At 47.6% G+C, this 115,396-nt stretch overlaps 3 protein-coding genes and 2 pseudogenes across 14 annotated transcripts, besides 17 other annotated features; 3 read left to right on the forward strand and 2 right to left on the reverse strand.

Annotated features, from left to right (window-relative positions):
• Positions 1-216: 216 nt before the first annotated feature.
• Positions 217-61,034, reverse strand: GGA2 (golgi associated, gamma adaptin ear containing, ARF binding protein 2). Of its 3 annotated transcripts, XM_047433801.1 has the most exons (18): positions 58,468-61,034; positions 56,262-56,314; positions 32,369-32,453; positions 30,978-31,053; positions 30,035-30,133; positions 28,352-28,475; positions 25,281-25,384; positions 23,385-23,465; positions 22,690-22,827; positions 19,598-19,679; positions 17,320-17,445; positions 16,440-16,562; positions 15,558-15,586; positions 15,043-15,176; positions 11,579-11,736; positions 6,671-6,840; positions 5,561-5,671; positions 217-4,375 (listed from the first exon to the last, which is right to left on the reverse strand). In XM_047433801.1, the coding sequence occupies exons 1-18, from the start codon at positions 58,473-58,475 to the stop codon at positions 4,265-4,267; spliced, it is 1,812 nt and encodes a 603-aa protein (XP_047289757.1). In that variant the 5' UTR covers positions 58,476-61,034; the 3' UTR covers positions 217-4,264. The 3 variants fall into 3 exon arrangements, with proteins under 3 accessions (XP_047289757.1, NP_055859.1, XP_047289758.1); NM_015044.4 differs by lacking the exons at positions 56,262-56,314; positions 58,468-61,034 and adding an exon at positions 46,996-47,169; XM_047433802.1 differs by lacking the exons at positions 56,262-56,314; positions 58,468-61,034 and adding an exon at positions 45,973-46,345.
• Positions 37,165-37,827: an enhancer, noted in NCBI's record as "H3K27ac-H3K4me1 hESC enhancer chr16:23511811-23512473 (GRCh37/hg19 assembly coordinates)". NCBI's record gives its function as "activates a minimal SCP1, AML or CMV promoter by ChIP-STARR-seq in primed H9 embryonic stem cells {active_cell/tissue: H9 hESC(primed)}" and the evidence as "EXISTENCE:reporter gene assay evidence [ECO:0000049][PMID:30033119]".
• CCNYL7 (cyclin Y like 7 (pseudogene)) lies at positions 37,514-38,340 on the forward strand (annotated as a pseudogene).
• Positions 41,133-41,634: an enhancer, noted in NCBI's record as "H3K4me1 hESC enhancer chr16:23515779-23516280 (GRCh37/hg19 assembly coordinates)". NCBI's record gives its function as "activates a minimal SCP1, AML or CMV promoter by ChIP-STARR-seq in naive H9 embryonic stem cells {active_cell/tissue: H9 hESC(naive)}" and the evidence as "EXISTENCE:reporter gene assay evidence [ECO:0000049][PMID:30033119]".
• Positions 41,635-42,134: an enhancer, noted in NCBI's record as "H3K4me1 hESC enhancer chr16:23516281-23516780 (GRCh37/hg19 assembly coordinates)". NCBI's record gives its function as "activates a minimal SCP1, AML or CMV promoter by ChIP-STARR-seq in naive H9 embryonic stem cells {active_cell/tissue: H9 hESC(naive)}" and the evidence as "EXISTENCE:reporter gene assay evidence [ECO:0000049][PMID:30033119]".
• Positions 46,856-47,025: a silencer, noted in NCBI's record as "silent region_7276". NCBI's record gives its function as "represses an Ori minimal core promoter by ATAC-STARR-seq in GM12878 lymphoblastoid cells {active_cell/tissue: GM12878}" and the evidence as "EXISTENCE:reporter gene assay evidence [ECO:0000049][PMID:35858748]".
• Positions 47,096-47,325: a silencer, noted in NCBI's record as "silent region_7277". NCBI's record gives its function as "represses an Ori minimal core promoter by ATAC-STARR-seq in GM12878 lymphoblastoid cells {active_cell/tissue: GM12878}" and the evidence as "EXISTENCE:reporter gene assay evidence [ECO:0000049][PMID:35858748]".
• Positions 47,396-47,445: a silencer, noted in NCBI's record as "silent region_7278". NCBI's record gives its function as "represses an Ori minimal core promoter by ATAC-STARR-seq in GM12878 lymphoblastoid cells {active_cell/tissue: GM12878}" and the evidence as "EXISTENCE:reporter gene assay evidence [ECO:0000049][PMID:35858748]".
• Positions 53,476-53,655: an enhancer, noted in NCBI's record as "active region_10582". NCBI's record gives its function as "activates an Ori minimal core promoter by ATAC-STARR-seq in GM12878 lymphoblastoid cells {active_cell/tissue: GM12878}" and the evidence as "EXISTENCE:reporter gene assay evidence [ECO:0000049][PMID:35858748]".
• Positions 57,429-94,050, reverse strand: EARS2 (glutamyl-tRNA synthetase 2, mitochondrial). Of its 5 annotated transcripts, none has more exons than NR_003501.2 (10): positions 93,880-94,025; positions 88,824-88,979; positions 81,189-81,378; positions 71,563-72,035; positions 69,332-69,440; positions 66,419-66,572; positions 66,177-66,307; positions 61,919-62,054; positions 60,186-61,129; positions 58,691-60,092 (listed from the first exon to the last, which is right to left on the reverse strand). NR_003501.2 is itself a non-coding variant. In NM_001083614.2 (9 exons), exons 1-9 carry the CDS (start codon positions 94,016-94,018, stop codon positions 61,046-61,048), a joined length of 1,572 nt encoding a protein of 523 aa, NP_001077083.1. In that variant the 5' UTR covers positions 94,019-94,025; the 3' UTR covers positions 57,429-61,045. The 5 variants fall into 5 exon arrangements, 3 of the variants coding, with proteins under 3 accessions (NP_001077083.1, XP_011544040.1, NP_001295140.1); XR_001751841.1 differs by having other exon boundaries at positions 93,565-94,025; NM_001083614.2 differs by having other exon boundaries at positions 57,429-61,129.
• SUB1P4 (SUB1 pseudogene 4) lies at positions 73,679-74,850 on the forward strand (annotated as a pseudogene).
• Positions 74,681-75,182: an enhancer, noted in NCBI's record as "H3K27ac hESC enhancer chr16:23549327-23549828 (GRCh37/hg19 assembly coordinates)". NCBI's record gives its function as "activates a minimal SCP1, AML or CMV promoter by ChIP-STARR-seq in primed H9 embryonic stem cells {active_cell/tissue: H9 hESC(primed)}" and the evidence as "EXISTENCE:reporter gene assay evidence [ECO:0000049][PMID:30033119]".
• Positions 75,183-75,682: an enhancer, noted in NCBI's record as "H3K27ac hESC enhancer chr16:23549829-23550328 (GRCh37/hg19 assembly coordinates)". NCBI's record gives its function as "activates a minimal SCP1, AML or CMV promoter by ChIP-STARR-seq in primed H9 embryonic stem cells {active_cell/tissue: H9 hESC(primed)}" and the evidence as "EXISTENCE:reporter gene assay evidence [ECO:0000049][PMID:30033119]".
• Positions 75,283-75,577: an enhancer, noted in NCBI's record as "tiled region #1793; K562 Activating non-DNase unmatched - State 14:Gen5', and HepG2 Activating non-DNase unmatched - State 5:Enh". NCBI's record gives its function as "activates a minimal TATA promoter and a strong SV40 promoter by Sharpr-MPRA in K562 cells, with weaker activity in HepG2 cells {active_cell/tissue: K562 | HepG2}" and the evidence as "EXISTENCE:reporter gene assay evidence [ECO:0000049][PMID:27701403]".
• Positions 92,710-93,354: an enhancer, noted in NCBI's record as "H3K27ac hESC enhancer chr16:23567356-23568000 (GRCh37/hg19 assembly coordinates)". NCBI's record gives its function as "activates a minimal SCP1, AML or CMV promoter by ChIP-STARR-seq in naive H9 embryonic stem cells {active_cell/tissue: H9 hESC(naive)}" and the evidence as "EXISTENCE:reporter gene assay evidence [ECO:0000049][PMID:30033119]".
• Positions 93,715-93,994: an enhancer, noted in NCBI's record as "active region_10583". NCBI's record gives its function as "activates an Ori minimal core promoter by ATAC-STARR-seq in GM12878 lymphoblastoid cells {active_cell/tissue: GM12878}" and the evidence as "EXISTENCE:reporter gene assay evidence [ECO:0000049][PMID:35858748]".
• Positions 93,999-94,643: an enhancer, noted in NCBI's record as "H3K27ac hESC enhancer chr16:23568645-23569289 (GRCh37/hg19 assembly coordinates)". NCBI's record gives its function as "activates a minimal SCP1, AML or CMV promoter by ChIP-STARR-seq in naive H9 embryonic stem cells {active_cell/tissue: H9 hESC(naive)}" and the evidence as "EXISTENCE:reporter gene assay evidence [ECO:0000049][PMID:30033119]".
• Positions 94,185-94,384: an enhancer, noted in NCBI's record as "active region_10584". NCBI's record gives its function as "activates an Ori minimal core promoter by ATAC-STARR-seq in GM12878 lymphoblastoid cells {active_cell/tissue: GM12878}" and the evidence as "EXISTENCE:reporter gene assay evidence [ECO:0000049][PMID:35858748]".
• Positions 94,402-111,064, forward strand: UBFD1 (ubiquitin family domain containing 1). 6 transcript variants are annotated; one of them, NM_019116.3, is made up of 7 exons: positions 94,402-94,442; positions 94,625-94,954; positions 96,143-96,351; positions 98,881-98,946; positions 99,300-99,405; positions 103,662-103,744; positions 107,155-111,064. In NM_019116.3, the coding sequence occupies exons 1-7, from the start codon at positions 94,418-94,420 to the stop codon at positions 107,263-107,265; spliced, it is 930 nt and encodes a 309-aa protein (NP_061989.2). In that variant the 5' UTR covers positions 94,402-94,417; the 3' UTR covers positions 107,266-111,064. The 6 variants fall into 6 exon arrangements, 5 of the variants coding, with proteins under 5 accessions (NP_061989.2, XP_047290323.1, XP_016878948.1 ...); XM_047434367.1 differs by lacking the exon at positions 107,155-111,064 and adding an exon at positions 100,714-100,764 and having other exon boundaries at positions 103,662-103,745; XM_017023459.3 differs by lacking the exons at positions 103,662-103,744; positions 107,155-111,064 and adding exons at positions 100,714-100,784; positions 101,225-103,655.
• Positions 94,455-94,544: a silencer, noted in NCBI's record as "silent region_7279". NCBI's record gives its function as "represses an Ori minimal core promoter by ATAC-STARR-seq in GM12878 lymphoblastoid cells {active_cell/tissue: GM12878}" and the evidence as "EXISTENCE:reporter gene assay evidence [ECO:0000049][PMID:35858748]".
• Positions 94,644-95,287: an enhancer, noted in NCBI's record as "H3K27ac hESC enhancer chr16:23569290-23569933 (GRCh37/hg19 assembly coordinates)". NCBI's record gives its function as "activates a minimal SCP1, AML or CMV promoter by ChIP-STARR-seq in naive H9 embryonic stem cells {active_cell/tissue: H9 hESC(naive)}" and the evidence as "EXISTENCE:reporter gene assay evidence [ECO:0000049][PMID:30033119]".
• Positions 94,645-94,824: a silencer, noted in NCBI's record as "silent region_7280". NCBI's record gives its function as "represses an Ori minimal core promoter by ATAC-STARR-seq in GM12878 lymphoblastoid cells {active_cell/tissue: GM12878}" and the evidence as "EXISTENCE:reporter gene assay evidence [ECO:0000049][PMID:35858748]".
• Positions 111,065-115,396: the final 4,332 nt, after the last annotated feature.

Consider the following 115,396-nt stretch of genomic DNA (forward strand, 5'->3'; position numbering starts at 1 on the left):
TTTCTAAGTAATTCATATTGATAATGGCATTTTCTCCAAGCTATCTATGGTGTTACATGAAAAGAACAAAACACAGAACAGTATACTATATTTTCTTGAACATGCCTAGAATCCCTCTGAAAAGACAGAGGATGGTAACTGGGTGGGAAGAATTTTCACCTTTCATAATTTTGAATCATGTCAATGTCTTTATCTTAAAAAAGACGACACTGAGCATAAAAAAATAAGGTTTTATTTTCAGCTGATTTTAGAAAGCTCAGAAAAAATTTAAAGAAAATTTATCTATAATTCCCTGACCCAAAGATTACCACTGTCAGATGTGCACACAAACATCTTGGTGCATCGCTTGGCTTTAAAACAAACTGGGGTCAGGACATGGTGGCTCATGCCTGTAATCCCAGCACTTTGGGAGGTCAAGGCAGGAGGACTGCTTGAGCCCAGGAGACCAGCCTGGGTAACACAGAGATCCAGTCTTTACGAAAAACTGCAACATTAGCTGGGCGTGGCAGCATGCACCTGTAGTCCCAGCTACTCCAGAGGCTGAAGCCGGAGGATCGCCTGAACACAGGAATTCAAGGCTGCATTGAGCTACAATCACGCCACTGCACTCCAGCCTGGGCAACAGAGCAAAGCCCTGTCTCAAGAAAACAAACAAACCCACTTTTATACTCTTGACGCTGGGTAAGCATCTTCTATAATGGGTATATTTAAAGGATTTGGGATTAATATTGTAGTAGGCAAGCACTATTTGTATTCTAGAATATTGCCCTTGCTTTCTAGCTTTAACATTTTCTGTCTCAATTTACACTATTTGTACTAGGTAATATTCACTTTTCTTTTGGTTGTCATTTATTGTTTTCAACACTATCTTCATGACCTGTTTGTGTTCAGAGTGGCTCACAGATAAGGAAACATTTTTGCCCAGTCTTAAGTTCATGGAAGATAATAGGAAGAGTAATTAACTGCAGCAAAAGGTTAGGACAAAACATGGCATTATCAGGGCTTGAAAGGACTTTATTGTGGCTGTGGTGAAGCAGGCCCTGGTCTTGGCAGATGATACCAGAAGGGCACTGAGTGCCAGCGTGCAACTTGAATTTGATCCCATAAAGTCAGGCATCAGGAAGCCATTCAGAATTTTTCACCCTGTCAGATGCTCAGATTTGCTAGAGAACTCTGGTAGTGGCAAGAACCAGAGCTGTTACTCAGAATTGGGACAGAGGCATTGTCCCAAAAAAAAAAAAGCCCAAATCAGAGCAGTGGCAATGTAAGTGCAGGGAGGACATGATGTGGGATTATTTAGAAAACAGGCCAAATGACATGCAACTACTCTGCGGATACAGACGAAGCAGGAATCAGGGACCCAATAAGTCTCAGGTGCTTTCAAGTAAGAGCATGTAGGTGGAAAGGGGCAGGACTCTGGGTTCCATTCTAAGTAACTGAGACTGAAGCAACAGTGGAACCTCCAGATACAGATAACCCCTGACAGACTGAAATACGATCTGGCGACAGCAAGGAGGTGGCAGCTTGAGAGAGGTCTACAACCCACCTAATGGTTTAGAGCCACCTGACTACCAGGCCTGTGTGTGGACGGGAAAGTCCTGAGGATTGGACTCTGGAAAACCATCACACTTAAGAGACAGAGGAAAAAGAGCAGTCACGGAGGTAGGTCACGAAATGGGTCAACAGGACCCCCGAAGAGTTCAAGATACTGGAAAGCACTGGCCATGAGTGCCAGATCTCCAGCACACACATCATGAATTTGCTTCTCCCCAGAGGAAAAGAAGCTCCTTCAGGGTGGTGCCTGGCTCAGGGTAGCTGGTCAACAACTAGCTTTTAAAAAAACAGAGACACGGTCTCACTATGTAGCCCAGGCTGGACTTGAAATCCTGGGCTCAAGCGGTCATCCCACTCAGCCTCCCAAAATGCTGGGATTATAGGCGTGAGCCACTGTGCACAGCCAATAACTACTTGTTAAGTGAATGAAGAGGTAGGAGCTGGGCTCTAAGTGGCCACTGGACTTGCTGATTAGAAGGGAGTGATGCCATAAACCACAGCCACTTTCAGGACAGCAGCCTGCCTCCTCTCCTCCTACCCCTATCCTGTCCAACACCTAAGCATAGTAGTACCACTGGGAGTCTGTCTCCTCAAAAGCAAGAATGTTCAGGTACACATGTGTGAGTTCACCTCCTAACTATAGGGGAGAAAGCCTGTCTTTATGTATAAGTCTCATTCACCCATTTTGACCAAAACCCTTCAGAGGGAGATGCTGTCATTATGATGGGTACCTCTTCAAGACTACGCAACAGTAACAGAGCCTATAAAAGCTACACAGAGGCCGGGTGCGGTGGCTCACGCCTGTAATCCCAGCACTCTGGGAGGCCAAGGCAGGCGGATCACCTGAGGTCAGGAGTTCGAGACCAGCCTGGCCAACATGGTGAAATCCTGTCTCTACTAAAAATACAAAAATTAGCTGGGCGTGCTGGCTCACGCCTGTAGTCCCAGCTACTCGAGAGGCTGAGGCACGAGAATCGCTTGAACCTGGTAGGCAGAGATTGCAGTGAGCTGAGATTATACCACCGCACTCCAGCCTGAGTGACAGAGTGAGATATGGCCTCAAAAAACAAAAAAAAGCCACACAGAATACAAGCAAGAAAGTACTTTTAGATTAAAATTCGTCTTATGTGAATTATGGCAAATGAAATCACCCCACTGTTTACCTGTTTTATGAGTTTTTACATTTGCTTAAAATTAGCATACTTGATCTTTTACAGTTCCCATCTCCACCAATTAGTATTGGCAGATTTCCACTATATGTAGAAGTCAAAAGATCAGACTGTAAAAATATCAGATATTGTAATTAAGAGCTCCAAACAAGTCTTGCAGTTTCAAAGGTAGAAACCCACCCAGCCAGTTCAGCTGCTTGGACTTCAAAGCCCTCCGCCTAGCCATCTCAGCCAGGCTCAGGTTCCTTCTCCCACCCATCAGGCCAAGCAGGACTTGTCAAACATACACATTCAAGTTCCTAGCACACAGTAGGTGCTAAGTGGGAATTGATTATAAACTTGAATTCTTCCATCAACAAATATCCACCTCTCCTGTCCAGCTTGCCTCAGATCTTCAGGTTCTCTCTTCTCTGAGGCAGCTAAGCTTCTACATCCTTCATGAAGTTTCCTTTACTTCTCGACAGAAGACAGTTCCCTTTAGGCCTATCATCTCTAAATGCAACTGGCTTTCCATTTTCCACTTACTCAACACTCCACAAAGTACACTTGCTACATGGTATTTATTCAATGACTGTATATTTAGTCACCACCTCAATCACTGCTAAGCTCTCTTCATGTCTATCTGTACCACAGTTTCCCATCTTAGACTGTGACGTCAGCTGGCAAGGGCTGGCTGTTGGCCGATTCATCATGACTGACATGGTGTGTCACAAAGAGCTCCAAGTAAATGCTGTGAAGGAAGAGGATGAGGATGGAGATGAGGATCCTGAGAAGGGCCCAGACTGGCTGCCCAACCCATGGACCTGAGGCCTGAGTAAGGCCTGGGAGCTGCTTTCCCCTCTGCCCAGGAACTCTGTCCAGGGGCGATTCTAAGGCACAGTGGTGAAGGACATGATTGGTCCCCCAAGTGTGGTCCTCAGGTCTCATGGCAGCCACTCGCCTGGGAACAGTGCAACAAGCATTCCATTTAGAAGATCTTCCAGAACACACACAAGAAGCATTGTCTAATGAAAATGGAGACAAGGTCTTTCTTGGAAGAGAGTGCCCAAGTAGATACTCTCTGCCCCAAGACTAACCAGGTCCCTTTTAAGGTCCCTGAGAACAGCAGCCTGGGAGCAACCAAGCCTTTCAAAGGCTGACAAGGCACAGAGTGGATGAATGGAACGAACGATACATGAAAAAAACACTTTGGCTGATAAAACCTCCAACCTGAGGCAGGGACAGTGTCGCTCGCTGACATGCAGAAACATGACTGTAGCAGAGATGATGATGATGAGAAATGCTTCGCATTTCCCACACTGCCGATATCCCAAGCCCTGTGCTACCACCCTCTCCCCGAACACACACACACACACACACACACACACACACACACACACACACACAGAGCATCTGCAGAATAAGTCAGAGGTTGACACCCAGAGCCTGACGTCAGGATAGGACTCTTGGCACTCCGCACTGAAACACCGTGATTAGTCCTGACTAGACAGCAAAAGTAACGCCAGCCTAAGCTTGAAATGAAGGGTCCATCTTGTGAAAAGTTAGGCTGCGCCCAAGACAGCCAGGTCTGGGAAGTCTTTCACTTCTCCTACTTCGCTGAAAGGCTGTCCACCTTGGTTGAATGTCAGCTTGTACCGTAAGCGGATAGGTTCCTGGGACAGAAGAGACAGAAGATGTCAAATCAGTGGAGAGCAACCCAGGAACAGGGGTCAATGTTAAGTCAAGTGAGTGTTTCAAACAATTCTGACACAAAATACCTGGGATACTCTCTTTGGGACTACAAACAAGGGGAAACAGGCACATATCCTGGGAACCCTTCGATAATTCTGCAGTCCTGAAATCCTGAGATGGGCTGCAATTCAGAGACCAGCTAAGGAAGACAGACCTTGTCCTTTCAGAGGACTCCAGAGGATTAGGGAGAGTTCATGTGTCCCTCCCTTGGTCCCCAGCTATGACAATCCATCTGATCTTCCTTCAGTGAGCCCCAAAGACAGACTCCAGCGAGGGATATTCCACATATACCCCTAACACCCAACCAAACCAGAGACTGACTTTCTTTTCTTTTTCTCTTCTCCTTCCTTCCTTTCCTCCTTCCCTCCCTCTCTCTCTCTTTCATCTATCTGTCTGTCTGTCTATCTATCTATCTATTTGATAGAGTCTCGCTCTGTCACCAGGCTGGAGTGCAGTGGTGCGATCTTGGCTCACTGCAACCTCCGCCTCTTGGGTTCAAGCAATTCTCCTGCCTCACTCTCCCGAGTAGCTGAGACTACAGGCGCACGCCACCATGCCCAGCTAATTTTTGTATTTTTAGTAGAGATGGGGTTTCACCATGTTGGCCAGGATGGTCTCGATCGCTTGATCTCGTGATCCATCTGCCTCAGCCTCCCAAAGTGCTGGGATTACAGGCGTGAGCCACTGCACCTGGCCGACTTTATTTTTTTTTGAGATGGAGTCTTGCTCTGTTGCCCAGGCTGGAGTGCAGTAGTGCGATCTCGGCTCACTGCAACCTCCACCTCCTGGGTTCAAGCAATTCTCCTGCCTCAGCCTCCTGAGCAGCTAGGACTAAAGGTGCGTGCCCCCACAACCAGCTAATTTTTGTATTTTTAGTAGAGATGGGGTTTCACCATGTTGGCCAGGCTGGTCTCAAACTCCTGACCTCAGGTGGTCCACCTGCCTCAGCCTCCCAAAGTGCTGGGATTACAGGGGTGAACCACTGTGCCCAGCAAACCAGAGACTTTAGAGCAAGGCCTCAATGTGCCTCTCTCTACCCACAAAGTTACCTCCCCTTACAGTTCAGGGGCCCCCATCTCCCTGCTACCACAGACACTGGAACATACTTTGTGTGGATTGTCAAGCAGCAGCATCTGAGATATCACAGCTGGAGGCATCAAAGGACTGAATGCAGGAAGCTTGGAGCTGGATGCCGGCTGCAGCTTCACTCTCATTGACTATCAGGGGAAGAAAACCAACATGTAACTCATTCCTAACCACAGCTTCTAGGATGGAGATCAGGTGAGGGGGAGCTGGACCTCCCCAACACCCCTCCAAGAGGAAATGGCCCTCTTAAACGTGGTACCCCGAGGCACCTATGGGAGCCCAAGCAGACAGACTCCCACTAATTGATAAAAGGATCTAAGAGGCCTTTCCTTCCACACACAGAATGGATCGGGAGTTGTGTGGTCAATAACCGGCATCTGAGACGCAGCATCAACAGCCAGGGCACATCTTGGGTTGAATTCTAACTGCTTCTCACTAGCTCTGTGACCTTGAGTAAAATATTTAATTTCTGAGCCTTGGGTTAACTTATAAAACAGAGGTAGTAGCAGAACATTGCCCATAGGACTACCGTAAGAAGTAGAGACTGCAGGTCATATTTTTGTCTGTCTCGAATCTTTTCCTTTCAGGACAGGCCCCTTCCCCTGTGACTGTGGGGTGCCTGTTAATCAGTAGGGCCCCACTTCCCTTGAAAAGGGATGGATGTTATCTCACATTGGCCAAGTGTCTCATATCCCAGGATACAAGTTCCTGGTCCAAGGTATGGAAGTAACACCAACAAGCCCAATCAGAGCCCTTTCCTGGGTAATCAATATATGTGCTTCATGCCCGGTGAGAGTTTCTGAGATAAAGAGGGTTAAGGACCATGCAACCCTGGAGCTGTGGGTAGCCACTTTCCTGTTTGTGGAGAAACTGTCAGAATGGTGCCAAAGAAAAGCAGAGTCAAGAGATACAGATTCTTAAGGCATTGTTTAAGAACCTATTTGGATTCACTCATATCTGAAGTCAGATATTCAGGAATCCCCAGTCAGGTAAGCCATTACATTCCCACTTTATCTTCAGTTAGTTTGAGTGAAGATTCTTTCCTTGACACTCGACAGGTAAGTCCCAGAAAAGAACCTGGCACTCAAAAACGACAGCCATTACTGAGAAATCCCCAACAGATGACTCACCTTTGGCACAGCCACTTGAAACATGATATCCCAGACAGGCTGGGGAGCCGTGCTCATCATGGTCAAGAGCAGCACCTGTACCTCTGGGTGCCCAGGGGCTCCCGTCTGGGAGAAGTGGAGCAGAATTCTGAATCCATTCCGGTCATACACAATGAGAGGCGGCAGGCTGCCTGGTATAAAGGGCACAAGCAGAAGGTTTAACACCACTACAAACCCCCCGGACAGCCAGGCTGGAAAGAGATGTACATGTTATCCCCAGATGCTGTTGCTTCTCCATGCAGAACATGTCCAGGACTGAATTCCTCTGCACTACCATAATCCAAGTCCTCATGACTCTAGCTGGACTCCTATGACCCTCCAAACTGACCTTTCCCCACCATCCAACCATCATACACACACCACCAGTTATTAAAAATCACATTTTTGAGGAAGATACGATCATTATTAAAATAATGCATGAACACTATAGAAAATAGAGAATTATCAGCCAGGCGTGGGGGCTCACGCCTGTAATCCCAGCACTTTAGGAGGCCAAGGCGGGTGGATCACTTGAGGTTAAGAGTTCAAGACCAGCCTGGACAACATGGCAAAACCCCATCTCTACTAAAAATACAAAAATTAGCTGGGCATGGTGGTACACACCTGTAATCCCAGCCATTTGAGAGGCTGAGGCACGAAAATCACTTGAACTCGGGAGGCGGAGGTTGCAATGAACTGCACTCCAGCCTAAGTGACAGAGCGAGACTCTGTCTCAAACAAACAAACAAACAAAAAACAAAAAGCCACACACACACAAAAACAGGATTATCATTAAAAAATGAAATAAATGCTTTTTTTTTTTTTTTTTTTTTTGGACAGACTTTCGCTTTTGTTGCCCAGGCTGGAATGCAATGGCATGATCTTGGCTCACCGCAACCTCTGCCTCCCGGATTCAAACGATTCTCCCACCTCAGCCTCCCTAGTAGCTGGGATTACAGGCATGCACCACCACGCCTGGCTAATTTTTGTGTTTTTAGTAGAGATGGGATTTCTCCATGTTGGTCAGGCTGGGGGAGGTCAGGCCTCAAACTCCCGACCTCAGGTGATCCGCCCACCTTGACCTCCCAAAGTGCTGGGATTACAGGCGTGAGCCACTGCACCCGGCCAATGCATTCTTAATTCTACCCAGAAATAAGCACTTACTTCCTTCTGGTCTCTTTTATATGAGTACAAACACACACATATGCTCACACACACACAATATACCACCTTATATTTAATTGTACAAAACTGTAGATACCAAATCACCTCAAATTAATAAGTTTAATAACATTCCAATGGAAATTCTAAAGAGACTTTTAATTTAGCTAAGGAGTGACTCTAATGTTTATTTGAGGGGGGAAAACTATGTAAGACTGACCAATAAATTTAAAAAGGGGGGCAGGGCTATAGCAAATACTCAGATAAAATTACAATTCAAGTAAAGTGACATAAACAAAACGTGTGGAACAGATCTAAATGAGACTGTAACATAACATATCCTTCAAAAATCAGGGCTGGCTCAATGAATGGCACTCAGACTGGTTAATCAGCTAAAAAAAAAACCTTAATATCAAAATATACATTACTAAAATATAGCTTAGAGCTGGGTATGGTGTCTCATGCCTGTAATCCCAGCTACTCAGGAGGCTGAAATGGGAAAACTGCTTGAGGTCAGGAGTTCAAAACCAGCCTGGGCAATACAGTGAGATCTGCCTCCCACCCTCAAAAAGACAATAAAAATTTGCTGGGTGTGGTGGTGCATGCCTGTCATTCTAGCTACCTGGGGGTCTGAGGCAGGAGGATTGCTTGAGCCCAAGAAGAATATGAGGCTGCAGTGAGCTATGACTGTGCCACCGCACTCCTGCCTAGGCGATGGAGCGAGGCCCCATCTCTAAAAAAATTTAAAAAAAAATTAAAACATAGTTTAACAATGAAACTACCAAAGATTTAAGAGACTGAAAATACCAGTGGGGTATGGTGGCAAGAGTATGGGGAAAAAAAGCAACCTTTTCAGACGGGAAATTGGTAATGCAGATCAAAATTTTAAATGTCTACATGTGGCATTTCACTGGTATTATGATCTCCTCATAATCAGGAAGGTATAAAGAAAGGCATCCAAAGATGTTCTTTGTAGCCCTGGCATCCAAAGATGTTCTTTGTAGCCCTGGTTTTTTTTTTTTTTTTTTTTTTTTTTTTAGACACAGTCTCACTGTGTCACCCAGGCTGGAGTGCAGTGGCGCAATCTCAGCTCACTGCAACCTCCGCCTCCCAGGTTCAAGCGATTCTCTTGCCTCAGCCTCCCAAGTAGCTGGGACTACAGGCGCCCACCACCACGCCTGGCTAATTTTTTTTGTAGTTTTTAGTAGAGACAGGGTTTCACCATGTTGGCCAGGTTGGTCTCAAACTCCTGACCTCAGGTGCTCCACCCACCTTGGCCTCCCAACGTGCTGGGATTACAGGCATGAGCCACCACACCCAGCCTGTAGCCCTGTTTTTAACAGCAAACAGGTAGAAAGAAATTGACCTTCAGAGAAGGACTTAATAAGCTGGACATAGTGGCGCATGCCTGTAGTCCCAGCTACTTGGGAGGCCAAGGTGGGAGGATGGCTTGAGCCTGGAGGATGGAGGTTGTAGTAAGCTGAGATGGCGCCACTGCACTCCAGCCTGGGTGATAGGGCCAGACCTTGTCTCAAAAATAAAATAAAATAAAATAATTTAAAAAAAAAGACTGAATAGGGCCGGGCGCAGTGGCTCACGCCTGTAATCCCAGCACTTTGGGAGGCCGAGGTGGGCAGATCACGAGGTCAAGAGATCGAGACCATCCTGGCTAACACGGTGAAACCCTGTCTCTACTAAAAATACAAAAAAGTAGCTGGGCGTGGTTGTGGGCACCTGTGTCCCAGCTACTCGGGAGGCTGAGGCAAGAGAATGGTGTGAATCCAGGAGGTGAAGCTTGCAGTGAGCCGAGATCATGCTGCTACACTCCAGCCTGGGTGACAGCGAGACTCTGTCTCCAAAAAAAAAAAAAAAAAGACTGAATAAACAGATTACAGTACCTCTACTTAATAGTGCATATATATATAAGTTCATTAAAAATCAAGTTTTTAAAGAACAACTAAGGGCATAAAAATGGTATAGGCTTATAAAGTAACAGTAAATAGAGTATAAAACATTCTATACACACTGTGGTATCAAATTATTAAGAACTGTATGTACATATATATGTATATGATAAGACAAGAAAATCTATCAAGACATGAAGAGAATTTCCATCTCTGGCTGTTAATGGTATAGATGATTTTACTTTTCTAGTCTTTTTTTTTTTTTTTTTTTTTTTTTTAGACAGAGTCTTCTCTGTTGCTCAGACTGAAGCGCAGTGGCACGATCTCAGCTCACTGCAACTTCTGCCATCTGGGTTCAGGTGATTCTCCAGGCTCAGGCTCCTGAGTAGCTGGGATTACAGGTGTACATTACCACACCCAGCTAATTTTTATATTTTTAGGGTTTCACCATGTTGGCCAGGCTGGTCTCGAACTCCTGACCTCAAGTGATCTGCCCACCTTGGCCTCCCAAAGTGCTGGGATTACAGGCATGAGCCACTGCGTCTGGCCTATTCTATCTTTAATAAAACTCTACATTTTGAACATGTATTTTTGTTTTTAACTTTTTTATTTTTTAAAGTTTGTTTTGTAATAATTTCAGACTTATAAAAAGTTATAAAACTAATACAAAAATTTCTATATACCCTTCATGTAGCTTCCCCAGATGTTAACATCGTAACTACAATACAGTTATTGAATTCAGAAAATTAACATTGAACATGTATTATTTCTTAAATCAAAAATCAATAAAGAAATGTGCAAAGAGCTCCCATTGTTTATCAACTCTGTTTATTTATAAATTTGTCTGCCTGGCTTTCAGGGCTCTCTGCAATCTAACCTCACCACAAAGAGCCATAGGAGGGCTCTGTGCTAAAGAGTCCAGGCCCTGGAACAGACGACCTGAGTTGTGTCCTGCTCTGCATACTGGTGTAGAGACGGTAGGCACCTTAATTAGCCGAGCCTTCCATTTCCTTCCCTTTTAACAGAGATAATATCCACTTTTCTGCCTTAAGGAGGATCCCTAGAGAAGGAGGATCACTAGCCAAATTCATCCACTCGTTTGAATTCTACCTCTTGCCAGTCATTTCAGGCCACATTAAACATTCCCTTCTTGAATCCCAACCCAAATCAACGAACATTATGTGCCTAAGTAAGCCTTTTAATTAAATTCTGCCTGCCCATATCCTTGACAGTGTCAATACTAAGGAAGGCTAAGAAATCAGCTAAAAGACAAAGAAGCAAACTTTTTTTTTTTTTGGAGACGGAGTCTCACTTTGTCACCCAGGCTAGAGTGTGGTGGCATGATCTTGGCTCACTGCAACCTCCACCTCCTGGATTCAAGCAGTTCTCCTGCCTCAGCCTCCCAAGTAGCTGGGATTACAGGCATGCACCACCATGTCCAGCTAATGTTTGTATTTTTTGTAGAGAGAGGGCTTCGTTATGTTGGCCAGGCTGGTCTGGAACTCCTGGCCTCAAGTGATCACCTGCCTTGGCCTCCCAATTTTTTTCTTCCCCCCCAAATAGAGACAAGGCTATGTCGCCCAGGCTGGTCTCAAACTCCTGGCCTCAAGTGATCCTCCCACCTCAGCCTCCCAAAGTGCTGGGATTACAGGCGTGAGTCACCATACCTGGCCACAACCTCTTACTTTCTGCCCTCATGCAAAATCTCTCCCATTTATCAACCAAATTTAAGGGCCACCTCTATCAAACTGGAGTGGAAAAAGCTGGGAGTCTAATAGATTCCCAGGGAAAAAAAAAAAAAGGTGGGGAGTGAAATTGTACTTACTGGGCTTAACAGACTCCAAAGGGACAAACACTTGAGCCAGAGGTGTATTCTGTGAAGATGGGGAAGGAGCCAACGGGCCAGCCTCCCAGGACCAACCTGGAGAGGACTTAGTACCTGGTGGCACTTCCTTGGGGACACTTTTCTGCGAAACATAATTCCTACAAAGAAATAAAAAATATCAAAGACTAGCAAAAATTGTAGCGATTTCCTGGAATCTGGGTTAGGCTTATTAAAGAACAAGGAAAAAATAACACACACACACACACAGAGTTAGATGTTATATGCCTTTTTTTTTTTTTTTTTTGATACAGTATCTCGCTCTGTTGCCCAGGCTGGAGTGCAATCGAACAGTCTCGGCTCACTGCAACCTCTGCCTCCCAGGCTCAAGCGATTCTCCTGACTCAGCCTCCCGAGTAGCTGGGATTACAGGCACCTGCCACCATGTCCGACTAATTTTTGTATTTTTATTAGAGACAGGGTTTCACCACGTTGGCCGCGCTGGTCTCAAACTCTTGACCTCAGGTGATCCGTCCGCCTCGGCCTCCCAAAGTGCTGGGATTACAGGCGTGAGCTAATGCGCCAGATGTTATATGACTTTTGTCAAGTAATCGAACTCATACCTCAGCTTCCTCATCTGTTAAATGGGAATAACAGAAGTAATTTACCTCCTAGGGCTACTGTAAGAATCAAATGAGACGATGTATGAAAAGCACTTAGAGGCTGGGCACGGTGGCTCACGCCTGTAATCCCAGCATTTTGGGAGGCCGAGGCAGGTGGATCATTTGAGGTCAGGAGTTCAAGACCAGCCCGGCCGACATGGTGAAACCCCATCTCTACTAAAAATACAAAAATTAAAAAAAAATAAAAAATAAAAAATTAGCCAGGTGGTGGTGGCACACGCTTGTAATACCAGCTACTCAGGAGGCTGAGGCAGGAGAATGGCTAGAGCCTGGGAGGCGGAGGTTGTGGTGAGCCGAGATCACACTACTGCACTCCAGCCTGGGCAACAGAGTGAGACTCCATCTCAGGAAAAAAAAAAGAAAAAAACAAAAGCACTTAAAATGTCCACACATAATAAGAACCCAATAACCTAGAGCCTTTGTTATGAAGGTTGTTCATGTTGTACCTGTCGGGCAGTCCCTGACAATAAGTAGCTCAGTCAGGTTGTTTCCCAGGTGTGATCACAAAGGGACTTGAGCCAGGCAGATGATACACAAATTATACCAGCTACTATCCACTCCATGATTTTGTTCATTTGGGACACAAACTGAAAACATTTTAGAAAACTAAAGTCCTGAGAGGAGAAATAACCCACCCTGCCCGAGTGGCTGAAAAAAAGAAGACTGCAAGAAATGACCTCTGGGTGGCAAATGGGAATGAACTCCCAGGACATCCCACTTCTGCCTGAGCCTGGTGGTTTCTATCAGGAACATGGGCACTTTCAGGCTGTTTGGGTGAAGGTAAGCTGCACTTTTCCAGAGGCAAAGGGACAGGATCTATGAAAATGTTGTTACATTCACACCTTAGAGAACCTCTCCCTTCAGGGATCTATACTATAAGGCACTCCCCCAAGCACCTCCAAACCAGAAATTATGTAAATGTCCAAAAAAGGGAAATGATCAAATACATCCATGCAATAAATTGTAATGTAGCTATTAAGACTGAGGCATATTTATAGAAACTGATATGAAATGCATCACAGATATAATATGAAAAGGTCATGCTGGAGTGCGGTTTATAAATTAAAATCCTGTTTGTGTAACAAGACACAGGAATGTACCACTACATGTATACAAAAAAAGCAAAAAAGGAACGTTCAACCTTGTTTTTAGGGAGTGGCACTTTGCACTTTGTTGTATGTTTCTCCATGGATCAAATTTTGCTTAACTTCAATTATATGGTTATTAGAAGGGAAAACAAAAACAAACGGCAAAAACCTCATGTTCTACTACTCCTAGTCCTTAAATAAACCTCTTTTCAGATGTCTTGGCCAAAGCAGGTATTTTCCTACGACTTAGGAAAAGAAGTAAAATGAGAAAAGGGAAGCAGCACATTAAACTTTTTTTGAGACAGGGTCTCACTCTGCTGCCCAGGCTGGAATGCAGTGGCATAGTAATGGCTCACTGCAGCCTCGACTTTCCGGGCTCAAGTGATCCTTCTACCTCAGCCTCCTGAGCAGCTGGGACTACAGTCATGACCTACCACGCCTGGCTAATTTTAGTATTTTTTGTAGAGATGGGGTTTTGCCATATCTCCCAGGCTGGTCTTGAACTCCAGGGCTCAAGCGATCCACCTGCCTTGGCCTCCCAAAGTTCTGGGATTACAGGTATGATATGGTTTGGCTGTGTCCCCACCCAAATCTCATCTTGAATTGTAGCACCCACAATTCCCACATGTTGTAGCAGGGACCCAGTAAGAGATAACTGAATCATGGGTGCAGTTTCCCCATACTGTTCTCACGGTAGTAAGTCTCATGAGACCTGATGGTTTTATAAGGGGAAACCCTTTTTCGTTTGGCTCTCATTCTCTCGTCTGCTGCCACATAAGACACGCCTTTTGGCTGAGTGTGGTGGCTCATGCCTGTAATCCCAGCACTTTGGGAGGCTGAGGCAGACGGATCATGAGGTCAAGAGATCGAGACAATCCTGGCTAACACAGTGAAACCCCATCTCTACTAAAAAAAAATACAAAAAATTAACCGGGTGTGGTGGCACACGCCTGTAATCCCAGCTACTCAGGAGGCTGAGGCAAAAGAATCGCTTGAACCTGGGAGGCAGAGGTTGCAGTGAGCTGAGATCGCGCCACTGCACTCCACCCAGGGCGACAGAGCGAGACTCCATCTCAAAAACAAACAAACAAACAAAAACACATGCCTTTTGCCTTCCGCCATGACTGGGAGGCCTCCCCAGCCACATGGAACTATGAGTCCATTAAACCTCTTTTTGTTTTTAAATTACACAGTCTTGGGTATGTCTTTATCAGCAGTGTGAAAACAAGTACAAGGCATGAGCCACTGCACCTGGCCTAAACTTTCAATAGAAAGATGTTTCTTGGCCAGGCAGACGGATCACCTGAGGTCAGGAGTTTGAGACCAGCCTGGCCAACATGGTGAAACCCCGTCTCTACTAAAAATTAAAAAAAAAAAATTAGCTGGGCATGGTGGCGCGTGCCTGTAATCCCAGCTACTTGGGAGGCTGAGGCAGGAGAATCGCTTGAACTCAGGAGGTAAAGGCTGTAGTGAGCCGAGATTGTGCCACTGCACTCTAGCCTGGGCAACAGAGTGAGACCCCGTCTCAAAAAAAAAAAAAAAAGAAAAAAAGACAAAAAAAAAAAAAAGAAAGAAAGAAAGATGTTTCTCCAGGGCGAGAGGCTGTCTTAGAGCACCATTCTCTGGCCCTTGTCCCATGAGAAGGAACCGCACTCAGGAGCCACACTCTCCCACTCCCCTTGCCCAGAAGACTCACAGAGGGCACGGAGCTGGCTGTGCTGAGAGGAGGTCCAGCAAATTCCTGTCTGCAGAAGGGTTCTGAACACCACCGCCTGGCAGCGTGCTGGAGGAGGGATTCCTCTTTTCCTCACAGCAATTCTGACCAGAAACCTGTCAAATCAGGAATGGCTAAAATAAGACCAGGGTATGAATGACCATCAGCCACAGTAAAACCAAGGCACAGCTCTCCTGAGCCCACCCAAGCTGCTGTGGCCCAGACTGGTGACATCTCTTGGGGCAAGAGGGGAAAGAAAGGGCAAGATCACATGCAGCTCCTGGGCAGACCTCCAGGAAGCAGGAGCCTGGTGCAACCTGTCTCCCCCAGGTATCAGCCAGACAGTATGGGTGAGGAAGAGGCTTTGGACCTCCAAGGCCATGATCCCACCGGGACAGTGCAGGAGCACCTCTCTGCTCGCCAGGCAGTGCTGCCTCACAAGGGCAGGTCTGAGACCCTCCCATTCTCTCTCCGGGCCCTGGGAAGGGCATCCTTACCATGCCTGTAACAGGAGCATCACTGATTCCTGTAAGAAAGGAGTAGAGTGAGATGCCTAACAGTAACTCCACCTGCTTCCAGATGAAGAGTAATGCCACACCCATCCTTTCTAGGACATCCAGAAAGTCTAGACAAATAAGCAACTTACTGAAGGTCATGTGACTCGTCCATGGCCAATCTGTGACTAATATGCAAGGGGGACCCTCTGAACTGCCCAGAACACCTGATTCCCTTGGCAGCAGGTATGTGCTCCCCAAGGGAACCAGCTCACTCTCCTACTCACAACCACCCTGATTGCCTCAGCAGCAGGTATGTGCTTCCTGAGGGGACCAGCTCACTCCCCTACTCAAAACCACCCTGATTCCCTCAGCAGCAGGCATGTGCTTCCTGAGGAGACCAGCTCACTCCCCTACTCAGAACCCTGCTGATTCTCTCAGCAGCAGGCACTTGCTCCCAGAGGGAACCAGCTCACTCCCCTACTCACACCCATCCCGATTCCCTCAGCAGCAGGCATGTGCTCCCTGAGGGTCCAGCTCACTCTCCTACTCACAACCACCCTGATTCCCTCAGCAGCAGGTATGTGCTCCCTCAGCAGCAGACACGTGTTCTCCGAGGGTCCAGCTCACTCCCCTACTCACACTCTCCCTGACTTGCTCAGCAGCAGACACGTGCTTCCCAAGGGGACCAGCTCACTCCCCTACTCACACCCATCCTGACTCCCTCAGCAGCAAGCACGTGCTCCCAGAGGGAACCAGCTCACTCTTCCTATTCACAACCATCTCGACTCCCTCAGCAGCAGGCATGTGCTCCGCGAAGGGAACCAGCTCACTCCCCTACTCGCACCCATCCTGTGCCTGCTCCCCACAAGCACCTGCCCTCACCCAAGGCTGCCAGGTCCTGATGAAGCAAAGATGGCACCACAGTCCCCATCTGCGCAGGTCCATTGTCCACCTCCAAGTCAATCAGGGGGCAGGTCTTCATGCAGCCTGCTGGATTCTGAAAGACTAGAAAGCCCAGGGTTAGGAAGAGAAGTCAGTTGGACATGAGAGCAAAGTCTCCACATAAATCCTATCAGCTTCCCTCAGACCACCTCCTAATCAAATGGTAACGCCCTCCCTGCCCTTCCAAGAACCTTCCACTCAGCTGAGTGTCCTGACACACAAGCTCAGCTGGCATCCAAGACAAGAGGGAGCCAAGGCCTGCCTTCCTACCCCAGGGATCATAGGCCCTCCTGCAAAGATCCCATCACTCTGGAGGAAAGCAGATTCGGCCTTCTCCAGCTCAGGCCATTCTGAGGCTTCTGACCACAGCTGATTAGAATCACCCACAGTGCTTGAAAGACGCACACCTCCAGGCCCAGCTCCAAGCAGTCTTGATTCAGAAGGTCCAAGCCAGGGACCGCATTTCAACCAGTGCTCCAGGTGATTCTGATACAGCTGACCTGGCACTAGGAACCACTAAGGAAGATCATTTCTTTTGTCTCTAGCTCCTGTATGCAAGCATTTATGAGAATTCAAACGCAGGCACAGCTTAGCCATCTGCTTTTGTGTGTAGTCAAAGCTGGGGTCCAGCCCGGCAACCAGCTCATGACAATTCCTATGGCTGGGTGTGGCAACATATCCACTTTCACAGGAAGGGGAACAAAGGGCGAGTTCTCTCATTTCTATTCCTTAACCCAGAATATGTTTAGGACCCATTTCTTTTCTGGGAATTACAGGCTGCCCCAAGGCAGAGAAGGCAAGGAGAAGCTTTCAAACATACCTCTGGAGACAGGGATGTCTCCCAATGAGCTGGTCACTCTGTTTCCAAAGGTGACCCGGCCCTCCATCACCTGTTTGTACAGCAGAACTCCTTGGGTGAGGAGGTCATTTGCCTGGAGAATTTCCGCTGAAGAATGAGGGAAGACTCAGAACCCCCTGGTTTGGCAACCAACAATCTCAGTCTTTTCTAAGCTTTTCCATAAAACAGCCTTCATATGGCTAGACTATGTTCAGTTTATCCACACCTCCTGCCTCCAGGTTGTGTCATCGGACCCTATCAGGCCTAGTCAGTTAACCTGAGTCCTAACATGTTAGTAGTTCTCAATGCAGAAGGAAGCAAATCTGTTCACCTTCTACACCTGTACTGTCCAGAGTAATGGCCAGCAGTAAGCACTCAAATTAAGGCCCTTTCAATAACAAACTTTTAACTTTAACTCAGAATCTGAAGCTGCTGGCTCTGTGCAGTGGCTCATGCCTATAATCCCAGCATTTTGGGAGGCCGAGGCGGGTGGATCACCTGAGGTCAGGAGTTCGAGACTATCCTGGTCAAAATGGTGAAACCCAGTTTCTACTAAAAATACAAAAAATCAGCCGTGGCAGGTGCCTGTAATCCCAGCTATTCGGGAGGCTGAGGTGGGAGAATTGCTTAAACCCAGGAGACGGAGGTTGCAGCGAGCTGAGATCGCACCATTGCACTCCAGCCGGGGCAGCAAGAGCGAAACTCCATCTCAAGAAAAAAAGAAATATCAGAAACAGAACATGAGCAGCATCATGGGGGATGCCACGAGCAAAACTGAGACCGAGAGAACTGTCAATTCAGAGGGCCTATTTTCATGCAAGGAAAAAAGGCTGTGTGTGGTGGTTCACGCCTGTAATCCCAGCACTTTGGGAAGCCAAGGCGGGCAAATCACTTGAGCCCAGGAGTTTGAGACCAGCCTGGCCAACATGGCAAAACTCCATCTCTACTAAAAGTACAAAAATTAGCCAGGTGTGGTGGTGCGCAACTGTAGTCCCAGCTACTCAGGAGGCTGAGGCATGAGAATCGCTTGAACACAGGATGTAAAGGCTGTAGAGGCTACAGTGAGCTGAGCACGCCACTGGACTCCAGCCTGAGCAACAGAGTGAGACTGTCTCAAAAAAAAGGAAAAAGGATTGCAGAGGGCATGCACATGCTATCCACTAAGAGAGACAGAAGAAATATAAACCAATTATATGGCTTTTCTTTTATGTCTGATTTAGAACAATTTTTTTTTTTTAAGTTAGCAAGAGATGATTAAGGAGAAATTTTATCAGGGCAATCTGAACACTGACTGAATCTTTGATTATTCTGAAATGTCCAGAGGCCGGGGATCGTGGCTCACGCCTGTAATCCCAGCACTTTGGGAAGCCGAGGCAGACGGATCACTAGAGGCCAGAAGTTTGAAACCAGCCTGGCCAAAATGGTGAAATGTCATCTTACAAAAATACAAAATTAGCCAGGCGTGATGGTGGGTGCCTATAATCCCAGCTACTTGGGAGGCTGAGGAAGGAGAATGGCTTGAACCAGGGAGGTAGAGGTTGCAGTGAGCCAAGACTGCACAACTGCACTCTAACCTGGACGACAGAGCGAGACTCCATCTCCAAAATAATTAAAAGAAAAAGAAATGTCTAGAATTTGCTTCAAAACAGACTAGGGAATGGGTGTGTACAAAGAGAGGTACAGATGAAGTAAGATTAAAAAAATCAGCTATGAGCTGGTAATTATTAAAGATGAGTGAAGAATATATAGGTTTTACTATTCCCCTCTCTCATGTTTCGAGATTTTCCACAATAAAGAGTTAAAATTCTTTTTTAGTAACTGTGGACAATTCTCCACTTCCTTACAGATGTACCTTCCATTTCCCATCGGCCTGGCCCTCTTAGTTGACCTACCTGGCCCCTGAAGGTACAAAAGCCCGTGATCCCCTTGAGACACCACCCACAGCTGTTTCTCTGGCCCCTGCGATTGGTCAGCTTTTCCTGAAGCCTCCAGTGGGATCTTTCTTCTACCTCTCACACCCCAATCTCCATGGTCAATTTCCACTTCTTTTCAGGCTTTAGACCTGCTGCTGATTTCTTACTGAAGCCTGGATCCTGCTGGAAGTCAGTTCTGAGGCAACTCAGGCCACACCCTCCCCAAGCCCAAGCTCCACGGAACCGAAAGTCCACTCTGTCTTGTTCCTGGCACAGCAGTGTGACAGGAGGGACCGAGTCTGTCTTGCACCTGGGCTGCTAGCTACACCCAAGGAAAGAAAACTTACCGAGTGCATCATCGTCATCAGTGGTGTCACTCGCCAACCGGAACAGCGTGGGCCGCAGCTTTTCACACCTCTCATACACGACCTGAAAGAGCAGAGCTTGGTTCATGACACACGCCCAGGCACCCCATAACGCCCCCCTCCAGGGCCCCAGGAGCCTTCGATCAGGCAGACGGCAGAGTCTGGGGCTTCAGAAGGCCTCCCAATGGTCCTGACTTAGAGACTGCAGTTTTGAAGTAACATGACAGAGTTTCAGAAAAAGACTACAGGCTACAAGTGTATGATTTCTGAAAATAAAATAATCTGACCGGGCAGGGTGGCTCACGTCTGTAATCCCAGCACTTTAGGAGACCAAGGTGGGCTGATCACCTGAAGTCAGGAGTTCAAGACCAGCCTGGCCAACATGGTGAAACCCTGTCTCTACTAAAAATACAAAAGTTAGTGGGTGCCTGTAATCCCAGCTACTCGGGAGGCTTTCTCTTAGGAATTTGGAAAGACAGTAGTTCATTTCTACTAATCTTGTGAAGTGGAAGGACAGGTAAATAAAGAAGTTACGTGGAGGCTGGCTCTCCTCCTGTGCAGAGAGACATAAAAAACTGGAATGCAGAGGGAGATGGCTGAAACAGACCTGCAGAAGGAGGTGGAGAACAGAGTTCCAAGGGAGACCAACAGCATGGCTGCCTCGAACCTGGCACAGACAGGCTGTGGTTTCTTTTTGATTGTTTGTTTTTTTGGTTTTTTTTTGAGACAGAGTTTCACTGTTGTTGCCCAGGCTGGAGTGCAATGGTGTGATCTCAGCTCACCGCAACCTCCGCCTCCTGGGTTCAAATGATTCTTCCTGCCTCAGCCTCCTGAGTAGCCGGGATTACAGGCATGCGCCACCACGCCCGGCTGATACTGTATTTTTAGTAGAGATGGGGTTTCTCCATGTTGGTCAGGCTGGTCTTGAACTCCTGAACTCAGGTCATCCGCCTGCCTCGGCCTCCCAAAGTGCTGGGATTACAGGCATGAGCCACTGCGCCCGGCTGGGCTGTGGTTTCTTAGATGTGATAACAAAAGCACCAGGAAGACATTAAAAAAAAAAAAAGGCCAGGCATGGTGGCTCATGCCTGTAATCCCAGCACTTCAGGAGGCCAAGGCAGGTGGATCACCTCAGGCCAGGGTTCAAGACCAGCCTGGCCAACATGGTGAAACCCTGTCTCTACTGGCCAGGCACAGTGGCTCACACCTGTAATCCCAGCACTTTGGGAGGCTGAGACGGGTGGATCACCTGAGGTCAGGAGTTCGAGACCAGCCTAACCAACATAGAGAAACCCTGTCTCTACTTAAAAAAAAAAAAAAATACAGAATTAGCCAGGCGTGCTGGCACATTCCTGTAATCCCAGCTCCTCGGGAGGCTGAGGCAGGAGAATCGCTCGAACCCGGGAGGCAGAAGTCGTGCGGAGCTGAGATCACGCAATTGCACTCCAGCCTGGGCGACAGAGCGAGACCTTGTCTCAAAAAACAAAACAAAACAAAACTCCCGCTTCAAAAGATGCTATCAAAATAGTGAAAAGACAGCCCAAAGGAAGGGAGAAAACTGTCTGATAAGGAACCTGTATCCAGAATATATAAAAAACGCTTGTAACTCAAAAAAGACAATCCAAAAGATGGGCAATGGATTTGCACAGACATGTCTTCTAAGATGCACAAGCTGCCAATGAGCATAGGAAATAAATAAGCCATCAAGAAACAGAAAGTTGCAATGAGACAGTACTTCACACCCTCCAGGAGGACTCCAATCAAAAAGATAACAGCAAATGTTGGCAGGATGCAGAGAACTGGAGCCAATACATTGCTGCTGGGAATGTAAAATGGCATGGCCACTTTGGAAAACAGCTTGGCAGTTCCTCAAAATGTTAAATATGGAGTTACCCCAAGATCCAGCAATTCCATTTCTAGGTATATACCCAAGAGAATTTAAAACCTATGTTCACATAAAAACTTGGACAAAGTTCAAAGTCATTATTCGTAATGAATAATTCAAAGGCATCATTCATAATAGCCAAAAAGTAGGAACAACCCAAATGCCCATCAGCTGATAAATGGAGAAACAAACTGTGGCATAGCCACACAATGGAACGCTATCCAGCCATGAAAAGGAATGAAGCAGTGACACATTACCAGATGGATGCACCTGCAAACATTAGGCTACGTAAAGGAAGCCAGACACGAAAGCCCACGTATTGTGCAACCGCATTTGGACGAAGCATCCAAATAAGCAAATCCAGAGAGACAGAAAGTGGATTAGTGGTTGCCAGGGACTGGGGAAAGGGGAGTTTGGGAAAGGGGGAATGACTGTTAATGGGTACAAGGTTTCTTTTAGGGGTGATTAAGATATTCTATAACTAGGTAGGTGTGATGGTTGCTTTTATGGTATGTTAATTATCTCATAAAGATGCTATATAAAAACCAAGATCTCAAGATGTGGAGGAGCTAGAACTTGCATATGCTGCTGTTAGGACTGTAAAATGGTGCAATCACCCTTGAAGATAGCTTAGCCACTTTGTTTCCTAACAAGTTAAATATATACTTAGCATATGACCTAGTAATCCCAGACATTTACCCATAAGAAATGAAAATCGATGTTCACACAAAATCCCGTACAAAATTGTTTACAGTAGCATGATTCACAATCACCCAAAGCTGGAAACAACGCAAGGCCCATCAACAGGTACATGCTGTGGTACATCCAGGTGACGGGACAGTACCCGGCAATAAGAAACAAGCTACTGCTACACACAGCAACGTGAATGGATCTCGAGTGAGATCCAGAAACCAGGCAAAAATAGAGGGTTATGTACTGCATCATTCCATTTATACAAGAGTCTGGGAGTTGTCAGCCAATCAGAACAGAAAGCAAATTAGCAGCTGCCTGGGGACTGGGGAGCAAGGGACAGACAAAGGGAGGACAAAGCAGCACAACGACATTTGGGGAGGTGTCAGATATGTTTACCGTCTTGACTCTGAGATGGCTTCATGGGTGCAAACAGGTGAAAGCATTTCAAACCCACTTTAGTAAACATGTGCAGCCCCCTGTGTTACACCTGTATTACCTGCAGGGCCTCCTGGTCGGGCGGGGCCTGCCCTGGCCTGCGGTACATGCTCAGCATCTCCTGCAGCACCTTCACATGGCTTCGCACTTCCTCCACCGCACTGACCCTCTTGGACACCTTCTCCGATTTTTCTTGTTCCTTTTGGGAAAAAGAGGAGGATGGGAGTGAGGGAGCAGAAACCCTGGCTGAAGCCTGAACAAGGGATGGGAAAGAGTCACTATTGAGAGAGCTCGCTCAGGGGCATCACCAGGATGTTAAGTGCATGGGAGAACTCACACAGTGGGTGAAAAAATACTCAAAAGCCCAGAGTTCCTGGGGAGGAAAATGCAGTTTGGGGACTGGTGACCATGACCTCTGCCTTTGTGCCACCAGCCTCAAGTCCTCTGAAAAGCAGATTCCTAAACCTGGACTTTGTCCATACCAATACCTGTTGCTGGGACCCAAGCTGGTGTCTAGGAAATGCTTTGAGCAGCATGGATGAAAGCAGCTGAGAAGTACGGCAGCGGGATTTCTGGTTCCAATCACCACCTTGCTGCCCTTGAGGGAGACTATGGCTGTTCCCCAGAGTTCAGGGCTAGGAGCCACTCTTTCTCCCAGGCAACCGTTCCTCTACCCCTCAAGCATAGGCTCATATGCACTGTCCTTCAGCCTCTGTCAAATGCTACTTCTACTGAACCAACTGGAAGAATGCCCACCTCCTTGACCAAATTCTTGATTAACCGGTTTGCAGCCTGAAGGTCCTCGGGGTGGTTGCTCTTTAGAAGCCTTGTCAGAAGCTGCAGAGAGTGAACAGGAAGAGTAGGTGAGACCACAACTCCCTCAGGCCTAGAGCAGAAGCAGCAGCAACAGAAGAGTTAACACTAACAACAGTGCACACATTTTACATGCACCATCTCACCAAATGGTCCAAGGACACTACGATGCAGGCACTCTGACTATCCCAATACACCACTGGTTTTCTTTTCTGTTGTTTTTTTTTTTTTTTTGAGACGGGGTCTTGCTCTGTTGCCAGGCTGGAGTGCAGTGGCGCAATCTCGACTCACTGCAACCTCTGCCTCCCGGGTTCAAGCAATTCTCCTGCCCCAGCCTCCCAAGTAGCTGGGACTATAGGCGCGTGCCACCATGCCCAGCTAATTTTTGTGTTTTTAGTAGAGACAGGGTTTCACCATGTTGGCCAGGATGGTCTCAATCTCTTGACCTCGTGATCCACCCACCTCGGCCTCCCAAAATGCTGGGATTACAGGCGTAAGCCAGCGTGCCTGGCCTGCCACTGGTTTTCAGTGGGGTAGGGGGATGTGGGGGTTACTTCTCCCAGGGGATGTCTGGCTAAGTCTGGAGAAATTTGGTTGTCACAACTAGAGAGGGGGTGCTACTGGCAGCTCGTGGGTAGAGTGAGGAATGCTGTGAACATCCTACAGTGCACAGGACAGTCCCCAACAACAGAGAATTCTCTGGCCCAAAAGGGGACTAGGTCTGCAGTTGCCCTGGACCATGTGCTTTATGACACAACAGACCCTGGTGATCTTGTTCATCCCTTCATTTCCAGCGCCCAGCAGGATGCCTGGCACAGAGAAGTCACTCAATCTTTGTGGGACGGATGGCAGGAAAAGTGGGGATAATGAGGGCTGGTGACACAGGATTGTTTCTCAGAAGTCACACCATACCTCCTTCCTAGCTCCTCCCACCCTCTGCAAACCTAAGGCACCAAGCAGGAGGAAAGCGGAGAAAGGTGGCCTGGAACCTAGACTAGCCTTGCTCATTCTAACAACAGGGACCTGATGGCCACAGAGTATCTAGGCCCAAGGAGTGGGTACAGGGAGAGGGTGCAGTTGACAGGCAGAGCATACCACGCAGAAACGAGTACGCAGCGTGTAGCCTTCCAACACTCCATGAACTAGACCTTGTGACTGACCAAGAACAGTCATGACCAAAAGCACCGCCAGCACTAGGCCAAAGGGCTCCCCACTCACAGGCACCACAGTTATCCCTGGGTCTTGGCCACCTTCTTCTTCTTGTCCCTCTAGATACTGATGTCCAAGGAATAACGGTTTGGGGAGTTCATGGTGGATGGAAAATGGATAGGGCCGGGCTCACTGGCACTGAGAAAGAGCTGAAGCAACACACAGCAGCAAGTTCTTCCACTGTCCCCACCCCAACACCACACCCACACAGGACATGACCCATCCATCACCCACACTCCCCACGGGCTATCCTTCTGCACCTTCTTTCCCCCAGGAAGGCTGTGCACAAAAGGGAGAGGGCACAAAGTACCCTTGAAGGAGGAGCAGGAATTATGTCCTGGGCCCAGATCTACACTGGGGTAAGGCAGGATCACAAACAGATCCTACCAAGACCCAGGATGCAGTGTCTGCCTAAGAACCAGGCTGAATCAAAACAGACTGGCCCTTATTAGTTGACTTATCCATGAAGAACGCACCCAAACCTTCTGCTACCTCACTCCTAAGGGCCTGTCTGGAGAGGAGAACCCATGTAACCTGCCCCCCTCCATACTCCGATTCAAGCATCAAAGGGCATTTACAGTGCCTAAGAGAAAAGGTCTGATCAGACACCATGTAGGTCTGTTTCCTTACCTTGGACTTTTCTTCATCAGCATCAAAGATGGAGCTCTTGGGCCAGGGAGATGGTGGGGGTAAGATTTTATCCACTGGTAGTTTAGGGTCTTGTTTTATAATTCCTAAAAATGCAATTTACAAAGTTAAGACACCGATATGGTACCCAGAAACTTCAGTCAGAATCCAGTATAAAGTCTGGAAACCCCTGGTTCCTAATACCATGCTAGCAAAGCACTGTCAACAGCCTTCAAAGACAACACCCAGTGTATGAACGAAGTTTTGCATCATCTCTTAGGAGAATCCAAGGGACCATGGTGGCCGGGACAGCAGAGCCAACTATGTCAGAGAAGAGCCAGTCCTGAAGGCCTGCAGTCTGTGGGCCTTATGCTGTAAAAGCATGGATCAGTTTATCCAGCTACATAACCTCCCAGGGATCAAAAGTTTCTGGAGGGTCCCTGATGAAGCTCCTGAAAATGCTGAGTGTATGTGACAGGGAACAACAGTCCATCCTGAACCTGAGTTCCTTCTTTTAAGAGCCCAACATAAAAAGGAATTCAGATTCCCATCTTCCAAACAGGACACACAAAGGTGGGAACTATCACCCCCATCGTGACAACAACAAAACACTGGAAAGTGTGCAAATTCACAATATTTTTGTTGTTTTTGAGACAGATTCTTGCTCTGTCTCCCAGGCTAGAATGCAGTGGTGTGATCATGGCTCGCTGCAGCCTCAAACTCCTAAGGTCAAGCAGTCCTCTCACCTTGGCCTCCCAAGTAGCTGGGACTACAGGTGGGCACCACCACACCCAGGTAATTTTTTTAAAAAATTTTTTGTAGAGATGGGGGTCTCGCTATGTTGCCCAGGCTGGTCTCAAACTCCTGGCCTCAAGTGATTCCTCACCTCAAACTCCCAAAGTGCTGGGATCACAGGCGTGAGCCACCATGCCCAGCCTACAGCTTCCCTGAATACATCAGAGAGCCCAGATCACAGGGCAACAACCAAGTAACCTGAAATCTAAGGAAAAAAACAACCTCCAAGGATTGACAAAAGGCAATACCAATAGTAACAACTAAGCTAGAATTATTTAAAAATTGTCTACAGGCCAGTGTGAGCTACCAAGAGAATACAGAATTTCTGGAGGCTGCAACAAAAAGAAAATAAGCTCTTCTCCAGAGGCTCACGAAAACAGCGGGAAGGCCTGAAGGCGGGATTAGGGGGAGAAGAGTAACAAACCCTGCAGCCTTAGAGCACCGGTGGAACCCACTGCAGCTAGAGAAAAAACAGGGGAGAAAAAACAAAAACAAACCCTAGTACCCTTGGAGGAGGAGCAGGAATTATGTCCTGGGCCCAGATCTACACTGGGGTGAGGCAGGATCACAAACAGATCCTACCAAGACCCAGGATGCAGTGCCTGCCTAAGAACCAGGCTGAATCAGAACAGAGACTGGCCCTGCCCGCCACCCTATCCCTCTGACAAGGGATGGCTGTCTACTGCTACGAGTGGCAAGAACAAGGAGAAAGGCTCTCTCTGAGGTGCAGAGGAAAGTGAAGACCTACAGCTGAGAGAACAGATACTGAAGAAAACTAACAAACTAGCTAGCCCCCAACCTAAACATCAGCTAACACTAGAGGAATCTGAAGTCTGATATAGTAACTACAGCAACAACAAATCTCACACCCAGCTCAAATCCTGTCTACCAAAAGGAAAGCTCTACCCAATTCCAGGGATTAAAAACTCCTTACCTCACTGATGGATATGCCAATTACCCTGATTTGATCACTACACATTGTATGCATGTACCAAAATATCACATTGTACTCCAATAAATGTGTATAAGTATGTGTCAATTAAAAATAAATCCACAGCCGGGAGCGGTGGCTCACGCCTGTAATTCCAGCACTTTGGGAGGCTGAGGCAGGCGGATCATTTGAGGTTGGGAGTTTGAGACCAGCCTGAGCAATGTGGTGAAACCCCATCTCTACTAAAAATACAAAAATTAGCCAGGCATGGTGGCAGGTGCCTGTAATCCCAGCTACTCGAGAAGCTGAGGCACAAGAATTACTTGAACCCAGGAGGCGGAGGTTGCAGTGAACAGAGATCGCCCCACTGCACTCCAGCCTGGGCAACAGAGTGAGACTCTGTCTCAAAAGAAAAAAAAAAAAAAGAAGTAAATAAAAATAAATCCACTAAATGATTACTGAAAGATCTTTTGTAACTATAAAATATTTTATGTCTGCACGTTGTTACTTTTATCACAATAGTATTTTTCAAACTCTAGCTCATAGGTAGCATTTATCTGTACTTCATAGTAAGGTTCCACTATTTCAGGAAAAGAGGTTAAAGATGGGCATGGTGGCTCACGCCTGGGAGGCTGTGGGAGGATCATTTGAGCCCAGTAGTTTGAGACCAGCGTGGGTAACATTGCAAGACCCTGTCTCTACAAAAAATACAAATATTTGGTGTAAGTGAGACAGCAAGTGAGACAGAGACAGAGAGAGAGGAAGAGAGTGTGTGTGTTTGTGTGTGTGTGTTGGGGTGTGGGTGGGAGAATAATAATAAATGAAAAAATTAGTTGGGTATGGTGGCACACGCCTGTAGTCCCAGCTGCTTGGGAGACTGAGGCAGGAAAATGGCTGGAGTCCAGAAGGTCGAGGCTACAGTGAGCCATGACTGCACCACTGTGCTCCAGCCTAGGTAACAGGGCAACACCTTGTCTCAAAAAAAAAAAAAAAAAAAAAAACCAAAAGGTTAGTTTTTAGGCAAACAAGTCTTTTAAAAGATAAATAAGTGCTTTAGTGACATAGGTAGCTTGTATTTTGACCTTTTTCATGCTGTGGTTTCCTATGATTTCCAGGCAACAGGGAAAAAAGCAAACCCTACATCATCTTTCCAGGTTTGCACTATGGCTTTTAAAGGTAAGTAGATAAAAGATTTATTGCGTAAAAAAAAAAAAAAAAAACTCTACCTCAGTGTCTATGGTCCTACATAAGAAGTACAGCTTTCAACAAAAAATTATAAGGCAGATGAAAAAGCAAGAAGATACAGGCCTAGTCAAGAGGAAATAAGACACAGTAAGGCAAGTCAGACCTTGTTTCTTCAGCATCTGATAAGCGTCTCGAATCTTGATGTCTTCCGGAAACCAGACTGTCCAACTGAAGAGTATTTCAATGACTCTTCCTTTAACTTTTCCTGTGGCCCAGGACCCCAGGTACTGAAAGTAAAAAGGAAAGAGAATTCTAGAGCTGGAAGGGACTTGGGAGACCGACACTTTAACTAAAGAGGTAGCTGCTGAGGCCCAGAGACACAAGCTCCCAGGCGCGGTATGAGTGTGAGGAGAGACTAGAGGCCACACCATCTGGCGCCCAGCCCCGGAGCCCTTCCTGGGATTCAAGGAATTCATCTCGGCAATACTCACACTAAACCCCACCATGCAAGAGCCTGGGTCAGAGCCTGTTCTACACCACTGGGGACAGTCATTTTTTGCCTTGGACAAGAATATAATAATAAAATTTGGTCTTTGTTTCCGTTCCTGGCACAGAACTTCAAAAATCCTTGGAATTTCCTGAGTCACAAGAGTGTCTTGTTATTCAAGAGACACACTCGCAGGGTGCACCTGAGTTTTCACTAATGACTTACAGTGAGTGCCTAGAGAGCTTCAAGGGCTGGCCACTCCAAAGAGATCAACCTTGTGATCAGAGGGCTGAAACTTTCAGCCCCATCCCCTGACCGGTGCCCCCACATCCCCCCACCTGTGGAGGTGGTGGGGCGGGCAGGGGGGTGTGAACTAGAGATTGAGTTCAACTATGTGGCCAATGATTTGACCGATCATGCCTAGGTAATAAAACCTAGTGCTAGTTCAAGCCAGCAATGATGTGTAAAAAAACAAAACAAAACAAAAAAACCTCAGATGAAAACACTGAAACAAGGAAGCTCAGAGAGCCTCTCAGTTGAACCTACGTTGGGAGGATGGCAAGCTCAGAGTCCAGGGGAGGGCACAGCAGCTCTGTCCCCTCTTGCCCCACCAAGACCTTGCCTATGTATCGCTTCCATTTGTATCCTTTACAATAAAACAGGGATAGAAAGTATAGTGCTTTCCTGTGTACGTGAATCATTCTAGGGAATTATGGAATATGGGGCGGTGGGGGTCATAGGAACCCCTGAATCTGCAGCTGGGGATGCAGAAGTGCAGCAGCTTGAGGACACATGAGACTCACGGCTGGCAGCTGAAACACAGGAAGCCTAAGCAGCACTGAGCCCTCACTGCGTGGGGTCCGGGTAGCATGCAACTCAGGGGAGTGTCAGAACTGAAATGAACTGTAGGACCCATGGCCAGCATCGGCACTGTTGTGGGAACACAACAAGGCAGGGCTCAATGTTGGTTACCTGAGACTGGCTGAGCTAAGACAGGTGCCAGGAGGACAGGTACAGAGGACAAGGCAGGAGGTGATAGGAAACTTTCACGCCACCCCTGGGATCTCTCACTGTCTCTATCAGGAACCTGTGCCTCCAAGCTGGAGTTCCTCATCTCCTCTAGGCCACACGTTCCCCAGGCCTTCTTAAAAGGGAAATGTGAAAATGCTAACAGTGAGGGGCAGGGGTCAGCTAATGAGCAGAGCCTCTTCCTAGAGCTTGGAGAGGAGAGCGCTTCTTTCACAGGCAGGAGCAGGTTTTGTCCATGCGTGGGCCTGCCTCTGGCCTGAGGAGGGAGCCAGGAGTTTGACAGTGGGCGTAGGTGCGACACAGTCAGCAGAGCCAAGCCCAGGTACTCACCTTTGGGGACAACACTTTGATCAGTTCGTTCAGGAAACGAAATTTGGCCACCTCGCTGTGGAACTTCTCCCCACAGTGGTTCATGCACATCTCCAGCACCTGCACAGACACAGGACCCCCAGGAGAAGGTGGAAAGCCAGTGGTCCCAGGCTCCCCTCCAGGCTGGTAATCACTTGCTGGAGACTGCGCTGGAACCAAGGCTAACCCTGCCTCAAGCCTATGAGGACACTGAAGTTTTGATGAAGAGGACGTTTTCAGATCAAGAAAAAAATGTCCCCTGTTCAATCTTGCTATAACTGCCTGAGGTTTATGCCCAGGAAATAGCTTAGTGAGGTATGTCAAACCCTGAGGTCACCCCACCTTTTAAGGAGACCCTTTGAGAGGAGAAAGTGGCTAAAGAACCAACCCCTCCCCAGAGGCAGAGATCTGGTATCCAGTGCCCAAGACCAGCCGGATGTCACCCACTGGCACTCAAGAGGCAAGCTGAGCCTGCAGACCCCTCCTCTCGTCCATACTGTGGCTTTCAACACTGCAAATTAGTCACCAACATCTAAACACTCAAACATATACAAAGACCTAAACTAGCAACCCTGAGCCCATACTCATACCTGCCAACAGCTAGTGGGCCCTGTGCTAGAACTGCCCTCTCTAGAAAAGGCACATGAACTTGCCAGCCCTGGTCTAAGAAGGGCAAATGAAATAAAACCTTCCTTTCCTTCTCCCACAGTAGACTCAATGCTGCCCTGAAGAAACAGACGAGAAACAGGAGGAAGAAGGGTGGGGACCCTGGCCCAGATCTCCCTCCTCCAACCTGCTGTGAAGGTAAACCTCTCAGGGGACCTCCCTTCTCCAGTGAAAAGGATCTGTGTGGAAGCAAAGCGCCTCTCGGCTCTCTATAGCACAAGGACAGGAAAGGTTAGGCTACAAGGCAAGCCAAACTCACCGTTAAGGCATAAAGAGCTTCCTTCTCTTGCGGAGACTGGATCTTGTGGGCCAGTAGCCAGGGCGCATGTGTGGGGCTACAGGGAAACAAAAAGACCTAGACTCTGGGCGGGCAAAAAGAAACTAACCCGAGTGGCTGAGCATGCTCAGTAAAATCACTTTTCTTCCAGGGGCTGGTGTCCAAAAGCAGAGGTGGAGCGTGCCTGACAAACAGGCCACGCGGGGGCCCTGGAGAGGGCCACCTCGCACCCACCCTGGTTGCACCTACAGCACCCAAGGTCCTCCTCCTGCCCAGGGCACACTGCCCTCCCCTCAGCCAACCCCCAGCCCCCAAACTCCAAGCTGCCAGTCCCAGCCCAGTCCCATGAGTAGCCACAGCAGCACAGGCCCTGTATGGCTGTGATAAATACCTAGGAAATGCTAGAGCAGAAAGTGCGATCAAACTCTGGGTTCAAACTGGCCAAATATGCGACACCACACAGATTAAACATCTGGATGGGCCAGGCACAGTGGCTCACGCCTGTAATCCCAGCACTTTGGGAGGTCAGGGCAGGTGGATCACCTGAGGTCAGGAGTTCGAGACCAGCCTGGCCAACATGGTGAAGCCCCATCTCTACTAAAAAAATACAAAAAATTAGCCAGGCATGGAGGCACGCGCCTGTAATCCCAGCTACTTGGGAGGCTGAGGCAGGAGAACCACTTGAACCCGGGAGGTGGAGGTTGCAGTGAGCTGAGATCGTGCCCTTGCACTCCAGTCTTGAGACACTCTGTCTCAGGAAAAAAAAAAAAAGAAAAGAAAAGAAAACAAAACAAAAACAAAACATCTGGATGACTCACTTGATTCTGATTCTTCAGGTCCTATCCAGATGCTGTGGAAACAGAATTCAATAAAACCTTCCCCTTTTCCTTTTTCTTAAAATTACATTTAAATGGTGGAGAATACACAGATCTCTTTTAATTAGGTAACGTGTCTATAGTCTATCAGTAACATTCAGAGTTCTCCTCAGCATTAGTGTTTTATAACAGTATTTAAAATTAATAACTGCCAGTTGCAAGTGAGCTATCCTGTGTTTTTTTTCCCCCACATGAATTTGCTAATTTTAGAAAAATAATGTTCTCAGGATTATAGGGGAAAATGAGAGAATGAATGCCAGCCTGACTGCATTTCTATTTTTTTGAGACAGAGTCTCTCACTCTGTCACCCAGGCAGGTCTCAAACTCCTGGGCTCAAGCAATCCTCCTGCCTTGGTCTCCCAAACTGTTGGGATTATAGGCATGAGCCACCGATCCTTGCCTAGAGAGCTTAACCCTAAAACAGTCTTGAGAGACAAAGGCCTACACTCAGTGTGGGGTGCCCCCAGAGTCAACTATGTGTGTGAGAAGTTACCTTACCCATTGGGGTCAGTGTTCACCTGCTCACAGAAATTCTGGATAGCTGACCAATCCTGTTCCGACATGCTTGGGTCTGTGGCTTTGTCTGTCAAATAAATAATAAAGTTAGAGAGTACATAATAGGAAGAAATTTACACCCCTCCCCATACACATGGTGGCCAAGAGCTGTCTTATCACAGATCTACAGGATCAGACCAGTGGGCAGACAGCTGGAAGGAGAGGAATTGTGCCTGCGCTGCCTACCACCACCCAGCACAGCATTGGGCACATGGTATGCCCTTACTGAATATTTGCTGATTGAATGAACCAGCAAATTAACAAGCTGGCTGGGCACAGTGGCTCATGCCTGTAATCCCGGCATTTTGGGAGGCCGAGGTGGGGGGAATCATTTGAGGTCAGAAGTTTGAGACTAGCCTGACCAACATGATGAAACCCCATCTCTACTAAAAATACAAAAAAATTAGCCAGGCATGGTGATCCATGCCTGTAATCCCAGCTACTTGGGAGGCTGAGGCAGGAGAATCGCTTGAACTTGGGAGGTGGAGGTTGCAGTGAGCCAAGATTGCGCCACTGCACTCCAGCCCAGGAGACAGAGGGAGACTCTGTCTCAAAAAAAAAAAAAAAAAAAAAAAAATTAACTGACAAGTTATTCCCCTGAAAGCGGCTCCACTTTTAGTGCAGAGGTTGGCCCGGGTGTTGGCTTCACACTCGAGTTGGGATGCCCCCACCTGGCCTGTGACAAGCGGAGACAGAAGAGAGGCCACCTGGAAGTGTCTCAGCTGTGTGACAGGAAGACAAGAACACACCACCAGAAGGAATACCATCTTGACCGTTCATAAAACTTCCAGTGGCAGCATGGTGGCTCACACCTGTAATCCCAGCACTTCATGGGGCTGAGGTGCATCGCTTGAGCCCAGGAGTTTGAGACCAGCATGGGCAACATGGGGAAATCACATGCCTACTAAAATTTTAAAAAATTAAGACCAGGCGCGATGGCTCACGCCTGTAATCCCAGCACTTTGGGAAGCCGAGGCAGGTAGATCACTTGAGTTCAGGAGTTTGAGACCAGCCTTGCCAACATGGTGAAACCCTGTGTCTACTAAAAATACAAAAAATTAGCTGGGCGTGGTGGAGTGTTCCTGTAATCCCAGCTACTCAGGTGGCTAAGGCAGGAAAATTGCCTGAACCCAGGAGGTGGAGGTTGCAGTGAGCTGAGATGGCACCACTGTACTCAGCCTGGGCAACAGAGCGAGACTCCATCTAAAAAAAAAAAAAAAAAATTAGCTGGGCGTGGTGGCATGTGACTGTAGTCACAGCTACTCAGGAAGCTGAAGTGGAAAGACTGCGGCTGCAGTGAGCCAAGATCATGCCACTGCACTCCAACCTGGGTGGGAGAGCAAGATCCTGCCTCAAAAACAAAAAAAAAAAACAACCACCCTTCCAACTCCCCTCTGGCCATCTGGTCCTGGCCTGCCCAGCCTCTCTGATGAGAAACCGTACTGGTTCTGACAGAGCAGCTCTTTTAGGCTCTGGAAATGAGGCGTTGCTTCTCGGGGCAGTACTTCTGACATTATTATCCTCCTGGCCCGAGTGTCCACTCTGTTCCTCTCAGTGCCCTATCCATATTCTTCCAGACCCATCTGAATTTCCAGCTCCTGCAGAAAACTTCCTCCCGCTGCGCCAACCCCACTGCTTCTCCCTCTGATTACTCAACACAGCACAGTCCGAGTTGAATTTTTCCTGACTGCAGTCACATTTATGTCACGTGGAAGTCATGTGTCTAGATAGGGAGGGTCAACGGACAGGTAATCACCATCTTCCTGCCCACTGACTCCATTCTAAGTGAAGAGAGAACACAAGGGCGAGGGAAGGATCAGTGATTGATTCCTATATTCTCCTCCCCACCCCCGCAAAGCTCTCTCCCATGTTCCGTATCTTAAAATCCTATCTACCCTTGAGTCCCAAGTCACATTCCACCCTAAAGACTTCTCTGACCTTTTTATCTCCCGTCCCCATAAAACAAAAGCTGTCTCCTCCTCCTCTGAACAGATATTTTATCTGCCCCTTCTCCGATAGGGATCTCCAGCTACACCCATTAGTCACATGTACTTGGACTCGCTGAGCCTCAGTTTCCTCAACTATAAAATAAAGAAAATAGGGCCAGGTGCTGCAGCTCATGCCTATGATCCCAGCACTCTGGGAAGCCAAGGCAGGAGGACCGCTTGAGCCTAGGAGGTTGAGACCAGCCTGAGCAACATAACGAGACCCAATCTCCACAGAAATTTTTAAAAAAAATTAGTCAGAAGGCTGGGCGCAGTGGCTCATGCCTTAATCCTAGCACTTTGGGAGGCCGAGGAGGGTGGATTGCCTGAACTCAGGAGTTGGAGGCCAGCCTGGGCAACACGGTGAAATCCCGTCTCTACCAAAATACAAATAATTAGCTGGGCGTGGCAGCGTGCATCTATAATCCCAGCTACTCAGTAGGGTGAGGCAGGAGAATCGCTTGAACCCGGGAGGCAGAGGTTGCAGTGAGCTGAGATCGTGACACTGCACTCCAGCCTGGGTGACAAGGTGAGACTCTGTCTCCAAAAAAAAAAAAAGCCAGGCATGGTGGCACACACCTGCAGTCCTAGCTACTCAGGAGCATCACTTGAGCCCAGGAGGTGGAGGCTACAGTGAGCTATGATTGTGCAACTGCACTCCAGCCTGGGGGGACAAAATGAGACCCCGTCTCAAAAATAATAATAAAAACAGTCTGGGCACAGTGTCTCATGCCTGTAATCCCAGCACTTTGGAGGCCAAGGTAGGAGGATCGCCTGAACCCAGGACTTCGTGACAAGCCTGGGCAACATAGTGAGGCCCCATCTCTACAAATATGTTTACAAAAAATAAAACAAGGAAAATAGTACCTTCCTCATGGGACTGTCATGTGATTTAAAGGGGAAGGGTCTAAAATGCTTAGTACAGCAGCATGCAGTAAGAGGTCTACAAAGGATAATTGTTTATTATTACGTACAGTCTCTGGCTTTTACTGTAATATGTAGACATGTCTTGTCCTACCTAAAGAGAATGAAACCTTAAGGGCAGAAGCCATATCTTCCCTACAGTGCCTTACCCATACGTACAACATAGAAACTCATCAAATAAATTATTTAAAGCAGTGATTCTCAGCGATTATGTGTCTGAATCACCTAAAGTCTACACCATTTAAGCTTCTGTTTCAGTTCACTACAAGGTCAAGGTTGACACCTCAAAAGAATTCTGACTTCAGCATGTGACTGGACCTGGAGGGAGAGAAGAGCAGAGGCAGGAAGAGAACAGGGGGAGGCAGGGAGAGAACAGGAGAGGCAGAGAACAGGAGGCATGGCCCAAGCTCCCCTCACAGAATCCAGAGCCTTCTCACTCCTCCCTGGCTGCCAAGTGAAAGAGACACAGCACTGACGGGCACCACCTTTTTTTTTTTTTTTTTGATATGGAGTCTCGCTCTGTCACCCGGGCTGGTGTGCAGCGGCACAATCTCGGCTCGCTGCAACCTCCGCCTCCCGGGTTCAAGCGATTCTCCGGCCTCAGCCTCTAGAGTAGCTAGGATCACAGGTGCCCACCAACATGACTGGCTAATTTTTTGTATTTTCAGTAGAGATGGGGTTTCACTATATTGGCCAGGCTAGTCTCGAACTACTGACCTCGTGATCCGTCCACCTCAGCCTCCCAAAGTAGTGGGATTACAGGTGTGAGCTACCACACCCGGCCGGCACCAGCTTTCTTTAAGAAAGAAAAAACCTCTCTGAGGTTAAATTACGTTCCAAACCCTTAACCAAGGCCAAGCAGCAATACAATCCACAAAATGTAAGGAGGTTTCTTTCTTATTTGCTAGAGCTTGTATCATGAGGACTCAATCAAGATTTATTGGTAATCCCAGAACTTTGAGAGGCCGAGGCGGGAAGATCCCGAGTAGGGACGGGGTTTCACCATGTTAGCCAGGATGGTCTCGATCTCCTGACCTCGTGATCCGCCCGCCTCGGCCCCCCAAAGTGTTAGGATTACAGATGTGAGCCACTGTGCCCGGCTCAGTTTTCTTTTACATAAGCCTCTTCATTTGTTGAAACCATAAGACCTTCCTCACAGTGTAGAAACCTGAAAGCTCCCAGCAGCCAGCAATGAATGAAAGGTAGGGGTGGGGCCGCTGGCAGGGCGGGGCCTGGTGAACCACGTGCCTAGGCTCCCGCATCACGATGGGAACAGGGCATGTGGAGGGGACTCTGGGCCAGATTGGTTCCTGGGAACCAGGAGAGAGCTCTGGTGGTTGGCAGGGCAACCTCCTTCAGTTGGTGGGAAGCAGTGGAAGGAAGAGGAGCTCCCTCTGTGCTCTCTTCTCCGCAATCACAGCTCTCAGGCTTGTTGTATCTAGACCCATTCTAAGGAAACCAAACAGGTTCCCAAGGGACCCTTGTAGACAAGGCAGCTCAGGGGAGGCAGCTGAGGTGGGGTGCGGGCTGCTAGTGGGGAGCAGCCCCACAGCCAAGGGCTGGCCCTGCCAGCGTGCCTTTGCTGGGAAGAGGTATAAGTGCTGAGCTCTGCAGACTTGGAAGCAAGGGAAGGCCCAAGCTACCGGAGAGGAGCCAGGAGCCGAGCTGCCTCACGGGGAACATGCTGAGCTGTTGCTTGAGCACCAATGCCAGCCCCAGGTAGGGTCGGCCCAGGGGGGTCTGCGGAGCTGTACTGTGGCTCTGACATCTATGAGGCGGTGGCAAGCAGAGGTGCAGGCCAAGGCAGAGAGGAGTGGAGGCACAGCAGATGGAACACGCTGTTGCCCAATGCCAGCCCCAAGCGGGGCAGTGTGCGGGGCCTGGGGAGCTGTCCTGCAGTGCTGACATCTATGAGGCAGCGTCAAGCAAAGGTGCAGGCCAAGGCAGAGAGGAGCAGAGGCGTCGCAGATGGAACATACTGCTCCCCAATGCCAGCCCCAAGCAAAGCCAGTGCAGGGTGTGGCGGGTGGAACCGCCCTGCAGCTATAACATCACGCAGGCGGAGGTGGCAGTAGCGCCACACCCCACTGCTGTGGAGCCTGCCCAGTCGGATTTAGGAGCCCGCAAGGGCCATGACCTGCAGCACATCAGTGACCAGGAGATGCCCAAATATTTTGCTTCTGACCATCCAAGGGAAAGTACGCTTTTTTTGAGAAAATATCAAATGAGTGTGCAAGAAAAGAGGAGCTCTCACCTATATTATATATACCATGGCATCTTGATAGAAAATACACCTCGTGTTACACCATATTGCTAGATAACAGAACAGTCAGCCAGCCTGATCTTTGACACACATTAGAAAGTGTGACTTGGGCAATATATTACAACATAAAGCACAGATACGCAAATAGATCTCTGGCTATTTTTGACAAGCCAATACACCCACTTTCACAAGAGAAGGTTCCAGGGAAATCCTTCGAGCATGATCCCAAACACAACTGTACTTTCAGACATTTCTGTACTCTTTTTCAAGTCATAAAACTACAGCTCCATGTGCAATCGTAGCTTTGGTGTACATCGAACGACTTTTAACTAATGGTAGCATCGCTCTGTGTCCTACTAATTGGAAAAAGATTGTCCTTGGAGCCATGCTTCTTGCCTCCAAGGTTTGGAGAAATCATGGTCTGTGGAGTGTGGATGACAGCCAGAATCCCAAGGACATTGCAGTTGAGAACATGAGCAAGATGGAGAAGTGTTTTTTGGAGCTACTTGAGTTTAATATTCATGTGTCTGCCAGTGTTTATGCAAGATATTACTTCGACCTGTGTGCCTTGGCAAATGACCGTGACCTGTATTTTCTATTTAGTTTTCCTCACAAAGATAAAGCACAGAAACTGGAGGCTGTGTCATGGCCGTGTGAATACAAAGACTTGCATCAACATGCCGCTGCTATAAAGGGCTGTCAGCATGAATTTCATTGGTATTCGGTGCACTAATGCCATCTTAAAGAGAGAAATTAACATTATAAGATCCTAAACTTCTCAACTGTAAAGACTAGAAAATATCACTTCTGCTGAAAGAAACAACAAAATTAGGATTTTCTTTTTTTGTTGTTTAGGATTTTCATCGAGAGGAAACATCTTCAAGTTAGCCACTTGAAGGAACTGGGTGATGGTGGTATGAACAGTGGGTGCCAGGTGCTTTCTGCCCTTCTTGTTCCACTGGGTCCAGATGGCATTCCTAGGGCACCACCTTCTTGAACAACTCTTGGGGAGAAGGAGTGTCACATGGACACAGCACATCCCTGCTCAGAGTCCACAATCACCCACAGTCTCAAGCAGGTGCCAGTGATGTCCACAGTCACCCACAGTCCCTAGCATGTGACAGTGGTCTGAGCTGAGCTGGAGTCCAAAAAACTTTAGAATTGGCTCCAGATTTGTGAGAGCACCTGGGTATGGTTCTCTGCCCACTGAGGCACTGAATGCATGATGGCCCAAAACTCAACAATGGTGGGAAGAGAGAGTGGCATCGGGGCAAGGCTGTCATTACTCCAAGCACCAGGGTGGCCCAGGCCTGCTCATCTACTCTTTGGAGGGAATCTGTGCATGTGAAATGAGGCCCCTACGTCATGATTATAAAGGAAGAGATGAAATCAGTTCATCTTACCCCAGGCCGATAATGGTCATGCCACCTAGGGAAGCAGTAAAAGACCTGGTCTTGGGATTGTTAGGGGAGCTACCGAAGTGAAAACTGAATTTACCCACTTCCAGGAAAACAACAAAAGAGGAACATCTGGGTTCAAACCTTTATCAGAAGATCATTTACCCAGCTAATCTTGCTGTGGTGCATTGTATGGTCTCAGCAATTGTCAACAAAAGCCTCTTAATAATTCTAACACAGGGACACACTGCAACTCACATTTTCCAGTGCACCTCAGTGGTTAAAGAGATTGCTGGTGCTGCCTGCATCTGTCAGTCTGTTCACATATGGAGAGGAGCAGCGGTTCTCACGGGAGCAGCTTCTGCATCCTGAGGAAGTTTGCCCAGACATTTCTGGTTGTAATAGCTGGTGGCTCCCACTGACATGCAGTCAACAATGGGAATCCTATGGTGCACAGGACTGCACCCCTTCTCAGTCAAAAAGGAATTTTCTGGCTTCCAAAATAGAAAGTGCTGAGGATCAACTGCCCCAGAGTCTACAAGGGAAACACTTTCTGAGACTTTCTTTTTTTCTTACAAGAACACCAGATCCCCACCAATGTGAGATGTCAGATTAAGTTTTTGTGGAAGGGTGGATATTGGGGGCAGAATCCTAAGACGCCCCATGATCTCTGCTGTCTTTTGTTACACCCTGAATCCTCATCTTTCCTTGGGTATGGCCAGACCTGTGCCTTGTTCAGAACATTTGAATATGGCAAAGTGAGGGAGTGGCTCTCTGGGAGTTACCTTTCCTTTCCTTTTATCGGGAACAATAGGAATCCCTATTTTCTTTCTTGTGTTTGCTTTCACAATACAGTGGTTTGGAATATCCCACTGTCGATTTGCGATTTCCTCCTCCAACCATAGTCTATAGCCCTTTATACGTAATTGAATATTTTCATGTATTGATTTTTTGTGTCTGAAGATGAAATATTAGATGAAACATGTTAAAACATTTCATGCAAAGCCTTCAGTGGTTGTAGAGTCTACTCTTTGGTGAATACACAAATTGATCTATTTTATATATTAAAAATTGTATTAGTTGTAATAATGATATTTTCTTTTTTATCTTTACTTGTAAGATATAGTTACTTAAATGTTTCCAAAATTAATGATATTATATCTTATATTTGATTTAAAACACTACTAGGATATTTGGATTGATAGTTGAAAATAAATGGCAAAATAAGAATTGCTGAAACCTAGTGATAATGTACTTACGATGAGTTTATTATCTATTATCCCATCATTGTTAAATTTTTAAATTTCCATGAAAACCTATACACAAGAACTTAAAATGTTGTGTAAAATACTTCGTGCCCTGCACTTTAGCTCCACTGCATACTGAATAAAAGGAAAACGGATTTTCCTATGGGGGGAAAAAAGATTTATCATGGCTCAAAAGTAACAGTAACCGTCATTTTTAAAAGTACCTAATATGGGGCCGGGTGTAGTGGCTCATGCCTGTAATCCCAGCATTTTGGGAGGCCAAGGTGGGCGGATCACCTGAGGTTGGGAGTTCAAGACCAGCCTGACCAACATGGAGAAACCCCGTCTCTACTAAAAATACAAAATTAGCCAGGTATGGTGCTGCATGCCTGCAGTCCCAGCTACTTGAGAGGCTAAAGCAGGAGAATTGCTTGAACCCGGGAGACGGAGGTTGCGGTGAGCCAAGATCGTGCCATTGCACTCCAGCCTGGGTAATAAGAGTGAAACTCCGTCTCAAAAAAAAAAAAAAAAGTACCTACTATGGGTCAGATACCATGCCAGATGTCCTCAGAACAATCCAGGTTGGCACGATCATCTACACCATTTTACAGATGAAGAAACCTACCCAACCACAAAGCAAGGGAGTGGCAGAAACAAAAATTAAGTCATAGGCTGGCCCAGCTCCACAGCCTGGATGTGTTTCTAACCACTCTTGCGGTGAGGTCTTCAGTTCCTTGACAAAGTTAGGGCCTCTCTTGGAAGCCAGCTTGATCTTCGTGCTCATAAACTCCTTGAAGGCAAAAAGCAGGCCTGTCTCATTCACTCTCACAGGCTCTAGTACCTAGAAGAGTTGCTGGCAGGTATCTACTGAATGAACGATTCCTCTTTTGCTAGACAGTGTTTGGCCAGCTGGCTGGACATACTGATAACACGGAGAGATGGCTATCTCAGTTCTGAAATAACTGGGCCCCTAAACACATAATCCCAGCCTGCACAAACTATTTCAGAAGACTTGAGCAGCTCCAAAAAATGACCCCCAGGGGGCCAGCAGCTGGGTCTGACCAGGCCACAGCAACCGCCGTAGGTCTGTTTGACACCAATCTGCTCCAAGGACTAGCTAGGGGCCAGACAGGGCACGGCCAGGGAGAAATTCAAAGGATGCCTTCTCTGTTTTGGGCTATCCCAGACTCCAAGGTGGTTTATTTATAGCTGGCACTTGAGCAGGACAGAGGGGTGCTGAGAAATAGCACTGCTGCCATGTATTTCCTCACTAAAAGCAGTGTTTGTATGATTCATTTCAAGCGTGCTACAGGGCCAGAGGTGTTAAGAAAACAGCTGAGACCTCCGGCTGTGAGTGAAATGGCTCATCCAAGAGTGACTAATTCAGAAGCCAAACCATCCCACGTCAGCTGCCAACCAACCACCGGGGTCATGACCCTGGCACCAGCAGCCGCCTGTGCTAGCAAGGGGAGCCCCAAGACTGTGAGGAAGTGGTCACCCCGAGGAGCAGAATGCAATCCTTCAGCAGTCCACGCTGCAGGGGGACTCCTTCCCTGGGAGGGACACGTGGACCCCAAGAGTCCGGCAATCATACAATTCAGCACATGTGAAAACCTCCAAGACTCAGCATGGGAATGTCCTACTCATCACCTGGGAGTAGGACCAAGTGGAAGGAAGAAACAGATTTACTGAGCACCCAACTTTTACTAAGCCATGGCCTCCCTGGTAGCGCTACCAGAGCTAGAATTCTAGAGCCCAAGAGGACTGAGTGCTGTTTTTAATAGCGCAAGGCTAGCAACACCTAAGATGTCTACCAACAGGGACCCGGTTAAATGGATCCTAGGACACCCATACAACGGGGCGTCTAAGGCTTTTCATTTAAAAGAACAAGGCGGCTACATCTGCAGTCATGTGGAATAATGACCAAAATACATGAAGTGGAAAAAAACACCACAGAACTGAATGACAGAATGCACAGGCGCTGCCGTTTGTACTTTTAAGGCATGAGATTCTGGTAACGGCTTCCTGATACTCCTCTGGGAACAACCCCTCTCCTCAATTCCAGGTCCCCCATTCACCCTCCCCACCTTTGGCTCTGGGTTGGGTACTGTCCCCCACCCCACCCCACCCCAGGTCTGGCCATCTTCATATTTCATGACCCCAGGTCATGCTGACTCCAAGGTGGACATAAAACCCAAGCCAACAGGCGGAAGAACAATAACTCTTGCAAATCAATGGGGAAAAGAAATTCTGCTGAGATTGCAGTAGGGAGAAGAGCAAAGCAGAGAAAATTCAATCAAAGAAGTGAACCGTGGAGCTCCTGGACTGAGCCTACCCCTACTCTGGGACTTTCTTTACTTTCCTTTTTTTGGTAAGCGGGTATGGGTATGAGTTAGTTTCAATTACTTGCAGCTATAAAAGCCTAATGATAATAATAGCTAGCGCTTCTTGGGCACTTACTACAAGCATAGTAAGGCACTATTTTAAGTGCTTTCTGTGTATTAAAGCCTTTGATTCTCTCAACAACCCTAAGAAGAGGTTTTATTACTCTCTTCCCATCTTAAAGATACAGCTGCCTTGTTTGCAGGGACCTGATCTTGGCCAGTCCTCAGACACCACCCCCTGGTGACTTCATGTAGCTCAGACCCATGAGCTTTTGCCTTCAACTACACCCATGTCTTGGCCATACTATCAATCCCACGACCCCCTTATCCCTCCATTGCAGCACCAATGGCCCACCATCCCCAACAAATCTGACTTAACCCATCGTTCACTTCATCTTCTCTGCTCCTACTCCCAGAAGAAAACAACAACAAATACAGCCATGAAGACTGCAACCCACATTCCTGATGTCCAGTCAGCATTCTGCAGTCCTCACTCAGGAACTCAGCGGGGAGATGGGTAGGAGTGATCCCATCCCACTCAACCCTGGGGAAACATGGCAGTATCTGGTGACATTTTTGGCTGTTATGACTGGGAGGAAGGGTGTGAGCTTTGGTATCCAGTGGATTTAGCCCAGGGATGCCACTAAACATCCTACAGTGCACAGGTCAGCCCCCACAACACAGAATTATCGGGCCCAAGATGTCACTCGTGCAAAGGTTGAGAAACCCAGCTCTCCGTCCGGGTGGGCCCACTTCGGTTTGCCTCACCAGCCACTCCCCAACGCTTCCCCACCTTCCTCAAGTCCCCTGTTCCACTTGAGCACCCAATACTCAGGTGGCAATGGTGGCACTGACGAACTTGTTTGCATGTGCAATCATCTTGATCTCCTTCGCCAGACAGTCAGAAAAACAAAAGGTGTCCTTCCTCTCTGTGAGGCCAGGTCCCCCTTTTTGCTCTGGCTCTGAGCTCCTTCAGCACCTTCAGGCCCCTCTGCAATGGATGGGACACTGGACCCAGAATGGGGGAGGGGCAGTTCCCCAATGGAACATCAACATGAAGAGGGGCTCACATGTCCCCCTCTCCTTCTAATAATCTCCTTTACTCCTAAATTCCCTCTCGCTATTCTCTCCCCCTCCTTCTACATTCAAGACTCATGAAAAACAGCTGAGGAGGCCACTGGCTGCACCCTCCCCACACATTTATTCTGCCTGGCCTTCCCCAAATTATGGGCCAAAGTAGGCACCAACTTCTGAAAACCCACGATATTTCACTTAAGAATATAGGTTCTAGCCGTTCCTGAAAAACAGGAAGATCTAGCAACTTTGGGACACTGCCCCCAAAAGCTGGAGCTTAATACAATGTATATGCCATGAAAAAAACCATAATAATAAAACACAAATTAGGCCAGGCTCATGCCTATAATCCCAGCACTTCGGGAGGCCAAGACTGGCAGATAACTTGAGGTCAGGAGTTTGAGACCAGCCTGACAAACATGGTGAAACCCTATCGCTACTAAAAATACAAAAATTAGCCAGACATGGTGGCTAATGCCTGTAATCCCAGCTACTTGGGAGGCTGAGGCAGGAGAATTGCTTGAACCTGGGAGGCGGACGTTGCAGTGAGCTGAGATCGTGCCACTGTACTCCAGCCTGGACAAGAATGAAACTCCATCTCTCTCTCTCTCTCTCACACACACAAATTAGCCGGTTGTGGTGGCGTGTGCCCGTAATCCCAGCTACTTGGGAGGCTGAGGCAGGAGAATTGCTTGAACCAAGGAGGCAGAGGTTGCAGAGAGCCGAGATGGCACCACTGCACTCCAGCCTGGGCAACAGAGCAAGACTCCATCTCAAAAATAAATAAATAAATAAATAAAAATACATTTAAAAAAAGCTAGAACTGGGGAGGCTGATGTGGGAAAAATGCTTGAGCCCAGGAGAGGGGTAAGCTGCAGTGAGCTGAGATCATGCCGCTGCACTCCAGCCTGGGTGACACAGTGAGACTCTGTTTCAAAAAAAGCTGGAGTTGAAGAACTGTGTCCTTGGGCAGCCTCAGTTCCAGGCACTCCTTTTATCTCCTCCACCTGAGGCAGCTACTTTCTCTTACTCCGGCTACTTTTTTTTTTTTTTTTTGAGACAGAATCTCGCCTTGTCACCTAGGCTGGAGTGCAGCGGTGCAATCTTGGCTCCACCTCCACAACCTCTGCCCCAAGGGTTCAAGTGATCCTCCCACCTCGGCCTCCCAAGTAGCTGGAATTACAGGTGTGCGCCACCACACATGGCTATTTTTTGTATTTTAGTAGAGACGGGGTTTCACCATGTTGGCCAGGCTGGTCTTAAACTCCTGGCCTCAAAGGATTGGCCCACCTCAGCCTCCCAAAGTGCTGCGATTACAGGCATGAACAGCCTTTTTTTCTAATTTTTGCAACTCCAGTCTAAGCCTTCTGTTCTCCATTGCCTCCTAAAACTACTACCTTCTGTCTCTACTGTTTAACTCAAGGATGTCTCATTAAATAACTGGTTGGTTACCAAATTCAAAGTTCTCTCTTCTCCTTCCTCATTCTCCTCCATCTTTAAGGAGCAAAACTACGTTACAACCACATCCCTCCTTTGCTATCAGTGGGTGCCCCTGCAGGTCTCCCCCTGCCTGTTTCTGCTCAGCCTTCAGTCTTCTCTTCCCATCTGCCTCTTCAATGCTGGGGCTCCCCACGCTCTCTTTCCAAACCTCTGCTCTTAATATACGCAAGCTTCTCCCGCAAGCTCACTGCCAATGAACCAGACTCCCAAACCGTACGTCCCACACTTGCCCTCTCCAGTGCCAACCAGCTGCCTAGAGGGCATCTCTTTTTTGACTATGCCACAAGCACCTCAAACTCCACATCTCAACCTTCTCTGCCTAAACCAGCTCCTCCTCACAGGGGAGGCATCTGTAACCCACCAGTTCCTCGAGCCTGAAACCCGCGATCTAGCCTAGATTTCTCCTTGTCCCCTGTCTGCATTCCAAGGCACCGAGGCTGCTGACTACGCCTGCTCATTGCTTCTCCCTCTCCCCACTGCCTTAGTCCTCCTGCGGCCCCCAACCACCACCAAAAGAGCTTTTTAGCCGCTCTCCCTGCCTGAAGTCTCACCCTCTCCGCCCAATTTAGCACCATATGGCTGCAAGTGACGCCTTTAACAGGCTTCCTTGATCAGATTCTCCGGCTGAAAACTCCCAAACAGCAACCCCGCCCTCGGATAAAACATAAACTCCTTTCTGCAGCACACAAGGCTCTTGAAGATCTCGCCCCAATTAGCCGTGCAGCCCCTTTCCCGGATTCCTGAGCTTTAGGCTTGCACTCCAGCGGACTGACCTACTTGTTCCCGGAGTGCTCCACATTCTCTTGTCCCCAGCTTTTGCACACGCAGTTTCTTCTGCCTGGAATGCGGTCGGCTGTGACGACCCCCAGGTAAACCAACTCCTACCACCACAGGTGAAACGAACGCCCTCCTCCTCCTCGCCAATCCCGTTAGTAAGGTGATGTGACTGCCGGCTTGTACCCACTAAAAAATGTTTTGGTGAGCAAGGACCCTGTGTTATGCATCTCAGTGTTCCTGGCACCTAGCAGAGCTGGGTACAAGGGGAATATTCTTTATCCCCTTTGAACCTCAATCCCTCATTGGTAAAACGGAGATAATAATAACCCCTAAGATGACTGTGAAGCTTACAGGAGACATGCAGAAGAATTCTGGCCAAAGGGTTTGAGCCCAACCAGGGTAACATAATGAGACCCCGTCTCTTAAAGGAAAAAAAAAACACACATATATATATATACGCACACACACACACACGTGTGTGTGTGTTTAAAAAAAAAAGTCTGGCCAAAGTAAACACAAAAGGTAAAAAATTTCTTTTTGACGCGGTAGCCAGATAGAGATCTTTCTCAGCCCCAAACAGACTGCATGTCTTGCACGACTGCGTCTCCTTAAGCCTCAAGGTCCCCGCTTCCGTAGTGGGGTTAATAATAGAAGCCAGCTCGGGGTGGGAATGAGGATTAAGCAGGACTAAGCCGCTGTGAGCACAGTGCCTGGCGCAGGGGAAAGCGCAGGTCACGTAGCCATTGGGGTGGGGGTCGGGGTCCTGTGCTGCTGCTAAGTTGGGGGGTGGGCGGAGGGGGAGGGGCAGAGCTCAGAAGGGGGCCGCTGCCCCGGCGGATGCTTGGGGCTCCTCTCGGGGGACCCCTGGGCGATCTTCCCCACCGCGCCGGGCCCAGGCCCCCTACCCGGCCGCCGGCCTCCCCTGCGGCCGCCCGCCCCGAAGCAAGGCCCCGGGAGGCGGGAAGCGAGGCCTCACGTGCGGCGCAGCGGCTGCGCCGAAGGCCTGCCAGGCTACTCACTGAGCCACAGCTCCAGCGACGCTGCCGGGCCCGGGGGACCCTGGGCCGACTCGGTTCCCGCCACAGCCGCCGCCACCGCGGTCGCCGCCATCGCTCCAGCCCCGACGCTGCGGCCGCGGGCGCCACTGCCTCTTCAGCCGCTGTAGCGTCCTGGCGCTCTCCTCTGCTGACTGCGCGGCAGGAGCGGTGGACACGTGACGGGGCGGGGCCGCTGGCGCCACGCCCACCCCAGGCCCCCCCTCCACGCGGGACCGGCCGGAACATTTCTTAGTCCAGATCCCTCCACCCAGCGCTGGTCTTCTAAGACCACTCACCGTACGGTTGCCAGATAAAATACAAGACGCCCAGTTAAATTTGATTTTCAGAAGAACACGAATAATTCTTTTAGCATTTTTATTTTTTAAGAGACGGGGTCTTGCTCTGTCACTCAGGCTGGAGTCCAATGGCGCGATCACGGCTCACTGCAGCCTCCACCTCCTAGGCTCAAGCGATCCTCCCGCTTCAGTCTCCGGAGGAGCTGGGACTAGGGGAGGGCACCACCACGCCTGGCGTGTGTGTGTGTGTGTGTTAGAGACTGGGTTTCACCGTGTGTGTGTGTGTGTGTGTGTGTGTGTGTGTGTGTGTGTGTTAGAGACTGGGTTTCACCATGTTGCCCGGGTGGTCTCGAACTCCTGGTGTTAGAGACTGGGTTTCACCGTGTGTGTGTGTGTGTGTGTGTGTGTGTGTGTGTTAGAGACTGGGTTTCACCATGTTGCCCGGGTGGTCTCGAACTCCTGGGCTACAAGATCCTCTTACCTCGACTTCCCAAAGTGCTTGCATTTATTTTTTATTTTTCTTTTTTTCTTTTTTTGAGACGGAGTCTCACTCTGTCGCCTAGGCTGGAGTGCAGGGGTGCCATCTCGGCTCACTGCAACCTCCACTTCCTGGGTTCAAGCGATTCTCCTGCCTCAGCGTCCCGAGTAGCTGGGACTACAGGTGCATGCCACCACACCCAGCTATTTTTTTTTTTTTTGTATTTTTAGTAGAAACGAGGGTTCACTATGTTGGCCAGGCTGGTCTCGAACTCCTGACCTCGTGATCTGCCCGCTTCGCCCTCCCAAAGTGCTGGGATTACAGGGGTGAGCCACCACGCCCGGCCTATGTGCTTGCATTTTTATTCACAGAAGGGTTTTCCTGGAACACTTTTTTTTTTTTTCAGATGGAGTCTCGCTCTGTCGCCCAGGCTGGAGTGCAGTGGTGCTATCTCGGCTCATTGCAACCTCCACCTCCCTGGTTTCCTGGAACACTTCTAAACTAACATGTCCTGCATTCCTCAATACTCTGCTTTATTTTCTGCATCACACAGTACACCATCGATGTATTATTTACTTGCTTATTCTGTTAAAAGATAATTTTCCCAAAAAAGTATGTCATGATTATCATAATTATGAAATGAATACGTGTTAAATATTTTATTTAATTACATGAGGGAACCAAGCAGATGTTATAATCAATCCAAAAGTGAAGTCAAAGAAGGGCAAATTTATCTGGAAAAAAAGGAAGATAAGACGAATGTGCAAATGGAGGCAAAACTGGCTTTTCGACCGGGGTGAGAGCTGTCCCTCCAGTGAGCGGAATTTACCTATTTATAGGCAAGAATTATTTTGCATTGGTATCAACTTAACAGAGTTATGAGACTTCTCAAAGACAAAGAAAGGCTAGAACCTGGAAGGTTGTGCTGTCTAGACAACACATAATTTTCCATTGAAGCTGTTGTGCCGTACCCCTATTAACTTCAGTAGGGATGGCACCATGTTTGAAAGGCGGAAGAAGAGACCCAGAGCCACTGAATGAGGCAGGTTTACTGAGGGGACTTACGGGGTGGTCTAGTGGCAGTGGGCTGGACAGGAGGACCACTACCATTTGTAAAGAGCATCAGTTTATATAGTATTTTCAACTAGCACCCTTCCCCTAGCAACCTCCATCTGGCAACCTCAATTTAACCCCAAAGGGCCTTGATCCCCCGTATGGCCTGCGTTCCACAGGATGGGGCCAAGGGTTCAGATGTTCCTCTTAGATAAAGAGTGAACCTCTGGGCTGGCCACTCTGTGATTCTGTAGCTTGGAACTCAGAACACACATTCTTCTTAGACCATAGGTACGTATGCCATACAGAAGCACAAATTCTTCCTTGTAGATAACTGAATAGCAATGGGTGATGATTCTTGTCCACACACAAGCAAATGAATACTGTTCTGGGAACACACAGACTTCTTGTGGAAAAACCAGTTCTGCCCCCACTTGCACATCCATTTCAACATTCCTGATCTATACATGATGTCCATTCTTTGGACTGGTTTGAACATCTCACCAGTTTCCTCATTAAGGAGTTAAAGAAAATCTTTTTTTTTTTTTTTTTTTTTTTTTTTTGAGTCTCGCTCTGTTGCCCAGGCTGGAGTGCAATGGTGCAATCTCAGTTCACTGCAACCTCTGCCTCCTGGGTTCAAGTGATTCCCCTGCCTCAGCCTCCTGAGCAGCTGGGAATACAGGCGCCCACCACCACACCCGGCTAATTTTGGTATCTTTAGTAGAGACAGCGTTTCACCAGGTTGGCCAGGCTGCTCTCGAACTCCTAACCTCAGGTGATCCGCCCACCTCGGCCTCCCAAAGTGTCGGAATTACAGGCGTGAACCACTGCACCTGGCCTAAATAAAATCTTTAATACATATTTATCTCTTGAAGATTCTGAACATCTGGCAACACTGGACCCGGCTTTCCACATTTCAACAAAACCTGGACGTGACTAGAGTCTCCACATGCTACAGGGGGCATGAGCTCTACAGTTTGCCAAGGACCATCCTTCAACTCCTGAAACTTTACTTATTTTAAGCACCTGCAATCCTTTAACATTTTTACATTGTTGGAGCTCAGAAAACCATATCCCAGAGCATGGTGTTTTGGCATAGCGAGTACTTTGAACTCAAAGACAGTGGAAACCCTCAGAAGCAGCCTCAGAGCAAAGGTTCTCTGACCTCCTGCCCGTCTTTCTTCTCCCAAGGCAAGCCACAGAAACTCAATTCCTCTTTCCCAAGATGGGTCAGGGAAACTCAAACCCCTCTCCCCTAAAGCCAGCCACAAAACCTAGACATATTACTCCAGCCTTCCTTTATTTCTGCTTAAGAGTTGGCCATAAAGAAATTCTCAGTCGGGCATGGTGGCTCACACCTGTAATCCCAGCACTTTGGGAGGCTGAGGCGTGCAGATCACTTGGGTCCAGGTGTTCAAGACTAGCCTGGGCAACATGGTGAAACCGCGTGTCTACAAAAAAATACAAAAATTAGCTGGGTGTGCTGGTGTGTACTTGTAGTCCCAGCTACTCAGGAGGCTGAGGCAGGAGGACCACTTGAGCCTGGGAGGCGGAGGTTGCAGTGAGCCGAGATCACACCACTGCACTCCAGCCTGGGCACGGAATGAGACTCTGTCTCAAAAAAAAAAAAAAAAAGAAAGAAAAAAAGAAAAGAAAAGAAAAGAAAAAAAAAGCAATTATCTGAGCTACTTTGTCTGATAACAGGTGGTCATGCCCCCTTATTCCTGCCCTATACCTAGGAAGAAGGAGTGATATACAGGTAAGCCAAGAAGAATTTGGACAGGCCTTGCTGGATCCCCCCACCTAAGTCTAATAGATCACTCATACCATTTTGTTCAATCCTATTTCTACCTGGCTGTTGGTCATCAAACCTAAATATAAAAGTAGACAGCCTTCCCTCGGTCTTTATTTCTGAAAGCTCCCATGTCAACATAAAACTTTTTTTTTTTTGATGAAACTTTTTTTGATGAAGTCCTGTCGCCCAGGCTGGAGTGCAGTGGCTCGATCTTGGCTCACTGCAACCTCTGCCTCCCAGGTTCAATTGATTCTCTTGCCTCAGTCTCCCGAGTAGCTGGGAATACAGGCACCCCGCCACCATGCCTGGCTAATTTTGGAATTTTTTTGTAGACACGGGATTTCACCATGTTGGCCAAGCTGGTCTTGAACTGCTGACCTCAAATGATCCGCCCACCTCAGCCTTCCAAAATGCTGGGATTACAAGAGTAAGCCACTGTGCCCGGCCTGTAAAACTTTAATTAAATAAATCTGTTATGCTTTTCTCTTGTTAGCCTTTTTTTTTTGAGACAGGGTCTTGCTCTGTCAACCAGGCTGGAGTTCCGTGGCACCACCAGAGCTCACTGCAGCCTTGACCTCCCAGGCTCAAATGATCTTCGCAACCTCAGTCCTCAGAGAGTAGCTGGGATAACAGGCACACACACCACCGCTCCCAGCTAATTTATTTAGTTTTGTAGAGATAAGGTCTCACCATGTTGCCCAGGCTGGTCTCAAACTCCTGGGCTCAAGCAATCCTCCCAAAGTGCTGGGACTACAGGCATAAGCCACCATACCTGGTCTTAACCCGTCTTTTTGTTATAGGAGTGTTGGCCATGACCCTTTGGAGAGGTGAGGAAAGATGTAAGGTATAGATGTCCCACAACATCTAGATCAATGGTTTTCAAACTAGCATGTGTCAGAATCAGGTTTGTTGCAAATTGCAGGGCCCCGCCACACAGTTTCAGATCTAGTACGTCTGGAATGAGGCCCCAGAATTTGTCTTTGTAATAGATCTCCATCTGACATTGATGCTGATGGTCTGGAGACCACAACAGAAAGGATAAAGGCTAAGTGGGTAGGAAGTGGTTGAGGAGTTTAATGTAGTGGTTGGGTGTGCAGGCATTGTGATTAGAACTATGTTGTTTTCATCTAAGAAATAAGATAAGTGCCTATTTCATGGGGTTTTTTTTTTCCTTAATCTAAAAGAGATAATATATATATATATAAATATGTATCAGCTGGGTGTGGTGGTGCAAGTCCCTGTAGTCTCAGCTACTTGGGAGGCTCAGATAGGAAGATTGCTTGAGCCCAGGGGTTCAAGATCAGCCTGGGCAACATAATGACAACCATCTCTACAAAACCAAAAAATATTAAAAGGCCAGGCATGGTGGCTCACGCCTGTAATCCCAGCACTTTGGGAGGCCAAGGCAGATGGATTATATGAGGTCAGGAGTTCAAGATCAGCCTGGCCAACATGACAAAACCCCTTCTCTACTAAAAATACAAAAATTAGCTGGGCATGGTGGTGTGTGCCTGTAATCCCAGCTACTCAGGAGGCTGAGACCGGAGAATCGTGTGAACCCAGGAGGTGGAGGCTTCAGTGAGCTGAGATTGCACCACTGCACTCCAGCCTGCAAAAAAAAAAAAAAAAAAAATTAAAATTAAAAATAAATTACCCAGCCTCCGATATTTCTTTACAGCAACACAATGACAGACTAACACACAGCTTAAGCTGAAATACCAATCTTCTGTCCTTGGTACTCCTGGATTTCAGGCATTCAGGTTTGGATTGGAATCTACACTACTGGCTCTCCAGCTTTCAGGCCCTTCAACTACACCACTGGCTTTCCTGGGTCTCCAGCTTACACAAGCAGATCAGATGACTTTTCAGCTTATCTATCAATTTTTATTTTTTCTACAGACAGAGTCTAGCTCTGTTGCCCAGGCTGGAGTGCAGTGGCACAATCATAGGTCACTTGCAGCCTCCAACTCCTGGGTTCAAGTATCCTTCCACCTCAGCCTCCCACAGTGCTGGGATTACAATTACAGGCATAAGCCATCACCTCTGACCTATTTTTTTTTTTTTTGAGACAGGGTCTTGCTCTGTTGCCCAGGCTGGAGAGCAGTGGTACAATCACAGCCCACTGCAGCCTCAACTGCCTGGGCTCAAGTGATCCTCCCGCCTCAGCCTCCCTAATAGGTGGGACTACAGGCACACGCCACCATGCCCGGCCAATTTTTTTTTCTATTTTTTGTAAAGATGGGGTCTTACTATGTTGCCCAGACTGGTCTCGAACTCCTGGGTTCAAGCAATCCTCTTGCCTCGGCTTCCCAAAGTGCTGGGATTACAGGCATGAGCCACCACACTCGGCCTTTTCAGCTTCTATAATTTGGTGAGGCACTATCTAATAATAAATCTCTCTTCCTAGATATATATCCTGTTGGGTCTGTTTCTCTGGAGAACCCTAACCTAGGCCCTTAGAGGCTGTGATGAGAGAACATGGCTTTATCGTGAAAATAGCCCTTTTCTGTGCCTCATTTTCCAATCTTCTCCTACTGGGGCTCCTTCCTTCCATCTGCTCCTGCTTAAGTCTCTCCTTGGCATAGTTGCCAGAGTGACCTTTCAAAAACCACAATCTGCTCATGTCATTTCCCTGCCTAAAACATTTCACTGGCTCTGCACCTCCCTCCTTATGAAGACCCAACTCCTTGCCTTCATTAATTGAACCCTAACTTTGCTGAGGTGCCTGCCACTCCCCACCTGGCCATGCACCTCAGGGACACGCAGACTCCCTTCATCTCCAGCTCTGGATCTGACTGATTTATGGAGACCCTCACTTCCCCAGCAGGGATGGCTAAAAATTTGGAAGTTGAGTAGAGGGAGGGTACTTAGGAGTTTCCTTGCTGTTGGGAGACAGCCATAGAAAGCCACCCTCTCCCCAGCTGACATGAAGGAGGAAGTGCAGAGGCCTGACTGCTGCAGGCAGCCAACTGTGGCTGCTGCAGATGCTGTGGCCAGGAGGGTGGAGAGAGAGAAGGACCCTGGGTCCTCACTGATGTCACCACACGTGTAATTAACCAACCCTGCAGCCCACCTTACCAATGAACTTCCTGCTAAGTACGATAATAAATCTTATTTAAGATTTATTGCTCTCTTGCCTAGGCTGGAGTGCAGTGGTGCAATCACAGCTCACTGCAGCCTTGACTTCCTGGGCTCAAGTGATCCTCCTGCCTCAGCCTCCCTAGTAGGTGGGACTATAGGCACATGCCACCATGCCCAGCTAATTTTTTTCTTTTTTTTTTTTTTTTGAGACGGAGTCTCGCTCTGTCGCCCAGGCTGGAGTGCAGTGGCGGGATCTCGGCTCACTGCAAGCTCCGCCTCCCGGGTTCACGCCATTCTCCTGCCTCAGCCTCCCAAGTAGCTGGGACTACAGGCGCCTGCCACTACGCCCGGCTAATTTTTTGTATTTTTAGTAGAGACGGGGTTTCACCGTTTTAGCCGGGATGGTCTCGATCTCCTGACCTCGTGATCCGCCCGCCTCGGCCTCCCAAAGTGCTGGGATTACAGGCGTGAGCCACCGCGCCCGGCCCCAGCTAATTTTTTTCTATTGAATCTGGGTTTTATTATTTGGATCTCACATCTGCCTGGTTTCTCAGCAGCCACTTCTACCTCTCCCCTGACTCCTACTCTTGGTCCAGTCCTGAACAACTTTGTGAAGCTTTATTTTTCATCCCTCTCCTTGGAATAGCCTTCCAACACCCATCTACCTGGGAAACTCCTACTCATCCCTCAGAACCCCTGAGGTGCATGCCACCACACCTAGCTAATTTTTTGTGTTTTTAGTAGAGACAGGGTTTCACTGTGTTAGCCAGGATGGTCTCGATTTCCTAACCTCGTGATCTGCCTGCCTCGGCCTCCCAAAATGCTGGGATTACAGGCATGAGCCACCGCGCCTGGCCTATTTATTTATTTATTTACTTATTTATTTTTATTTTTTGAGATGGAGTCTGTCACCCAGGCTGGAGTGCAGTGTTGTGATCTCGGCTCACTGCAACCTCTGCCTCCCGGATTCAAGCGATTCTCCTGCCTCAGCCTCCTAAGTAGCTGGGATTACAGGTGCGCACCACCATGCCTGGCTAATTTTTGTATTTTTAGTAGAGACGGCATTTCACCATGTTGGTCAGGCTGGTCCCAAACTCCTGACCTCATGATCCACCTGACTTCACCTCCCAAAGTGCTAGGATTACAGGCATGAGCCACCACGCCTGGCTGACATTTATATTTTTTGAGACAGAATCTCACTCTGTCACCAGGGATGGAGTACAGTGACACAGACACAGCTCACTGCTGCCTCGACTTCCTGGGCTCCAGCTATCCTCCCACCTCAGCCTCTCAAGTAGCTGGGACCACAAGTGCTCACCACAATGCTCAGCTAATTTCTGTATTTTTTTGTAAAGATGGGGGGGTTTCACCATGTTGCCCAGGCTGGTCTTAAACGCCTGTGCTCAAGCAATCCTCCCCCATTGGCCTCCCAAAGTGCTGGGACTACAGGAGTAAGCCACCACACCCAGCCAACAACTTCTAATTTTAGTCCCCACTAAACACATGTCAGTCATCTGTCCCCAGCCTTCACTTCCAAGCTTTGTCAAAGGTAGTTTCTCCCAGACAGCTGGATTCAATGCAAATTACAAGCAACAGACTGGACTGCTAATTATACTGGCAAATCTTGCAAAAGAGGAAAGACTTCCCCGCTTAAATGGAAGTGATACTGGTAACTGTTAAGAGTCTGGCAGTTAGACCAGCTGATGAGTGCCATTTCTGAAGAAACTGATCTTACTAACATAGTCCTCAAACACTTTTTCATCATGAGATCTTGACCCTTACTATGTATCTGGCAACGTGCCAGGTGCTATGGTTATACAAAAAGACAGACTTCCTGCCATAATCTCATATTCTTTTGAGTAAGAGAGTAAATATGTACAAATATATAATTTCATATAGTAAAAAGTACTATGAAGGCAAAAATAAAGTAGGATAAAGGCAGTATGAATGGGATTCCAAATTTGGCTATAAAAATGTAATTTTCTAGAACGGATACTGTCTTTTTTTTTTTTTTTTTTTTGAGACAGTCTTGCTCTGTCACCCTGGCTGGAGTACAGTGGCACTATCCTGGCTCACTGCAGCCTCCACCTCCCTGGGCTCAGGTGATCCTCCCACCTCAGCCACGCCAGTAGCTGGGATTACAGGTGTGCATCACTACACACCACTAATCTTTGCATTTTTTGTAGAAACAGGGTTTCACCATGTTTTCTAGGTTGGTCTCGAACTCCTAGGCTCAAGTGATCCACTGGCCTTGGCCTCCCAATGTGCTGGGATTACATGCATGAGCCGCCGTGCCCAGCCCTGGAAAAGATACTCTCTAAACAACACCGAAAAAGAACACGCTCAGGGGAAGGAACTGGTTTCCCACACACTAAAGTGAGCCACCTGCAGCCATGATCATAGAATATGACTCCCATTGACCACAGCTGATTGGACCAGGGGTAGACACCTGACCCAGGCTAGGCCAATCAGATTCTCCCCTGCGAGTTTGTATGTGGAATATTGGTTATTTAATTGGTGATGTAGGAGAAGAGAGATGATTTACCTTCAGGGCTAGGGCAGCTGTTGGCCAACTGCAGAGATAAAGAGAAAGGCAGCCTGCAGAGGGAAAACAAGGGGAGCAGACACACAGAGGGGTGAATGTTAGAAACTGTGCCATCTCAGAGGGCCGAGTGGCTGCCTTTGGTCCCAACAGGTTTCTAGGTACAGATTCCATTCTTTTGTGAGGTCCAGTTGGAAGTCCTGCCCTTTAGATCTGTGAGAGTCCTAATTCTTCCAATAAATTCCTTTCATGGTTTCAGTTAGTCTGAGTGTGTTTCTATGCATTGCCACCAAGATCACTGTTTCTAAGGATGAAAATAATGGTGATAGTTACCTAACATTTATTAAATGCCATGTAATGTTCTAAGAACTTCATATATGTTGCCAGGCGTGGTGGCTCATGCCTGTAATCCCAGCCCTTTGGGAGGCCGAGGCAGGCGGATCACCTGAGGTCGGCAGTTTGAGACCAGCCTGATCCACATGGAGAAACCCCGTCTCTACTAAAAATACAAAATTAGCTGGCTATGGCGGCACATGGCACATGCCTGTAATCCCAGCTACTTGGGAGGCTGAGGCAGGAAAACCACTTGAACCCGGGAAGTGGAGGTTTCAGTGAGCCAAGATCACGCCATTGCATGCCAGCCTGGGCAACAAGAGTGAAACTACGTCTCAAAAAAAAAAAAAAAAAAGAACTTCGTATATGTTATCTATTCCAATCCTTACAACTCTTTGAGATGGGTACAATTCTTATTCCTATTTTACAAACAAGAAAATTGAGGTACAGAAAGTCACATGTGAATAAGGGGCAGAATGTTTCTGAATCTAGACAGCCTCTGTGCCCTTCACTGCTGCACTATACCCTCAAAACACTGGGGATGGGCTTGAGGTTATTTAAAATGTATGAAATTCCTTCAAACACTTTTACTTAGCCAGGTGTGGTGGCATGCACCTGTGATTCCAGCTACTCAAGAGGCTGAGATAGGAGGATCTCTTGAGCCCAGGAGTTAGAGCTACAGTGAAATATAATTGTGCCACTGCACTCCAGTCTGGGCAGGCAACAGAGCAACATCCTCTTAAAAAAAAAAAAAAAAGTCTTACTGATCCTGAGCAAAACCCTCAAACAGAAGACAGACGTCTGGAGCTGCTTTCAAGATAGCACAGCACACTTCACTTGAGGAAGTAGCAACAGCTTTATTAATTTCGCTTTTTTATTAATTTCTTGTTGAGACAGAGTGTCGCTCTGTTCCCCAGGCTGGAGTACAATGGTGTGATCTTGGCTCACTGCAACCTCCCGTTCTGTGGGGGTTCAAGTAATTCCTGTGCCTCAGCCACCCAAGTAGCTGGGATTATAGGTATGTACCACCACACCTGGCTAATTTTTGTACTTTTAGTAGAGATGGGGTTTCACCATGTTGGCCAGGCTGGTCTTGAACTCCCGGCCTCAAGTGATCTGCCTGCCTTGGCCTCCCAAAATGTTGGGATTCTAGGTGTGAGCCACCAGGCCCAGCTCTAATTTAGTATTTTTTAAAAACTGTGGTAAAATACAGAAAAATATAAAATTTACCATCTCAGTCATTTTTAAATATACAGTTCAGCGGCATTACGTATCTTTATAATGTTGTGCAATTATCACCACCATTGACCCCTGTAACTACATCTTGCAAAACTGAAACTCTATACCCTAAACAGTAACTTCCCATTTCTGCCTCCCCAAGTCTGACAACCACCATCTTATTTTCTGCCTGTATAATTTTGATTATTTTAAGTAATTCAAATAAGTAGAATCTTACAGTATCTATCCTTTTAACTTTATTTTATTCATTTTTTTTTTTTTAGACACAGGATCTTGCTCTGTTGCCCAGGTTAGAGTGCAGTAGTGCATTCATAGCTCACTGCAGCCTTAACGCCTCAGCTCAAGTGATCCTCCTACCTTAGTCTCCCAAGTAGCTGGGACTACAGGCATATGTCACCTCACCTGGCTAATTTTTAAATTTTTTGTAGAGACAGGATCTCACTATGTTGCCCAGGCTGGTCTCCAAACTCCTGGCCTTTGACAAGCCTACCACCTTTGCCTCACAAAGCATTAGGACGTATTTGTCCTTTTGTGACTGACATTTCATTTAGCATGAAGTCCTAGAGGTTCATCCATGTTGTAGATATACCAGAATCGACTTAGTATTTTGACCACTCACTTTGTTAAAAACACTCACTTGACCATGAGCCAAGAAGCTCCTTTTAACCATTCTTAATGTCTTAGAAACAGATGCTCTGACAACACTCAGTAGATCAGAGTTAAGCTTGGACTCTGGATCGGCACAGATCTGAGTTTAAATCTTGGTTTTGCCTCGTACTATAACCTCGGAAGTTTTAGTTAACTTTTCAGAACCTCGGTTTCCATATCTGTAACAGAAAAAAAAAATACTGCTTCTCTCATAGTGTTATAAAAAAAATTTACTGAGATGATGGACTAAGGCATTTACGAGCATTATCTGACACCTGGGAGAGGGTGAGGCTCATATAAGCGCACAATAAATTACAAGTATTATTATTGTCCCCTTCTGTGGTCAACCACCTGTTGTTTCTGCCATTACATCATCTTCTGGAGAAAGCTCCCTAGTTTTCCTTGAGAACAACTTTTCCTCCATTGCATATAATCCCTGTGAAACTACCTATTACTGGCCAAGGAATGGTAGCAGGACCTCAGATAGCCCAACAGATACTTGCTCCTCAGAATCTGAACCTTGAGCAGAGTCATCCAAAACTGAGGGGAAAACACGGAGAAATTAACAACAACAAAACGGCTGTAGTTCATGTGTCGCCATCAAAGAACTCAGACAAGATTGGCCATTAGCTCCTGTAGCTAGTTCCTGTCTTTTCCAAAACCTGTTTTTTTTTTGGCTTTTTGGTAGATGCTGTGGCTCTCTTATGGCCTCCAATAAACATAAGTGAGGCAGAGTTGGTTTCTATTGTTTGCAACCAACGAACTTAATGGATTCTGTATTAGAAAGAACTGGTATATTTCTTTAAGCAAAGACTAGGACTCTATGGGGCTCAACAAACTCTGTAATCGCCTTTCCACTCCCCTGGACAAAATAAATATATTGTCTACTGCTGAAACGCAAATTATCCCCAAACCAAGTAGCTTTAAACAATAAACGTTTACTATCTCACAGTTCATGTGTGTCTGACGTTCCGGAGCAGCTTCTCTGAGTGGTTCTGGCTTAGGGTCTCCCATAGAGGTCACAAGCGAGATCAGCTAGGATTGCGGTCATGTGAATGCTTGGCTGGAATTGAAGGACCAGCTTTCAAGATTGCACACTCCCATGGCTATTGGTGGGAGGCCTCGATCCCTTGTCATGTGGAGCACTCCATAAGGCTGCTTGAGTATTTTCATGACCTGGAAGCTGGCTTCCCCCAAAGTAAGCGATCAAAGAAAACAAGACAGAAGCCACGATGTATTTTATGACTTACCCTCAGAAGTCAAACTCTCATTTCTTCAATAGTGTAGTGGTTACACAAGTCAGGCCTATTCAATGTGGGAAGGAACCACACAAGGGTGTGAATAGAAGAAGGCAGGGATGGTTGGGGGCCAACTTAGAGGCTGGCTGCCATGCAGGGGAAGCCTAGAAGCCTGGTAGGGGTTCATGTACCCTGCCACCATCCTCCTTTCACTTGCTATTCCTCTTCACTGAAGACCCCAAGAAGCATATCTCATTTCAGAAACCAGCAGAGATGATGACTTATAAGTCATGGAGGAAGGACGAGGTGGATTTGAAGAGAAAGCCACAAAATAGGAAGGGTGAAGGTCTCCAGTCCAAGGACCAGGTCTGGAAGACTGGAAAAACGGAACAGATGACGTTTAGGGAAGGGAGACACAGGCTGCCCCAAGGTTCAAGAATAAAGGGTAGCATAAGACAAGAGTGCTTACCCTTGGCAGTGGAGTCACACTTCTCCTTTTACAACCCCAAAGAAAGTCTGGTGTCCAGTTCAGCCCTGCTTGTGTCACGTATCCTTTGCTGCTCTGAGTCCTTGGGGCCTGAGAACTGGGACCCATGAGTCCTGCTGCCCAGCTGCTACGGGCTGAATTCTGTCCCCCTAAATTCTTACGTTGAGAAACCCCTGGAACCTCAGAATGAGACTGTACTTGGAGATTGAGCATTTAAAGAGGTGATTAACTTAAATGAGGCTGGTTAAAGTTAAAATCCAGTCCAACTGGTGTTCTTAGAAGAGGAACGTTGGGCACATAATGAAACTTAGAGATGTGTGTGCATGGAGGGAAGACCGCACAAGGACACAGTGAGAAGACAGCTGTCTGCAAGCCAACAAAAGAGGCCTCTAGGAAAAACCAGGCCTGCTGACACCTTGATCTTGAACTTCTAGCCTCCAAATGTGAGAAAATAAATCTCTGTTGTTTAAACCACCTGGTTCTGTGGCATTTTGTTATGGGGGCCCTAGCAAACTGAAACCCAAGCCTTCTGCACTGTTCCGGGATGTTAACTTTTCTGTGAACTAACTCCAAACCTCTGCTGTGTAATGTGTGAGAAACCAGACCCGGAGAATGCCTTTCCAGAGTCCAGGAGGTTAGATGGGTTGGGCTTCCCCAGCCAATTGACAAAAACGTGCCTGTGGTGGATCACAAATGCACTTGTGTGCAGTCAGAGATTGTTTCCACTCTTAGTTCCTTCAGCAAACTTCCCGACGGGCCCCAGGCCTCCTTCTGGTCTCTGAAAGCTGTTTCTAAGCTCACAGGTTCTTAGGGCGATCTCCACTGCCCGAAACATCCTCTCCCTAGCTGGAAACCACCTTCTGGATCCGTTCCCGTACTTCCTTTGGTCCCAAGGCCAACATCATCTCAGCTACAGGAGGTCCTTGCTAAGAACAAAAAGAGCAAATATTGCCTTACTACCTTAAACAGCCTAAAGAACTGAAGCTCAGCCTTAGTCTGCAGAAATTATTCCCAGGCCAGCCCCCACACTGCTGCCTGTGTTCTGAGGATCAGTGCTTGTGTTATTTCCCTGGAAAAGGATGGGTCCTAAGAGCCTGTTTCTCCTCCAACCACCGCCCTTTTTTTTTTTTTTTTTTGAGATAGAGTCTCACTCTATCACCCAGGCTGGAATACAACGGTGCGATCTTGGCTCACTGCAACCTCTGCCTCCCAGGTTCAGGCAATTCTCGTGCCTCACCCTCCCAAGTAGCTGGGATTACAGGCGCACCACCACCCCCAGCTAATTTTTGTATTTTTAGTAGAGACAAGGTTTCACCATGTTGCCCAGGCTGGTCTCAAACTCCTGACCTCAGGTGATCCACCTGCCTAGGCCTCCCAAAGTGCTGGGAATACAGGTGTGAGCCACCGTGCCTGGCCTGATTTTCCCATATTAAGTAAGCTGTTGCTAGGTCTGTTATCCCCAATAAACTGCAAACCCCATGGAGGCAGAGATTATGTATGTGTGTTTAATTCTATATTGTATTCACTGTACCTAACACAATGCTTGCACATAGTAGGTACTCAATAGTGTCTGTTGATTGACTAAATGAGGGGAGTGATCATGTTTCATTCACCTTTGTATACTCAATATTGAGCTCAGTGCCTGCCAGGAAATGTAAGTTCAAAGGATCAATGAGGGGCTCCAGGGAACAATCCAACCCGTGTCCCTGCCTCACCTGCTGTCCACTGAGGGCCATCCGAAGGAGTTTCATCACATTACTGTACTTGGTGCCTTCCAGACCTTCTGATAGCTTCTTCAGTTCTCCATTCAGCATATCCTGAGTTAAGCTCATACTAGATCTTTCTAGAAGCCTAGAAGAAGAGGGCCAGTTTACAGGGCCTGCATGGGCCAATGGCAAGTGGGTGGGAGGAAGGGCTTCAGAAGGTTATTGATCAGCTACAGTACGAGCAGCACAACCAATGTTCAAGCCTGTTTTGAGGGAGGTGAGGAAGATATTGACCACTTTCTCCCTTATCCAGGTCGGGAAGGAAAAACCACCAAGGGACCACACACAGAGAAGCCAGTGGTCACAATGCAGGGAGGTAAGAGGTGCCATAAGAGGCTTTACTCATTGCTACCTCTGTGTCATGCAATCTTTATGCCTCAGTTTTCTCATTTGTAAAGTGGGGAGAATAATAGTATCTGAGGCTGGCGCAGTGGCTCACACCTGTAATCCCAGCACTTTGGGAGGCCAAGGCAGGCAGATCACTTGAGGTCAGGTGTTCGAGACCAACCTGGCCAACATGGTAAAACCCCATCTCTACTAAAAATACAAAAATATTAGCCAGGGATGGTGGCGGGTGCCTGTAGTCCCAGCTACTCAGGAGGCTGAGGCAGAAGAATTGCTTGAACCTGGGAGGAGGAGGTTGCAGTGAGCCGAGATTGCACCATTGCACTCCAGCCTGGGTGACAGAGCGAGACTTTGTTTCAAAATAAAAAAAAAAAAATAATAGTATCTGTCCTGCACAAGGCTATCGTAGAGAGTTAAAACTTATAAAGCACCAAGTGCCTGAACACATGATAAATACTCAGAAATATTACCTTTTTTTTTTTTTTTTTTTGGAGATGGAGTCTCGCTCTGTTGCCCAGGCTGGAGTGCAATGGCACGATCTCAGCTCACTGCAACCTCCACGTTCCAGGTTCAAGCGATTCTCCTGCCTTAGCCTCCTGAGTAGCTGGGATTACAGGCACGTGCCACCACGCCCAGCTAATTTTGTATTTTTAGTAGAGACAGGGTTTTACCATGTTGATCAGGCCGGTCTCAAACACCTGACCTCAGGTGATCCACTCACCTTGGCCTCCCAAAGTGCTGGGATTATAGGCAGGATTATAGGCGTGAGCCACCATGCCCGGCCAAGTATTACATTTCGTATTTGAATTTAAAATTTTTAAAAATTAGTTAAGTACAATCAAGAGCTTTGAGACATTACAAAAGGATCTAAAAAGAAACAGTTCTGCTTGCAGGCACAACAAAAAAGAAACTTAGGAATAGATTTGACATAGAATGGATAATTTCTGGGAAATTATCTGAAATACAGCTTTAAGATTGGTAGAGAGAGACTTCTTTGGAGACGTAGCCAAGAAGAGAAGAAATCAGAAGACCCCACCCAGCTCCAGCAATGGCTCTGCCACCAACTTGCTATGGCCATTCTTCCACAAATTGAAGCCTCTAGGATTCCAGCGGGCCAGCAACCAACCCCCACATCCTGGCAGTCCAGCTGAGCAAGATGCTCTGCCCAAAAGCTTTTGTTTCAGGAGAAATTCTCCATTCAGTTAGAGGTGGACTTAACAAAAATTTGCCTCGGCCCTGATTGAGTTAGTCAAGAGATGGGAATAGGCTGGGGATGAGTATATTTCACTGCAACTTTCCAGTTCCTCTCAGTTTTTAAAAATAATTAATTATTTTTTTTTTAAGACAGGATCTTGCTCTGTCACCTAGGCTGGAATGCAGTGGTGCAATCACAGCTCACTGCAGCCTCAAACTCCTGGGCTCAAACGATCCTCCCACCTCAGCTGCCTGAGCAGCTTGGACCACAGGCACCCACCACGATGCCTGGCTAATTTTATTTTTACCTTTTGTAGAGATGGGGTCAAGCTATGTTGCCCAGGCTGGTCTCAAACTCCTGGCTTCAAGTGATCCTCCCCATTCACCCTCCCAGAATACTGGGATTACAGGTACAAGCCACAGTGTCCAGCCTCCCTTCAGTTATTACTGGAGATTCCAACATGGAAACACTGAAGAGGAACTGGGGCTGGACATCTTTCTGGTGCAGATGGTCTGTGATGTCAGTTCTGACCCTGCCTGCTCAAACATGGTCCAGGCAACTGCATTCCAAAGTCAACTCAGTATGGACCACTACTGTCTCAGGGAACTGGGTTCATAAGTGATTTGAAGAAGCAGCCTTTCAGTGCAGACAGATCTCCTTACTAACTGTCAGCACTGAAGCAGATGAGTTTCAATTTCAGACAAGAGTGATCGTTCTTTTTTTTTTTTTTTTTTTTTGAGACAGAGTCTTGCTCTGTCGCCCAGGCTGGAGTCCAGTGGTGCAACCTCAGCTCACTGCAAGCTCCGCCTCCCGGATTCACGCCATTCTCCTGCCTCAGCCTTCCGAGTAGCTGGGACTACAGGCGCCCACCACCACACCCGGCTAAATTTTTGTATTTTTAGTAGAGACGGGGTTTCACCGTGTTAGCCAGGATGGTCTTGATCTCCTGACCTCGTGATCGGCCCGCCTGGGCCTCACAAAGTGCTGGGATTACAGGCGTGAGTCACCGCGCCCAGCAAAGGATGATCGTTCTTACTGCATCATCTCTATGTTCGGAATGTTTGTGTTCCCCTAAATTCATATGTTGAAATTTTAACCCCCAAGGGGACAGTATTCACAGGTGTGGGCTTTGGGAGGTGAACAGGTCATGCAGGCCGAGCCCTTATGCACAGATGAGTGCCTTTATAAAAGACACCCCAGAGAGTCCCTCGTCCCTCCACCACGTGAGGATGCAGCGAAGGGCTGGAAAAGGGAAGGGCCCAGGAACAAGGCTCTCACCAGACACTGAATCGGCGGCACCTTGACCCTGGAGTTCTAGCCTCTAGATCTGTGAGAAATAAATGTCTGTTGTTGAAGCCACCAGTCTATGTTATTTTGCTATAGCAACCCCATGGACTGAGACAATTATTAACTGGGTCACATGAGTACTGCTATTTACAAAAATCAGGAGATGAAATACTGAAGACAAAAAATATAATGTGGGAAAAAAGCAGACACTCTCCCCAATGGCACTGCAGGGAAGCAGGCTGCCGAGGAGCTGATGAAACAATGACAGGCCCCAGGCCGGGAACAATGGCAGTTCCAGACCTGCTAGAGCTGGCCCAGAGTTAAGAACCATGGCATAGGCACAGAAAGGATTTCTAGTGATCTGGCAGCTCCTGAACATTTGGGTATCAGCTTTCCTGACTCGAGAGGGAGTCCCAGAGCAAATCTAAAACCCAACCTCATGGTGGAGACAGGCAGTTACGACACTGAATCCTGGTGAATTAGAACTAATAGGCCCTGGCCAGGCACTATGGCTCACGCCTGTAATCCCAGCACTCTGTGAGGCTGAGGTGTGAAGATTGCTTGAGCCTAGGAGTTTGAGACCAGCCTGGGCAACATGGCAAGACCTTGTCTCTACAAAAAATAAAAAAATTAGTTGGGCGTGGTGGCTTGTGCCTGTAGTCCCAGTTTCTAAAGAGGCTGAGGTGGGAGGATGAGCCCTGAGCTGCTTCCTGCAGATTGCTACATAATGGAGAAATGTACTTCCACAAAGGACATGCGCTGTCATTTCTTTTGTCTGGTAGAGAGTCTTGCCCTCTAGTTACCTGATACACAGCCTCTGCAGGAAAAGTGGTCAGCATCGGCGAGTAGGGGCAGAAGGGGAAAGGCAGAGAGCGAAAGCGAATCTTGGTAATGGAGTACCGACTCCTGCATTAAGCTGTGCCTCAAGCAGCCCTTCTTCTAGCATCTACAGTTACATAAGCAATTATTCCCCTCTTGCCTAAGCCAGCTTTGGTTGCGTTTGTAATTGAAAGTTATTACTGTTACAGTAAGAATTAGCATCATCTCTCTCTCACTGAGAAGGAAAAGGAAGCTCAAATAGGTACAGTAACTTGGCCAAAGTGAAGCCGCCTGAGCAAGGTGACATAATCTGGTGAGTACACGGCAGAGCTGGGATGCAACCAGGTTGGTGCAAGCAGTGAACACATGCCTATGTCCAGAGAAAGCCCGGGTTCTCCGGGTAAGCCCTCCTCACCAGCGAAAGCCAGTGAAGGGTCACTTCTTCACTGGCCATGGAGTTGTGCTGGGGCCCCAACAGCCCAGCCCTGAAGGAAAGAGAGCCATGGGACAGAGAGAGGGAAGGAGGGTGTGGAACCCTGAGCTCAGCCTGCGGGTACTCACCCCAGCACACGCTTGGCAATCACATCCACCTTCTCCGAGATGGCGTCCAGCTGTGCTCGACCTACTGCAGGGCGAGTCCACAGGTAAGAGTATACTGGGGACACCAAGTCCTGCAGGCGGCAAATGTGACCCTGGGGAAGGAGGCAGTCATTGAATGCACTAGGGACAGGGCTCTGGAAGGCAGGAGGAATTGAGGCACCCAGTAACCCCTCCCTCAGCTTCCCAGAATCCTGACACCACACCTGTCTCAGCAGGAGGATCCTCTCCACGTAGACTGGGTTGAGGACATCCCTGTTTTGCAGCTGGCAACCAAAGGCCTCCTCCACAAGGACCTGCAGCTTCCCCACCAGCTGGCGCCTCTGGCTCTCATTGCTCACCAGCCGCTGGAGGTGCAGTCTGCGGAAGAAATCAAGGGGCTGCCCTGCTGTCAACACCCCAACCCACCCAAACCGTCTCTCCCCCAGGGAAAGGGTGAAGTTGGAAGAATGACATATCAGGTCCCATGAGCCCTCCCTTTCGCAAGCTAGAAGAATCTCTTCACGTTTATAAAAAGAAAGGGATGTGACTAAGGTCACAAACAGCCTGAAAGTCCCAAGCAACTCGGAGACGTGCTTTCTTTTCAGGGGTTTGGTTTTTGTTTTTGTTTGAGAGTCTTGCTCTGTTGCCCAGGTTGGAGTGCAGTACCACGATCATGGCTCACTACAGCCTAGACCTCCTAGGCTCAAGCGATCCTCCCATCTCACCCTCCCAAGTAGCTGGGCCCACAGACACACATCACCATGCCCAGCTAATTTTTTAGTTTTTTGTAGAGACAGGGTCTTGCTATGTTGTCCAGGCTAGGCAACAACAAGCAATCCACCCAGCTGGGCTCCCAAAGTGCCAGGATTACAGGTGTGGGCCACCATGCCCAGCCACGCTTTCAGTGTTTTCAAAATAGTAGCTGACCTTTTATTTTTATTTATTTATTTTTGAGACGGAGCCTCACTGTGTCACCCAGGCTGGAGTGCAGTGGTGCGACCTCCGCTCACTGCAACCTCCGCTTCCCAGGTCACCTGCCACTCAGTCCTGCTGGACCTGGAGAAGCTTTTGGCCAGGTGCAGTGGCTCACTTAATCCCAGAACTTTAGGAGGCCAAGAAGGGAGGATCACTTGAGGCCAGGAGTTTAAGACCAACCTAGCAACATGGTAAGATGCCATCTCTACAAAAAAAATTTAAAGTAACAAAATTAGCCTGGCATGGTGGTACACACCTATAGACTCAGCTGGTCTGGAGGCTGAGGGGGAAGGATCACTTCAGCCTGGGAGTCTGAGGCTGCAGTGAACCGAGATGTCACCACTGCACTCCAGCCTGGGTGACAGGGCGAGACCCAGCCACTAAAATATATAGAAAGAGGCATTTTTTTTTTTTGAGATGGAGTTTCACTCTTGTTGCCCAGGCTGGAGTGCAATGGTGTGATTTCGGCTCACTGCAACCTCCACCTCCCAGGTTTAAGTGATTCTCCTGTCTCAGCCTCCTGAGTAGCTGAGACTACAGGCGCCCGCCACGTCGGGCTGATTTTTTTTTTTTTTTCTATTTTTAGTAGAAATGTGGTTTCACCATGTTGGCCAGGCTGATCTCGACTCCTGACTCAGGAGATCCACCTGCCTCAGCCTCCCAAAATGCTGCGACTACAGGCATGAGCCACCGCGCCCAGCCTACATCCACTCTTGAATGCCCCATTCAAAAGATGCCCACTGTTTACTGTGTGAACTTTGGCTAGTTTCTTTCTTTTTTTTTTGAGACGGAGTCTTGTTCTGTCACCCAGGCTGGAGTGCAGTGGAGCGATCTCGGCTCACTGCAAGCTCCGCCTCCTGGGTTCACACCATTCTTCTGCCTCAGCCTCCTGAGTAGCTGGGACTACAGGTGCCCGCCACCACACCCGGCTAAGTTTTTTGTATTTTTAGTAGAGACGGGGTTTCACTGTGTTCGCCAGGATGGTCTCGATCTCCTGACCTTGTGATCTGCCTGCCTCGGCCTCCTAAAGTGCTGGGATTACAGGTGTGAGCCACCATGCCTGGCCACTTTGGCTAGTTTCTTAACCTCTCTATGTCCTGGGTTCCTCATACGTGAAACAGGGCAAAATCATACAACTGACCTCATAGGTCTGATGGGAGAAGTAAATAAAGTAATAGCCCTAAAATATCTGCAACTGATGTTAATTCTCTGGGCTCATGCAAGTAAATGCACTGATACTGTGTCCCCAAACCAGTGCTCTAGGCAAAGTATCAGGAAGACCCTCACCCCAGGTGCACACCTGGCTGATGGTCTTGCAAACCACTAATAACTTTTTTTAAAGACAGAGTATCACTTTGTTGCCCAGGTTGGAGTGCAGTGGTGTGATCCTGTCTCACTGCAACCTCTGCCTCCCAGGTTCAAGTGATCCTCGTGCCTCAGCCTCCCAAGTAGCCGGGACTACAAGCATGTGCCATGTCCAGCTAATTTTTGTATTTTTAGTAGAGACAGGGTTTCACCATGTTGGCCAGGCTGGTCTCGAACTCCTGACCTCAGGTGATCTGCCAACCTTGGCCTCTCAAAGTGCTAGAATTAAAGGTGTGAGCCGCCACACCCAGCCGACACTAATACCCTTTGACTCAGACATGTTAACTATGATCTGAGTTGGAACGATATTTGGAGGTTTCCAAGTGAAGAGCTACTTGCAATATCAAATACATGAAATATAAAGTAGATGCCATGAGACAGTGCTCACTCACTGTGTTGGCTGGATGTAAGGCTGAGGGTGGGGAGGGAGTCTAAAATGAAGATACACCTCTCCAGGCTTTGGTTGTTAACAGAGTCCATGCAAGGGGTGGCTAGGAACATAATGTTAATGATAAAAATATACGTACCATTTACTGAGCACTTTGTATGTGCCAGGGCTATACAAGATATTTTCATGCAACACTTAATACAAGATACTTTCATAGAACAAGGATATAAGATCAGTACTGTTATTAATCCCATTTTAGAGAAGAGAAAACAGAGGCTCAAAGAGGCTAGGTGATTTAGCCATGGTCACACAGAATTAGGTACCAGAGCCCATTATACCCTCTGCTGTAGGGATCATCATAAGCAAGAAAGCCCTTTGCCACCAGGGGATCTCCATGCTCCCCACTCACCTGTTGAATTCTGGGAGCTTCTCCAGGTCCAGCAGGGCTGAGTGACAGGTGACCTGTGTCAGGTTGAACTGTGTGATCAGCTCCGGCAGGGTCCTGCCCATTTGGTTCTCTGCAAAGAAGAGAGGCCCAGCCACTCAGCTTCCTCTCTCCCTTCCTCCTTCCACTTTATCTCTTTTTTTTAAGAGACAGGATCTTGCTCTGCTGCCCAGGTTGGAGTGCAATGGTACAATCCTAGCTCACTGTAACCTCAAACTCCCAGGCTCAAGCAATCCTCCAGCCTGTCTTCCAAGTAGCTGGGACTACAGGCACATACTACCGCACCTGGCTAATTTTTAAATTTTTCTGTAGAGCCAGGCATGGTGGCTTACACCTGTAATACCAGCATTTTGGGAGGCAGAGGTCGGCAGATCATGAGGTCAGGAGTTCGAGACTGGCCTGGCAAACATGGTGAAACCCATCTCTACTAAAAATACAAAAATTAGCCAGGTGTGGTGGCGCATGCCTGTAATCCCAGCTACTCAGGAAGCTGAGGCAGGAAAATCACTTGAACCTGAGAGGCGGAGATTGTAGTGAGCTAAGATTGTGCCGTTGCACTCCAGCCTGGGCAACAGAGCGAGACTCTATCAAATAAATACATCATACACACATACATACATACATTTTTCTGTAGACATGGAGTTTCACTATATTGCCCAGGTTGGTCTCAAACTCCCAGGCTTAAATGATCCTCCTGCACTGGCCTCCCAAAGTGCTGGGATTACAGACATGAGCCACTGTGCCCGCCCTCCTTCTACTTTCAAACATAAGGGAGGCTGAGTGAGCAAGCCCTGGGCCCCCCATTCCACTTTGCCCAAAGGGATTTAACTTCTAGCTATTTATATATCAAGAGCCTGAATGAGCTTTCATTTTCAGAAAGGGTTCCATCATTAAAGAAAAAAAGGTCTGAAAACAATCAGGCTAAACCCATCTCCATTACTCTCAAGACACGAGCTGCAGAACAGTACGCCCATTGCCTGGCTGTACCAGAGACTCTGAGTCAACTGGGTTTGGTTGGGGTCTGAGCATATTTTAGAAGCTTCCTAGCTGATTCCAAAGCACGATCAAGAGTTAAGAACCAGGCCAGGCACGGTGGCTCACGCCTGTAATCCCAGTACTTTGGGAGGCCAAGGCGGGTGGATCACCTGAGGTCAGGAGTTCGAGAACAGCCTGGACAACATGGTGAAACCCCATCTCTACTAAAAATACAAAAATTAGCCAAGCGTGGTGGCGGGTGCCTGTAATCCCAGGTACTCGGGAGGCTGAGGCAGGACAATCGCTTGAACCCAGGAGACGGAGGTTGCGGTGAGCCGAGATCGCGCCATTGCACTCCAGAATGGGGGACAAGAAGTTCTGTCTCAAAAAAAAAAAAAAAAAGTTAAGAACCGTAGTGCTGGGAGCTGCTTCTTGTGAGCAGCAGCTCAGTCCCATACGGTCAGCAGGCATCGTGATCAGGCATAGGCCTAAAGCGCTATATCCCTCACTAGGTGTGTGACTTTGGCAAGTTACTCAGCTTCTCTGAGCTTCACAATCCTCTTACAAACAGTGGAGATATGTATCTACCCCTTAATAGTATGTTGTGTTAAATGAAATGAGACCAGCAGGCAGGCTATTCTGGACACATTTTCAGAAATCCTTCAGGTCATCCTATTTGATGCTTGCTTCTTCAAGGTTTGGGTCTAAGTCTTGGACCATGGGTAAGTGCTCAGCTTGAAATAAACTAGATTCATCTGGCAGTAAAATGAAGAAGGAAAAAAAGAAACTAAATCCATATTAATTCTAGTCATACTGTTAGCATACATGCTTGTAATAATTGTCACAATCATAGGGTCTGTCATTTTTTGTGCTTACAGTGTGACAGGTGCTGGGCTGGGTACCTTACACTCCTGAGCTCAGTGAATCCTAACCCAATGAGGTAGACACTTATCCCCATTTTCCAGATATGCAACTGAGGCTCAGAGACTATAAGTCCCTTGAGGGCAGGGATCATGTCTATCTCACCCACTACTGTAGCCCCAGCACTTAATGTGGTGTCTGGCAAAATAAACATTTATTGAATAAAAGAATAAACTTGTCCAAGGTCACCTGGCTGGTAGGTGGCAAAGCTGGGACCAAAGAGCAGGACTGTCTGAGCCAAAGCCCTGCTCCTCCTGGCCATGCTCTCTGCTGCCAGGACTATTCAGGTGGGCACGTACCTGCAAAACCTGAGCCACAGTTGGTGATGATGTCCAACAAGGAATCGGGCAGGAAGCCATCAGCAGCAAAGTGCTCCAGGAAAACGTCCCCTTGCCTCTTGGAGAGCTTGCTGCCATCCCTGTTGAGGAGCAGGGGCAGGTGGGCGAAGTGGGGTGGCTGCCAGCCCAGGGCCTGGTAGAGGAGCAGGTGCTTGGCAGTGGAGACGAGCCACTCAGAGCCTCGCAGCACGTGGCTGATGCCCATGTGGTGGTCGTCCACCACGCAGGCCAGGTGGTATGTGGGGAAGCCGTCGCTCTTCATGATGACTGGGTCTCCCTCCACGCTGGCCACTTCATGCCTATTCCAGCCATAGACCAGGTCCTGGAAGGCTGGCACCACCTGCTCCAGGCGGAAGCGGATCGCAGGCTTGGGGTCCTTGGCCAGCTTCTGGGCCACCTGCTCCTGGCTCATGTTCCTGCACCGATTGTCATACCTGATGGGGAGCAGAGCAGCATGAGTACTGTTGATGGAAAGGTTGATGGACAGGAGTCCTACCTCTGTCATAGCTGTGTGACCTTAAGCAAGTCAGTTACTGCTGCAAGCTGCTTCCTCAGTCTATAACAGGGATGATGGTACAGTTGTGTGGAAAACTGAGATAACATGGTGTAGCAGACACTAATGTCTGCCTATCTACCAGCCATTCCACGCTTCTTCCTTGCTAACAAGAAAATAGCAAAATGCTTAGTCCGAGGGGTTGAATCCTGATTGGTATAGCCAATCTTGCAATCCTATTGCTCCATGCCAGTGACCAGTCCAGGCAGGAATGTAACCCCATCCTAGTCACTGGGATGCAAAGAAAAGCATGCCTGGGGAGTAAGAAAGGTTTAAGGTTCCGGGAAAGGTTTTTCTCTCCAAAGGACAAGAAGAGAAAGCCACAGGAGGAAAATCCCTTCTTAAAATTTCCCACTGCCCCACTTCTGTCCTCTTTGGATGTTGTCCTGTAAGGGGAGCATGCTTGGACCTGCGGCAGCTACTTGCAACTGCAGGAGGGAAGGCAATGAAGTCAGAGAGAAGCCAAAATAGAGCCCTGGTGTCTCTACACTGCTAGTCTCATCCTGGAGTCACCCACCTCCAGCCTTGTGCAGAATCAAAAGACAAATGTCTATGATTGATGCCCTGGCTACTGAAAGTGTGGTCTGTGGGCCCCTAGCATCAGCCTCTTGGGAGTCTGCCAGAAATGCAGACTCTTAGGCTCCACCCCAGACCTACTGAGTCAGAATCTGAACATTAACTAGGTCCCCAGGTGATCCATCTGTGAGTTAAAGTATCGTTTGTCCCTTCTAACAGGGTATTCCACTAACTGCACCCAAAAGCGTTCTGAGACACAGATGGAATGCTTGTAAGGTTAGTCTTTGCCACAGCTAAGTGTTCAATCAATCAATAAATGGTGCACAGGGCTGGACACAGTTGCTCACGTCTGTAATCCCAGTGTTTTGGGAGGTCAAGGTAGAAGGACAGCCTGACCTCAAGGGTTCAAGACCAGCGTGGGTAACATAGCAAAATCCTGTCTCTTATTTAAAAATTTAAAATACCAGCCTGGGCAACATAGTGAGACTCTGTCTCTACAAAACAAAACAAAACAAAATCAGCCAGGTGTGGTGGTGCATTCCTGTAGTCCCAGCTCTGTGGGAGGCCAAGGTGGAAGAATCACTGGAGCCCAGGAGGTTGAGGCTGCAGTAAACTATGATGGCACCACTGCACTCTAGCCTGGGTGACACAGCGAGACCCTGTCTCAAAAAAAAAACTTTTTTTTTCTTTTTTTTTTTTTTTTTTGAGATAGAGTCTCGCTGTGTCACCCAGGCTGGAGTGCAGTGTCGTGACCTTGACTCACTGCAACCTCCACCTCCAGGGTTCAAGCAATTCTCCTGCCTCAGCCTCCTGAGTAGCTAGGATTACAGGTGCCTGCCACCACAACCGGCTAATTTTTATATTTTTAGTAGAAATGGGGTTTCACCACGTTGGTCAGGCTGGTCTCGAACTCCTGATCTCGTGATCTACCCGCCTCGGCCTCCCATAGTGCTGGGATTACAGGTGTGAGCCACCGTGCCCGGCCAAAAAAGAAATTTTTACAAATGAGTCAGTTGCACATGAGTGAACAGGAGGGTGTTCAGCTGCAGAAGCAGGGCAGCATTATGTCTGAATCAAAGGAACTTGTTTCTTCAAGCTCTTCTGGCAGGAATTCTGACAGTGAGTTTGACAAAAAGTTAAAGAAGAAAAAGTAAGTTGCTCCAGAAAAACTTGTAAAGGAACAAAAGACTGGCAAAACTTTGGGAGCTCTGTCATCTTCCAAACAGAGCAGCGGCAGTAAACATAATAACATGTTTATTTTCTTTTTTAAATTTCATATAGAGATGGGGTTTCACCATGTTGCCCAGGCTGGTCTCGAACTCCTAGTCTCAAGTGATCCACCCTCCTCAGCCTCCCAAAGTGCTGTGATTAGATTACAGGCCACTGTACTCAGCTGATAACATGTTTCAGATTGGGAAAATGAGGTACCTTAGTGTTTGGGATGTTAAAGGGGAAGTGCTAATTGATGGTATTAGAGATTATTGGATGGATCTCAAAGGTTAAATAAAACCAGGAAGAAAAGGTATTTCTTTAAATCCACAGCAATGGGGCCAGCTGAAGAAACATTCATTCATTCATTCATTTACTGAGACAGGGGACAAGGTCTCACTCTCGTTGATCAGGCTGGAATGCAGTGGTGCAATCATGGCTCACTGCAGTCTTGACTTCCTGGGCTCATGTGATTCTCTCATCTCAGCCTCCCGAGCAGCTAGGACTACAGGTATGCACGACTATACCCAGCTAATTTTTTGTATTTTTAGTAGAGACAGGGTTTCTTTCTTTTCTTTTCTTTTTCTTTCTTTTTTTTTTTTTTTGAGTCAGGGTCTCACTCTGTCACCCAGGCTGGAGTACAGTAGAGTGATCACAGCTCACTGCAGCCTAGACATTCCCAAGGGTAAAGTGATTCTCCCACCTCAGCCTCCCAAGTAGCTGGGACTACAGGCGTGCACCACCATGCCTGGCTAATTTTTGTATTTTTTTTAGTAGAAATGGGGGCTCACCATGTTGCGAAGGCTGGGCTCTAGCAATCTGCCCACCTTGGCCTCCCAAAGTGCTGGGATTACAGGCATGAGCCACCGCACCTAGCTGGAACAGATATTCTAATCGATACATTGATGATGCAGTAAGAAAACTGTAAAGTCTGAGCCATACAAAACCTACACTATCCTAGTTGGGTTTTTTTGTTTTTTGTTTTGAGATGGAGTCTCGCTCTGTCACCCAGGCTGGAGTGCAGCGGCGTGATCTTGGCTCACTGTAGCCTCTGCCTCCCAGGCTCCCAAGTAGCTGGGATTACAGGTGCACGCCACCATGCCCAGCTAATTTCAGCAGAGATGGGGTTTCACCACGTTGGCCAAGCTGGTCTCGAATTCCTGACCTCAGGTGATCTGCCTACCTCAGCCTCCCAAAGTGCTGGGATTACAGGCGTGAGCCACCGTGCCTGGCTTCTAGTTGTATTAATCTGTCTTTTTACATTGGCTTCTGTTTTCTAAATGTTGTTCTCCAAGCTGTCATATGTTTGGATTACAGAACAACTTGTAAGATGAATACTTGTTTTAAATGTGCATTATTGAATATGTTCTGTCCAAGTGCGGTGGCTCACTCCTGTAATCCCAGCATTTCGGGAGGACAAGGCAGGAGAACTGCTTGAGCCCAGGAGTTCAAAACCAACCTGGGTAACGAGACCTTGTCTCTACTAGAAATTTAAGAAAAAAAAAGAATTAGCCGGGCATGGTGGGTACATGTGTGTAGTTCCACCCACTTGGGAGACTGAAGCAGGATTGCTTGAGCCCAGGAAGTCAAGGCTGTGGTGAGTCATGATTGCATCGCTCCAGCCTGGGTGACACAGCAAGACCCTGTCTGGAAAAAAAAGTCCTAAGGGAAGCTAACTGTCAGCTTTATTAAGAAGGATTGCTTTGTACCTACCACCTAATGTAAAATAAAACCAAGTAATACATTCTCAACAGTTATGGCCCCCCTCCTTTTTTTTTTTTTTTTTTTTTTGAGACAGGGTCTCATTCTGTCTCCCAGGCTGGAGTGCAGTGGCACAATCTCAGCTCACTGCAACCTCCATCTCCCTAGTTCAGCTGATTCTCCTGCCTCAGCCTCCTAAGTAGCTGAGATTATGGGCACACACCACCAAGCCCAGCTAATTTTTGTACTTTAATATAGATAGGGTTTCACCACGTTGCCCAGGCTGCAGTTGTGTCCTTTTTTTGCTCATAAGAGCTAGTACTGTTTAAGGCCCAAAGTAATAGTTTTTACAGATCTTTTAGTTTCAACTAAGCTTTTACAATAGAAAGGACTTGTATTGCATTGAGTTTATAAACTTTTGGTTTGTGAAATCCATACTTGATCTGTTCTTTTCCAACCAAATGTCTAGGCTTGACTTTTCCACCCCAATGACATTTCACTTTATTAAATATTAGCAGATATACTTTGATAACCAACACAGCTTGTATGAAAACTGAGCAAGTGTCCATCATGACCCATAGGGTTCTGGGTAGTTGTTACCTTACTGTTTAGTCCACAAAAAATAACGACTTAGATAAGCTGTCTGATTTGCTTTCGCTTATTAAACACGTTCACCATGAGATGATGTGTGTAACATCAGATACCGTTAAATTAGACTAGGATTTAATACAAATCCTGAAAGCTTAAAATAAATAAATAAATAAATGGCTGCAAGGATTCCACAACAGGGCATGACTATAATTTAACAAAAAAAAAAAATCTGTTGGCCAGGCATGGTGGCTCATGCCTATAATCCCAGCACTTTGGGAAGCTGAGGTGGGAAGATCGCTTGAGTTTCATACCAGCCTGGGCAAAATAGGGGAATTCCATCTCTACAAAAATTTAAAAACTAGCTGTGTGCCAGCCGGGCATGATGGCTCACACCTATAATCCCAGCACTTTGGGAGGCTGAGGTGGGTGGATCTCCTATGCTCAGGAGTTTGAGACCAGCCTAGGCAACACGGAGAAACCCCGTCTCTACCAAAAAATACAAAAAAAATTTGCCGGGCATGGCGGCACACACCTGTGGTTCCAGCTGTTTGGGAGGCTGAGATGAGAGGACTGCTTGAGCCCAGGAGGCAGAAGTTGCCTTGAGCCAATATCACACCACTGCACTCCAATCTGGGTGACAGAGTGAGACCCCATCTCAAAACAAAACAAAACATAACACTCTGTGTGTGGTGGTACATGGCTGTGGTCACAGCTACTTGAGAGGCTGAGGATGTAGGATTGCTTGAACCCAGGAGATTCAAGGCTGCAATGAGCTGTGATCATGCTACTGCACTCCAGCCTGGGTCACAGAATGAGATGAGAAAAAAAATATTCTGTCAAGAGACAAATACATTGTTTATAATAAAAAGGCAATGTCACCGTAAACGTCATGACCTTGGCCAAACAGCTGAGCCCTTGACCAAATAGTTCACTGGAACTGCAATGTAAATGTTACAATGCTATTGCAGATGGGAGTGTAAACAAGTAAAGGGCCAGCCACTTGGCAGTATCCATCAAAGCTACAACTCGACTCTGCAATTCCACCTCTAGGAAGGTATTCAGCAAACATACTGCACAAGTGCAAAATGACATATGTCAACATTAGTCATCACAGCTCTCTTCTTTTATAACCAAATATTAGAAATAACATAAAGGTTTGGGCTGAGCGCAGTGGCTCATGCCAGTAGTCCTAGCACTTTGGGAGGCCGAGGCAGGTGGATTGCCTGAGCTCGTCCTAGCACTTTGGGAGGCCGAGGCAGGTGGATTGCCTGAGCTCAAGAGTTCAAGACCAGCCTGGGTAACACGGTGAAACCCCGTCTCTACTAAAATATAAAAGAAAATTAAATTAGCCAAGTGTGGTGGCATGCACCTCTAGTCCCAGCTCCTCAGGAGGCTGAGACAGGAGAATTGCTTGTATCCAGGAAGTGGAGGTTGCAGTGAGCCAAGATCACACCACTGCACACCAGCCTGGGCAACAGAGCAAGACTCCGTCTCCAAAAAATAAATAAATAAATAAATAACATAAAGGTTTATTAAGGCCGAGTGTCGTAGCTCATGCCTGTAATCCCAGCACTTTGGGAGGCCACTTGAGGATCACTTGGGCAGATCACTTGAGGTCAGGAGTTTGAGACCAGCCTGACCAACATGGTGAAACCCCATCTCTACCAAAAAAATACAAAAATTAGCAGGGTGTGGTGGCGGGCACCTGTAATCCCAGCTACTCGGGAGGCTGAGGCCAGAGAATCACTTGAACCTGGGAGATGGAGATTGCAGTGAGCCAAGATCTTGCCACTGCACTCCAGCCTGGGGAATAGAGCAAGACTCCATTTCTAAAATAACACAACATAACATAAAACAAAACAAAACAAAACAAAAATAAATGTTTGTTAAGACGAAACTGATTAAGTAAATGAAGTTATATCCACAAATGGAATATTATGCATTATTATGGACTGATATCTGATCCTCAAGATGGTAAGCGGACATGGTAAATTGCACCACATAGCATGTACATAGTACATTGCATGCTACCATGTGAATAAGGAAAAAGAGAAAATAATATGTACTTATAGGTATATGTACTGAATGTCTCTGGAGGAGACATAAGAAAATTTTAACACTGGTTATCTCTGGAGAGCAGAATTGAGTGGCCAGAGTCAAGATTGGAAGAGAGTTCTTTCAATATATATCTTTGTGGATCTTCTTTTTTTTTTTTTTGAGACAGTCTCCCTCTGTCACCCAGGCTGGAGTACAATGGCACAATCTCAGCTCACTGCAACCTCCACCTTCTGGGTTCATGCGATTCTAGTGCCTCAACCTCCCAGGTAGCTAGGATTACAGGCGTGCACCACCAAGCTCAGCTAATTTTTTTTTTTTTTTGGAGATGGAGTCTTGCTCTGTTGCCCAGGCTGGAGTACAATGGCATGATCTCAGCTCACTGCAACCTTCGCCTCCCAGGTTCAAATTATTCTCCCGCCTCAGCCTCCCAAGTAGCTGGGATTATAGGCACCCGCCATCATGCCCAGCTAATTTTTGTATTTTTGTAGAGATGGGGTTTCACCATATTGGCCAGGCTGGTCTTGAACTCCTGACCTCAGGTGATCTGCCCACCTCGGCTTCCCAACGTACGGGGATTACAGGCATGAGCCACCACTCCAGGCCTAATTTTTGTATTTTTAGTAAAGATGGGGTTTCACCATGTTGGCCAGGCTGGTCTCGAACTTCTGACCTCAAGTGATCTGCCCACCTCCGCCCTCCCAAAGTGCTGGAATTACAGACGTGAGCCACCATACTTGGCCCTTTGTGGACCTTTCATTTTTCTTTTTTTTTTTTTTTTTTTTTGAGACAGTGTCGCTCTATCGCCCAGGCTGGAGTGCAGTGGTGCAGTCTTGGCTCACTGCAACCTCCACTTCCTGGGTTCAAATGATTCTCCTGCCTCAGCCTCCCGAGCAGCTGGGACTACATGCGCACCACCACGCCCAGCTAATTTTTGTATTTTTAGCAGAGACGGGGTTTCACCACATTGGCCAGGCTGGTCCTGAACTCTTGACCTCGTGATCCACCCACCTCAGCCTCCCAAAGTGCTGGGATTACAGGCGTGAGCCACCACGTCCGGCCTGTGGACCTTGCTCATTAAAAATAACAAATAATTAAAATTACTTTACACATTACTTTCTGAGACCAAATCTTGGCTTCTAACATAGCCCCAGTCATTCTCGCCTTCTGGTGTTTCTGTCCTTGTGTAGTCCCCTCCCCTTGAGTGTGGGCTGGGCCTAGTGACTTTTGTCTAATGAACAAAAATAATGCCAAATATGCCTAATCTGAAATGCTCCAATGGTCCAGGTGCAGTGGTTCACGCCTGTAATCCCAGCACTTTGGGAGGCTGAGGTGGGAAGATTGTTCGAGTTCAGGAGTTTGAGAACAGCCTGGGCAACATGGCGAAACCCTCTCTCTATTAAAAACACAAAAATTAGCCAGGTGTGGTGGCATGTGCCTGTAGTCCCAGCTACACAGGAGGCTGAGGCACGAGAATCCCTTGAACCCGGGAGGTGGAGACTGCAGTAAGCTGAGATTGCACCACTGCACTCTAGCCTGGGTAGCAGAGCAAGACTCTGTCTCACCAAAAAAAAAAAAAAAAAAAAGTCAGGTGCAGTGGCTCACATCTATAATCCCAGCACTTTAGGAGGCCAAGGTGGGAGGATTGCTTGAGGCCAGGAGTTCAAGACCAGCCTGGGCAACATAGTGAGATCCCCATCTTTATGAAAAGTTTAAAAAAAAAAATTAGCCAGGAGTACAGTCCTAGTTACTTGGGAGGCTGAGATGGGGGCACTGCGTGAGTCCAGGAGTTGGAGGCTGCAGTGAGCCAACATCACACCATTGCACTCCAGCCTGGGTGACAAAGTAAGACCCTGACTCTATGAAAAAAAACAACAACAACAACAACAAAAAAAAAACCAAAAAACCTGATCTGGCTGGGCACGGTGGTTTACGCCTATAATCCTAACACTTTGGGAATCTGAGAAAGGTGGATCACCTGAGGTTGGCCTGGCCAACACAGTGACACCCGTCTCTACTAAAAATACAAAAATTAAATGGGTGTGGTGGCGGGCACCTGTAGTCCCAGCTACCCAGGAGGCTGAGGCAGGATAACTGCTTGAACCCAGGAGGCAGAGGTTGCAGTGAGCCAAGATTGCACCACTGCGCTCCAGCCTGGGCGACAGAGTGAGACTGTCTCAAAAAAAAAAAAAAAAAGCCACAACTGATCTGACATTTGAAACCTTTTGAGTGCTGACATGATGCCATAAGTGGAAAATACAACACCCAAACACATGTGACAGGCTACAGTCAAAATAGTCAAAACTTTGTTTCGTGCACAAAATTATTTAAAATATTGCATAAAATCACCTCCAGCCTATGTGTATAAGGCGTACATGAAACATAAATGAATCTCATGTTTAGACTTGGGTCCCACCCCCAAGATATCTCATTATATATATGCAGATATTTCAATATGCAAAAAATCTGAAATCCAAAACACTTCTGGTCCCAAGCGTTCCAGAGAAGGAATACATAGCCTATAAAACAAAAGTGGTGAGAAGTTGCTTCCACAACTAGGTAGACTCCAGCTCGTACGTGCTCACTCTCTCCTTGGCTGGCTTTGAGAAATGCTGGCTGCCACGCTGTAAGCTGCTCTATGGAGAGGCTCGCATGGCAAAGAACTGATGTCTCCAGGCAACAGCTAGCAAGGACCTGAGGTTGGCCAATAGCCTTCTGAGAGGAGATGGAAGTAGATCTTCCCCAAGCTAAGCTTTAAGAGAACTCCAGGACTGGCTAGGACCTGTAGTTGCTTGTGGCTTTGAGAGAATCCCTGAGCCAAAGAAACAGGTGAGGCCACGCTCAGATGCCTGACCCACAGAAACTGAGAGGTAATACATGTTTAGGGGAATTTCTTACGCAGCACAAGGTAACAAACACACCCAATGTTGATGAGGCATCTGCAACAAGCTGAGGTTCTTACCGGGGCGTCTGGTGGTTCCGCAAGGCCTCCTTCTTCAGGAGCTCCAGCCGCTGGGGTGAGCAGAAACAGGGGTAAGCAGCTCCGGTCTTCAGCAGCGCTTCTGTGGCCTGGGCATACAGCTCCAACCGCTGAGATTGCTGGTAGGGCCCAGCAGGACCGCCCCGGCGGGGGCTCTCATCAGGCGGGATGCCTGGAACACAGGGAATAATGACAGCTAAGGTGCACACAGCGCTCGTTCTCAGGCATTGCTCTAAGCACTTTATGCACATATTAAAGCTTTAATCCTCATAACAATCCATGAGGTTGGCATTAGTACAATGTCCTCCCCGCCGCCTTTTTTTTTGAGGCAGAGTCTTGCTCTGATGTCGCCAAGGCTGGAGTGCAGTGGTGCAATCTTAGCTCACTGCAACCTCCACCTCCCAAGTTCAAGCGGTTCTCCTGCCTCAGCCTCCCGAATAGCTGGGATTACAAGCATGTGCCACCTCACCCAGCTAATTTTTGTATTTTTAGTAGAGACAGCGTTTCACCATGTTGGCCAGGCTGGTCTTGAACTCCCGACCTCAGGTGATCCACCTGCCTCGGCCTCTCAAAGTGCTGGGATTACAGGCGTGAGCCACTGCACCCGGCCCAATGTCCCTTTTAGAGATGAAAAGTTAAAACACAGAGAGGTGAAGCACTCAAAGTCGCATGGGCTCATGGACTAAGGAGCAAACGGAGGTGTACGGGCTCCAAAGTCCACATCCCTAATTGTATGTCCTCTCAATCCCTGATGGGATTCCCTGGAGAGGGAGAAACAAGCCCAGGCCTGGGAACAGCTGACTTAGGAGAAAAAAGCATGGTTCAGAGAACAGCCCATCAGGCCCTGGTGGGACTCATGGCTCTGCCACTTAGTAGCTGTGACAAGGGATCCTGAGGTGCTACCAACGTGTGAGCACCAGGGTGCTGAGTGCCATAAAAGACACTTTTCCCTGAAGCCTCAAACCCACCCTACCAGGTAGGTGCGGTTATTCCCCCACTCTGTGAGGACACTGAGGCACAGAGATGCTTTGTCACCTGGCCGAGTAGAAGGGGCACGATCAGCTTCAAACCCAGACTAATGGGCACCGGAGCCGATATTCTTAACCACTCATTACACTGCTGTTTGTGTTACTTAGCCTTTCTTTTTCTAAGAGATGGGGTCTCACTCTATCACCCAGCTGGAGTGCAGTGGTGTGATCATAGCACACTGCAGCCTCGAACTTCCGGGCTCAAGCCACCCTCCTGCCTCAACCTCCCGAGTAGCTAGAACTACAGGTGCACATCACCACATCTGGCTATTTTTTTAGTAGAGAGCGAGTCTTGCTGTGTCACTCAGGCTAGGGTGCAGTAGTGCAATCATAGCTCACTACAGTCTCCAATTTCTAGGCTCAAGTGATCCTCCCACCTCAGCCTCTCGAGTAGCTGGGATTATAGGAATGTGCCACCATGCCCAGCTAGACTTAATCTTTCTAAGCCTCAGTTTCCTCTTTTGAAAAGTGGAGCTAGCAGCCTCCTGTGCAGAGGGAATTGTGAGAACAAATGTGTCAGTGCTTATAAGCACTTAGCCCAGTGGTGTATATTTAGGACAGTTTCAATATATGCTATAGAATAGATTAAATATGATCTACTGTAAGCCAAACCCCAAACCCAAAGTCCAATTCCCTCCGATTACATAGGATAAATTTCATTATGAATGCTTTCAGGAGAGGGCACAGGGACACAAGAACTGGAAGATGGTGTTTCTGCCCTCAAAGAGCTTTCAAAGGAATTGGGAAGATAAGGACATTGTTCACCTTGCTACCCTCAATGCTAACACAAACTGAGCTGAGTGGGCCTGGGTTCAAACGTACCAGCCAGCTCAGAGATCTTGGGCAAGTCATCTTTCTGGGCTCTGGGTTCTCATCTGTCAAAGAAGGAAACAAGTAGTAACTTTCTCATGAGGATCATCATGAGACTAGAGTAAGATGATCTAAGTAAAGTACTCATCAAGTGGCCTGTGACCGGTGCTCTCTATGCTTTGGTATTTATGTATTTATTTATTTGAGACAGGGTCTCACTCTGTTGCCCAGGTTGGAGTGCAGTGGCACGTTCTCGGCTAATTGAAGCCTCAACCTCTCAGGCTCAAGTGATCCTCCCACCTCAGCCTCCCAAGTAGCTGAGACTACAGGTACATGCCACCAGGCCTGGCTAACTTTTTTTAAGTTTTCTATAGAGACAAGGTCTGCCTATGTTGCCCAGGCTGGTCTCAAACTCCTGGGCTCAAGTGATCCTCTTGCCTCGGCTTCCCAGTGTTGGGATTATAGGCGTGAGCCATGGCACCCAGCCATCTGTGATTATCAGTGTTACTTGGCTCCCTCTCATGGGACCTCCATTTCTTCATTTGTCAGAAAGGAGGGCTAAATCGGGTAAATTTGGGGGGATCCCTTCCTGATCTAATGCTAAACAAGTCTCTTTAATGTGGTATCTTGGAATGCCCCAGGGTTTAAGAGGGACTCCCCTAGGAGAACTGAAAACATGTTAACTTAAACTCTGGCATGTAAATGTTCATAGAGTTTTATTGGACAGCCAAAAACCAGAGTAACTAAAATGCTCATTCACTAGTGATGAATAAACAAAATGTGGTATAACCATATGATGAATATTATTTGGCTATAAAAAGGAATGAAGCATGATAGCCCACAGATGCGCTTATGGTAAGTGAAGGAAGCCAGTCACAGAAGGCCATATATTATATGATCTCATTCATATGAAACGTCCAGAAGAGGCAAATCCATGGAGGCAGAAAGAGATCAGTAGTTGCCAGGTGGTAGGAGAGGGTAGAATGGAAAACAACTGCTAATAAGGAAGAGTTTCTTTTAGGGGTGATGGAAATGTTCTGGAATTAGTGGTGACGGTTGCGCAACACAGTAAATATATTGAAAACCACTGAATTGTACACTTTGATATGGTAAATTTCATATCATGTGAATTATATGTCATTTTTTTTTCCCCGAAGACAGAGTCTAGCTCTGTCACCCAGGCTGGAGTGCAGTGGCACGATCTCGGCTCACTGCAACCTCCACCTCCCGGTTCAAGCAATTCTCCTGCCTCAGCCTCCTGAGTAGCTGGGATTACAAGCATGTGCCACCACGCCCAACTAATTTTTGTATTTTTATTAGAGACAGGGTTTCAACATGTTGGCCAGGCTGGTCTGGAACTCCTGACTTTGTGATCCGCCTGCCCAGACAAGAGCCACCCCATGTGAGAGCCACCACGCCTTGCTTATATGTCATTATTTTTAAAAGGCTGGGCATGCTGGGTCATGCCTGTAATCCCAGCACTTTGGGAGGCCGAGGTAGGTGGATCATTTGAGCTCAGGAGTTCGAAACCAGCCTGGGCAACATGGTGAAACACCGCCTCTAAAAAAATAATAATAATAGCCAGGCGCGGTGGCTCACGTCTGTAATCCCAGCACTTTGGGAGGCTGAGGCGGGCAGATCACGAGGTCAGGAGATCAAGACCATCCTGGCTAACACAGTGAAACCCCGTCTCTACTAAAAATACAAAAACAAAATTAGCTGGGCTTGGTGGCAGACACTTGTAGTTCCAGCTACTCGGGAGGCTGAGGCGGGAGAATGGCATGAACCCGGGAGGTGGAGCTTGCAGTGAGCCGAGATCGCACCACTGCACTCCAGCCTGGGCGACAGAGCGAGACTCCATCTCAATAAATAAATAAATAAATAAATAAATAAATAAATAAATAAAATGAAAAAAATTAAAAAAGAAAGAATGACTCCCAAAGTAAGGTGCTCCAGAAGTCAGCCACCATGAGGTGCCTGAATACCTGCCCTCTGCCTCGCCAAAACACCAGGGTGGGGGACAAGCTCTGGGCTGCAAGCCTCATTCTCACAATGATGCTGCCCCAGGAATTCCACGAGGGTGGGACCCGCCACCATCACCGTTGTTCATCACTGTATCCCTCATGCCTGGCGTGGTACCTGATAAGTAGCAGATCCTCTGTGAAACTGAAGCCTTCATCTTGGTCTGTGAGGCACCATGTAATCTGGCTCCTGGAAAGCCTTTTTTTTTTGAGACAGGGTCTCACACTGTCGCTCCAGGCTGGAGTGTAATGGCATGACTGACAGGAGACAGACAAATTCCTAGGCAGTCAGGGACAGGTCCCTGGTGAAATCTGACTTCTAAGCCAAAGACAGCCTGAAAACCAAACTGTCAAGTCAGGATAGAGTCCATGACTGGAGTGAGAACTTGTTTCCCTGTCTCACCCACTCTCTCGATTGGTTCCTTCCGGATGATGTTTTAACCAACTGAATGGTCCTTTTTCCAAGACCACTCATGGACCAATCGGCAGGCATGCCCCCATTCTAAGCCCATAAAAATGATAGACTCAGCCTCACAGATGGCTACCACTTTCAGGGTCCCCTCTCGCAGTGGAGAGTTTCCCTTCTGTCATTCAATAAAATTCTTCTCTGCCTTACTCACTCTATGGTACCTGCACACCTCATTCCTCTTGGTTGCAGGACAAGAACCCAAAACTCGCCAAGCTGCGGGTGACGGGAATAAAAGAGCTGTAACACGCTCCCGCTCACCAGACTACAGGAGAAAGAGAGCTGTAACACGCTCCCACTCACCAAGCTACAGGAGTGAAGAGCTGAGACAGTGCTGGGGACTCAGATCTCAGGACTCCCCAAACAAGAGCTATAACACCCCTTGGAGCTCCACAACTGATGGTATTTCCCAAGTTTTTGGGTGCCACCATGTTCCCCTCATCTAGATGCCAGCACCCAACACAGAAGCCACTCGTGGCACACCCAGTCCAGCCATGGGCTGAGTGTGGAGCCATGGCAGGTGTGGGATCCAAGTGGGCATGAGCCAAGTGCAGCCTGCTGGGCCAAATGGGCCCAGAAGGCCCAAGCGAGGCCCCGACAGAGGTGAGGGCAGCTGCAGAGATTTCTGGCTGGCAAAGTGGCACTGAAGGAATTCTGTAACATGATCACAGCTCACTGCAGCCTCAACCTCAACTTCCCCAGGCTCAGGTGATGCTCCCACCTCAGCCTCCCAAGTAGCTGGGACTATAAGAGTGCACCACTACACCTGGGTAATTTTTTGTAGAGATGAGGTCTCACTATGTGGCCCAGGTTGGTCTTGGACTCCTGGGTCCAAGTGATCCTCTCTTCTTGGCCTCCCAAAGTGCTGGGATTCCAGGCGTGTACCCCTGTGCCCGACCTGGCAAGCCTTCTATCCTCACATCCCTGGTCATTCTGCTCACTATGGTTAGACCAAGCTGGTCTTTTTGATGCTCCTCAAATACATCTAGAACACTCCTGCTGTGGGGCCTCTGCATTGGCTATTCTTTTTGCTTTGAACATTCTTCCCCCAGGTCACCACGGGGCTGGCTCCTCACTTCATGCAGGTCTCTGCTCCAGCATCACCTCCTAAGAGAAAACTGCCCTATCTACAAGGGCATCCCTCGCCCTAGTTTCTAAGCCTGTTACTCTTTTCTCCATACTGGTTATTATCATTTAGTATCCTATGAAGAATGAATTAGGAGCCAGGAGCGATGGTTCATGACCGTGATGCCAGCACTTTGGGAGGCCGAGGCAGGAGAATTAACTTGAGGTCAGGGGTTCAACAGCAGCCTGGGCAACATAGCAAGACCCTACCTCTACAAAAACATAAGTTAATAAAATTAGCTGGGCATGGTGGCACACAGCTATGGTGCCAGCTACCCAGGAGGCTAAGGTGAGAGGATCCCTTGAGCTCAGGAATTTGAGATTACAGTGAGCTGTGTTTGAACCACTGCGCTCTAGCCTGGGCAACAGAGCAAGATTTTGTTTGTTAAAAAAAAAAAAAAAGAAATAATTAATCCACTCATCTGTCTTTTCCCTTGGCACTAAGCACATGGTCTTTTTTTTTTTTTTTTTTTTGAGACAGAGTCTCACTCTGTCACCCAGGCTGGAGTGCAGTGATGCAATCTCGGCTCACTGCAAGCTCCGCCTTCCGGGTTCACGCCATTCTCCTGCCTCAGCCTCCTGAGTAGCTGAGACTACAGGCACCCGCCACCACGCCTGGCTAATTTTTTGTATTTTTAGTAGAGATGGGGTTTCACTATGTTAGCCAGGATGGTCTCGATCTCCTGACCTCGTGATGCACCAGCCTCGGCCTCCCAAAGTTTTGGGATTACAGGCGTGAGCCACCACGCCCGGCCAACCATTTTATACTCTTTAGGAATCCAGAGTTTAGTGAGTAATTTACCTGAGATTAGAACACACATCTCAAAATAGTCTTGGGGTTTTTCTTTCTTTTTTTTTCAATCTCTAGACTAGCAGAGTCTTGGTATTTTTCCTTGGGAATCTCCCCTTTCCTAGTCACACCCGTCCATACAGGTAGACAACTGTCGACCCATGAAAAGGAAACACACTCCTCTTTGTTCTCCCTGACCTTAGCTGTCCTCAGGATAAAACTTCCCACAAGATCAACTTCAGAAGCTGTACGTGTTTTGTGTGGCTTATACAACATGGTTAAAAAAAATCTGAGCCCAGATTTAATAATGGTTAAGTATTCATCCAGAAAAACTGGATTTCTGGCTCCTCTTGCAACTCAGAGGATTGGACAAGCTGGGCCAGCATTCCCGCATGGGCACAAGGAGCTGGAGCTCAGAGGCACTCCCAACTCTGGATGAGGTGTGGTTTTCACAGCTCAGCACTGGCCCAGCTCCTCCAGTTCCCACTTGGCCCTGTGTTTCCTGCCTGGCCCCTGTAGGGAATGAACTTGAGATTCTGAGGTGAAAACAGGAATCTCAAAACAGCCTTGGCAGTGGCTCACACCTGTAATCCCAGCTCTTTGGGAGGCTGTAGCAGGAGGATTGCTTGAGCCCAGGAGTTTGAGAATAGCTTGGGCAACACAGTGAGATCTCATCTCTACAAAAAAATTAAAAATTAGCCAGGCGTGGTGGTGCGTGCCTGTAGTCCCAACTACTTGGGAGGCTAAGGTGGAGGATCACTTGAGCCCAGGTCGAGGCTACAGTAAGTTATGATTGTGCCATGGAACTCTAGCCTGGGTAACAAAATGAGACCCTGACTCTAAAAAATTAAAAAATAAAGAAACCAAGTTGGGCGCGGTGGCTCATGCCTATAATCCCAGCACTTTGGGAGGTCGAGGCAGGTGGATCACGAGGTCAGGAGGTCAAGATCATCCTTGCTAACACAGTGAAACCCCGTCTCTACTAAAAATACAAAAAAACTTAGCCGGGCGTGGTGGCGGGCGCCTGTAGTTCCAGCTACTTGGAGGCTGAGGCAGAAGAATGGCGTGAACCCGGAAGGCGGAGCTTGCAGTGAGCCGAGATCGCACCACTGCACTCCAGCCTGGGCAACAGAGCAAGACTCTGTCTCAAAAACAATAAATAAATAAAAATAAAGAAACCAGTCTTGGAGCTGTGTTTCAGAGAGCTTCGGCATTTTTTCAGGTGTCATCTGCCACCCCGGGCAGGGCAGTACAAATGTAGCCACTTCTCCAGGAACTCCCCATTTTCCACTCAGAACTCCATGAGAAGACCCACAGGCTCCTTTTCCTGCTTCCTGTTCCTTCCCTGCAGAAAGATCCTTTCTCTGCCAGGCTTACCTGCCCACTCCAGCATGTCCTCAATATTCTCCGCTGCCCCAGGCACAACGCGAGTCTGATCTGTGTCCTCTAGCCTCAGGATGAAGCTCCCCTGGTACTTCTTAGCAAAGATGTAGTTGTACAAGGCAGTGCGGAGGCCACCCAGGTGCAAGAAGCCTGGAGAAGAGAACAGCTCAGATAAGACAGGGAAGATAAGCTAATAGGCCTCAGCAAGGGGCAAGTAAGCACTACTGTGACAGAATGTTGCAATAAATTTAAAAGACCAGCAGGACACATTGGCTCACGCCTGTAATCCTACCACTTTGGGAGGCCAAGGCCGGGGGGATCACTTGAGCCCAGGAGGTTCCTGTAGGTTTTTTAAGACAAGAGTCTCACTCTGTCACCCAAGCTGGAGTGCAGTGGCACAGTCTTGGCTCACTGCAACCTCTGCCTCTTGTGTTTAAGCAATTCTCATGCCCAGCCTCCCGAGTAGCTGGGATTACAGGTGTGTGCCACCACGTCCAGCTACATGTTTGTATTTTTGGTAGAGACAGGCATTCGCCATGTTGGCAAGGCTGGTCTTGAACTCCTGGCCTCAAGTGATCCCCCCAGCCTCGGCCTCCCAAGTGCTGGGATCACAGGCAAGAGCCATCACACCTGGCCAATTTTTGTATTTTTAGTAAAGATAGGATTTTGCCATGGTGGTCAGGCTGATCTCGAACTCCTGACCTCAAGTGATCCATCTGCCTTGGCTTCCCAAAGTGCTGGGATTACAAGCGTGAGCCATTGTGCTTGGCCTGAGTTTGAGATCTGCCTGGGCAACATGGTGAGACCTTGTCTTAGCAAAAAATATAAAAATTTAGCTGGGCATGGTGGTACATGCCTGTGGTTTCAGTTACTGAGGTGGGAGGATCACCTGAGCCTGGGGACGCTGAGGCTGCAGCGAGCCATGATCACGCCTCTGCACTCCAGCCTGGGCAGCAGTAGAGTGAGACTCTGTCTCAAACAAAAAAAATTAAAAATTAAAAAATTTTTTTTCAAAGACTAAGAACTAGTTACCCCTGTGCCCTGTCTCCAGACACATTTAATCCCTCATCCTGAAAATGGAAACCACCCAGGATTTGGAGCATGTCATTTTATTAAAAGGCTCCAATTTTCCCCAACTGCATCCACCACTCTATTTTGATATTTGTCTCAAGGCCAAGTTTCGCCTGAAAGAGAAGCAGAGAGTTATTCATTGAGGCCATATCATGTACATTTAACTTACAGAAATTCAATGATGTGCGCTGGGAAAAAAATTAATTACAAACAAACTAGAAATTTAAAATACTGTACAATCATATTGTGGGCCAGGTGCAGTAGCTCACACCTCTAATCCCAGCACTTTTGGAGGCAGAGGCACGAGGATCACCTGGGTCTCTAAATTTGAGACCAGCCTGGGCAACATTGTGAGATCCTGTCTCTACAAAGAAAAAAAAAATCGGTGGGGCATGGTGGCTCACACCTTTAATCCCAGCACTTTGGGAGGCCGAGGCGGGTGGATCACAAAGTCAGGAGTTTGAGGCCAGCCTGGCCAACATGTTGAAACCCCGTCTCTACTAAAAATACCACAAAAAAAATTAGCTGGGCATGGTGGTGGGCGCCTGTAATCCCAGCTACTTGGGAGGTTGAGGCAGGAGAACTGCTTGAACCCAGGAGACAGAGGTTGCAGTGAGCCGAGATCGCACCATTGCACTCCAGCCTGGGCGACAGGGCGAGACTCCATCTCCAAAAAAAAAAAAAAAATCACATTTTGCATATGCAGTCTATGCAGTGTGCATGACTGTCCACGTCGTACATTTTAAATTTCATCTACTTGAGATTTTTACTTTTTTAAAGAAACAAAATTCATTTTTGAAATTTGAGATGGGGTCTCACTCTTGCCCAGGCTGAAGTCCAGTGGTACAGTCACGGCTCACTGCAGCCTCAACCACCCAGGCTCAATCAATCCTCCCACGTCAGCCTCCCAAGTAGCTGGAACTACAAGTGTACACCACCATGCCCGGCTAATATTTGTTTTTTGGTTTTTTTTTTGCAGAGGCAAGGTCTCACTATGTTGCCCAGGCTGGTCTCAAACTCCTGGGCTCAAGCAATCCTTACACTTCAGCCTCCCAAAGTGCTGGGATTACTGGCATGAGCCACCATGCCTTGCCAAGATTTTCACCCTAATTGCTGGCTTTAAACACTAACCAAAAGTAGTGTTTGATTCCACTGTATTTCTCTTCATCAGTTTAAACTCCTAAGATTTGCCTTTTTCATCATTCCTGTCTGAAAACTGAAAGTTAACAGCTTTTCCAGAGTTGTCATTACCTCTTACCGTACCTTCTTCGGACCAGCCCACAGCCCTAAGTCTCCACAATGAGCTCATCTACATTTACAAGTACAAGAGGCAGCAGAGGAGAGAAAAAGCTCTTCTGGGGCCAGGCCGACCCTGCTTCAACACTGATGTGTGTAACCTTCGGATAGTTACTGCAAGGACACCAGAAAACCAGTGGTATTCAGTGGCACTGAGTCCCACGAGTCCCCAAGACAAAAGAGGAACCCAGCTGCTGAAAACAAAGCCTCTTACATCAAGTACACCTGGATTCAAATTCTGCATCCACCATTTATTAGTTGCTACCCCTTGAGAAGGAACTCTACTTAACTTTTATGAGCTTCTATTTCCTCATCTGTCAGAGGGATTAAGAGCAAAAAAATAAGAACCTTCTTTATTATAGGGTTGCTCTGAGGTCTAAATGCTGACCAAAGTAAACCCTCAATTAATTTCAGCTACTGTAATGATCTGTGCCTGATAATTCTTTTATCTGTTTATAGTCAAAAGCCTTTCCCACATGGGCTTTCCCCGCAAATGAGCAAGGAAATGAGAAGTACAATCATCATAATAGAGGCTGTGTATTAAGTGCTTTCTGGGTGTACTAGACCTTACTAAGTGGTTCGGCTGCATGAGCTTAACCCCATAAGACAGATATTATTATTAGCCCCGTTTTGACAAATGGTGAAACTGAGGCTCAGATTCATTAAATAATTTGCACATCTAGGCCAGGTGTGATGGCTCACACCTATAATCCCAGCACTTTCGGAGGCCAAGGCAGGTGGATCACTTGAGCTCAGGAGTTCAAGATCCGCCCAGGCAACATGGCAAAACCCCATCTCTACAAGAAAATACAAAAATTAGCTGGGCGTAGTGGTCACACACTTGTAGTCCCAGCTACTCGGGAGGTTGAGGTGGGAGGATCACTTGAGCCCCGGAGGCTGAGGTTGCAGTGAGCCGAGATTGCACCACTGCACTCCAGCCTGGACGACAGACAGAGCCAAACCCTGTCTCAAAATAACAATAATAATTTGCACATCTAGTAAGTTACACATCTAATAAGTGGCCACGACAGAAATTTGGACCCAGGCAATCCCAGGCTTTGGCATTCTACATAAGTGCTCTTCAAAGCAAAGTGTGCAATCCAGTGCTGGTCTGAAAACAGTTGTCAGTTCACAATCAAGTACAGAAACTGAGAGTAAAGGTTTAGAAACTTTTGTTGTTGTTTTGAGATGGAGTCTCACTCTGTCACCCGGGCTGCAGTGCGGTGGCACGATCTCGGCTCACTGCAACCTCTTTCTCCTGGGTTCAAACGATTTTCAGCCTCCTGAGTAGCTGGGATTACAGGCCTGGGCCACATGCCCGGCTAATTTTTGTATTTTAGTAGAGACAAGGTTTTGCCATATTGGCCAGGCGAAACTTACATAGCAATCTGGCAGAATGATTTTACCTCTGCTAACCCAAATAAAATGAGATTGGTTTGTATTTTGGATGTTTTCAAAATTTTATTTTTCTGGTCATTATATTAATTTTGTGCAAATATTGATACACAATTGATTGGAAATTTAAAACCAGCACTTCCACAACAGATGGTTTGAAAGGCACTGCTCTAGGCTATACTGCCTGCCAGAAAGATCCTGTCATGTATAGCTGGGATTTTACTACAAAGATCTTTGTATGTTCATCCTGGGATTTGGGATGAGAGGCATACTCCGTGTAGAGAACGTAGAAGGTAGCCTTACTGGTGGGAACCAAAAGGCCCTGACGAGATCTCCAACAGGCTATACAATGGGCCTCTGTCACCCTCTAGCTTGCTAAGCTCCCAACAGCACTAGCACAGTGCCTTGGTACCTGCGATTTCCTCTACCCAGAAGGTTCCTTCTTTTTTGTTTTTGAGACACAGTTTCGCTCTTGTTGCCCAGGCTGGAGTGCAATGGCGCGATCTTGGCTCACCGCAATCTCCACCTCCTGCGTTCAAGCGATTCTCCTGCCTCAGCCTCCCAAGTAGCTGGGATTACAGGCATGCGCCACCATGCCCAGATAATTTTGTATTTTTAGTAGAGACAGGGCTTCACCATGTTGGTCAGACGGCTCTCAAGTGATCCACTTGACCTCAAGTGATGCACCCACCTCTGCCTCCCAAAGTGCTGGGATTACAAGCGTGAGCCACCGCGCCTGGCCTCCAGAAGGTTCCTTCTATAGGCTTCACATAGCGTGCTCCTTCTTGTCATTTGGATCTCAGCTCAAATGTTACCTGCTCAGTAAAGCCTTCTGGAGCGTCCTTCTTAATCCCCAGTCTCCTATCCTGTTTCACTTCCCGCATGGCACATGTGACTCTAAAATTACACTTATTTTTTATAAGTGTCTGCGGCAGCCACTAGAATGCAGACTTCCACAGAGCAAGGCCCCTACCTTTCTCAATGATCACTGTATCCCAGCGTCTACAACACCTGTTACACAGGTTGTCATCAATGCACATGTATGGAATGCATGAAAAAAAGATCGAAAGAGATGGGATGGCACAAAAAACACAAGAAACTCCTGGCAATTTGAATTATTTCCGCTCCTGCACCTCAGTTTCCGCCTCTGTAAAATGGGCTCGCGCTGCCTTAACCCTCCTCCGCCCGCCCACTCTGACACCACCGGAAAGGATTCATTCGGGAACATTCGTGGGGCGGAGACGGGACAGGGGGCCTCGGCCTGTAGCGTCACGTCCGCCAGGGTTACCTGTGGGGCTGGGAGCGAACCGCACTCGCACCGCAACCCCGGCATCAGTGCCCAGGTTGGCCTCGCGCCGTCCTACGGGGCGGCCAGAGGCCGCCGAAGGCCTCTCGCGCTGCAGCAGTCTCCTCAGGAGCGCCGCCATGTGGGATGGAATAGCACACGTGGGCTTCTCCCTGCGTCACTTCCGGGGACTGCTTCCAGCCAATCGGCCTCCGCCACAGCCAGCGCAGCCTTGCCCCTTAAAGTCACAGGCCCCCTAGCGCGAAATCCCACGCCCCCCTGGACGGCTGCGGCCGCACTCGCCACCAGGGGGCAGAGGCCAGAGAAAGGGCTATTTCCCGGACCCGCCCCCTTCAGCTTGGGAAAGCGAAAGCGTGGCAGGGGCCGGACCTGGGAGCGGAGGAGGCGGGTCTCCATAGAAACCTCCACCTGTTTCCGGCCGGGCTGTGAGAGATTAGGGGCTGCTGCGGGGGCCAATCTCAGCCAGCTCGCCTCTTCCCAGCGGCCTCTGCGGGAGCGGTGGGTGTTGTACACAATCATCATGGCGGCGGCCGGGGCCCCGGATGGTGAGTGCGGCGGGGGTGGCGGGCGCCGGGCCGGGGCTGAGGTTGCGGTCGCTCCTCTGGGGGATGCGGCCCGGCCCGGGAGGGAGAACCGCGGCTCGGGAACGGAGGTCCGGCGGCGCCCGGACAGCGTCCGTTCCCAAGCCCAGCCCGCGGCGAGCGCCCACCCCCTAACCCCCTTGCAGGCATGGAGGAACCTGGCATGGACACGGAGGCCGAGACTGTGGCTACTGAGGCTCCCGCGCGGCCCGTCAACTGCCTGGAGGCTGAAGCCGCGGCGGGGGCGGCGGCCGAGGACTCCGGCGCCGCACGAGGCAGCCTGCAGCCGGCCCCGGCCCAGCCCCCTGGGGACCCCGCAGCCCAGGCCTCGGTCAGCAACGGCGAAGACGCGGGCGGCGGCGCGGGCAGGGAGCTGGTGGACTTGAAGATCATCTGGAATAAGACCAAGCATGACGTGAAGTTCCCCCTGGACAGCACAGGCTCCGAGCTGAAACAGAAGATCCACTCGATTACAGGTAATTCCTGTGGCGCTGACAGCCAGTCTTCCCCACCCCGCCTCCTGATGGCCCTTGCACCCTACTAGGCACCTGGTGGCTTTCCTTGCATCAGGTCCCCCCATCCTTACAGCAGTCTTCTGAAGGATACTTGGATGCCCATTACTCAGCTGGGGAAAGAGACTCAAGTTTATAGAGCTAGTAAGTTGCAGAGCTGGGATTAAAGCCGAAGTCTGACGTTTAGGCCCCAGTTTCTCATTGATGTTGCTCTAACATCTCTAATTAAAAAATCACCTAAGGCGCTTGTTTTACAGCTTCTGGGCCCTTTCCCAGGAGATTCTGATTCAGTGGGTCTGGGATGTAGCCAGGAATTTATTTTTAGCAAATATCTTAGGTAATTCTTCTAAGTGAAGTTTAGGAAACGCTGCTATTGACTTTGATGCTGGTTCTTCACAGTCGATTCTGTTTCTTAATTTTACCTTGTTCATAGCTCTTTGCCATCTGAGATTTCTTTTCTTTTTCCTATTTTTTTTTTTTTTTGAGACGGAGTCTTGCTCTGTTGCCCAGGCTGGAGTGTACTGGCACCATCTTGGCTCACTGCAGCCTCCGCCTCCCAGGTTCAAGCGATTCTCCTGCCTCAGCCTCCCGAGTAGCTGGGATTACAGGTGCCCGCTACCCCGCCGGGCTAGTTTTTTTTATTTTATCCACCCACCTCGGCCTCCCGAAGTGCTGGGATTACAGGCATAAGCCATCACTCCTGGCCTTGAACTTTTTTTTTTTTTTAAAGCTTTCTACATGTAGCCTTGTAATCTCCATTAAGAACAGGAGTTTTGTCCCTATTGGCTTCTGTAGCTCTGATGCCTGTGGATTCTCACTTAATATGTGAATGATTTAGATGACTGAGGAACAACTTGGAAAGAATGAGAGCTAGTACTTACTGAACAATTATTCAATGCTAGCCACCGTACTAAATGCCCCGCATTGGTCTCTTAATCCTTGAAACAGGTCTGTACAGAAGGACTTACTCTAATAAATCTTCTACAGTTCTAGAAACTGAGGTTCAGAGGTTGTAAATCTCCCAAGTTCACAAAGCTAATAGGTGGTGGAGGCAGTATTCACTTTTTGGTCTGTTACCAAAGAGCTGTGTAGTATCCATACATTTTTCTGTCCTTCCTTCCTTTCACTGTCCACCTTCTACCTTTTCCCAAGGTCTCCCGCCTGCCATGCAGAAAGTCATGTATAAGGGACTCGTCCCCGAGGATAAAACATTGAGAGAAATAAAAGTGACCAGTGGGGCCAAGATCATGGTGGTTGGCTCCACCATCAATGATGTTTTAGCAGTAAACACACCCAAAGATGCTGCGCAGCAGGATGCAAAGGCCGAAGAGAACAAGAAGGAGCCTCTCTGCAGGCAGAAAGTGAGTCCATCTTGTGCTTCTTGGTCTTGAGAAATTTGAGGCTTTGTCCTCTTGAGCCGTGGCTGGTTATATTCTCCCTAGAATAAGCTCCTTTTTGGACAGGGCCCATGATGGAAATTTATGGCAGCAGTTGGGTGCCGCAGAGTGGAGGTGACAACTACCTGAGATTTGCAACTTTGTCTCATCTGGCGGGTCAGTGTGTCTCAAGTCTACCTACTTTAGGATAAGACCTTGGTAAAGGGAGGCTTCAGACCATGTGTTGAAAGGAATCAGACGTGGGTTTCTCTCTCTTATTTAGTGCCAGAGAAAACTACCAGTACTAGAAGTAAGCCCTCATTTTGTACAAGTGCTTACATTTGGCTTTTTGGTTTGTGGCTTTCCCCAAGTCAACAAGCCTGGCTAGGCATGGAAATCAACAACTCTCGGAGGTTCCCCTAAAGCTGACCGTTTCAGGAAGCTAAATGAAGCTGAGTAGGAAGACAACTACACTGATGGATTTGTTTATTTATTTTTTTGTCCTGATCTGTGAAATAGGAGCTTGGTTTTTTACGTTCTCTGTTCTTTTGGCTGCAAGAGATCCTGCCTTGTCTTGTGCTCATCATAGCCATTAACATTCTTTCACGTAACGAGGAAAAGTGAGATTATTTTACTATGGAAGGAACAGGTTGTAAGAATCATTACTTGTTATCTTTTTACCTGGCAAATTATACTGATTGCTGTGTAGCCTCCTGATCGTTCTTCCTAGTGTTCCAAGGAAGACAGGTATTCTCAACTGTGTCTGAAGTAGAGTAGATAAACTTCAATCAACATCATTTAGTGACCATAGACACTAAGATATATGACCAACAGTAAGAAAAGGACACAGTTTGTGTTACAGATCCATAATCCCCCATGTGTGCTTCCAAAACCCCAAAGGAGTATAAAAACGAGAAGTGTTTTTATAAATTTAACAGCAAAACCTGACCAGAATTAGTGTGAATTTTCCTCTTTGGTGACAAGGTACTGCCCCAGACCCCACAGAGAAGATTGTTATGTATTTGAAAGCAATATTATCTTTATAAAAATTCCAAAACCCTGAAAGTTCAAAACTCTAGGGTTTCAGATAAGGGGTTATAAACCTATATTAATTATCTAAAAGGTGTTGATTTGGAGACTTCACCCCCACATATGGGGTCTCAGTGTCTTGAAACCGATTGAGTTTCTTCTCATATTCCTGTTTTTCTTTGCCACATGTATGAAATAGTGAAATGTGAGCACGTCAGATAGGAGTGGTCGCAATGGTCACACCCTTGGAGCATAACATGCCTCCTAAATACAGGTTTTTAGTTACTAATGGTAGCTTAACAGGCTTAGAACTGTTCTCCACAGTACAGGAAATCTTGTTCAAAAGGTACTTGAAAGGTGTGACTCGAATTGTACTTCCAGCCCATGCTGCTGTGTTTCATTGAGGCCAATTATGATGCATCACATGACCTAATGAGAGGGATATAGTCCCTTGCCTTTTTACCAGCTTATTAAGGGGTCTGGGGGTGATGTCTGGAGTGACTTTTTGCTAGCAGTCTGGCAGTGCTGAGTTTATTCCTCCCAGAGGGATTCCACCATGCCAGTGAGGATTTGGGCTGGCTTGTGGCTGCCTAGTGCTTACATTTGATTAAATTGTTACCTTCTATCCATTCATTGTCCCCTAGTTCCAGCCTTCCAAGCAGTGGCTATGCCTATAAGGCCACAGATGGAGAAGAAAGAAGACTCAGGCATTTGGGCCAGGCAGGAGAACTGTTTAAGGGGCCCTGAACTTAGAATCCTTGAAGAGCTGCCTCAGAGTTCTTGGGGCAGGTGGTAGGGGTGGAGTTTAGAGGCTTCTTAATGTCAGGTTATAGAGTAATAAGCATTTCTTTCTGAAAGGTGGCTCTTCCAGGTTCCTGTTTAGCTGGAGTTAAGGGTAGGGCAGTGGGGAAAACTTCGGCGATGGGCTGGGTCTCCATTTGTTGAAGAACTGCTCCTCCTAGGCAGTTAGACGGATTACCAGCATCTTATAGTGTTCTCTGGAAGTTTAAGTTGAAAAAGGTGGGTGCCATTTTTTGTCTGCTAGGAGAGCAACACCCTTTGTCGCCCTCTTTAGTTTGATGGTTTAATCATTTCAGTGGTGATTTTTTTTTTTTTTTTTGAGGGGAGGAGGGCAATCTGGAAATCCCGTTTGCTGTAGAACTTTGATATCTAATATGGTAGCTATCCACATGTGGCTGGTTAAAATGAAATTAAGAATTCAGTTCCTCAGTCATAGTAGCTGCATTTCAAGTGTGTAATAGTCACAGCAGTAGGTAGTGGCTAGCACAGGTACGAACATATTCGCCCTCCCAGAAAGTTCTGCTGGACAGCACTGTGCTATAGTTTCAAAGGATCCATAGTCTGTCGTCATTAAAAGCTTTTGAGCCAAAACACTAAGGCTTTCTTCATCCTCTCTTTCAAGGGAATAGTAACACGACGAAATGTAGTCAGCTGTTTCATTTCATTCTCTCTTCTGACTTATAGCAACACAGGAAAGTGTTGGATAAAGGAAAACCTGAAGATGTGATGCCATCTGTTAAGGGGGCCCAGGTAAGGCGGATTTCTTTGTGAGCATTCTGAAAATGAGGCAGCCCCACCGTCTGACTTGAGGTTCCTCCAATCCTGTCCCTTCTCTTTTTTCCCTGTTTTTTTTTTTTTGAGACAGAGTCTTGCTCTGTCACCCAGGCTGGGGTGTGCCACCACACCTGGCTAATTTTTGTATTTTTAGTAGAGACGGGGTTTTACCATGTTGCCCAGGCTAGTCTCCAACTCCTGACCTCAGGTGATCTGACCGCTTTGGCCTCCCAGTGTGCTGGGATTACAGGCGTGAGCCACCGCGCTTGGCCCCCTTCTCTTTTTTTCTGACTGTCCCTCCATCTCTTACCATTCTCTCGTGCCTTCAGGAGCGCCTGCCAACGGTACCGCTGTCCGGCATGTACAATAAATCTGGAGGAAAAGTGAGACTCACCTTTAAACTAGAACAAGACCAGCTGTGGATTGGCACTAAAGGTATGTTCTTCCTCGCCTCCTTGCTGGCCCACTGCCTGCCTCTGGCACCCAGCAGCACTCACATTTTAGAGTGCGATTTCACCCCTCCTTCTGAAACCTCTCTCTCCACTGTGCTTTGCTTGCTTCTGGCTTTTAAATTTGCTTTTAGATGCTCGCCTTTTGTTTGGACCGTTTTCCCTCATTGTTTTCAGTCTGATCTTAGGGCTGATCCACCAAACAGTGGCTCTTCAGTTGCACACAGATTTGGGGGTCCCAAACACGTGGCCCAAGGGCCAAATCTGGTCCACAGAAAAATGTTTTGTGGGATGACACACAATCTGTAAAAATTGGGAGATTTCACTAATCTGATTTTTTTTTTTTTTTTGGCTTCTCTTGAAAACTCAAATGATCTGGCCCTTTGGGGCCTGCATTCTCACATGGCATCGATCCACTAGAGCCGAGTGGTGGTTTCCAGTGGGCCATACTACAGTCTTCATGGTCCCATTTATCTTAGAAGTAGCCAGCTTTGTTCATTTGTCACCTGCCTGGCCCCTGTAGGTCAGAGTTTGACCCTATAGTAGGTGAAGTTTTCCTAACCGCTGCCGAGGAATCTGCCTCTCCCTCCCCGCCTGGTTGCCCTCTGCCTGCCCCACCCCCGCCTGTGCACGGTGTCTGGATCAGCCTTGCTGTTTGCTGGGAAGTGTCTCTGACTGTCCTCCCTCTCCCTTCCCCCAGATGGTTACAAAGTCTTGTTAGTTACACTGCAGAACTGTCTGTCCCTTTCTTTGCCACACTGTTGTGCCAGTTAAAGTTCCCAAGCATCTTTAAACTTGGTCTGTTCAAAGCGAGTTACCCTGTTTCACTGCCCCATCTGTGTTTTCTTCTGTCCTGTCCATCTTACCTACTGCTTTTTATCCTGGGTACCCGTGCTCAAGGACCTTTGGCTGTTTAAGGACACATTCAAATGCCTAACCATAGCGTTCAGTGTTCTCAACACTGGGCCTTAGTTTAAATTTTGGTTCCAGCTTCTGGCCCGTTTGCCCTGTGGTCCCCTGTGTATTTTAGCCGCATCTCTCTGTGAAGCTCCCAGTGTGCTTTGCACAGCTCCTTGTCTTTGCTCATGCTGTGCCCTTACCTGGAATGCCTTTTTCCCATTCCTTGTTATTAATAAAATCTTCCAAGGCCCTACTTAAATGTCCTCTCTGAATGAAGCCTTCCTTGATTCTCCCCCCACCCTCCAAATGACTTGCTGCCGCTTCTGTTCATAGAGCGCTTCGTTTATATCCCCAGAGCACTCATTACTCTCTGACTTGTCTGTCCCCCTGTTAGATTCCTGGAGGGAACCGAACATGCCTAAATCACCTGTTTCTGACCAGCACTGTAGGTATTCAGTGTTCGAGGTAAATGCTAAAGAGAAGTATAGGGGGTCCCATCATCTGACGTTCACTGGTTTCAGGGACAGACCATTTAGTGAGACTCCACTTAAAATGGGACCAAGTTTTATGGAGAATAATTGGGGCAGGGGTGGTGGGAAGAGAGAGTTTTTAATCATCTAAAACACAAAAATCAGTGTTCAACCCTATACTGATTGTTAAAATGAACAAAAATTGAAATGCCAAAAATGCTTGAGTTTTCTATCAATTTTATGATAACTTGCTATTTTCTTCATTTCACATTCAACTCTAACTGCATGGTCAAAGCAAGTTTTGCAGAATATCTGAGGGTTCCCCCCAGTTTTTGCAAGGGCCTTTGAACCCTCTGCTAGATCATTCTCTTCTGTAGAGCCTGTCCATCTTCCCTTTATCAGTAGTAAGCTGCCCAGCCTCTGTCAACTTTGCAGGTGATTTTGCTTAGTTCTGTCTCATCACATTCACTTGCTGAAGTGCATAGACTTCCTGCCTCTTGCTGGACCTCTACTTTTGCTTGTGGGCAGCCTCATTGAAGGCAGTTGCTACGGCTGACCTGGAAAGACCCTGCCATGAAGATAGGTGCAGGCAGAGAAGTCTGGATGGGAACTAAGTCTGTAAGTGCTCATTGGTTCCTTGGGGAATATTTCTGTGTCAGGAAGTTGTATAGGGAACACATCATAACTGCAGGAACTGACAGAACAAGAACTTCCTGACCCTGTATTGGAAGTTTTCTTTTTGCTAGTAGGAGCAGCCGCCTTCCTGCTTTGGCCTAAAGGGAGAGCTGTAGAAGAAGCTCAATATGTTGGGGCTTCTGAGCCCTTGAAAGCCTCCTTACTCACCAGTCTTGTTGAGGAGCATGGCCATGGACTACTCATGTTTTCTAGGGTTGAACAAGGTTAAGATTTTCATTCCCACCCATAGCACTGTACCTCTGGAGCCCAAGGGGCAGGCAGTCTTGTCACTTGCCCAGTCCTGTTACCTAAGTGTCATAAGCACTCATAAGAGGACAGCTTGTTCTGGGAGTTGGCTGCTAGCCACTGGCTTCGTCTTTCTGCTGGCAAGAAGAAGCGGCTATGGAATGACCATCCCAGCAGCGAGTTGGCCTCTTCGTGGGGCGCTTTGCTGAGTAAGTGACCCTTAAGGGCTGCTACTCTTGACTAAACTCTGCTAGCTTGTGTAGGAGGAGGCAGTTCTAACAGCCTCAAAAGAATGAGAACAAGCTCCAGGCAGGAAACCGGAAGCCGCTGGAGGAGAGCATGTACCCTGCTCGTAGGAAAGTTGAATCTGGCTGAAGGTCTGATGTAGTGATCAGGAGTGTGGGTCCAGAATTGCCCAATTTTTGGAGTTTTCAAGAGAAGCCAGAAATCTGTTGTATATTTTTGTGAAATCTCCAGACATTTCAGGATGAAAGGTGTTTTAAAAGTTTCCATCTTAAAGACAGCTGCTGCCCAGGTCCTGCTTTAGGGCCGACTGTTGTAGAGCCACTAGAAGTCCAAACCTAAATAAACATCTTCAGGTCCCTTCTCCCCAGCCCCCATTTTTCAGATACTGAGGCCCACAGAACTGAAGTAAAATGTCTTAAGTCCCCAGCTAGACCAGAACGCTGGTCTCTAAATTCCTAGTCTGTTTGGCCAACTTATCTATTTTTAGACTCTATCTTTCCAGATTTTTCTTTCTGCAAAGGCTGCAAGTTTTTTTCCACTTGGTTTAGCTGTTTGCTGAGCCTCCCTGCCCCCCTCCCCCTGCGCCCCCGTCCCTGAGGTGTCTGCTGCTCCAGGATGGCCATGTCCCCTTGTGCAGGTGCACCTCGCCTCCCCTGACCTCACCCAGTCCCGCTTCACTTGGCTCACTCCCGGCAGTCTCATCTCACTCCAGGCATCCCTTGCTGCCCCCTTCTCTTACCTGCCATCCTCCTTAAACTCGCCTCAATGTCTTCTGACCCCATGTGATCAGTGGTATCTCAAGTGTTAATCACAAAAGGTTATAAATGTTTTAAGAGAACTTCATAAAAGTGTGTGAATATAGAGTGCGGAGGACTCGAGGAGGGAGGCCGGGGAAGGGAGCAGGGTCGTGGTATAGAATCTAGCCCTAAAATCCAGGCACTCCCCTTCCCTTGTGAGAGCCACAGGGGAACGTGTTGCCTCTTTGTTCGTAGGCCTCTTGACTCTCCCTACTGCCCAAGACCTTAGTCAATGCTGGGCTTGCATAAGGTTACAAAGGAATTTCTTGGGTATTTATTTATTTTATATTTTTTTTTGTTGAGATGGAGTTTCGCTCTTTGGCCCAGGCTGAAGTAAAGTGGCATGATCTCGGCTCACTGCAACTTCTGCCCCCCGGGTTCAAGCGATTCTCGTGCTTCAGCCTCCTGAGTAGCTGGGATTATAGGTGCCCACCACCACGCCTGGCTAATTTTTTGTATTTTTAGTAGAGACGGGGTTTCACCATGCTGGCCAGGCTGGTCTCGAACTCCTGATCTCAGGTGATCCACCCACCTTGGCCAAATCCTGACTCACAAGATGTTAGGATTACAGGCTTGAGCCACCGCGCCTGGCCTTTCTTGGATATTTATTAACCATCAGACTTTTAAAAAATAATCCCAGGGAAGATACAATTCTGCCCTCAGAGACCTTTACTATACCATTGCCAAACCCAGTTTCCCACTTGCTCCTACGGAGTTCCCAGCTCCCACACGAAGCCCTATGTGCACTGGTCAGAAGACCCTGTCGTGTTGTCCCCAGAGGGCATGGCGCCAGTCACTTGAGTTTACTGTAGATCCCGCAGCCACCAGCCCTGATGAGGGACTGCTGAGTCAGAGAAGTTAGAACAGGAGGGCCCTTTGAATAATCACTGTAATCCCTCTCAACTTAGAGCGGACTGAGAAATTGCCCATGGGCTCCATAAAAAATGTGGTCAGTGAACCTATCGAAGGACATGAAGACTACCACATGATGGTAAGTAGCGCTGGCTGAGTTCAGCCCCTCTCACTAGACTCCCACTTCACCTGGCAGGGAACAGTTTTAACTGAGCTTGTTTAACGGAAGAAAACTCAGTCTCCAGAAGATGCACTTTTTTAAGACCCTGATGTTTTCTTCATCTACTTAGAACTTAATCCATGGCCTCTATTCCTAGTTCTGTTTATTTTACACCCCCCCACACACACCTTCCATCAGTTTAAAGGGGATATGTTTTCTCTTACCTCTTTTAGAAAAGTCTCTCTTGCCTCCCTCTTGTCGTGTGTTGTTTCTAGACCAGGAAAATAAATATAAAGAGGAGGAATGGCTTGTGGATTTTCATTATAAGTTTTATCTTGCTTATAAAACAAAACTTGCCCTTAGCCTTGGTGTTGGTGAGGGCACCAGACAGCCTCTTTTCTGTAATAACGATGCCGCTCTTCCAGGCCCAGTGGCTGAGGGCCTCGTGGGGAAGACGGGCTCTGTGGAGCGTCTATTCTGCATAGAACCCACTCTGCAGAGAGCAGGCTACTCTTTCCCAAGACAGAATGTTTGGAGGTGTTGTGCAGGTCTGCAGAACAAAGCAAAAAATTCATTCATCTGGTAAAATGAGCAGCTTAGGCAGTTTCCAAAATTTTCCCAGTGCTCTTTGGAGGAGCCACATTGACCACGAAGTTGATTCTGCAGTTGCCCATCAGGGGCCTGGCCTGAGCAGCTGTAATGTGAGGGCGGGGCCTCCGGCCATTGTTCATCCAAGGAGGCAGGCCTTTCAGTGTCCATCCCACAGTGATGAAGCCACATCAGCCCATCCCAGGGAAAAGAAGGAACTAGTGGTTTGACCAGTAGATTGGGATAACAAGTCCCAGGCAGAGAGATGTGTTGGAAGATCCTCTTGCTATAGAAAAAAATCAAAGGGGCTTAAAATATGGTGGGCAAGGGAGGCAGCCCTGTTGGCATCCTGCCTAGTGTGGCTGTAGCAAGGCTGTAGCTGGGAGTGCAGTCCCTAGGCTGTGGGGCTCTTGGGGTTTTGTCTTCTGGAAGTGATGATGCCCCTTGGCAGCCCTTCCACCCCTACTCTCTCTGTAGTCTTTTTTTTTTTTTTTTTTTTTGAGACGGAATCTCGCTCTGTCACCAGGCTGAAGTGCAGTGGCGCTATCTCGGCTCACTGCAGCCTCTGCCTCCCAGGTTCAGGCGATTCTCCTGCCTCTGCCTCCTGAGTAGCAGGGATTACAGGCTCACGCCACCACACCCAGCTAATTTTTGTATTTTTAGTAGAGATGGGGTTTCACCATGTTGGCCAAGATGGTCTCAATCTCTTGACCTGGCGATCCGCCCACCTCAGCCTCCCAAAGTGCTGGGGTTACAGGCGTGAGCCTCCATGCCCAGCCCTCTCTCTGTAGTCTTTATTACAAGGATTGCAGACAAATTGGTTTGGCCTGGTCAGTTATTTTTTTCTGTTTTAACAGTTGGGCCAGGCGTGGTGGCTCATGCCTGTAATCCCAGCACTTTGGGAGGCTGAGGTGGGCGGATCATGAGGTCAGGAGTTTGAGACCAGCCTGACCAACATGGTGAAGCCCCGTCTCTACTAAAATTACAAAGATTAGCTGGGCGTGGTGGCGGGCACCTGTAATCCCAGCTACTCAGGAGGCTGAGGCAGGAGAACTGCTTGAATTGCTTGAACCTGGGAGGCGAAGGTTGTAGTGAGCAGAGATCGTGCCACTACACTCCAGCCTAGGTGACAGAGACTCTGTCTCAAAAAACAAACAAAAAAACAAAACAAAAAAAAACAGTTGGACTTGAATGTTTTTAACTGGGCCCCATCACTCCTTTTTGAATAGTTTGTGTTGCCAGTCACACCCTGTAGGGTTTGTAGCCTGACTTTTCAAGCAGTGTGGTGGTAGGGAGTCCAAGGAAGTTGAGTGGACTGTTTTGGACGTCTTTGGAGGAATTGGTGTGGATGGGTAATGACTTAGTATTTCATTGAAATGTTCATTTCTCTCGAGTTATTTCTGGCAGAGGATAGCTCTAGTAGTCCCCTTCTCTTTTCCAAACACCTTTACCTTTGTCCTAATGAAAGTACTTAGTTATCTCTTTGGGCAGATGCTATTTCTCTAGCTAAATTAACATGTCATCATTCACAGTTGGAAAACTGTGGCTGTGCTTTTTCATTTTTAGAGAAATGTTTTTAAAATACAGAAAAGAGGCTGGGCGCAGTGGCTCACACCTGTAATCCCAGCACTTTGGGAGGCCGAGGTGGGTGAGTCACTTGAGGTCAGGAGTTTAAGACCAGCCTGGCCAACATGGTGAAACCCTGTCTCTACTGAAAATACAAATATTTAGCTGGGCATGGTGGCGCGCACCTGTAATCCCAGCTACTTGGGAGGCTAAGGGAGGAGAATCGCTTGAAAGTGGGAGGCGGAGGTTGCAGTGAGCTGAGATTGCACCGCTGCACTCCAGCCTGGGCAACAGAGAGAGACTCCAGCTCAGAAAAAATAAAAATAAAATACAGAAAAGAAAGAGAATAACTGTCACAAACCCATATATCCATCACTGAGAAGTGGCAATTGTAAATATTTTGTAATTTGCTTTAATTTTTTTAAATAAAAGAAATAAAGTTTATTCACAGCAATGATGGCCCCACTGTCTTCCCCTCCCCCATTACCATCGTCATGTGTCACGTGCGTCCTTCCCATCTATCCATTCTTTGATTTACACGTGTATCCACGAACAAGATGGAGTGTTGTTTTGTGCTTCCAGTTTTCGTAAATGGTATTATGTATTGTTCTACAACTTGCTTTTCTTTGGTTCAACATAAGAATCTGTCAGTATTAACTGTAGATCCATATGGACCCAGTTGATACCTCTTTAAAAAGAGCTCCAGTATTGGTGTGACTAAGCCTTGTCACTTTGAATTCTGCATTCCCTTACTGATGGATATGTAGGTTGCCCCAGGTTTTTGTGGTTTCAGACAGTGCTGCAATGAACATTCATACCTGTTTTCTTGAGCATGTGTGACAGGTTTTCTAGGGCAGCGTTTCTCCAACTGTGGTCCCTGGATCAGTAGTGTTGCATCACCTGGGAGCTTGCTAGTTTCTCAGGCCCCACCCCAGACCTCCCCAAATTAGAAACTTCACAGGGTTGGAGCCTGCTGATCCATGTTCCAGCAAGCCCCCCGGATGGCTCTGATGACCACTCAGGTTTGAGAACTGCTGCTTTAGGGTTGGCTCAGCTTAACCCTCAGCCTGCCTGTTTTTGTTTTTGGTTGGGAGAATGCTCCCCACGTGCAAAGTTTTGTTTGGTTTTTCTTCCCTTTTTAATTAACTCACATCCCAACCCTCACCCATGTTTGTCCTGCCTGCTTGGTCTCCCGACCTCTGAAGTACCGCTTGGTTTTCCTTTTTCCCTTCCAGGCGTTTCAGTTGGGCCCCACGGAAGCCTCTTACTACTGGGTGTACTGGGTTCCAACTCAATATGTGGATGCAATCAAAGACACTGTGCTGGGGAAATGGCAGTATTTTTGAAAGCACTTTCACCTCTGGCCCAGGAGACTGACCCAAAGTGAAGGACATTGCCGGGAGAGGCCTGCAGCATCCCTGGATTTCAGAGTTCTGGAACTTTGTTCATAAAAAATCTATATTCAATCTGAGGTGATGTGGTGACTGAAGCCAGAGGTGATGTACTTTCACCATTAGCTTAATTTTAACTTAAAATTACCAGTTCCCTTTCTTGCAGTCAGCTTCATACCATTTTTAAAGTCAATACGATGGAAATCAATAAATCTGAATTCCGAACATGTTGTGTGGAATACTCTTAAGTGTGTTTGAGAGTAGATCTGCCAATTATGTTGACAAGGGAATGATCAAAAGCTTTGTTTTTTTTAAAAAAAAAAAAAGCAGTTTCAATTGAAATATTTTCATACATCTTTGGTTGCAAACATTTGGACTGCATTGCAATGAGTTGGGGTGTTTTTTTTTTCCTTTTTTGTATAAAATTGTATGCAAAATGGGGGTGGGTTAGTAAGCCACATATTTCTGTCCATTGATTCAGATTTAATTCTTTCCCTTTTTCATTCTCTCGCTTCCTCAATTTGAGTTTTTGTTTTAAGAACCCAAAGATGTCAGTTCTTCTTTTGGTACCTCATCAACGCTTCCTTTCCTGGGCTCCCTCCCGCCGTGCTGCTGCTGCCTGTGAACGCACGGTGGGAGAGGAAGAGCTGCTCAGTCTTGGGCAAGGAGCTCTCACACTTGCTGTGGTGTTCGTTGAGCAGCAGAGTATCTCCCAGTGACTCCTGTTTAAATGTCTTGCCCTTTGGGCCCCCATCTCCAAGGAGTTCCATTGCTGGTTGGATGATTGTCTGCACCCCTCACTGAGCTTGGCCTAGAGGCCCAGCCTGGCATGGTTGTGCCTGGGCTGTGCCGCTCAACAGCCCCAGCTCCCAAGCAGACAAAGACCTCTTCCAGGAGGAGCCAGGTAGAAGATAGTTATACAGCCATATAGCTGCAGATCCAGATAACCTTCTTTCTTTGGAAGTTTTCAAGAAATTCTTAAGCAGTCCAAGGATGATTTCAATTATGCTTCTCCATTGGGTCCTTCTGCTCATGCATTCAGTTCAAGTGTCCTTTATCCCAGGTTCAGAGATGCTGCCTTTCTGAAGAAGACATCTGACCCTAGCAGGTTGGCCAGTGTTATTGAACAACAAAAATGGGATAAATTGCTTTCATGATTAGCTCACCTTCTTCTGGTTTTAGCCCTTCTGTTCTCTGTACACGTGAACTTCTGTCATCTCCTTCTGGCTTGGTTGCCTCTGAAAGGAGGGAAAGTCTCTTGGTAAATTATCTCTTTTGTGCTGTTTGCTGTTTCTCTGCTGCCGTCTTTGCAGTTCTCCTCTCACTGGTTGCAGGCTTTCATAGTAAGGTTTGGCGAGAAATGTTCCAAACATCACATTTTGGATTCTAGGCTGTCACCCCTCATTCTGTGAAACGTATTAGCATGTGTTCGCCCAAGATGACTATTCCTTGTGAGCCAGTTAATGATGATATTCTACGCCCTTCCCTTCTAAGCTGTAGTTCAGGAATCCAGCCCACATAGACAGACTCTTGCTTTCCATGGTGTAGTCAATGCCAAGTGATGCATCTAGGCAGGAAAATCTACTCTTTGCTTTTTTGGGGGCAATTAGTACATTTGTGAAGTGCAGCATCCAAGAAACAGCCTGTTTTTTCATCCCTTGAGAAAGGAGCAGTCATTGCAGCTTTTCTGTCCTTGTCGGCCTGCAGTTCCTGGGGAAAAGAGTACATCTGAGCTACTTGTCCAAGCCTCTGTCTGCAGGTGACAGGTTTTGGGGGAAATGAGATGCATTAAGTAGAACATCATCTCGGGTCAGACATTGCCCCTTTTGTTTGCCAATGCCCCAGTCCTAGAGACTTGTCCTGACAGTGCCGCACACCTACTTTTGATCTCTCAGAGCAGGTGGCTCCATCCCCAGACTAGCCTGGCTGCTCTCCGAGGCCCCTCCACCTGCTCCCCTTATTGCCCCATTCTTGTGGCTTGCCGGGCCACTTGGCCTCCCTTCTTGCCGGTGACAGCGTTCCATCATCTCCCCGCTCCCCAAGGGCCAACTGCTTCTCACTCAGGCTGGTGTCATTTCAGGAGGACCAAAGCCTGCGTGAGCCTTTTTATTTTCAGTAAAATGGTGCTTTTTTCCTTACTTCGAGATACTATATATAAATAATAATGTAAATGACACCTTTTCGTACGGAGCTGTTTGAGTATTGCTTTACAGAGCTCACTAAATCAGCTTCAACAATCTTGAGCTCTGTGGCTCCTCACCCTGTCTGCATGGAAGACCTTGCTGGACGCTCTCGGGAGAGCAGACATAGCACCAGAAGCCACTGGGAGAAGTGTTTTCGATCCGTGTCTGGGCCACAGTAGTATTCACTGTTTAGTCTTTGAGTTCCGTAAGCAGTCTCTTCATACATTTCTTACAGTCTGGAGTGTACTGACTAAATCTGTGTAAGCAAATTGAAATACTCTTTCTTTTAGGTAGCGTCACAGTGGTTTTTTTTTTCCTCAGGATAATTTCTATACAATTTCCTTACTGTCAGAGGGACCAGATCTTTCCCTCACTGTGGCAGGGGCCGTGCAGGTGGATAAAGGAAGAGCTGGTTTCCGGAGAGTGACTGTAACAGCGTTGACTCGAAGCTAGAGATGGAGGGGGTGGCCGTCTCTTAGACATTGGACACCTCTCAGAGCCTCCTGAGGGCTTCTTTGTCTTCTAGAATCTCTACCGGTGGTCCTCCTGCAGGTTCTGGCTCACAGACATCATCATGCCTTTTTTTCCCTCCCTGAGGCGCCTTGGCAGAAGAGCGTGACCCTGTGAGCCAGGCCCCCCTTAGCTCTGCTTCAGATCACAGAACACAGACAGACTCGCGAGTTGCTGGACCTCTTTGGTATTAAGTGTTTGAATCCATGGTGGGCCTTTTGCAAGTAGCGTTAGCTCTTTTTAAATGTTGAACTGAGCTAAGGATGCACTTTCTTGTGGACATAGAAGGGGCCCACGTAAGGCCCTGAGTAGGCTCCTTAGTTGCTGCTTTACCTGATGAGGGCCAAAGAGATTAACTCTGCCTCGTTGCCATGTCTCAGAAAAGTTGCCATATTTCACCCAGAAGGGGCTTGTTTTCCTCTTACTCTTACTTTAACCATGTGCCTGGAGGAGCCATTCTGGGCTCTTGCACTTGCCCAGCCTTTCTTTGCCAGGGGCAGAGAAGGGAAAGGGGGTAGATTGAGTGTGCCAAGGGCCGTGCAAGGGCAGGCTTGCTTTCCACCCATCTGCTGAGGGAGCCCTCTCCTCTCGCTCCTTGCCTCTGTTCACACCTGTTGTCTTGGAAGAGGATGGTCCCTTTGTCTTAAGGCTTTGTGATAAAGTCATCTCCAGTTAGGATCTGCACCTGTTTCCTTCGTAATAGTGCCTGGCGGCCTTTCTGAAGTTACAGGTGGTTGGGAGCCCTCTCGCATGCAGAACATCTGGTAGATTGATCTGCCAGGCTGGGTGGTTCTACTGCTTTCTCAATTTCTAAGAACCTTTTTTTTTTCTTAAAGAGTTCTGCTGAATTATTTGACAATATTTGTAAGTACCATGTTTCCTTGTGGTGTATGCTCTGTTCTGGTTTCTGTTTTCAAATCAAATGCCTGTTTGGGAGGAGATGAACGTATTTAGTCTATTAGATTTGCACTGCTGGATTTTTTTTTTAAAGTGTAACCTTGAATAGCTGTCTTATTGTTTATCCTGTAAGATTAGTCAATCGATTAAAGTTTGATAATTAATTGCGTCTCTTTTTCCTTCCAATTCTTCATGCGCCTAATCCATACTGGGGATTAACCAACATTTGGAATTGGACCTGGAGCCATTTCTTTGCCAGTTGTGGTCTTATTTGGCTTTAAGTATATTCAAATGTATTCTCTGCTGAAACAGTTGACATTTACTCTGCAAAATGGTGAAAGTGACCGGTGTGACAGTGAGCCACACTCCTGTTGGAGCAGCATGGTCTGCTCCTTGGTGGGCCCTGGCTTCCACATGTTGGAAGAGAAGCTGCCTCCCTGTACTCACACCTCCTGACTAGTGCCTTGGGCAACCCCACCTAGCCATTTAGCCTTTGAGGACATGTTTTAGAAAACACTGAGATTGGAGCTACAGATTTAGCCACAAGCTATAAAGACCCAGGAGTCGGGAGGAAGAAAATCTGTTACCAAAAAATGGGCCAGGCTCACTGGCTCACACCGGTAATCCCAGCACTTTGGAAACCAAGGTGGGAGGATCACTTGAGCCCAGGAGTTTGAGACCAGCCTGGGCAACATAGCAAGAGCCCCATCTCTACAAAAAATACAGATATCGGCCAGGCACGGTGGCTCACGCCTGTAATCCTAGCACTTTGGGAGGCTGAGGTGGATGGATCACCTGAGGTCAGGAGTTCGAGACCAGACTGGCCAACATGGTGAAACCCTGCCTCTACTAGAAAATATAAAAATTAGCCAGATGTGGTGTCAGGTGCCTGTAGTCCCAGCTGCTTGGGAGGCTGAGGCACAAGAATCGCCTGAACCCCAGAGGCAGAAGCTGCAGTGAGCTGAGGTTGTGCCACTGCACTCCAGCCTGGGTGGCAGAGTGAGATCCTGTCCCCCCCGCCAAAAAAAAAGGCAGGGGACTAAAACAGAATCCTTGGTATATGAAGAGTGATGGAGTTTGTCCCTGCTGGTCTCACTTCTTCCTAGCAGGCGGAGGGGGTCAGCTCTTCACTTTTTCACAGTACCTCATAATCCTGAAACAATACGGCTGGATGCTTAGGGATCTGACTCCTACATGGGAGAGGGGGATCATTGGGATTGTATCCCATGCTATACGTTGGCTGATGCCCATCTGGAGAATCTGCTATCTGGTACTTCTAGGCTGAGTGTGATGGCTCATGCCTGTAATGCCAACACTTGGGAGGCTGAGGCGGGCAGATACCTAAGGTCGGGAGTTCGAGACCAGCTTGACCAACATGGAGAAACCCCATGTCTACTAAAAATACAAAATTAGGCGTGGTGGCGCATGCCTGTAATTCCAGCTACTAGGGAGGCTGACGCAGGAGGATCACTAGAACCTGGGAGGTGGAGGTTGCAGTGAGCTAAGATCGTGCCATTGCACTCCAGCCTGGGCAACAAGAGTGAAACTCCATCTCAAAAAAAAAAAGAGACCACCTAGCAGGGTGTTTTGACCTCTTGCTGTGTGCCAGGCAAATGCTGTTTCTCTAGGCCTCCAGCCCTGGAGGGAAGAATGGACATCACCTTTGGGCGCTCTTCCACTACGTACTTGCTCTAAACACTCTGCATTCAGGTCCTGTGACATCAGCTTCTTCCTTATGTCTTAACAGTGTGAAGGATGTTACTTGCATTATACAGTCAACACTGCACCACATCCCTCCTGTGACCCTCACTTCAGCCACTAGAGGAAATCTTAGGTTCAGAGAAGTTAGATGGCTTAGCCAACATCACATGCCTGTTACCGAGTGAAGCTACAATTCAGAGCCCAGCTTTGCCTGATGCTAAAGTCTGTGCTCTTAGATACTGGCCTGGTACTTGAGAAGTTAGGAAAGAACCCAGCTGCTTTATTTTGCTTTCAAATTTTTTTCTTTCCTTGGTTTTGCTGTGTGTCTTCAGGGCACTAAGTTGGGTGTGTGAGTTGCTTTTTTAAACTTTGAACCTTGGCATTTGTTTGTTGGCTTTATTAATTAGCTTTGCATATTAATAAAGTTAATTTGTCAGTTACATTTGTTTAATTGGCTTTATTTATTAGTTGGCTACCACTTTAAAAATTAAAACAGTAACACATGCACTTGATAAAGAATTTCAGGTGATAGGTAAGTCTTTCACTCAGTTCTCCTAGCTTCTCAACCCCAGCACCAAATCATCCCTGAAGAAGAATTCACATTACGCTCAAGTACTTAAGTGCGCATCCCAGGGGCAGAGGGCCAATCATTCCCACTTAAGCCACTTCCTAGAGTGGGGTGAGGGGACTCCTCAATGGGAACTTAGCAGGAGGGAGCCGGCACTGGGGAAGCACCTCACCAGCGCTCAGACTCCAAGCCTGACATTTTTCTTGAACTGTTGCTCATTATCTGTTGCCTGCTCAGGTATCCTACAAACACCTCAAATTCAATGCATCAAATCCAATCCTCTGGTACCTGCTTTAGACCGCAACTCACCCAGTACTGGTATGTTGGGAGATAGCTTAGACACAACTGATCAGATTCTGCCATTTATTTGTTTTATTTTATTTATTTTGAGATGGAGTTTCTGTTGCCCGGGCTGGAATGCAGTGGCATGATCTCGGCTCACTGCAACCTCTGCCTCCCGGGTTCAGGCGATTCTCCTGCCTCAGCCTCCCAAGTAGTTGGGATTACGTGCACCTGCCACCATGCCTGGCTAATGTTTGTATTTTTAGTAGAGACGAGGTTTCGCCATGTTGGCCAGGCTGGTCTCGGACTCCTGACTTCAGGTGATCCACCCACCTCAGCCTCCCAAAGTGCTGGGATTTCAGGTGTGAGCCACTGCACCCCGCCTATTTATTTTTCAATTCTTTTTTAGAGACAGAGTCTCCCTCTGTTGCCCAGGCTGGAGTGCCATGGTGCAGTCATAGCTCACCGTAGCCTCTAATTCCCTGGCTCAAGTGATCCTCCCAGGTTCTGCCATTTTATTCCCAGAATCTCTTGCCCATCCATCTCTCTTTATCCCAATCTCCACATCTGGGACTAACTGCTACTACAGGCAGGTGACACCACACTCAGCTAATTTTTAATATTTTTGAAGAGACAGGGTCTCACGATATTGCCCAGGCTGGTCTCAAACTCCTGGCCTCAAATCAAAGTGCTAGGATTAACAGAACAGGCATGAGCCACCATGCCGGGCCTCTCATGACACTTTTTAAAGTCCAGGCCTTATAAACTCCCACCTTCTGGATTTGTTTCCTCATAATCAGATTCAGGTTAGATGATTTTAGCAAGAGTGCCTCAGAGGTGACATGACCTCAGTGCCTCACATCAGGAGCAGCATAGGAGGTTGACTTGTTGTATCATTGGTGATGCTGAGTATGATACCTCCACCTAGGTTGTACCTACCTCCCTTACAAGGTGGTGAGCTCCTGGAGATGGGAGACAAACTATATGGTGTGAAACTGTGTACTCAGGCTCCAGGAGTGCTTAACACACAGTGGGTACTTCCTTGTGTGTGGAGCGAGTGAGTGAACTTGCTGTATGGAGAACACAGTGAGAAGACTGAAGCAGCTCCACTGGAGATATGGTGGGGATGGCTGGAGACAGGACTGGGACTGGGTCATGACAGGCTTCACAAACCGCCCTTTCCCAGTGGGAACGGTGTACAACAGAGGCACAGATCCTCTGAGGTGTTTTCAGCAGCTATTAAATACCATATGCATACAATTCCATTTATCCTGTTCTTGAATTCACACACACTTTGGAATGCTACATTTGGCCAGTTTGCTGCCTACCTATAGTGGCACAGAAGTCTCTCAAAAGAACATTCTGATAAGCTCTTAGAGCAGAAAGAACAGAAAGGCCTTTGCTATTGCTTGAACAACCAGACCCTAAATGGCCTTGGGGATGAATGATGTGTGTGTGTGAGATCCAGTAAATGTCTTCCCTCATTCTGGCTTCTTTGGGGCTTACACCAGCTACTGGATGATGTGAATGGGCTGTTTCACTGCAGGCGTCTGGTGAAGATAGTAGCAAAGCAGGCACTCAAGTGGCAGTACAGTCAGACTTTGTGATCTTAGGCAGACACAATCACAGACGCTTTTTTTTGGTAAAATGTACAGCTGCCATGGGATTTAAAATAGCCAGAACAACTTGGGGACTACCACCAAAATACCCCCAGTGTTAAACTACTAGACGTTCCAATCAAAGGAATAACACACAGCCTGTTTACTCCCTATTTGATCACCAGTGCTTAGTAAGTGCTCAAGCTATTGTTAAATAAATGCAGTTGTAAAAAAACAATGAGGAAGAGCCTTATCCTCCAATTTGGCAGTTTTCCAAGATATGTTGCTAAATATTGCAAAAAAATAAAAAAGGTCTAGTGTAACAATGTATGATTTTCATAACTGAG

The sequence above is a fragment of the Homo sapiens genome, chromosome 16 (genome assembly GCF_000001405.40).
Source record: "Homo sapiens chromosome 16, GRCh38.p14 Primary Assembly".
NCBI classification, from domain to species: domain Eukaryota; kingdom Metazoa; phylum Chordata; class Mammalia; order Primates; family Hominidae; genus Homo; species Homo sapiens.

Excerpts from the sequence above, each read along its gene's own strand:
- GGA2 (NM_015044.4), bottom strand. The coding sequence starts at position 47,086 with ATGGCGGCGACCGCGGTGGCGGCGGCTGTGGCGGGAACCGAGTCGGCC. Across the intron at positions 25,385-28,351 it reads TCAGATGCTGAAGAAACAAG|GAATTATAAAACAAGACCCT; the intron begins GTCTGACTTGCC and ends TTGCATTTTTAG. Across the intron at positions 15,587-16,439 it reads TCAGGACCTGGCAGCCTTGG|GAATCAGTGATGCTCCTGTT; the intron begins GTGAGGGCAGGT and ends CCTTTCTTACAG.
- EARS2 (NM_001308211.1), bottom strand. The coding sequence starts at position 94,018 with ATGGCGGCGCTCCTGAGGAGACTGCTGCAGCGCGAGAGGCCTTCGGCG. Across the intron at positions 88,980-93,879 it reads GTTCGCTCCCAGCCCCACAG|GCTTCTTGCACCTGGGTGGC; the intron begins GTAACCCTGGCG and ends TCTCTTCTCCAG. Across the intron at positions 81,379-88,823 it reads GGACATGCTGGAGTGGGCAG|GCATCCCGCCTGATGAGAGC; the intron begins GTAAGCCTGGCA and ends CCTGTGTTCCAG.
- UBFD1 (NM_019116.3), top strand. The coding sequence starts at position 94,418 with ATGGCGGCGGCCGGGGCCCCGGATG. Across the intron at positions 94,443-94,624 it reads GGCGGCCGGGGCCCCGGATG|GCATGGAGGAACCTGGCATG; the intron begins GTGAGTGCGGCG and ends ACCCCCTTGCAG. Across the intron at positions 94,955-96,142 it reads GAAGATCCACTCGATTACAG|GTCTCCCGCCTGCCATGCAG; the intron begins GTAATTCCTGTG and ends CCTTTTCCCAAG.